At 37.7% G+C, this 144,179-nt stretch overlaps 1 long non-coding RNA gene across 1 annotated transcript in view; it reads left to right on the plus strand.

The window, feature by feature from the left end:
- The first annotated feature begins 136,119 nt into the window (after window positions 1-136,119).
- The window catches only part of LOC308188285, a 10,905-nt gene continuing 2,845 nt past the window's right edge, over window positions 136,120-144,179 (plus strand). The window contains exons 1-2 of the long non-coding RNA XR_013945352.1: window positions 136,120-141,151; window positions 142,656-144,095. This is a non-coding gene — a long non-coding RNA (uncharacterized lncRNA). The remainder of the gene's footprint in view (window positions 141,152-142,655; window positions 144,096-144,179) is intronic.

Raw genomic sequence — 144,179 nt, forward strand, 5'->3', positions numbered from 1 at the left:
GGAAGAAAAAAATAAACAGAGAAAAATTGTTGGAAAGTATTTTTTCAGCTTCAGAAAATGTGAATAATATTTTGTACATGTTTCAGATTCATTCACATAGCAATCATATTCACTTTTTCTAAGTAGGAGATATTATTTTAGCTTTGTTTCTTCACTTCTGAAGGTTTGTTTTCTGAGACTGACTCTCTGCTTGCCATCTTTTGAGCTGTGACTAGCTGTTTTATGGCACAAATAAAATATTTTAGAAGTTCTCTTTAGACTTATTCAAAACAGCTTTTCAGAACATCAGGTTCTGAAAAGTGTGGGTCATACAACACTTCATTTGAACATTATTAAACATTAACTTTAATTTAATGAAAATTTGCTGACAAGAGTGGGTTCCTGCCAGTGTACTGCTTTGAAGAGCATAATAGATATTTTTGAAAAATATGGCACAGCCAACGGGATCATTTACTTACTACATGCAATTCCAAAAAAAAGATGTGTTTTAATGGAAAGCATATGCCTTGGGCCTTTACCTACCAAAATGTCATATCTGAGTGTGCAATGAATATGCAATTAGAAAATGAACATTTTTGTGAAGAAATAGAAGAATCATGGTTGAAATTCTGGGCTACTTTATGCCAGCAAATAATCATCCCTTGACTTTGATGAAGCAAGTCATATATTCAATTACAGGTCATGATGAAGCAGGTTGATAATACCATACGTGTTTCTTTCAGGTGTATATTTATATGGAATAAGCCCTAAGATTTATTTATTTATTTAAAAAAGAGAGACATGATTTAAGGCAACTTTACAGGCACCATCATGTATTTTCTTTAACCAACATCAGTGTTAGATGTTGTAAGTATTACACAAATAAACCTATTACAATTCTGGAAAGGACCTGCATCCTTTTCAAAGAAAAAGAAAGGACTAATTTTTTATTTTTTATTTTTTTTTACCTTGACAATAATCCAATGCTGATAAATTTCATTCAATTTATGTGAAAGATAATGGTTCAAAATGTGAGGTTGAACTGCTTCATGTTTTTCAGAGAGAAAAACTGACTTCAGATAAGGTGAGTCTGAAGGGTTAATGATATATTCCAGGTGTTTCATCTCAAAAAGTGGAGATAGAAGGAGAAAATGAGGAAATGCATTGTAAAACAAAGAACATGTGAGAATACATTTTAAAAAGAATGTATCAAAACACTATACCGTTACATCCAGTGACCATATTATCATATTGTTTTAATTATTATTATATATTTCCTTTTATTTGCCTATCTAAACTACAGACTTGTTTTAAAGAGCTTTTATTTCAAGTGCTGTGAACATCAGAACTAAGTATTTATAGCAGCAATTCATGGCCATGTTATTCCAGAGATATATATTCCTTGCTTGAGCCTAAACTTCTTGGTATTCCACTTTTCCCACAAGTTCATTAATTTTCCAGGCAAAGAAGCTCTCTGGCAAGGTGATACTGGCTCACCCTCAACACCAGGCAATATAGATTTCAAAAGGATGAGGAGGACTGTAGCTCACTCTTTTCACAGCTAAGACAGCTGCAGCACAGCCAGAAGAGCAGAGACCATCCATAGATCCCACAATATTTCCATGGTTATGTTAGGGACAAAGAAGAGGTGCTTTAGCTCCATTCCAACATACATCTGCTAACTGCTATAGCAAGATGATCAAAGATGCACAACAGGCAAATTCTGTATTTAATGCATCATTGCAATAAAGACCTACAGGTCCCTCAAGGAAGAGAAGAGACTTCTGCTCTCGGAAAGCTCTTTGTCACAGGGCCAAGTCCAGTGGGCCTCATTCTTGTAAAAGTTTCCATTAACATCAGTAATAAATCAGTGTAAGTCTTTGCCCTACAAAATCATCATTGCTTGCATGTGTATTCCCCAGGGAAAAAAAAAAAAAAAAAATTCCTAGCTGAATGAGTATATACCCAACCCTGTGAATCCTTTTGAAATTTGACAGAAAACACCATATTTTTGCTATTACTTCCTGTTAGCACTAACACTTGAAAAAATTACTTAATTACTTTCAATGACAGGAAGGGATTTCTCTGTACTGATGCTTGTAAACTTTTACTTTATTAACTATTTTTACTGTTTCATAATTTTTCTATTTTTCTCAAGTGAGATTTCTATTCTGGGTCCTTAAATATATTCCACAGTTATGTGCTACCTGATTGTTCCCCAGGGACTGAATTCGTATTCACAAATGACATCGATTGCACAGGCTAGGGTCTTTCTCATTTTCAATGTTATTTAGCATTTTCACAGTGAGCTCAATTATCAGGTATTTATACTGAGTGGCAAAAATTATCTGAAGAGTTAGAACTGAAGGGAAGAGAGAGCTTCATAGTAGAATTAACTTTGAGACATGTCAGTGAAATAATGTAGCATCAAACTGTTTTGAGAGAATGCATGATGTATGTGCATGTGTGCAGTTTGAAGCTTCAGCTATTTTCCAGTGTGGTTTTGTGTCTGAAGTAGGATGTAGGTAGTTTCGAAGTTGATAGTTGTGTATAAGGTAAAACTGTAGTTTGAAGATTTATATATATGATATATATAACTTTAAATTTATTTTTATTTATATAGAGAATTTAGTTGTGTATTTAAATAATTAGGGCACCTAACAGCCCCTCAGTGCCTGTGAGAGGTCATCAAGGAGGTGGAGGTGGGCTACTCACAGTGGTGCAAAGCAGGAGGCTGAGAGACAATGGGCACAAACTGCAAAAAAATGGTTCAGGCTGGGTATAACAAATATTTTTTCCCCGGAGGACAGTCAGGCAGTGGAGCAAGTTGCTTCAAGAGACTTTGCTGTCTACATCCTTGGAGGGTTTCAGGACTGTATTGAATCAAGCTGTGAGCAACCTACTTTTATTCCAGAGCTAGTCCTACTTTGGGTGGGGGTAGACTAGAGACTTGCTGAAGTCCCTTCCTGCCTGAATGGTTCTGTGACCCTTTATAATATTTCAAGTAAATTGATGACTTTGTGAATGGTTGTTTGGGAACCGTTGAATATCAAGGCTTATAATTTTCTTCAGAATACATATTTTTTAAAGAACAGATGTAATCAAGAGAAATCGTACTGGCTTCTCTGTGCATGTTTCCCTAAACTGTATTATCAAGCTTCACATGAGGTAAAGAGCATGAGGTGGAAGCCTAAAATGACATTTGGAGTGTCAGAAGCAAAAACATTTTTTGGTTGTCCATTTAATATAAACAATGCCTTATTATTTAATCAGTTAGGGAAAAATACCCAGTATGAGTGCTGTAAATAATGTAATGTACATAGGGTCCCAGTTACTGCTGGTTCACTTGGCTTCATAGCCCAAGCAGACCTGTGCTCATTAGCATTTGGCCCATTCATGTACACACTGCTAGAGTAGTTATGAGAAAAAGCAAAGAGCAGAATAGTTTAATTCCAGGATTTGAGCAACCTTAGTTGCCACTAGAAACACCAAATCTGTCAATCCTTGCAGGCCATTACAGCAGTTGCTTAATTTTTATTTTATTTTTTTCTGCTCCCTTTATTCTTCAAGGGCTGATTCACAGGTACTTTTCCTAAAAATAAACCCTCATCCACAGGTCCTGATCCCTAACCCTCAGGCATAGACTGATGAAAATAACAGCAATTTTGCCTCTGATTTCAATGAACCGTGCATCAAGATTAATTTTACATTATTTCCTGATTCTACTTTTTGCTAAAACGAATGGGGAAAAAAAATATCCTGGTATAGGACAGCATTCTTACTCTCAGCCTCAGAGTAAACAATGTTTCCTTAGAGGAATTTTTCTTTCCTTTTTCTTGTTATTCTAACCGTGATGTTTGCATCACCCTCAGACAAAACAGTTCATGACATCTCACAGTAACACTGTTGGTTAACATTACATTTTCCAAATATTTCTAATGTGATGCTGCTATCAAGTCATTATGGTAAACCACTTCCATTAAGAAATCTGTCTTGATGGGCCTGTAACTTATAACTTTGTTCAGTGACAGCATTCTAAGTGAACCTGGACTCTGTCCAAGGTTGTGGTCTTCATATTCTTCTGTTGAATTAGGCCTATTGCTACCTAGGCATTTTAATATGCCTCTGCCTGTGAAATCTAATAAAGTAGTACCACTAATGCCTGCATCTTTCCAACCTCCCAAGAAGGAAGAAAGCTCCCTTAAGGTTTTCCATAGCCACCATTACTAAGTAACCATTCCTTATTTTATCTCTTTAAGAGGACTTAAGTTCTCATGGGCAATACAAATAAGTAAATTTCTTTCTTTAGGAGAGGTCACTAAGAAACATTTCTGCAACCACTGTTTGTCATTCTACTAATATGACCAGCAGGAAGATATAATTAGTGAACATCTAAATGTAACATGAATGCCTCTGTATGTGCTTTTCTTATTTGCAACTGATATAACAAAGTGAAGTTTCTCTTCTCTGGTAACATCAGCTACAGGGTCTTTGTTTACTGTGCTGCTTCTAGCACTGGCCAATGAGACATTCAGATGACTAAGAAAGCCTAAATCTGACAGAAAATCTACACTGAGAACAACTGGAATGAAGATCAGCTTCTGAGAAAAAATTGCTTTAAACTATAAGAAATTGAGAGTATAGAGTGCTATTGTAAAGGTTAGTTTTTCTCAGCAACTAGACCTAGATGATTTATATCTTTGGGATCAGTTCTGTTTTTGTGAAGGTTTATCTGAAAACTTATTTTCAGAAAAGTTATGCAGAAGAATAGGCATATTTGGCAACCATAATTCATGATCATCTGTTTGCACCTGATCATAGAATCATAGAATCGTTAAGGTTGGAAAAGACCTCCAAGATCATCTGGTCCAACCATCCCTCTACCGCCACTATCACCCACTAAACCTGGTCCCTAAACACCATGTGCAGCATTTTCTTAAACACTCCTAGGGATGGTGACCCCACCACATCCCTGGGCAACCCATTCCAATGCCTGACTACTCTTTCTGAAAAGAAATGTCTCCTAATTTCCAACCTAAACCTCCCCTGCTGCAATTTGAGAGCATTCCCTCTAGTCCTATCACTAGTTATCTGTGAGAAGAGGACAACATCCAGTTCCCCACACCTTCCTTTCATGTAGTTGTAGAGAGCGATAAGGTCTCCTCTGAACCTTCTCTTCTCTAGACTAAACAACCCCAGTTCCTTCATCCGCTCCTCACAGGACTTGTGTTCCAGGCCCTTCACCAGCTTTGTAGCCCTTCTCTGGACGTGTTTTAGGGTCTTGATGTCCTTGTAGTGAGGGGCCTAAAGCTGAACACAGTACTCGAGGTGCGGCCTCACCAGAGCAGAGTACAGGGGGATGATCACCTCCCTGGTACCACTGGCTGTATTATTCTTGATACAAGCCAGGATGTCGTTGGCCTTCTTGGCCACCTGGGCACACTGCTGGCTCATGTTCAGGTGAGCATTGACCAACATGCCCAGATCCTTTTCCTCTGCACAGCTTTTGAACCACTCTGCCCCAAGCCTGTAGTGCCGCGTGGGGTTGTTGTGACCAAAGTGCAGGATATGTTTTTGGTCACATAAGTAAGTCATCAGAGAATCCTTCAACAGTAGGAAGCTTTCAGGAGACACTTTATCTGATTTCTTTTAGTGTTTTCTTGATTTTATTTTTTCAGGATATTTTGGAGGGATATGATTTAGATCAATCATGTCTTGAAGCTCCATCATCTGTGAAGAGGTCCTGGAGTAACTAGCCTAGATGGATAGATAAGTATCATCAGCACTGTCCTTTCTGGGGAAAACAACACATTCACAGAATTTTCCATAGGGATGTTCATCAGATAACATCTATTTCTTGTCTGAATCTCTGAAGGACTGAGTTCTGCCTTTTTGTGACAGGATTGTTAATGGCTCAAAGCACTCTAGGATGGCGCAGAGTATTGCAGAATGACATAGTATGGTACTAATGTTACAGTTACATATAGCTGCCATTTTAAGCCTGATCTCAAATTCAGAGTAGGTTTTATGTCATATACTGATGAGAACTTTGTGTCATTCCCACAGTATCTAAAAATAAATAAATAAAAAATCCTGCTGTCTTCTTTTTGACAGTTTCCAGCTACATTTAAGTAGCTTGAAAACTGCTCACCTATTTTGATATTAAAACTTTCAGATATCTAATCTATGTGTGTAAAAATGTTCAGTACATTTTTTGCAACATGCTGTGAATCACCTGCTGTAAACATGAATTGGTATTTTTTAATGTGGATAGAACTATAAACATCTTCCATACATTTTATTTTTTTTTTAAGATTAAAAAGACCAAATAAATTCTTTTAATAAGAAATTTGTACACTACTTCCAACTAAAATATGGTTTGTTTATCCTTTTAAGAAACCACTGAATAAGCACATTTTGCCTTTTGCTGTCCTGATTGAATTATTTTTTTCATGGTCTTTTTAGCTCATGCCCAGATTGCATCAGCTTTAGAACATAGCTGTAATGAAACACAGTATTGTGAAAGTGTTCAACATAGCTGTCTGTAAAACTTTTCCTAAATAAATACAAATTAAAATCATAAGAGTGGATTGTGCATCAAAAGCGTTCTTTTGCAGTTCTTGGCATGTGTGGGACTTGGCCAGTACTCTGTTTTGCCAGTTAAACTGAGTAGGTATAATTATCCTACTCATTCTGACCAACATCTTTTGTGTGTTCTCGGAGGTTTTTCTCATTGCGTATGACTTACTGTTGAACAGGGAAGAATTTCACTCTTTGCAACCCTCAGACACTGTGCAATACAACACTTGGATGAATAGTGCCCTTTAATAAAAAAAAATAATAATCAATGCATTTTTTTCTTAATTTCCATATCCTTCCATATGAAGCAAGAGCTCGCACTGTAACTTAATGCTGTAGAACTGTCATTGATCAAAGGATTTATCCTATTTATTCTACGTTAAAAAAAAAAAAACTTCTTGGTGGGAAATTTAAGACTGTATTGTGTTCTGTCACCCTACAAAACCTTAACTTACCTTGCAGGGGTTAAACACATAGATAGACAGCAGGATGCAACCCATAGGTTAGAAACATGCAAAGTAATGTTTTTTTTTTTGTTTGTTTGTTTGTTTTTTTAAATTAGGAACACTTTAATGACCAAGAGATAATAATTTGTCTAAGTAGTCCCATGAAATACAAACTTATAATTAAAAAACTCAACTCACAATGTCTCTAAGTATCCCCAATTTTTTTATTTATTTATTTTTAAAATCCCAAGATTAATTCCTTCCTTATTCTTGAACACATTTCTGCAAAGCTTGCTTCATTACTGAATTTGGCAGTTCGTTACACATTTCAGCTATGTACATGGCTGATGGATTCAGTACCATATCCATTCCTGAGACAAGTCAAACTCCTGCTGAGCTTGTTGCAATGTCCTGATGGGCCAAACTTTCCTCTTCTGCATCCCATCAGTAAACGCAAGATTTCATTCACTGACACTGGCATTGTTTAACAACACAGCAGGAGTTCATGGAGGAGTTTCTACGAAGCATAAATGTTGAGGAAGGAGGCTGAAAGGGGTCAAATTTCAGTCAAGAGGGAGGATAGAATTGGGGATAATACTGAAGTGGAGTAGGGGACAAGTTCCTTTCTAATAATGAATATGACTTACACTGAGCATTATGAGGATAACTTTTAACGTTTATACTAGTTACTTTTGTATTTGTGTTTAAATTCTATTCATATTACAGGCTCTAGGAGTATAATGCAGAAACTGAAACTGTAAATGTATGTATGGTAACATATGCTGCAGTATAATGAAACTGAGTTCTCTCTGATATTTAAGATGTGTTTAGAATTTTAGGGTGTTCTGAGCAAACTATCTCACCTTCCCTACCCTAGACACAAAGATAAAACAAACAAACAAACAAACAAACAAAAAACATATATGTAGAACCATCTCTCTGTCAGAAAATGCTTAAAACAGGATTGAAGTGTGGCTAATGTTCATGAGGGACTAACCAGGGTCTAAGCAGTTATAATTGCTCAAGCCCATGTTCTGCCCTCTCAAACTCAATGTTTAGCTCTCTTTGCCCAGTACAGATGGAAGTCTATATAATCAAATAACTATGCTGTTAGGGGAAAGGCAAGCAAAAACAGTTGTGTATGACATAGTGGGGATGCAGAGAAAACTGGCGTTGGAAATGGTAATAGGACCATGAATTGTACACGTAGGATAATAAATTGAGCATGCTGGGAATTGTTATAACTAATTTTTAAGATTCAGGAAATCAGTTCAGAATGGTGAACAGGGAACAGGGAATTGAATGAAGGACTCTGTTTTTACATGATTAAAATCAAATGGAGAATGATAGTCTTATGACAAGCAGCTGGTTATGGGTGCTGTCAAACAAAATGGACAACTTAAACAAAAGAACCGTTTCTTAGAAATGTATTGGTAAATATACCCGTTGAGGAAGAAAGTGTCTTATAAAAGTGATGGCAGCTCTGGAGCTGGGTTGGATGCTATAGTTTCTACTGGCTTGACTCAGGAGCCTGGTTAAGGTAGATGAGTAGATAAATCTAGTCCCTTTAAATAACAGCATAAAACTTTGTACGTGACAGTGGTTGAGCAAGAGTCAGGAGCGTGAGCAAGATGTGTTTGGCATCAAATATATCCTTGCACTGAAGGTTGGGAGTTCAATCCCCAGATGGGGTTAAGGCTCAGCCCTGGACCCTGACATGAATTTAACTGAAATCTGCTCCGTCTGCAAGGAGCTAAAAAAGTCTTGTCAGTTGGAGTAAATAATGGGAGATCAAAGCTAGCTACCTTTCTGTACTAAGGCTAGAGAGGAAGACCAATCATCAGTTAGCATTACCTGACCTTTAAACTGGATTTTCATATATAATCTGATATCACTTCAGATAAAAGGACATTTAAAATCCCTCTACTTAATAGCAAATGTGAACTGCAAAATATATGACTTTTTTAGATATTTTACAGAGAATTTAATTATGTTCATATCTCTGTGTGATTAACAAATCAATTATTGGAAATGTTACACCCTCTTCTCCTTCCTGAACTACTATATGTTGTTATTGAAGCAAATGCAGTGAGTATTTCCGTGACTTAAAACTAAACTCTGGAATGTATTTTGTTGCATTTTCACAGTACAGGAACAACAGAAATGCCTCTTTCAACTTCTGTCTGTATCTCTGAAGCTAGAGAAAATCTTTGGATTTTTGATCCACTGATAAAACACAAATTCTAATGGGTGAGGAGTCAGAAAAATACTTATAATTTTAAAATTTCCCAGAGACATTAAAAGACTTTGATATGCAACAGTCCACCCAAAACACTGGAAACCAATCTGGACCAAGTCACTGAACATTCTTTCTTCTTCTTTTTTATTTTTTATTTTTATTTTTTATTTTTTTTTTCATCATTGCCCTCACCCAGGTTCCTGCTACAACTCAGCAGTACATCTGAGAATTTGAGTCTAATTTAGATGGATTCTAAGGTTTCCTTGTTGTTATTTCAAGAAGGCTTCTGGCTGAGGTGCTCACAGGCACCTCTGGAATGCAAGCAATCCTGTTTACTGAGTGCAAGACAGCACCTTGTCAACATAGTCATGTTAAAATAGTGCAGGTCCTGTGGTCTTGCACAGTGTAACAGACTTCACAGCACAGTGGTTAATGCAATTCAATTAGGATAGGCCTGAGTCCTAATCCTGGTTCCCAGGACAGTTCAAACATTTTGAAATTAAATAGTAAGTGCAACTGTTTTGTAGGTTGGACAGCTAAGTACATTAGGCTCTATGGTTATGTTTCTTCCTTCTTTTTCATCCACCCAATGAATCTTGGATATGTTTTAGTGTGGCATTCTGTGCAACAGATCTGAGAACTTTTTGAGATGCCTTTCTTCCAGCATCAGGAGAGGTAAGAATTCGAATAAACACAAGCAGCTAATTTAGTGCATCTCTGAAATTTCCAGTGAGTGACAGGGGAGACTCTTACTGCAACATCAACTCATATTTTAGGTGTATTTTTAAAGCATGGGCCATGATCAGTTTGAATTAAAGAGAGTAGAGAGCTACTTTGCTGATGCAATTATCAGGAAGTGCAAGCCAAGGCAAAAAAGGTGCTTCCCAACTGCTCTGCAGGAGTAAACTGGATGGGAGGAAGCCTCAGGTACCAGTGAATTCTCAGTGTGGCCTCTCTGAGTACTTCATGTGAGCAGCATAAGCTGCTTGCTTGCTCAGTGTTGATACACTTGAAGCTTTAATAATTACCTGTCTATTCTTTTAGTATCTTGAAAATTGCAATGATTTTTTTTTCTTCAACCAGTGTCTCTCATTTTAAAAACTTTTCATTGCCTCCCAGCTGAGGCTTTTTCCAGGCTAGCTGAATCTCACATCTTCCTTTCATCACCTACCATATGATTCCACAGAGAGCCCTTCTTGGCTGCCACATTACAAATAGTTTCATGAGCAATAGTACATTCATGTGCAATATTGTTCAAAATCTCAACAATGTTTAATGAATGCTGTGAAATGAACTGGCCAATGTGCACCCTACTAGGTTTCTGGAGGTAGGGAAAGCAAATAAGTGAAATAATATGGAAGAGAAAATCTCTCAAGTGCAGACAATGGAAGCCAACTCCAATATATTCAACACCAAAAGACTTGGTTTCATGTTGTATTTGCCCAGCCAGAAAGTTCGTTTCTGAACATGCCTGTTACACTTTATGGTTTGTGCTCTGGATGTAGGTCCAAGCTCTGTGGTATGTAAGAGAAAAAACAACATAAAAATAAAAATCTTTTCCTTTTAATTATTTTCATATTTTTAAAATGGTTAGGTAGTTAAACAGTGTATCTTACTATCTTGGCATAAAAATGACAAGAAAATAGACACCCAGAGAAGGTGGAATTTTCTGTAATGAAAAGTATATAAATACCCATAAACGTACTGTAATGCAAAGTATATATGTACCCATATACGTACTTTGTCAAAGTATATCTTTGACAAATATAATCCCTGCAATATTTTTAAAACATTATCCTTAATATAATGCATTAAATGATGAAACACATTTCATCTTTTATTATTGCTTTTGTTTTCTGTTTCGAAGTAGATGTCTTCTTGAAAGGAAAATCATATCTTATCTTGGTTTGCTTCTTCTGGCTTACTGGGATTTAAAAAAAAATATATGAAAGAAGTGCATTTTAAAAACTTATCTCAATCTCCCTTTTCTCAAGAAATCACTCCTATGGTTTAATGAGAATAAAGTTAGAACTGTTCTGTAAAAATCATAAATAGTTAATGCTTTGCACATGACTAGTTTCAATGAAGTTAATGGATTTTAGTTGTTATCAGAGGTGAGAATTCATTACGAGAAGACTTCCTCTATTTAGATGAAATAAAATTTAAACTATACAGTCTAGAAACAGTGGACTTACTATAAATCAACTTTTTATTTTATTATTTTATTTTATTTTATTTTATTTTATTTTATTATTTTATTTTATTTTATTTTATTATTTTATTTTATTTTATTTTATTATTTTATTTTATTTTATTTTATTTTATTATTTTATTTTATTTTATTATTTTATTATTATTTTATTTTAATGCTATGGTTGAACAAAGAAATTAAAAGCAAAATAAAATGTGATGAATCAGATATCCAGGTAATGTAAACTCATACAGCTCAAAGGAAGTCAAAGATGCCATGTTTCTAAAATATATTTCTAAAGCATCACAAACTAGCCTGTATTACACATTCTCCAGTTTGCTGTGCATTTTGCAATTAGTTTATAGTTACGACTGTGATACACCATTCTTTTTGCCTAGTTTTTGCATCCAGGTGATAATCTGAAAAATTACTCGATCTGGAGCCCATGCATGCCTTGAGTATTTCATTTATAATGTAGGTACACTAGCAGACAGAAAATTATCAGAGATACTTGGCTTTGAAGTATGTCATGTGGTTATTACCTCTGGAAGTGAGGTATAAATATATACGTACAAATATGTGTGAGCATACAGACTTACGTGCAGATTCCAAAACTCAGCCAAATATTGTTATTGCTGGTTTCTGAGAATGTTTGTGAATCAAACACTTAGAATAACCACTCTTTCTGAGGTTGACCACAACATTAAATGGCAAGATCAATTTTTAAGTGTTAATGCTTTTTTAGAGAAAAGCTGTAGTGCATGGGGTTAGAAAAGTGGCTTATAAAGAGTGTGTGTATTTAGTCAGCCTGGACAAAGCCAAAAGTTATGGATCTTTGATGGCTGTTTTTTGGTCACTTATTTATGAGAAATGCAAGTAAGCTCTGCCTTAGAAAGGACAGCCAATATGCAATATAGACCCTGTGAAGTGCTGAGAATATTCCACAATTCTGGCTTCATGAGGAGAGAGGAGAGGAAGGATTGTCACTCACATTATATGAGATTTTCTTCATCCCTTCTGTAAGTGTTCATGGAAAAGGGGGACATTTCTCTCTTTCTTCACAAAGTGACTTTCATGTCCATGTGGTGCTTATTGCTTCTAAAAGTGCCAATGGATATCCATAAAAACAGAAATCCCCCCCCCCCCCCCCCCCCCAACATTTAATGTTGTCTATTCATTGCCATGGTGAAGAATAAACAACCTAGATCACAGAAATTGACCTCAGGGATGATACAGTTGGAAGCCTCACGTTCAAGCAGATACGTGGTAGAAGAAAGTATTTCTAAAGATATATCTTTTCCTTGGTTGTCAGCTGAAGATTCTTTTTATTACTCTCAATGAATACAAATGACAACAAAATTGATCTGGTAATTTAGAATAATATTCCATGGTTAGAAAGGTTTTAGAATTTAAACCCTGCAGAAAACCTTCGGAATGCATTATTCCAAGTCTTCCTATGGATGAATCTTTTTCCTATGCCCCTCCTAGCTATTAATCTACAAAATCAACATCATTAACAATAATGATATCTTTCTCCTGTGTTTTATTTTATTTATTCATTATAAAAACAAAGTTTTGGGGGGCATGACTTGTTTTTTATTGATGTTGATATAACTGAAATTAAATGAACAAACTGCATAATATTTAGTCCCTTATGTACGCAGATAAGTTTGTTCTTTATAGTCGTATTTATACCTTCAATGAGTGGATAAGTCTTTCCTTATTTTCTGTACTGAACACCATTTTGTGCTAATTCTTTCTCCAGACTTCTTTTCTTCCAATTCCAAACCTAAAGATTTTCTTTTTTGACCATATGGGAAAAAGTCTACATAAATATACTTCTTGATTTGTTTCAGAGAAATCACCAGGTGCAGGCCACACATGACTGTCTAATGTAGACATCTCAGTGTTGAAACTGACTATATGCTGTACTGCTTGTTTTCTTCACCTTGGCTGATGGCACTTCTCTCATCTCAAAACACACCAGAAACTTTCTCCCAGGAAAGATAAAAGGCCCATCTTTGCTGCTTTTTACTGGACCATTTATTCCCTTTGTATGTAAGAAGCACCTATTAGTGTTTATGCTTAATAAATGCTCTTGAATATCTTTCCTGGTATATGTTTCAGTGAAGGCAAAAATTTTACATGAATATCACAGAAAGGTTATTGGGTGTTGGTGCTTGGTATCTATTTCAGACATCACTGTATCTGTTGCAGCATTGTTGAAATGCTATGAAATAGCAGAAAAAAATGATGTTTGGATTATGACAGGATTCATGGCCTGTATCTACAGTACCTGTGATCTGGTCATAAAGGAGTTCAAGCGCTGTCTGGAGCAGTGGGTTAAGCCACAAAGATGATCAGATAGGGTCACAAAGATGATCGGCGGTCTGGAGCACCTCTCATATCAAGAAAGACTGAGAGAGCTGGGTCTGTTCAGCATAAAGAAGAGAAGGCTCCAGGGAGCAGAGTGGCCTTTCAGTACTTAAAGAGGTCTTATAAAAAGATGAAGAGGGACTCTTTACTTGGGTAGATAATGATAGAACAAAGGGGAATGGTCTTAAACTAAAGAAGGATAGATTTACATTAGACATCAGAAAGACATTCTTCACTGTAAAGGTAGTGAGGCACTGGAACAGGTTACCCAGAGAAGTTGTGGATGCCCCATCCCTGGAAGTGTTCAAAACCAGGTTGGATGGGGCCTTGGACAACCTGATTTATTGGGTGTCATCCCTACCCATGGCAGGGGGGTTGGAACTAGATGATCTTTGAGGTCCCTTCCAACCCAAACCATTCTATGATTCTATGACAAGCCTGCCGGCCAGTGAGGTTTGTCTGACCCCTGGGCAGACAGGCAGGCAGGCTGTGCTGAAGACATCTCAGCTGGTTTCAGTATTAGCCTGAACAGGAGGAGACAGAGTGTGTTAAAAACACTGAAACATGAATCTTCAGCCTCTGAGCACAGATTATATAATTGCATTTTTAAATTTAATGCCACAGATCACCAAAATACCATGCCATTTAGGGTTATTAACTTTTTAATGATTTATTGCTTGCAATAAATTATGAGAAAATTTAATCTCACACTCCTACCTTAATTTGAATTGATTTTTCCTTGCCTTTAAATGAATTCCCACTTGAAAAGGCCTCTGTCATGAGAGTGGAATGCTTGTCAGTTTAGCACAAACCAAAGGAAATAAAAAACATGTCTATCTGCATGTTGTAGGAGTTTGGCACTGAACACAGTAGTATCACTCCTGAGTGGTTAGTCACAAGAGTATCCAGCTGTAAAAAAGAGTTCATATTTGGCTTCAAGTCAGGACCTACTGTTTTTCAGCAGGACTGGAAATGTACAAAGCATAAAATGTTTTTGATGGTGCCAGAAAGGGTTTAACTTACACAGAAATAGCAGGATGGGTATGAGACCCCCTCCCCTCCCCAAGTTTTGAGAGGGGCAGACTAACAGTCTAGATGTTTTCAGTAGGTTAAAAAAAAAAAAAAAAAAGTAATTGGCTTCAACAACCAACAGAAATACTCTTATTTCTATTCTGCATTATTTATTTAGCATGAAATGAAAATATGAACTAATAAAGCATATTGGAAGCAATGTTCTCTCTATGAATGAAGTTGTTATTGTGAAGTACAAGAAATTCTCCCTGAAGCAGGAAAAAAATCATGCTTTTTCAAGTCTTTCTACTTTCTATTATGCATCCTCCTAAGAATGTATAATAGCTTGCTACGGGCTGTATTTGTTTGTTTTTAAAGCTAATAATAATCATCGTGTAAAAAGCTTACTTTTTTTTTTCTAGACTAGTTTATTGGAGAGATACAAGAGAAATCCCTATGCATGTATTTCAAAGAGACAGTAGAAGTTATTATTCCTGTAGTCACTGCTATTATTACATAGACAGACATATTTCTAAAAATAAAAATAAATCAACTCTTGGTGCAGTGTTTTGGAGACTAATTGTTGGTTAAGACAGAAAATGATTAAGAAGAAGTGTGCTTAAACAGCTCATATGTTCAAACATAAACCTTTACCCTCCACTGACATGTGTCATCTGTCTCTCTCCTTAGTCAAAAGTTTTCTCTTTTATCTCCTGGTCATTCATTCCTTGCTAACTAGTTCGTTCCTTTTTTTATAACTTGACAACTCCCATGCTCCAACTGCACTGCTTCTCCTCCTGTAGATCAGTTTGTTGCTAGCTCGGTCCCCTCTGAGACTTACTGCTCCTATTGTTTTGTTAAGTCAGTCAAGGGATAGGTAGCCCACTGGCCCTGTTTCTTACAATTTTTAAGCTTACTGTCAGATTTGGTAGTGAAAAAAATTTATCTTTTCCTACTACCTTGATTTTTGCTTTTAATTACAGTATTTAGGTATAAATAATATATTTTTCCCTTTTCATGAAGTCTTGCTTTACCTTGCTATTCAGAAACAACTGACTGCAACAGTACATATTATATGAGGATATTCATATGGGATTTGTATTCTGCAAATATTCATTGCCTGATGACCACACTGCTGTCTGACTTTTAAGAAGAATAAATTCTTTAGGAAATTATGTTTTCAGAAGGACACAATAAAAGTAACAAAATCTGAGGAACAGAAAGCAAATGAAAACGGAGATGTGAGTCAAAGCTGGCCATATTTTAGACTATTATAGTCTTTCAGACCATTTTTTTGTTGTTGTTGTTGTTTTCGTTTCTGAACTAGTAGTCTCTCTTTGTTCTTTGCCTCTTTCTAACATCTGGCTTCTTAGGAAAAAAATACAAACAAACAAACAAAGAAAAACCACCACCACCACCAAAAACAAAACAAAACAACGACAACAACAACAACAAAAAGAGATTCCAGTATAACCAGTATAGTTCACTTGCTGTCACAATATTAAAACTGTGTATTAAAAGCTATTATAACTTTCCATGGCCCAGTGAAAATTTGATCCTTGCTCTGGGTGTCTTCTCTTTAATGACTGCTCTTGATATCTGAGTGTGCTTGAGAGTCACTTAAATTTTCCATTTCTAAGCCATGAATGTCCAACAATCTGTAATTGTCATATACTTGGCTGAAGCAATAGAAGTACTCAGGTGAGACAGGAATTCAGTGGGACAGCTGCAGCTTACAGCAGGTAGGATAGCTGAAATTTTGAGCAGTTATGTTCTACCACAGAGCTCTGAGGCCATGATAGGTATAGCAGAGCCATGTCATAGTGTCCTAAACTTGCTGTGAATGCTTGAGGCTGTCAGAACCCTTATCTAGTTTTCTTCAGACAGGTTTGGCAGCTCACAGTGATCTCTGTGCTCTCATAGCTATGTTACTTGCAGCACCAATCACTCCTATTTTAAAGTTGGGGCAGGCATATGACAGGTAATGAGAACTTCTCAGGTGCCTCAGGCTGAAAATATGAGAGCAAAAGAGATAGATCACAGGTAGGATGACCCTCTTTTGGGGGGTTTTGTCCCATAGGATCCAAGCGTACCAATGCATACCCTGCAAGCGGTTTTCCTCCTTCTTTCTCTGGGAAACTGAGAAACTGTAATTGCAAGAACCACAGATTGCTAGGTAGACCCTGAGAAAATTCAATGCTCTGCAAGAAAACCTTAGAAAAAACAGTATCCTGAGGACTTTTCCAGTGACATCTCTGCATCCCAAGACTGGGACTTCTGGTATTCATATCTATAGCCCATAGCAAAATGAAGTCTGAGCTGCCCTTTCTAAGAATAACACTGTCTGGCCCAGACCTGCTCAGAAAGTCTGAGATAAGAAGGCAGTAGTTCATACCAGACATGGAGTGATAACTCCCTTGCACTGAATTTCTCAGCAACTCAGAGCAGTAACCCAGGAATCAAAGCAATAACTGGAACATAACCTGAAAAAAAATCAGCTGATGTGCTGTATTCCTCCCCCCTGCCCTGCCCCCCCCCCCCCCCCAATATCTTGCCCTAACCCGCTGCTTAGCATTACTGTTTTCTCTGTAACCACCCTATTAATACAACGCCAAAGTTACTGCTGTACAATTTGTCCTACCCGCTTACTGGTTAGTAAGGAGAAGTGTTGATATGTCTTGCAGATGTATTGATGTCATTTAACAAGAGGAGTAAACCTAAACATAGCAATTCTAGGAGAATATAATTGCCAATTTTATATGTGAATTTACAGTAATTTGTGCTGTGTTGGATTATCTTAAAAAAATATAATACAAATTTGAGATTTCCTTTTTCTGTTTATCTAGTGGTAATAAATTAAATTTATGCTGGTATACACAGAAACCTGGCATTTCAGAACAGGTAGAAACCATTTCTTCCTCCCAACTCCAATGACATCCTATTGAATTTACTTATACGTCACATACTGTGAGAAAATATCAATTTTCCCTGAGTCATTTGATAAAAGCAACTGAAGAATCAAGGGCTGAAGAAAATGATCTGTGAAAATACCTTGAAGCTAAATAAATATAGTGATGACATGATTAAAGGAAAAGGTTAAGTTAAAAGTCTCCAGCAATCATAACAATATTATTAATAGTAATGAGGGAGCACAATGAGAATGAATGGTAGAAAGAGAGATAGGGTAAATGTAATGGACAAAAATAAAGAATCAGAAAACATTATATAGATAATATGTAAGGAATTTCAGTATGAAGAAAATCTTATTGTCTGTAAGGTTATGTGTTTACCTTGTAAGAGATACACTAAAAACGTTTCTGAAATATTAAAAGAAAAGACAGAAAACTTTTGAGATATATGGTAGGGTCATATCAAAGTGGAATAGGCTGAACCAAATGCATTAGACCATTTCTATCATTCTTAGTCTAGACTAGCAGACATGTACTTGTGTTCTCCTCTTTCTTTCCCCACATGGGAATAATTTTTATTTCTTTCCTGTTTCCTTTTTCCAGATTACTTTTGTCTCCAGATGTGACTTCTAGCAATACGTTTCAAGCTTCCCTTTCTCTTACATCTCTGTTATCTCTACTGAAAAAGGTGTTATTGCTGTCATTGAGTTAATTTTATGATTGTTGTTCACTGGAAGGTTTTCTCAGGATACTATATAAGAAGTGATGCTTTTTCATACACTTTTCACTAGAAAGTCATGGTTTCCTAAATAACTGAGCAAGCTCATGATATGGACTTGTCCATTGTACGTTTTAGGAATGGCTTTTCCTCTCATCTAATGTCTTTCTCCAGTTTCATGTCCCTAGGCAGCAGAACTACAATTTTCTCCTTTCTGCACTTGTTTTCATTATCCTTTTCCTTCTGGCTTGCTCCTCTTGCCTTTTCCTCTCCCCACTTATTTCTCCAGTTAGTTTTTGTTTTCTGCAACACTGTGAAGCAAAGTGCGTTGAATTGCATCATTTAATCAGAATGCAGTTTCAGATGATAGTGAGAATTAGTGTTAAAACCCTATGCTTGCTCCCATTGCCAGGGAGAACATGCAATAATACCCATTCTGAATGAACATTTTATTTTCCCCCCTGCAGCCCACACAATGAGATATCACAGGAAAAAGGTCAGAAAGAAGGCTAAGAATTATCCTTGATCTTCATCACAAGGCAGTTGTTGCTATCTGCCTGTGAAAAGCTTCTTGATTCCTTATATGTTTGAGTATGGGCTGTAATGATTTCTTTTCAACAGACTTTCTGACCTTCTTCTTTTTTCTGGTCCTTTTTTTCCTGCTTAGATTATATAAATTGATTTCACCAGTAAAACATAACATATTTTCCTGATTCTCAGTTCTTTGCCCCATACTCCTATTTGCCCCACACTCCTATTTCAAATGGTACCTATCTGATTTACAGTGATTGTCATTTTCCCATCATTTCCTCCTTTTCTTCTTGCTATAAACATTTCTGTAAGAGTGAGTTGTTGATATCTTCAGCAGTTTCTGAAGATCAGGTACATCATAGATATCCACTGAAATCCTCAAAATCTCAGAGGTGATTTAAAAGCTCCTCCAAAATGTTTGACTACTACCTGTCTACCTGGCAAAGAGGGCAGTATGTAAATGACATTTGTGCATAAGTAATTTAAACAGATTAAAAAAAATAGAAAAAGAGAAAAATGAATCTAAGAATGTTCTTTCTGGCTTTAGTGAGTGAAATAGACTTCTGCTTTTCTTGCTGGCTGTGACCAAGTATCTCTTTAAGCTGGCAGAATGTAGGTTAAAGCCTAAAGTGTTTTAGACAGGATTCAGGTTCTGTTTTGACTTAATCTCAACCTGTTTAAAACCTGTGAGACTGAAAGACTCCAAGGAAAACCATGTGTCTTGTGCTACTGCCAGAGGAAAACTCTCCGAATATTTTCAAAGCTCAGAAGACTCAGTGTTTCTCAATTCTTTCTATTTATTACTTGTCCTTTAATATACGTTTTTGAAATTAATGGATGAAATGTTGTTATTGGCCAGAGTTTAGTAGTTACAGTGCTGGTTTCCTGTAATAAGAAAGAAAAAAAAATAGCTTTTTATTAAGACTATTTCGTAAAGACTAAAATGTAATGTTGTATGAAGATTTCCTCTTCAGAATCTTCTATTAAATTTTCATGAAATGTCATATTTTACTTTTCATAAAGAAAATACGAACTTTTCATTGACGATTTGATGTTACAACCATGAGGAATCAATGACATTACTGGTAATATTGTGTTAAATAGAAGGTAATATTTAGCTCTTTTGGGCAATTTGAGTAAGCTTCAGCAAAATGCAGCAACAGGCACTAGGCTTCTACAGAATGATCATCATCCTAAATTTGATTGAAATTTTAAACAAAACTGTAGAGTCTCTATGGTTGTAAAGGTGGGGCTGGATTAGGTCTCACTGCAAAATGAGTTTACACAAATGGTTTCACATTCCCTCTCTTAATGCCCCTTCTTAATGCCTTATATTCCTGAAGCACAAACTCATCAGGTTGATGAACTCTACAAATAAGAAAAAAATCTTCTTATATGGGCTTTTATTCATTTGGGTTAACCTCTTCTTATTACAATGACCTGAAACAAATGACAGATTGATAGGAATATGAATTGCTTCTTTAATAAACTGTTGCAACTCAGTACTATGTAGACCTCCAGGCTACTGACATGTAAATCCCTTTTAGATTGTCTGAAAAATTACAGAGGATTTGTGACTGATAACTGACTGCAGTGGATTAGTTTCTTAGTTTGTAATGTGTTCAGATTCAGGTTTTATAGTTGAGAGATCCATTATATCTCACTACTCCAACTTCTCTGTGACTTTTTTAAGTCACACAACAGATATATATCTTTTTGGTAAAAAAATGTTGATGCACAAATGTGATAACTTACATGGCCAAGTTAACCTTTCTCTGAGTTCCTTATTTACTGAGGTTTAGCTAACCCAAGTAGTTAATTTGCAATTAGTCCATTTGTCTTAATCAGTGTGTTACTACAATGTAAATTGGGAAAGTTCCCTATTTTTATTTTTTTTTATTTATTTATTTTTCCTGACTGGAACAAGGAGGTTTATTATTATTATTATTATTATTATTATTATTATTATATTGTAAAAAGTTATCCTCTCTAATTAATCTCCAGATATCTCAAGTCACATCTCCCTGTGTTATCTGAAATGCGTAGAGATTCAAACATAGTATTTAATCTCACAAACGTATTACTATTACTTGAGTGCTCCTAACTGCTGTAGCTTCTAAGTCGGGCCTAACACTTACACGTTGGGTCTGCATCCATATTAATTGCTCTAGAAAACTAATAAAATAATCAAAAATATTCTGTGAAGAACACAGTGACTATAAATCTTCTTCAGAACGTTTTAAGAAGATCTCTAGAAGCATAGAACAAAGCTTGTCTTTCAAAACAACTAAGATTCACGATCTTTCCTTTGTAATGACAATCTGCTTATTGATTCAAGAATTCAAAGTGGTTAACTGATGTGTCAGTTTGAAGGGTGACTGGGATAGGCACAGCTAAATTACAGTAGGTAATGTCTCATGTCAACTACTCATGTGAACAGTATACTTAGTTGAGGGCAGTATGACCTGCAGTGAAACAACATAGCTGTTGTCCAAAATGTGCTTGCTAGGATCTTGGATGTACTTCAGGAACAAAACAAAACAGTAAGTCAACAAACAAACAGAAACTTTGTTCTTTTTTTTTTTTCTTGTTAAATCTTAATTATATGGAACATGCAAAGAAGAGAAATGAATTACATATGTTCTGTCAGATGTGTGGTTTTAGCAGCAGTAAAAAGTGGCTGTTCAAACTTAAGGAAATTTGTATGTGGGTGAAGATTATGCCTGAAATTCCGTATGACACAAGGTTTCCCTTTGAAAGAAAACAGAAAATATTTGCCTCTATATTTGGATGAATATTTCTAATTTTGTTTAATTTTGCTGATGCAAATTTTGCACAGATTTAAACATAAGAAAAGAGCTCCATGAAAAAAAAAAATAGTCTGTTTTAATTCTGGATCTTACCTTTGATGTTAAGTATTTGCTTAATTTTAAACATGCAAGTATGAGTTCTGAAAATTTATGCTGTCTACACACCTTATACTTAAGCTGAGGCATGTATTCTGATTTGTATTTTATCTGTTTCTGGGCTGAAGTTTCCAACTTCACAAGACTGTTAATTTCTAAAGGTGTTCATATATCTATTATCTATAATCTATAATTAAATAGAAGTTCAAACAGCCTACATTCTACTAAAACAAGGTACAAGGAGGCTACTGAATATTCAAATCATTTGAAAAAGTAACTTCCCAGAGGTATCTGAGCATATAAGTATGCAGGTATTATTATGTCAGCATCTACCGCTAGTTTTCAGTCAAACACTTCTCTGTAGTAGGGTTTTTCAATCAGATGGCACATTATTACCATTGCTGATGAAGTGATGTGGTAGGTGATTTATGTTGCAGGATAACCAAGTACACATTTCCTATCTTTAAATCTAGAGACTAATTAGACTTCATTGTTGAGTAAAATCTCTGTGCTCATGAAACCTTGCTTAAAAGAGGGCAAGCAAGTGATACTTCTCTGGTTTTAAAGCTGCGCTAAAGATGTCTTTTTCAGGTGACAGTATTACAAAATAGAAAATACATTTCTTAGTAGGTGGTGAAAGATGGTGTCCTAGGCTCAGGCAACGTTAACATTTGGTTTCATAGTGAGGGAAAACTCCACTGTTTTCCTTTCCTTCTATTGTTGAAGAATGACATGGTCTCAATTATACTTTATTTACAAAACTCTATTTCCAGAGATCAAAACTACACTCTGAAAGAAATATGGTTTCTTTCTTTTTTTTTTTTTTTCCCCTTGGATGGAGTGATTTTATCAACACACAGAATTTCTTGTAAAATATATCCTAGAGAGAATACAAAAAAAAAAAAGTTCAATGTTTATCTAAGTGCTCAATCTGATTGATATATTACCTAACAGAGTGGTTTAACCACTTCATTGCTGTAACCTAATTCTGCTTGATAGTAGAAATTTTAGACTTTCTCAAAGTGAAATGGGAAAAATTAGAGGGAAGGAGCTGGCAGTCTGCATTGAAAACCAAAGGAAAAAATTCTGTTCCCTTCTAAGCAATTGCCAATTGGACATTTGACAAAACAAATTGGATATCTGACAGAACAACAGTGAGTAATTCTGCATTTTACTGGGTATAGGAATATGTTTTCATTTTGTTCCTTTAGTGTTTGACTATTGTTCTTCTTTATCAATATGAAACTGTTTATAACTAATTTGCTTTGAGATTTATGTTTTAAGTTGATTAAACTTATTTATTACATGCTTTGGGGATTGAATTCAGTCTCCAGATTTGCTGTAATAATTCCTTATGGACTTTGGGGAATCCTCAGATAAATTAAATTGTCCTAGCTCTATTGGTTTAAATAAAAATATGATAATTTAGAGCTGAAGAACTGTATCCCAACAATTAACTTTAGCACATAAAAAACTAAAATCACTAAGAAAATAGCTGTCACAACTAGATCTGAAAAATAAAGCCAGCTGGCATCTGCAGCTGTTTAAGGTTGCTCTTTTCACATGCATTTGAGAATGTGGGGGGAACAGATTTGGGGAACATATTTACATATCATAAAACATGGGAGAGTTATACTGAAGAGGTTAAATCAATTTGTTAGTTACTGGGATTCTTGTATGTCACTTTCTTGTCTTTTGTGTCTTCTTTTCTATCAAATAATGTATCTTTAGCTGATAACATCTGTGTTTCTGGACAAAATACCTTAAATTTACTTTCTGTTGCTTTGTTGTTTCTCATTTTCTTAAAATAGAAGTAATTTGAAATGTAAATATGTGGGCTGTTTCTAGTGTATGGAAACCTAGACCAAGTGAGATGAAGCTGATCAAGTATGCAAACGTATTCCAGCTTTGAATAAAGTAGAACTTGATTTCATGGCATGTAGGTTAAATATTGTTGTTTCATCAAAAGCAGTTTCTAAGATTTTCTTTCCATACTTATCTTTCATCACACCAAGCCATAGTATTCCCAGCAAGCCAGACAGAAAATTTAACTTGGGTCTTGAATATATGATTAAATAAGGGCTGGTTTTCTTAGCAATGAAAACCTAATTTGTTAGATTATATATGTGTAATCTGAAGTAGCAAAAAATGATACAGTAACATTTTGGTTTGCTATTGCAGTGTAAATGGGAAATATGACTTTTTTTGCCTTATTACAAACTTGTTATAAAAATCACAGCATAAAATAATAGAATTAAAATTTGTCCTATCTACTTTAGAATTTTATTTTCTATTCATCACCATAGTTTCTGGTATTTTCACAGGAAAGTAGAAAGAACACTGGATTTATTTACAAAAGTATCATATATAATAGAGGAGTTGTTTTACCTGGAAAGTCTATTTTCTGTTGCAAGAGACATAATCACTATACTAAGCTTTTCAAGCCTTTGGTTCTATGTTACAGGAGCCCTTCAGAAGGTAACTGGCCCCAAGGCAAGGCACCACTCTGTATCTTGGCACACTGGTATTTTGTGTGTCAACACTGTATGTGTCTGAAGCTTCAAGTGCCAACTGTTCAGTAGATTCAGACGTTGTTATATTCTACAGTTTCTTCAGTCCTGCTGGGCTTTTAACTTGATAATGGATGAAGGATAGTCTTTTAATTTGAAAATCTATAGGCACCTGCACAACGGAGGATGTGTTGCCCACCATGTTGTCAAGAGTTTGATGTGCTGCATATCTCTTCACCATCCATATGCTTGGATTTTTGTCTATGGTGAGGGAAAGTCTGCAAGGCTCTTCATGTGGTGGTATTTAAGGTACATTTTAAAGAAAAGTTACAACATTGAAAAAGCTTCCATGGTGGAGTGTAGCTGCAACACTTAGAAGTTCCCTAGGCCTCCAACCTTGGATATTAATCACACCAGATTAATTTGGTGTGCTGACTCTAAAAGGAACAGTACAGAGTGTGGAGCGGAGTGGATACACCGCGGCTAGGCTCTGTGATAAGATGGGAACTTTATTGTTCTTGTGCACACTGAAACCGATAAACTGCACATTTGCTACCCTGAGGCAACAGCCAGTCATGTTTTTGACAAAATGCTGTACTTTGGTGAACTTTACTCATTATAATATCATTATAATACCAAAACACACCTCCATCCCAAAAGCTATCCATCTCCAAGCTGTGACCACCCCTCACTGAGCATGTGTTCTGAATTTCTATGAACCTACACATTTAAACAAAAGAGAGAAAACTTTGCACCAATCATAACCAAGATATGCATGACTAGAGACACTCAAATTCCACCTAAAAGATATAAAATAATATAAATTGGCTTAAGAAAGAGAGGATGTTAGGGAAGGTATCTTCACTAAGATAAGGATACCTTCTGACTTCTGGGATCAGCTGACGCGCTGAGCCTCTCTTCCGCCGTATTGATACAACTTTGGGTAAGATTTGGACACTTGGTTATACCAAACACCTCCCCAGAAAACTTGGAAATCTCTATAGAGTTGCATTATACCTTTTAATGCATTTATAGCCAGACTGTGTTATTAATACTTTTGGCATTTGTATGTGTTTTGCAGACAGTGAATTTATCAATGGCAATCCAAAGAACCTGTGAACCTGTTGCTTTAATAAATTACACTACTTATTAAATCTAGCCATGATAGTTCTCACTGAATGCAACCTAACTCTTTAAGTGTGGCTGTGGTAGTCCATGGAACGTGACTAGATTGAGGGTGTATTATGTTATTTGTGAATCTGTAATTGTGATAGTTCAGTATCCTGAAAACAACCTGATTTATAATGGCTAATTGGGCTTCACTCCCAATTACTTTAACCCTTAATGCAACACGTGTCCTGACTTCATTAGACAAGTACCTGGGAACCCAAGCAGCCCGGACTGGGACATCTGTCCCATGTGTGACACAGATCATTCAAGCTGTGGGAAGGTGGTCTAAGGTATGATGAGGTATGATGGTATGAAGAGGTGCTGGTTTAAGAGGAGTGATGGAAAGGTGGATATATTATGTTGGTAAAGGATGAAACAGTTACATTTTGAGATGGTAGAGAGGAAGAATTTTTAGCTTTAATTTGGAATAAAGGACTATTTCACAGTGAAGTTTTCACATGTACTGAAGATTGATGAGAAGGTTCTTTGTCCAAACCCTTTGCTAAAGCAATGCTGAAGGCTGTCTTGCACTCGGCATTTCTAAGGTGACTCTTCTGGGTGAGTAAAAGGGATAATAATTGTAATAACATCAGCAAAAAAAATAGAAATATAGAAAAAGAATTGGGATCCAAACCCTTTTTAACCATTTCTACTTTCTTTGGAAGAAAGGAAATATAGAAAAGAATCAATATTGAAGTAGGGATACGTGCTTTTTTTGAACATTAAATTGATATTACTTAATAGGTAACCTAAAAAAGGACAGTGAAAAGACAGTTTCTTGACTGTTAAATGAGGAATGCCAAGGACTGATCCTCAGTCTTTTTGTCCAATAACACGGATTCTTTTACTTCACACAGTTTAGCGCTTTCTCTCTAAAGGAGATTAGGCTGTTTTTTTTTGTTGTTGTTGTTCTTGTTTGTTAGTTTGTTTGTTTGTTTATTTATTTTTCTGGACCCTTAGTAATGCTATGTGTCCCTAAGGTGCTTCTACTTTCTCTCTCTCTTTTTTTTTTTTTTCATTTATAATGTCTGAGAGAATGTGAGTGTTGCATAGATGTTTATCAGTGATTTTTTTTTTTATTTTTTAGTGTAAAGCATAGCATGTCTCACAAAACTGGGGTGCAGCAAAATCCTGCTTGAAAAGCACAGCCTTTCTAGGATAGTGTTGTTGGGACTTTGGAAGATAAGATTGTTAAATCTAAAGCACAGCTGTTGAAAATGGAGAACCATTCAGGAACAGTTCCAAAAAGAGACAGTACTTAAATAAAGTTAACGGACAGCCCCTTGGCTCTGTTTTACATTGCAGACATACCCAGTGAGACAATTTGTTAATTAAAACAGTAATTGGAATTCATTTCACCTAACCAATATGAAACAGTCCTCTAGACCTGTTATATCAATGGAGAAATGCATCTTGGAAAATATACTTTTAATTATCCTAACACACACAGCTAAAATAAGTGAGATAAATCATGCATTATAGATGAAGGTTTCTTTCAGTAGGTTTTCAAGTCAGCTAGATTTACAGCTTTGGTCTAGGTAACTGTATTGTCAATGCCTAAAACAAAGTTAGATGTATCTTACTGCACAAACATATATCAGAAGCTTTCCATCTTTAGCATCATTTTACACTATTAGTTTCCTCCTTATTAACACCTCTAGTAGCACACAGCAATTTGATTACTAAAGAAATCAGTACATGTTCATTAAACAAGTGAAATTTGGTTGCTTACTCATGTGGTTCCTGACAATGGATAGTATGATAACAAACACTGTCAGAAAATTATAGTATCTGAATTTCAAGTAGGAACAGCTTCATTGTACTAACGAATCCACAAAGATGCTGGCCAGATCATTACAGTACAGATTTTACTTTTTATCTCTGATTATTCTGATATAGTTTATATATATATATATTTATATATAAAGTGCCTGTCACCATATTGATAAACACTCTTTGGAACCAGTCTTCTGGTCTATCTTCTTTTGCTGTTACCTTTATGTTTTGTATTGTTCTGATCATACAGTCATTTGTTCCTTGTGATGTGATTCAATTCACAGATATAAATTGGTTTGTCTTTGCAGTTAACTTAATCTATGATTTTAATCTTTTATTTGCATTTTTAAAAATCCCATTGATCACATTGTTTACCTGTGCTTTTCCAGTGTGCAAACCATGACCAGATGTTTGAACTATAATTAAGGAAATAACTCTGATGATCATCTGCATTCAAATAAAGAAATTCTCCATAGTACTTTTCAAGTCATGAGATGTTTCAGTTATTTATGGCTATATTAAAAATTAGAATAAAAATGCCATTTGTCTTGTTTTGAACAGTAAAGTACTGAATGCTCATGGCATGGCTTGTGCAATTTTGGATTTATTTCAGTAAAACTAAGACAATTAACTCTGAATGTAGCCCATTAAAAATATATGTTTCTGAATGGCTCTCAGAAGTATCTCCTGTAAAAATGTGAGATTAAATAAAAAGTAAAATAAAAACAAACTCCCCCACAGAAATTCCACATAGTTTGGAAAGTCCCTCTGTTTTCCTCCTCCCACTCAGTGGATGTGAGAAAGAAAAAAAATAATCCTCAGTAATTTATGTTGTCTCTGTTCATAATTCGTTGCAGATCTGTCCTGGTCATTCACAGTAGTATTCTATTTCCAGAATTTTTATATTTTTTCACTCTTAATTAATGCAACATTAGTTAAATATTACTGTACGTTATATATTCTTGGATGTCATACAGTTAGTACAACTACTCATCTAGAAATTACTTTGTTTTTCATCCTACCCATTCAACCACAAAAGGGGAATATTTGTATATTTTTAATTAGTTTCAGAGATATTTTAACATCAAATTATCTAAAATCACTGCAATTATTAATACAATTTAAATTAACTGTGTTGTTATGTTACCCTATACACATTAGAAAAGTTGTATTTATTTAAATTTATGATGATATGATTACATCATCTTTCACTTTAAGAACGTAAAATACATAAGAAATACAAAATAATTGAAAAAAAAACTAAGTTTTTTTTTCTTCTTCTTCTGATCATGATAGAAACTTGCTTAGATGCTTAGCTGAGCTTTGCAACTGTTTTTCCCATGAAAGGCCTACTGACAGCAAAGAAAATGGGGTTCTTCTTGTGTCAAGTTCAGTGGTAACTGTGTGGTAACTTGCTGGGCAGTGAGAAAACTCCCAACAGTAGGCAAAGTAATTAATTACAACTTTTCAAGACCAAAGATTCATTCTTGATTCAGATGAAGTTCCTGACTTATGTAAATGAGTACCCCACCATGTTGTTCAATACAACTGGAGTCTTCACCAACCACAAATCTGAATCCTCATTCTTCAGGTACAGTAATGATAACACATTTACTGTGTCTACGTGTAAATGTGTCTGTTCACCCCTGTTTGTCAAAGCACTTACCAGGTGCACAACAGACATATCTACCACCTAAATGAGGGGCAACCACTGCTGCCTTATATGCTGGGGGAGAATGCAGTATTCACTGAGAGAGACTGAAGTGCCCACATCCAGCCTCAAGGGATCGTTTCCATTTTAGCAGCTATGTGCTCTGCTGATCTGTAGTCCTCATGCGTAAACCTAAGAACTCCCAGAAAAAAAAATCCATGGCCATATAGCAAAAGTTTTCCTGAAAATTTTAAACTTACAATGGTTTATTTACAAATTACGTGTACAAATTACATTATTTGCTATTACTGACTTAACTTTGTCTCTCTTTTGTCCTGAAATCAGTATTCAGTGATCCGATATTTATAACTGCTTTGCATAGACATCCTTTGAATTTACAGACCATGTCATTTTCCTTACTCTGGTATTTGACTGTAGTCACATCTACAATAAATGCCATCTCCTAAGGCATTGATTGTCCCTTGTTTGCTTTGCAATAAAACTAGCGTTACTACAGTTCAGTTGAAAATCTTAGTAATAAGGTTGAACAGACCACCAGTGTAATCCACTGCCTTCCCTGTGCATTTAAGTGCTTTGGGAGGGAAAGAGATCCTGCAGCAGATGGTCTCTGTGGAGTTGTTTCTGAATGCATTATCCCAAACTCATTAAATATCTATGAACATATACTGCCTGCATAGGAATTGAATTGAAGTAAAGGTTTGATAAAATAAGTCATTTGAAAATCCTGTTATTCAGGACTCAACTTTCTCTGTCCATTGCATCCCTTGATAAATGCCACTAATGCCTCTAAACCTTGTGCTGATACTGTTTTTTCTTGTTGTCGTCATTGTTTTTTAAGGTAGCTTTATATTGACTAGGCCCAGAGATATAGTTATCTATTAAAACCTGCATATTAATGGAGAGTGGCCTTGCTCGTGTTATGATGGGCTGTGAACATGACTTCCACAATGCTCATGTTGATTTCTTATGTTGAATGTAGTTGAACTTCAGTTTTGCCCTTTGGTTTATTTATTTTGGTTAATACATGTTTTTTATTCTTATAACAGACATTTAGGTTTTGCGGTGGGACAGGAGGCTAAATTTGTAATTTATCTTTGAAGATTCTCAGAGGTAATAGATGAATTGATCATTATATCTGTAACTGGTGTTTTTGTATTCTTGTTTGCAAAATAAACAAGTGGGGATTAGATTTAGATGTAGTAGATTTCTACAAATATGCGAATGCTTTAAAGCTGTGGAATATCAATGGGGTGTACAAAACAGTTTTCTTGCCGTATATCAATTCTTGTAGCTACAAATATTTCATGACAGGAATAGAAGGGATCTTATAGCAAACTGTCAGTCAAAAAATTTGTGATATATGCCCTTAAGTAAAGTATGTGTTCATATATATGTTTAGTTATGGTCTTTACATACTATTCAATAAGATTTGCTGAGTCAATCTGGGCGTGGTTTACAATAGAAACTATTCATACTGAACTAGTGCAGAAAATCTTCTGGTTTTGGGACACCAAAACACATCAAGATCTGGCTAGTTTAGAAGAAACAATTTGCAAATTACCTTCTAATGCTAGCAATCTCCAGGTCCACCAGATGTTCAAATGTCCAGAGTGCTCTAAGTCCATGTTATGGACAGCAATAGAGATACAGAAGAATAACTTTCTCCTGAGCAAAAAGAGGAAAATAACTTATACAAAGAATATTTTTCATTCTAGCTCTTCCTTTAAAATGTAGATATTAGTAAGAAATTTATTTCAAAATATCTAGCTCTTTTAGTGTATTCTTGACACAAAACACCACATCACCTCATTAAAGAAATATGTATCTTTATTTTCAAGTCTGTGCACAATCTCCTTTGAACTTTTTACTCCCTCAGAATTTCTCATCTACTGAACAAGATAAATTAAAGAAAAAAAAGAAAAAAGATTTGTTTTGGCTGTGGTAATCCAGTCATTCCAATTCCAGTCTGGACTGCTACAGTTTCTTACAGTTAGTACATAGACACACAATCCTTGCAACTTTTCAGTGAGTAAAGAAACCAGAAGTGGTGACAGTTTATTCCTGTATTGGTCACAGGAAATGTACTTCTATGTACTGTAGCTCAGACCCTTCCAATATTTTCTGGTCTTTTAGCAGAGTGGTCCTTGTCATGGTGGAGATTCACTAGCTTTCACGATGTAACCAGCTCTTCTGAAAATTGTGTTCCAATTTGTATTCCAAGGAGCCAGGCATACTTAGAATACAATTCAAAAGGGAAATTTTGACTGTGTGGGATGGGGTTGTCTGATGAACAAACCCAAGGCTCCGAAGAGGAAAAATAACAGGATATTTTCAGACTCCCCAGACATAGAACGAATGTAAAATTCCTTGTTTTGATTCATCACTTCTGCAGCCACAGCTGGGAGTGTTAAGGAAGAAATCACATTTAAAAAAAAAAAAAATGAAAGAAAAAATGGTAAGAGCAAAGAGAGATTAAAAGAAAAGCCTAATAAAAATAAAGAGAGCAACAATAAAACAAAGCAGAATATATATAAAACCACAAATGTTGCTTTGACTTTTTGTAGACCAGTACAGAAGAAAATTGTTTACTTTTGTTATGAAGATATTCTGATATATGGAATGAGGATATAGAAAAACTAAGAGGTGAGAAAGGGGCATGAGCAAATCTTCACTGTGGTGCCATGATCCACCCTACACACAAGATTCATACTTAATTCTGATATTAATTATCCACCCTATGGCAGAGTCACTACACAAATATTTCAAGCTAGTAGTGAATGTGTAACAAAGACAGTCTTTTTTTACAAAAAGTCAAGATGCTGAATATGGATATATATAGAAACACAAAAAAATATGTGGTTTACAAATTTTTGATAGAGGAACCTTAAAGTTTGCAGCTTGCCCAATCTTCAAATATGAATTGTAGGCTACTTATTCAGATTTCCTGTGTTGATACCCCAGGTTATTTTTCTCCACAGAATCTCTAGAGTTACAGCAATGAATGATATCAATTGTATCAGTGAGGCATAAACAAGGAGGACGTAAGCAAACAAGCTAACAGCACAGGATAACACTTTAATTCTCATAGTACTCTGTCAGGACAGTGGAAACTGTTGCCCACACTTTAGGGGGAGTATATTAAAAAAAAAAAAAAAAAAAAAAAAGCCCAGCAATTGAGTAACATTCTCAGGGGTAAATACGAAGTAAACTTTTTTTTCCCAACAAAATAGCTGAATATCTTCAGTTTCCTTAAATATTTTAATATGTTCTAGAAACAGAAGGTTTAGTCTTCAAAGATGACAATAAACTAACTGTAGCTTGAACAGCCCAAGGGATGATATAGGTTCACAGCAAAATAAACTATGATTTAACTGCCTTGTCTGATCTTGTGTGAAAGGGCTACAGTATTTGGATATGTCTGGGCTTGATGCCTCCTTATAATTATGCATGAGAAACATACATATTTCAGCTTAATCCATGCAGTACTCATACCTTGTTTTACAATGTCTGGATATTTCACTACATTAAAATGTCCCTTTTTTTTATTTTTTTTTGAGGTAAAACAAAAAAAACACATATACATTTTTATCATAGACAAAATAATGATATACGCTTAGTTGTAGAGCTGTAAATCATGAGGGTTCTCCAAATCAAGGGGCAAAGAGGTAAATAAGATCGTAGATGATGAAATACCTAAATGAACACAATAGAAACCTAAACTGTGATCTTTTAGCAAGCTTAAATTATATACAAATTGCATAGCATTTGAAAAAACTGTCACTTTCAGTGAGGAAATAAATGTGCTTTCTTTTCTACTTTAGAACTCTGTAGTGTTTGCAGATGGATATATAAAAAGTGGAAATCTATTCATGCTCTGGTTTTATATATTCTGGGACATATTTCAACCTGACAAGATAAACTGTTTGTGGCCACTGGTATTTATATTGGAGTACATAATGGAGTTATACTAATCGTTGACTCAAACCTATCCAGGACTTAGGGATGTCTAGTTCTCACGTAAGAAAAGTGACTCGTTTGCAAAAGATGTGAGATAAGATTCCATGAGTGAAGCATCAGATATGAGAAAGGGTGTCAGAACAACTGTGAGGTAGCTGTAGCTGTGCACTGTTTATACCTTGACTAAAAAATATCCAAAGTATTAAAGAAAGATCCACAACATTGGTAGTACTTGCAGGAGAGTCATACTACATCAGCGGGTGGAAAATATTTACAAGAAGATGAGAGGTTCAACCAGTATACCACAGATTTTTAGAACTGTAAAAAGGAAAAGTGAGAATTTCATAATAAACATCAGTGACTGGATGTTTAATGGCAAAGGTGAAAAAATATACCTGCTATGCTTTATTCTAGCATCACTGAATTACACCGTTAGTAAGGAATTAGAATGTTGGGCATGCTTGCAGAATTACACATATATTCAAACCCACACATTAATATTTATATAAACTAATAAAAGCAGCAAAATACAAATGAGGAAAAGTCAAGAAAAACTTTTACTCTGAAGACAAATGGTAGAGGTATATACACAAATTATATCACATACTATTTAATTAGTATAAGTCTATGTAAGCTTTATCTGAACATAACAGTCCTTTGACCTATATTATAGAAGATTAAAAAAGGATTACTACAATGGTGCATTCCATCTTTCCAATCTATGATTTTATTAACATTGCTATTGAAAACAATTGAAAAGCTTTGACAGTGAAATATAATATGAATGCAGCTCTTTTAATTTTATGCATATTTGATCGGTAAATGGTTATGATTTAAATTAAATGGTTATCATACAATTAATATCTATTTAGTATTTTTAAATATGTAAATCCTATATAGCTCTTACATTAAATGGCTATTAACTGACATTTCATTTAATGATTATCAACCAAAGAAAAAACATACTTTGGCAGCTTTGCATCTTTTTCTACATGTGTTGATCACATCAAGAAGATGCTACTTCTTCCCTATTTTTTCTCATTCTAGGGCTCTTCTATTCTCCTCTCTATGTGTATTTTGAAACCTAACTTTGATTCTTTATCATGTTCTATTCTTATACTTCATCCCTCATGATTCTTCAGTTCCATACATTCTTTCATTCTATGAAACTTCCTGTCACTTAACAACAAAACTGTAGTTTGAATTATGTTGAGGGTCATCCTTCCTCAATATCTAACTTTTTATCATCACTCTGTGTGTACACCCAAGACATCAACAAGATAACTTCCTGCAGTCTGCCTCCTTTTCTGTTAAGTTGTATAGGGAAGCATACTGCAAAGAGATTGTATGAAAAGTGGGCATACTTTTGTGGTACATACACTTCCAGAGGTGCGAACCAACATATATATATATTAATTATACTTAGTGTACTGGAAAATAAATTTGATATATCTTGATATGAATGAGGGGATCAAGTGCACCCTCAGTAAGTTTGCAGATGACACCAAGTTAGGCACAAGTGTTGATCTGCTCCAGGGTAGGAAGGTTATGCAGAGGGATCTGGATAGGCTGAACCAATGGGTAGAGACCAACCATATGATGTTCAACAAGGCTAAGTGCTGGGTCCTGCACCTTGGGTACAACAACACCATGTAATGCTACAGGTTGGAGGAAGAGTGGCTGGAAAGCTGCCCAGGGGAAAGGGACATGGGGGTATTGGTCGATAGCTGGCTGAATATGAGCCAGCAGTGTGCTCAGGTGGCCAAGAAGGCCAATGGCATCCAGCTTGAATCAGAAACAGTGTCACCAGCAGGACTGAGGAAGTGATTGTCCCCCTGTACTCGGCTCTGGTGAGGCTCCACCTTGAATACTGTGTTCAGTTTAGGGCCTCTCACTTCAAGAAGGACATTGAGGTGCTGGAGCATGTCCAAAGAAGAGTGTTGAAGCTGGTGAAGGGACTAGATAACAAGACTTATGAGAAGCAGCTGAGGGAACTGTTTTGTTTGTTTGTTTGTTTGTTTGTTTGTTTTTTCAGCATAGAGAAAGGAAGGCTCAGGGGAGACCTTATCCCACTGTACAATTACCTTAAAGGAGGCTATAGCAAGGTGGGGATTGGGCTCTTCTCCCAAGCACCAAGTGATAAGGCAAGGGGAAATCACCTGTAGTTGCACCAGGGGAGGTTTAGGTTGGATATTAGGAGAAATTTCTTTACTGAAAGGTTTGTGAGGCATTGGGATAGGCTGCCCAGGGAAGTGGTTGAGTCACCATCCCTGGAGGTCATCAAGAAACGTGTAGATGTAGAACTTAATAGTAAGGTTTAGTGGTGGACTTTTTAGTATGAGGCTAAAGGTTGGACTAGATGATCTTAGAGGTCCTTTCCAACCTGAATAATTCTATGATTCTATGATTCTATATTATGTTTGATCCTTAGTGTTGCTAATATTATGTTTCAGAAACATCAAGAGTCTTTATGGAAAAAAGTTCTCCTTGTTTATTTCATCTTTAATATTTCATTCAGTAAAAACTGTACTCACATTTAGGGCAATCTTTTTCTGTGCATTGGTCTCAGATTTTCCCTCATTATTGTTTTCCTTCAAAAGCTGCTACTAATGTCCTTTTCTTTCTTTCTTTCTCTCTTTCTCTCTTTCTTTCTCTTTCTTTCTTTCTTTCTTTCTTTCTTTCTTTCTTTCTTTCTTTCTTTCTTTCTTTCTTTCTTTCTTTCTTTCTTTCTTTCTCTTTCTTTCTTTCTTTTTCTTTCTTTCTCTTTCTTTCTTTCTTTCTTTCTTTCTTTCTTTCTTTCTTTCTTATTTTTTTTGCTATAGTAAAGTAGGAGTGTCAGATTACACAACTGTGGTACTCAATTAATAGAGAGGTCTTGATTCATACTCAATGGTTTATTAAGTGATAACTGTTATATGAGATAATTGTGAATAAAGTGAGATGTTTATCTCTAATATGGTAGGAATAAAAATGTCATATCCTTCAAAATAACTTCAAGAAGGATCTATGGCTGAAACGGGTGAAATAAATACCAGTGTATGAATATAAAGAATTTTTAAAATACCAAATGAGAATTTAAATGCCTTATTACAATGTGGAATGTTATTTTTGGTTAAAGAGAACTATTGCTGTCCTTTTTTTATATGTAGTATATAAAATGCAGAATATAGAATGCAAAATAAACAAAAAAACACAAAACAAACAAAAAAGCCACCAATATTTACTGACATGTTAACGTGAAGAACTCATCCTAGCTTGTTCTACACCTTTGCATCTTACCTCTCAAAGCCTCTTACACCACTAGAAGTAAGACTTCAGTCCAAGCTCTGTGCATGGTAGGCCCAACACTGGAAAATAATGACAAATTAAATAGCCAAAATTGATTAAAATGCAATATGAGATAATGAAGAGACATATCTCCAACAAAATGAATGTGTAAGAACTGAGTTAAAATCTACGAGTAGTCTGAAAATGTCTACACTGTTTGGCAAATCTCTTGTCAATGAAAACTGGAATCCTTCTGGAAGACTTTTATCCCCCTTTACTTGGCTCTGGTGAGGCCACACCTCGAGTACTGTGTTCAGTTTTGGGCCCGTCGCTACAAGAAGAACATGGAGGTGCTCGAGCGAGTCCAGAGAAGGACAACAAAGCTGGTGAGGGGTCTGGAGAACAAGTCTTATGAGGAGCGGCTGAGGGAGCTGGGGTTGTTCAGCCTGGAGAAGAGGAGGCTCAGGGGAGACCTTATCACACTCTACAGGTACCTTAAAGGAGGCTGTAGCGAGGTGGGGGTTGGTCTATTCTCCCAAGTGCCGGGTGACAGGACAAGGAGGAATGGGCTAAAGTTGCTCCAGGGGAGGTTTAGGTTGGATATTAGGAAGAACTTCTTTACTGAAAGGGTTGTTAGGCATTGGAATAGGCTGCCCAGGGAAGTGGTTGAGTCAACATCCCTGGAGGTCTTTAAAAGATGTTCAGATGTAGAGCTTAGTGATGTGGTTTAGTGGAGGACTTGTTAGTGCTAGGTCAGAGGTTGGACTCGGTGATCTTGGAGGTCTCTTCCAACCTAGGTGATTCTGTGACTTTTTTTTTTTTATTTTATTTTCAAAGATGAGGAGTAGAAACTTACTAATTTACTGAAAACATTGCTTATTTAGCATGTCAATGACATAGGTAGTTCACATTGGTAAGACCTAGCCCATGACAATTTAACCTTGAATTATGAATTGCTAAGATTCTACTTTACTTTTCAAATTTTTAGTATATCAGAATTGTTAACTTTTCCCATATAAACAGTCACAAAGTTCTAGCTGGGGGTTGTTCCACAGAACACAAACAACAAAGTACAATCTGAATGCTCTTATCAGTAAAATCTACTTCAACAAAAAAGAAATTGTGTCCTACAGGACGAAAAACAAATATTTCAGTGTGAGCTTGGAGGAAAGCTCTGAAAAGCTGTTCTACAATAGTCTTTTAAGATTTAATTTAAATTAGTAGATCTAGTATTTAATTCATTAGCCATGTATGTTACAAATGACCCCACAATAAACTTAAACTGGAGAACCATATTCTGTTGATCTATCAGAGTTTGCTTATATCTAAGGCATAAATGTTACATATATTTCCCATCAAATTCTTGAAATGTTTTAACTAACATATTCCAAGTTTTAGTATAGTACTGCTACACTTATGCGAGCCTTAGACAGTTCACATAACTGGAACGCTGTCATGGAGCGCTATGTCCTTTTTAGGAAAGACAGGCTGGGGAAGTGAGGGGGTGGGGTTGCCCTTTATGTGAGGGAGCAATTAGAGTGTACCCAGCTCCACCTGGGGGAGGGTGAAGGAGAAGTGGAGAGCTTGTGGGTGAGATTTAAGGGTGGGCTGGTATGGGGGACACTGTTGTGGGGGCGTACTACAGGTCACCAGATCAGGAGGAGGAGGTCAATGAGGCCTTCTACAGGCAGCTGGTAGTAGCCTCACAATCACGGGTGCTGGTTCTCATGGGGGACTTCAATTATCCAGACACCTGTTGGGTAAGCAACTTGGCCAGGCACGCGCAGTCCAAACGGTTCTTACAATGCGTTGAAGACAATTTTCTGACGCAGGTGGTGGAGGAGCTGATGAGGCGGGGGTGCTTCTGGACCTTGTCCTTATCAACAGGGATGGGCTTGTTAGGGATGTGAAGGTTGGGGGCAGCTTGGGATGCAGCGACCATGAGATGGTGGAGTTCAAGATGGAACTTGGTGGAAGAAGTAAGGCTAGTAGCAGGACTGCTACCCTGGACTTTCGAAGAGCCAACTTCGACCTCTTCTGGGACCTGCTTGGGAGTATCTCATGGGCTAGGTTGCTAGAAGGCAAGAGTGCTTGTGAGAGCTGGGCAACATTTAAACAGCACTTCTTCCAAGCTCAGGATCAGTGCACCCCTAAGAGTAGGAAATTGGGGAAGGGGGGCAGGAAACCTGCGTGGATGAGCAAGGAGCTCATCGATAAGATCAAAAGGAAGAGGAAGGTCTATGAAATGTGGAAAAAGGGCCTGTCCTCTTGGGAGGAGTATAGAAGTGTTGTCAGGGCCTGCAGGGATGCGACGAGGAAGGCTAAAGCCCACCTAGAGATGAGACTTGCAAAAGAGATAAAAGATAATAAGAAGTTTTTTTTTGTTAGTTTCTTTTTTTTATTATTTTAAGTATGTAAACAGTAAAAGGAAGACTAGGGATAATGCGGGTTCCTTGCTGAACAAAGAGGGTGTCCTGGTAATGGGAGATGCCGAGAAGGCAGAGATACTGAATGCTTTCTTTGCTTCAGTCTTTGCTTCAAGGACTCCCTCCCGGGACTCCTCGACCCTGGCGGGAGGAGAAGGGGTCTGGGAAATGAAGGGCTCCCACCTGGTTGATGAGAGAGTGGACTCAACGCACACAAATCCATGGGTCCCAATGGGATGCATCCACGTGTGTTAAGGGAGTTGGCAGAGGTGATCGCCGAACTGCTCTCTATCATCTTTGAAAAGTCCTGGAGAACAGGAGAGGTGCCTGAAGACTGGAGGATAGCCAATGTCACTCCGGTCTTCAAGAAGGGCAAGAAGGAGGATCCGGGAAACTACAGGCCATTTAGTCTCATCTCTGTCCCTGGAAGGGTGTTGGAACAGCTTGTTCTGGATGCCATCTCCAAGCAATTGGAAGAGAAGAAGGTTATGAGGAGTAGTCAGCATGGATTCACCAAGGGGAAGTCGTGTTCGACCAACCTCGTTGACTTCTATGATGGCATCACCAGCTGGGTAGATGGGGAGAGAGCAGTGGATGTCATCTACCTTGACTTTAGCAAGGCTTCTGATACTGTCTCCCATGACATCCTGCTAGCAAAGCTGAGAAAGCGTGGGATAGAAGAGTGGACAGTAAGGTGGGTTGAGAACTGGCTGACTGGCCGAGCTCAGAGAGTGGTGATCGGCGGCGCAGAGTCCGGGTGGAGACCTGTGACTAGAGGTGTTCCCCAGGGGTCGGTGCTGGGTCCGGTCTTGTTCAACATCTTCATCGACGACCTTGATGAGGGAATAATGTCTGCCCTCAGCAAGTATGCCGATGACACAAAGCTGGGAGGAGTGGCTGACATGCCAGAAGGCTGTGCTGCCATTCAGCAAGACCTGGACTAGCTGGAGAGATGGGCAGGAAGAAACCAAATGAGGTTTAATAAGAGCAAGTGGTAGAGTCCTGCACCTGGGAAGGAACAACCGGACGTATCAGTACAGGCTGGGGGACGACCTTCTGGAGAGGAGCTCTGAGGAGAAGGACCTGGGGTTCCTGGTGGACGACAGGTTGACCATGAGCCATCAGTGTGCCCTTGTGGCCAAGAGGGCTAATGGCATCCTGGCGTGCATTAAAGGGAGCGCGGCCAGCAGGTCAAGGGAGGTGATCCTCCCCCTCTACTCTGCCCTGGTCAGGCCTCACCTGGAGTACTGTGTCCAGTTCTGGGCTCCCCACTACAAAAAAAGACAGGTATCTCCTGGAAAGAGTCCAGCAGAGGGCCACAAAGATGATGCGGGGCCTGCGGAGCATCTTCCCTATGAAGAAAGGCTGAGAGACCTGGGTCTGTTCAGCCTGGCGAAAAGGAGACTGAGAGGGGATCTCATCAATGTGTATGAATACCTGAGGTGTGGGAGACAGAGGGATTTGGAAAACCTCTTTTCAGTGGTTTGTGGGGACAGGACAAGGGGCAATGGCCACAAGATAGAGCATAGGAAGTTGCACCAACATGCGAAAGAACTTCTTCACAGTGAGGGTGACGGAGCACTGGAACAGGCTGCCCAGGGAGGTTGTGGAGTCTCCTTCTCTGGAGATATTCAAGGCCCGTCTGGATGCCTACCTGGGCAGCCTGCTCTAAGGAACCTGCTTTGGCAGGGGGGTTGGACCTGTCTTTCAAGGTCCCTTCCAACCCCTTCAATTCTGTGGTTCTGTGATTCTGTGATATTAACAGAAAAGTTAAGCCATCCAGTAAACTTAATACTTGAAAAGTCAGAGTCAGAAATAAAAAGGTGTTATAAGGATTCTAAACTAAAAGATTTTGCTGTACAGGCAGAACAGGTAAATAACAGTGAAAAAGAAATACAATGCAGTGTAGTGACTCTCATAATTAGAAAAACAATAATTGTAATTCCTTCTTTAATAAAAATAAAAAATGGATTAAGAATGTTTTATTGAAAAAAATGTTTTCTATATTTTCTTTCAAAATTTTACAAAAGAAATGTTCAGTCCAAAATCCATCAAATAAATGAAATGTTTTACATTGATTTCAAATAACTTTGGATCAGATTCAGCTGGACCTCATTTAGGAAATTGTGAATTAATAAGCAGAAAGTAATAAGCAAAATAAGCAGTCTGAAGCTGAAAAAGATACAATGCAGATACCTACGAATCCAACATTTAATTGAAGTATTAACTTTAAATCAGAAAACGTGAAATAAAATTAATCCGCTATTACTTTTTTTTTTTTGAGTAAACACATTGGACATTAAAAAATTTCTTGAAGAACTAAAAACAATATCCAGAAAATTTTATTTAGTAGCAGATTACTTAATATATATAGTCACTATGGAAATTTAAGTTATATATTAATATATAACTTAGTATTAAATAAATGCAATAGTATAATAAACTCATACTGAAATTGAAATACTTATCAGATTAACTATCATCTATAATCCTTCTGTGTTTTATCTCTGGAATCAGAGATCTTACAAAATATATATTATGGAGATTTAAACTGGAACCACAGAATAAACTGGGTTATAAGAAGCTTTGATTAGATTCATTAGTCAAATTAATGAGATAATTTATCTGAGATGACAGGAAGTACTTGATGATGACTTAAAATTATATGGTGCTCAAAACAGAAAAACTGTAACAATTTAGAGCAGTTAAGATGTTCCAGAGTACTGAAAAACTGTCTGCAGGCACTGTTTTTTATAAGATTTCTCCTCCTACTGACTGATCAGGAAAAAAAAATGAATTATTCATTAAAACCAAAATTTTTAGTCCTTTGAAGTTTGGCCAACTCAAGTTTTAGCTATTTCTTATTTCTAATACAGACTGCTGAACTGAGTGCAAGAGTAGAATTTCTTGAGGATCAACTATTCCATCTGGTCCACCTTATATTAGTCCCTAATGTGTTTATTCTTAGACATATTTTTTCTCCAATGTAACCATACACATACTTACAACAACTGTAGGAGAATCATATAACACAGTGTGATTTGATAATCTTATTTTTTCCAAACAATATCATCCATTAGCCACATACAGTTTCTTATTTATTTTTGAGGGGTTCATTTGATACAAACATGTAAAAGTAAACTTTGTCATTACTTTTCAGCTATTTTAAAGATAAGAGACTGGTCCAGATATTCAGTGGACTGAATTTTGAATCTTTTATCCAATCTCATAATTTATATTGTTAATGGAAGTACTTTCAAAGCGTTTCTAGAGTTTATAATGATAAAACATTTTTTCTAACATTTTAAAAATACAATTGTGGAATATTATGTTTATCATATTTAATTACTAAACTATCAATTGCAAACAATTTATAATAGGTAATAAAACTCTGAGAAAGTTCTAGACAAAATGTTTTGTCCTTAGAAAATATTGATTTTTCAAAAATAAAAGTTTCCATGGAAACTAAATGAAATTCAAAGGTATAAGAAGGCATTTCTCACGAAAACAAGAACAAAGGAGAGGGTAAGGTAAGGCAAAGTGGGGAATATTGTTTCAAAATAAAAGAACATTGCCCATACTTTTGGATATCTGAACAAAACTTCTGCTTTGATTTTCAGTTACGCTATATATTTTGATTTCTAAAAAATAAAACCAGACTTCTAAAAGATACTGCTCGTTTCAGTGTAGAATGGGAATATTTTTAAAGTCTCTAATTTTTCCTGCTGGCAAAATTTTATGTATTTCATAAGAGCTTTATATGCTTCAGAGCAATATAATAAATAAATATATCCTTCAGAGCAATATAAGCCCAAAGCTGTTTGCCTTTTGTCATTTAGTGTTCATAAAGAGGTAGGAAACTCTCACAAATATGCAAAAAATCCCTACAGATAAGCATAATGAAGAATTAAATCTACTCAGTATTCAGCGTGTGAATAAATATCCTACATAATATATATTTTTTCTTCTTCTCATAAGAACAGTTAAGCTAGCATAGTTATATGCAGAAAACTTTCTTGTTAGGCTTGTAAAGCATGGAAGTAATTTCATATATGCTGAAACTAGAAAGATGTGAAAATGTAAATCCTTAACACACAAGAGCTCTGTCTTTCCTCTAAATTGAAACTTATTCTCATAGCTTCTTTATATTGCAACCTCACTTCATTCCTGAACTTTTAACTTGACCACTAATAGTTGTGAATTCTGAAATAATGTGTAGCTATATTACCAAAGGCTTGTCTATGGACAGCTAATTAAAATGTACATGATGAAAACTGCCATATCTAATGGAAATGATAATGTTGTCTTGGTACACAGTCTACATGGCAGATAAATTAAGCTCAGTGTGTATCTATAGTCTAAGAGGAAGGAACGAACTGTTGTATGTATGGCTCAGTTTTTCAATTCTTTTATATATATGTATAACAGTGTGATAAGCATAATTAGAAATACAGCAGTTAAACTATCAAAATTACACACTTTGGCATTTCACCTCATTTCAGATACATGCATTATTTGCATCTGAGCTGCAGAGCACAACAAAATCCTTAAGGTGAAGACAAACTGGCACTAAGCACTTCTTTTCTCCTTTGCTTCAAAAGTATATTAACCCTGCATTAACATTCTGATACCATAAATGACTAAATAACTAGATATCCTGGAATGTCCCAGTGTGTCAAGCTCCAGTTTTCAACTTTACATAAGTGATAACTCATGACGTAGGAATGACTAAGGAATTTTATAAGCAATAGCAATAATGACTTATTGAACAAGCAACACAAGTGGAAACCATTCTGAAATAAATCTGAAATTATCTGGAGAATTCACATAAGGTACTAATAAAATATTAGAGATTGTGGCAAAGGTAAATAAATGGATTATTGTTATTACAGTCTTCACTGAACTGAACAAAATAGTGGGAAAAACCCATTGCCCACCTTCTATGCATCTCTGGTACTTGCCTCATTCAGACGATATTAAATATTATTTTTCTTCTTGCCAAAGAAAGGTTTTGTATTAATTGTTTCTGTGTGCATTCACCCTGTTAGATGACAATATGGAGAATACAAAACTGAATGAAAGGTAGACAATCCAAAACTGGTAAGAAATATGTAGAAAGAGAAAAAAAAAAAAGAAAAAAAAAAAGGAAGAGTTAATGATAAAAGACTTTATTGGGTGGAGAAGAGGGAAGATGTCAAGACTGAGGGGGAGAAATGGTTGACTTACAGGAACTTTTAAATGGGATTTAATAAAAATGGAAAGCCAAAACACAGTGATTCATGTTTTCCTAAATGATTTGTAGCTTTTTCTAGTAAACAAATGCTAAGCAGTCTTTCGGGAAATGACTTAGTTACAAGCCAGGCTGGTATATTCTGCTCTGAAAAACAGATTATTTATTTTTTATTTTTTTTAATGTAGTTGCCTGAAATTAAAATTTAAAATTCAAATAAATCTTAAGAAGTGCAAATAATCCAAAATGTTGTTGAAAATATTATGAGCCATGTATATTTAGCATAGTTTAGCTATGTTGTGGATTTAAAATATTGACTTTAGAGACAATCCTAAAATATTTGGTCAAAGTATTTTCTCTCTCTAACTATATATGAAACTGGAGAAGAAGGGATTTTTTGAGGTTAGTACAAACCTATCATCCCAAGAGAGCTGTATGCATTGTCAGCAGCAAATTGCCAATTTGCAGTATACTTGCTAGTACACTGTTGATAGGATTATCAGCATCTGGTGCCTCTAAAGATTAGATGTCAAATTGCCTAATCAATTTGACTTGAAGAGAATCATTAAAGGAGTAAAAGGTAATGTGGTGTGCAGGTATGTTCCAAAGGTGAGGGAGCAGAAAACTTAACTCGAGGGTATTTTTTTTTTCTTTTTTTTTAATTTTGAGAAATATTTGGATCCTGATCCACCCACACAAAGGTAAGAATGAGGTAAGGCTTTTAGGGCAAATGTGATAATGATGACTGACACTAACATATTGATAAATTCTTTTCAGCTATATATTATGCATGTAAAGTTGTCTAATAACATGAATTTCACATTTTTTCCCCCTTTCATCAGCAAATCTATTAATTCTGTAATTCTGTGAAGGTGAGGAAGAGGAACAGATGAATTTACTGATTGTCAGTTTGATTGGCAAACAACAAAGAAAAATTTCAAAACAATTATGAGTAAATGTTAAAAGATGGCTTTCCAGAAAGAAAGAAAGAAAAGAACCGGCCTTTCTTTGTCATAGGTTTTTCTAGTTCTGTAAATATACATTTCATGTTTAACCTAGCAGCAGAAAAAGAAAGAAAGCAACAGCATACCAGTTGAACAAGCAAAAACTTAAAAACAGGCAATTTATTTTGTCCTCCTGAATTTTCCCCTGATAGAGGGGGAAAACATGTAGGGTACACATGGGTAATCACAACACTTTTGTAGCAGAAGCCTGAGAAGGAGCTCTGAAGGTGAGACTTGGAATATCCTCTGAATGACTTGCTCAAGTTAAGAGAGGAGTATAGAATTCAAAGGGATCCTCAGACTCTGGGGAGAGCAATGGGGGATATGATATGTAAAAGCCCTGTCAGCTGGGCAAATAACATGGGATTTATCCTGTCCCTTCAACGTTAATTCAAGAGGCATGTGGCTTTGTCCATGTCTGCCTGGACATTTTGCCTGGACTATCTTGGAGTACTTTCTCACAGATTGTTGTGAGGCTGCTGTTCTTATTATAAAATAGACCTCTAAAACTGATCAAATAAGTCACAATAGAGATGTATCTGTTCCTCTCCACTGCATGCAAGCAGGCCAATAGTAGCTAGGATTAAAGTCATCTAAGAATCTTGTAGCCTGGAAACAACATCAACATATTCGTTCACATTATTGCTTATATGTGTAGGAAAATATTCCTTAATGTTCACAGTTATCTGCTGTGAATCACAACCCAATACAGAAAGATAAGTCCTTTTAGTCATGGAGGGTGTTCTTAGGGATGGCTCCAAGCTGGGAGCTTCACAGAAACCTTTAGGCTACAACTTTCTTCTTTGTTTTTATTATCCCTTTTCTGATGCAGATATTACAGAGGCTGTTGGTATAGATCCACAAAGTGTGAAGCTTTTTATCTCTTTTTAATAAATATTCAGAACAGACCTAGCTCAATTCTGGCCTGCAGAATTTTCTAATTTCCATAAATAATTCAGAAAATATCCCAGCTCAGTTCTGGACACTGTCAGTTGTGGACAGAAAACAACAAAGGAACCTACCATCAAGGTCACATGATGTATAGCACTCTGTTTCTACTATAGATATCAACCTCTTCTCCAGCCAGGCCAGCTTTAACAAAACTAAATTTGGCAGAGTATGCAAGAGCAAAGGGGATAATACTAAGCCTTTTAAGAATGTAAGTAACAATATCACTTAAAACCCACTTTTGTTAATACCTATGAAAAACGTATGTTGGTAACCAAGCTGTTATTTTATTGGTGAAAGACCTTTGATCTTATAGCATTGACATTAGTAAGTGAAGCTACGTATTAGAATGGTTGGACCAGATGATCTTGTAGGTCTTTTCCAACCTTAATGATTCTACAATTCTATGAATTAGATTGTATTGACCATACTAATTTTATTGAATTAAACAATGAAACTTCTTTTGTTGCTGTCATTATTTAAATAATACTTTTATTTCAGACCTCTTCCAGAATTACAGCATGCCCTGAGATACCTGAAGTCTCGGAAAATGTAATTAAACTACTACACAAAAAAATGAGCCAAACTCTCAGCAAGGGGTCACAACTGCAGCAGGTAGCTGCTGCGATAATATTCTGTCCCACCTTTAAAACTGAGTCTTGTTCAGTTCCTTGGGTTAGACTCTACAGCCCAAGCATTTGTAGTGTGCAATTACCGTAGCAGCTTTCCTAGCAGCGTTTGCCTTGCTTATTTTTATTATTTTTGCTTCTTGCCCCAAATAGTATAAGCAGTAATATATTAATTCTGAACATTTTTAAATTCTTAATTCTCAGATAAAACTCCTTTTCTCTTCTAGCTAGAATCATACCAGGATTCATGTATGAAAGTGAGAAAGAGAAAAAATTGGAGAGTAAGAAAATGAAGTAGGTCTTCAAGTATCTGAGAACTAACTCAAAAACATAACTTTTTTAAGTATTCTTTTGGTAAGCATAGTCATGAGGGGTTTAGCCAGAGTCTGTGTTCAGGAATGAAATTTAATATTTGGGTTTGAAATAGTTGCATTAATATGGGACTACATATTACAGGTCAAAACTTCATTTTCTTCCTGTCTATAAGCTATAGTTATACCATAGTATCTATGTATAAATGTAAACAATGAGCATAACATGTCAAATTCTATAGTGTTTTACAAATTTTGAAGAAATTATTTTAGCAAAAAATTGTTTTATATTTTAATAAGTACTTTTTATCAATCAACATTTCATATTGCCAAATAGCTACATAACATTCTAGGTAACCTTTTTTTTTTATTATTTTTTATTTTTTTTTTGTTTCCAATACGTAAATGGATATATCTCCAGTTATTTACATTAAGTTGAACTGTTATGAGAGGCACAGTTGTGATAGATCAGATCAAGAGCACAGTTTTAATCTGAAATGCCAACCTAAACCATTTACTTATATATACATATTTATACATATAAACATACTGAAAATATAGACAGGTCTACAGATATAAGATACAGTTGTATACATGCTTTATGAATAGAATATACACAAGATCTGAAGTATTTGCCTCAGTTACTGCCTGTTAAGAATTGCTTTGTTGTTGTTGTTATTGTTTACTTCCAGTTATGTAGCAATATCTATAGAATATGCTTAAAACTGATTTGTGATATAGGGATATGAAATGAAATCCAGATTTTATTTTTAACATCTTTTGTTATATTATGCAGGGCAACCAGGCGATCAGGCCCAGTCAGCATGGGTTTATGAAAGGCAGGTCGAACGAACCTGCTTCACGAACCTGATCTTCTATGACAAAGCGATGCGCTCGGTGGATGAGGGAAAGGCTGTGGGTGTGGTCTACCTTGACTTCAGTAAGGCTTTTGACACCGTTTCCCACAGCATTCTCCTCAAGAAACTGGCTGCTCTTGGCTTGGACTGGCGTACGCTTCGTTGGGTTAGAAACTGGCTGGGTAGCCAGGCCCAAAGAGTTGTGGTGAATGGAGTCAAATCCAGTTGGAGGCTGGTCACTAGTGAAGTCCTGCAGGGCTCAGTACTAGGGCCAGTTCTCTTTAATATCTTTATCGATGATTTGGATGAGGGGATCAAGTGCACCCTCAGTAAGTTGCAGACGACACCAAGTTAGGTGCGTGTGTCGATCTGCTTGAGGGTAGGAAGGCTCTGCAGGAGGAATCTGGATAGGCTGGACCAATGGGCTGAGGCCAACTGTATGAAGTTCAACAAGGCCAAGTGCTGGGTCCTGCATCCTGGGGCGTAACAACCCCAAGCAGCACTACAGGCAGGGAGAGGAGTGGTTAGAAAGCTGCCTGGCAGAGAAGGACCTGGGAGTATTGGTTGATAGTCAGCTGAATATGAGCCAGCAGTGTGCGCAGGTGGCCAAGAAGGCCAACAGCATCCTGGCTTGTATAAGAAACAGCGTGGCCAGCAGGGCTAGGGAAGTGATTGTCCCCCCGTACTCAGCTCTGGTGAGGCCGCACCTCAAGTACTGTGTTCAGTTTTGGGCCCCTCACTACAAGAAGGACATGGAGGTGCTCGAGCGAGTCCAGAGAAGGACAACAAAGCTGGTGAGGGGCCTGGAGAACAAGTCTTATGAGGAGCGTCTGAGGGAGCTGGGATTGTTCAGCCTGGAGAAGAGGAGGCTCAGGGGTAACCTTATCGTTCTCTGTAGGTACCTTAAAGGAGGCTGTAGCAAGGTGGGGGTTGGTCTATTCTCCCAAGTGCCGGGTGACAGGACAAGGAGGAATGGGCTAAAGTTGCTCCAGGGGAGGTTTAGGTTGGATATTAGGAAGAACTTCTTTACTGAAAGGGTTGTTAGGCATTGGAATAGGCTGCCCAGGGAAGTGGTTGAGTCAACATCCCTGGAGGTCTTTAAAAGATGTTCAGATGTAGAGCTTAGTGATGTGGTTTAGTGGAGGACTTGTTAGTGCTAGGTCAGAGGTTGGACTCGGTGATCTTGGAGGTCTCTTCCAACATAGATGATTCTGTGATTCTGTGATTCTGTTCTGTCATGGTCTGTTAATAATACTTCCCGAGTAAGCAGATTTTTATTTTTTATGCCCCACAGCTGCATTGAAGAACAGCCTGACATACACCATAATTTTTTTACTGAATTTCTAAAGATGGTGATTAAAAAAAAAAAAAAACAACCTAAAAAGTATTAATTTCCCTGTCAAATCGACTTTTAATAGAAGTTTAAAGCTTTGTATTGTGTGAGGTAAAAGAAAAAAAAGAAAAACAAAACAAAACAAAACCAAAAAAAGAAGCAAATTAAGAGCAGGTTGGAATTTGAATTTTTATTATTCTGGAGAAAATTCCTTAAAGCAAGGCCAATGAGGCTATAGTCAGAATGAAAAAAAAAAAAAAAAAAAAAAAAAAGAACATTCTAAATAGAATCCGTTTATATGGCTTATATTCAAGAAAATAAATTATCACATTTGAAGAACAACTTATAGTTAAAACGATATGGGAAATTCTTTTATAATTCCTTAGGCCTTGGCATGATGCATAATTCTTTCCTATGCTGAAAAGCATAGAAAGGTGGTATGTTGTCATCAGCAAAGCGATTCAAGACCATCCATCCTTACACAGAAAGAAGGATGTTCCCATATTTGAACTGTTACCAAACAGCATAACTTGTCCAAATGCAGCTCTGTAGCTAAACACTGACTCATTCTCATCAGAATAATAACGTCCTGTGATCTAGACACGAACAATTGAATAATTAGGACAATGATAAAAAATATAAATAACAGCATTTAAGTATTCCAGAGCGTGTTCTCATTCCCATGTCATTATATTTATTCCAAATAATTACTATATTTTACAAGGATTTTCTTGGTATTATGTGTGTTTCCTTGTACTGTGAAATAATAATGTATAATTGCCAGAACTGTAACAAAAGTAATAGTATGAAGTTGCAAATTAAGGTTTATAACTTCAATTTTAGATTAAATGTTAAGTGGTGAGAAAAGACACTTTTTTTTAACAAAACGTGCTATTAAAACCATATAAATATATATATATTTTTAATGTGCTTTTGTTTCACATGGGTTTACGTAAGAAAATAGTTTCACTGTCATGTAGATTTTAATACTTTCAACCTCATAGCTGTCACCTAGAATTCTGATTTGGAATTAATTTCATTATCTTCTATAGGACAAATTATTTATTTTAGTCATATTTACATAATGCTAAAACTATAATTTTACTTAACTTCACACATATTGCATACTCAGAATTTATACTCACAAAAAGAGGATGTATTTTTTGGCTTTAAGGGTTTTGGCTGAGCTGAATATAGGAACTTGAATGTTATATAGTTCCAGGAAAGTCCAAACTTTATGCAGCAAGTCAATCTGTCTCTGTTATGTCATAGAATCGTAGAATGATTTGGGTTGGAAGAGACCTTAAAGACCATGTAATTCCAACCCCCCTGCTATGACCAGATTGCTCAAAGCCCCATCCAACCTTGCCTTGAACACTTCCAGGGATAGGACATCCACAGCCTCTCTGGGCAACCTGTTCCAGTGTTTCACCACCCTCATATTGAGAATTTCTTCCTTATATGTAATTTAGATCTATCTTCTTTCAGTTTAAAACCATTACACTTTTGTCATGATTTTCTCTGGGACAGAGTTAACTTACTTCATAGAGGCTCACCCAAAGCTATGTTTTGGGTTTTTGATGAAAATAGTGGTGATAACACATGGATGATTTTAGTTGTTGCAGTGCAGTGTTTACACAGAACCAAGGACTTTACTTCTTATGCTGCTCTGTCAGCAAGGAGGCTGGGGTGCCAGCATGGAAGCTGTGAGGGAACACAACTACGACATGTGACCCCAGCTTACCAAAGAGATATTCCATACCATATGGTGACATGCTCAGCAATATAATCTAGGGTAAAGAAGGAAGAAGGGGGGGATATTGGGAGTGATGGCATTTATCTTCCCAAGAAAATGTTTTACATGATGAGCTTCTTTCTCTTGGAAGTGGGTTAACATATGTCTGTGCATTGGAAGTAGAAAATGAATTCATTGTTTTGCTTTGCTTGCACATGTAGTTTTTGCTTTACCTTGTAAACTGTCTTTATTTCAACCCTGTAGTTCTTGCACTTTTACCTTTCTGATTCTCTCCTTCGACCCACCTGCAGAGAATGAGAGAGTGGCTGTGTGATACTGAGCTGTCTGCTAGGGCTAAACCATGAGACCTTTATCCTATCGCTACACTCCTTGATAAAAAGTCTCTCCCTAGCTTTCCTGTAGACCACCTTTAAGTACTGGAAGGTTGCTATAAGGTCTCCCCAAAGCCTTCTCTTCTCCAAGCTAAGTAATTCCTGCTTTCTCAGCCTTTCTTCGCAGGAAAAGCCCTCTGATCATCTTCCTGGTTCTCCTCTGGACTCACTCTAACAGGTCTAGATCTTTATTTTGCTGCAGACCCCAGACCTGAACACAGTACTCCAAGGAAGGTCTCATAAGAGCAGAGTAAAGGGGGGGAATCACTTCCTTCAACCTGCTAGCTATGCTTTTTTCGATGCAGCCCATGATACGATTGGCTTTCTGGCTTTCTGGCTTTTTATTTCACTATGGTTAAGATGATATTTACTCTGCAATGTGGCTCAAGTATGAATGAATTCATTCCTTCTTTGAATTCTATATTCTATATATCCAGTAGAAAAAGACAGACAGTATTTTTGTAAGGGTCACTTGAAATACCAACATGTCATATCAAAAGCACCCAAACATTTCCATATTCAGCAGCACAGCATCCAACCACAAATTAAAAAAACTGACCCTTATGCATATACACACATGACACAACATCTAACACAATTGAGTTATTTTTTTCATCTATAATTCCAGGTAGCCTGTACAATTTTTGTATCTCAGTTGCTGTTATATTCTAGTCTGATCATGAAATTCTCTCTATATTAAAAAAAAAAAAAAAAAACTCTTTGAAGACCAAAGATTTGTTCCAGAACTTAAAGTTATTTCTGTACTATATCCACTGTTGTGCCCTGAGTGGTAAAATAGTAGAGCTGATTTTATATCTGTGTTGGGTCTAGCTGGGATGGATTTTCCCTGCAGCAGCCCATGCAGTGCTGTGCTCTGCACTTGTAGCAAGAACAGCATTGGTATCACACCAGTATTTTGTCTATTGCTGAGCAGTGCTGGCTGCTGGCACAGCATTAGGACTCCCTTCAATCCTCCCTTCCCCCTCCCCTCCCCCAGCACCAAAAGCCAACAGGTTGGGAGTGGGCAAGAGGTGGGGAGGGGACATCACTAGGGCAGCTGAACTAAACCAACCTAAGGGATATTCCATGCCCAATGACATCACACTCAGCAGTAAAATGTGGGAAAGGGGAAGAAGAGGGGGGTCTCTTATTATAAAAACATCTGTCTTCCCAAACAACTGCTATGTTTGTTGAGGCCCTGCTTCCTGGGATGTGGCCGAACATCGCTCATTGATGGGAATTAGAGAGTAATTTTTTCTCTCTCTGCTTCTGCACAGCCCTTGCTCGTTTTTTTTTTTTTTTTTTATTATTATTTTTATTGTTTTTTGTTTGTTTGTTTACCCTTATCTCAACATGTGAGCCGATTTTTATTTTTTTTTTTCCAAGCATATTTCTTCCCTTCTTCATCTAAGGAAGGGAAGTGAGAGCGGTTGTGGTGAAACTCAGCTGCCCACCTGAGTAAAACCACCACACTATCTACAGTAAAAAAATTGCTAATATTGCCCGATTTTGTTGGAAAGAAAAATAGTATTCTGACTGCTGTTTCTGTCCTTTTGACATTCTCGTAGCCACCACATTTTCTGTAGAACAGAACCTGCAAGTGTGAGGAAAAAGGAAAGCCCATTAAGAAGATTTGAAAAATTGTTGTTTAGGAAACTATACATATAAGGATTCCTAACTTGCTCACACTTGCTGTTACTATTGCTATCACATCTCTTTAACTTAGGGACATATTTGACCAATATCTTTAATACTGGTATAGCAACCAGTTCTGTTTTGCTGGGCTATTGTCACACTGTCATGTGCAATGCCTTTTACAAACATTTTGATTACACTGCAATGTGGGACTTTATGGCATAGTTTCTGACATCTGTTTACAGAAGATGCATAGTTTACAGCTACATAATGTACATAACTCTGCGTGAATAAATGATTCTGTAGTCTAGGTGAAAATTGGAAAATAAACTTGTTTTGAGTCAAACTGAAACAAATGAGCCTAATTTTTATAGCTGAAACAAAATACTGCAAAGGTTTTGATTAATATTAAATTAACATTAGTTACTTTCTCAAATTTCTCTTATTTGGTTGAATTCATTTATTTTCTCTTTGCTTTGCTACTTGAGAAGAGAAAATTTTGCTTGTAAACAATGCACTAAGGAAGCTGGATTTCCTCTTTAGTTGGAAAAAAAAAAAAGCACATGTTGAATTTGTCTTTTATTGCACGGCAAGTGGTTTACCTGAGGAAAGCTAAAAGTGAGATATTCCAGGACTCAAAAATGTCTTCAGTGTGAGTTTTATAAATTAGACAGCTAAGTTCATTTAGTCAGCTCTCTCCTTTTACCCATATCCTCTTAATTGCAGAATATCCCCTGGCCAGTCAGTCACCTTCCCTGTCTGCATACTGTTTATCTTGCCCTGACTGGCTGGGCAGACTTAGACATGCAAGATGGTCACTAATGCTTGCTCACTGCATGTTCCACCTGGTTTTCCCATGAACACCTTTTTTCTCCGGCTCCTGAAGAAAATATTGCATGCCCAGAAAAAATGTCACATCTTGTAGAAGGGCTCTGAGTGCACAGTTGCTCTTTGCTTCCACCAACTTCTTTGCAACAGGATGTCTACAAGACTTTGTCCTTGGAAACAGTGAGGAGAGACAGCAATTAGTAATTTCTAGTAGCCTATGGTGAGTGACAGATATAGGTTTACCTTTAGGTACTATCATCTATGCCTGGCAATATAAGTAGCCCTTCTTTCCAAAGGGAAAATTTTATAGATTTTCAGGTTTGTGAGGATTGTGAACAACTTTGTATATTCTTCAAAAGCATTTGTACATTTCTTTAGACTCTGAAGATTCTCAAATAACTAAATATGATTATAAATGCAGACAGAAAAGAGCTGGTGGAGCTGGAGATGATCTTGATGAGAATAATCACAGATGCCACAGGGAAGTTATCTACATTAGGAATATCCTTTGGGATCATCCTCATCAAAGGAAGAATGCAAAATAATCTCCCTTGTGAATGCAAAGAAACTGAGCCACAGATTGAAAGATTTAATATTTTATGGCTTTATGGCCTCATACTTGTCAAGAATTTGTTGGTGTGAATATGAAAGCTTAATAGATAAACTTCTCCCTAGAATTTCCCTGTATACTCCCTCAGTTCCCCTTTTCAAATAACATGGAATTACTGAAATGGGATGTGTACCTTGTCTTTAGCAACCTGTCTTGTCTGTTCCTATTTAGACTTCACATTCACCATAATATCCACCATGTTTGATACCTACCTATCCATTTCTGTATAGCTTAATGTCTGCTGCTATGTAATTTATGCATTCTTCATCTAAAAAAAAATGAAATTCTTCCTAACCCTATCTCTCATATCCCTTTTTTTACATGGCCGTCTAACCCCAAGGCTTGGACAAGTGTTATAGATGGTGTGGGCAGAATTAAGACAAGAGCAGAGAAAAATAGCAATAGGATTTGGGTGGGTATTTCAAAGTTTTGTTGATTGAAGCTGTCAAGGGAGGTTGTGTGCATGTATAAGGTAAGCAAATTAGACTGCTAGGGATTTTGTATGTCTAAACCTGGGCAACTACCAGACTAAAGTGTTAAGTGACTGCTGAGAACATAGAGAAGTAGCTGAGACAAATTGGAAAACCAGATTTAGCAGCACAGTACATATCTGGATATATATACATGGTGGTGATGGAGTAGCTCTGAAATTAGACCCCAAAGTTGATATGCCTTTATATGAATTTAAGCTGTTATGACAATACATCTGTTAAATATCATAGTTGAGTTATATATATATATATATAATGTAACAAAACTTTTCCAAACCAGTTTGGAATGAAATCTTTATCATTAGTTTCTACTGCAACCAACTCAAAGATTGCTTTTTGTGTGTTGTTGATGTGACTTTTGCTTGTTTATAAATGAGAAAAACTGTTAGCCTTCATTTAGAAGTTATTTTTCTTCTGGCTGATAACATGACATCATACCATTATGCTGAACATCATCAGAAATAATTTAATCATTTAAAGTACAAAATATCTGTGTATCTTTGTTCTTTCATGTAGTAGAAATATTTCTCTAACTCTTTAATTCCAAGTGTCTGGAGCAACTTCCTGATTGTATCTCATAATTTGCTCACATAAATATTGTGTAGCCAAATAAAGCCTCCCAAAAGCTGAGATCTGTAAATCTACATATGGAAATATCCTTCCCCAAACTGTTTTATTCACAATATTTGAAATACGGATGAAGCTTTTCATCAACATGTGTAATGGCAACATCTTCAATAAGAACACTGTCTGATTTTGTGCAGATTTGAAAATAGGATTATTATGCTTTAAACAAACTTTGTGGCTGAATAGGAGGAGGAGACATGAATGCTCTCAGGAAACATCTGTTCTTTGTTGCTTTTAAAAAATTCAAAAGGCTGGCATATCTTCATTTCAAATAAGTTTTGAAAAATTATGAACGTCTATTGTGTAAAACCTGATGGAACTCTTGCTTTACTAAAAGACAGTCACAGTCTCCTTAAATTTAAATCTTTGTTGTAATAGCTGAAAAGAGACATAACTTGGAATACGTTACAAAAGAGGATAAATCACAACGTCAAGCCATGCCTAACTGTGCAACCTTTTCACTTTTTTCATTTTGGCCTCAGGGGTTGGGCCCTGATATCAGAGTGATGCTAGCTGTCATCAAGTATGAAAGAGACCCATACAAGTAGATAAAGTAAGATCATGGCTCACAAATGGAGCACATGCACTTTAGAAAAATGACTGACTTCCCAAATGTTGTCTGTTTGAGACACTCAGTTGAAACCATATTAATGGCTGCTTACCAAAATTGTAGAAACAAAATATTTAACTAAATTAATCAGAAAGTTAGGAACAAATGTCTCAGAGGAGAGAAACCACTATTAGTTTTATGTTTTTTTGGTGCAAATAGAGAAAAAAATATATATATACCATCAGTCTTAAAAAGTAGTTGGAAAAATGATTTTTTTTCCCATCTTTTTGCAACTGTCACCTGTTGTTGGTTAGCGTTTTGAGAAGTAGCAACTTATTTTCAGAGTTTTCTAGATAAGATTTCAATTGCAGAGAAAAATATTGTCATGCATTCATGGAAACAATCTACAAAGGATTTCTTTGATAGTTTATTTATTTATTTATTTATTTATTTTTAATGGGAATATTATGACAGTCCTAGAAGTTAGTGGTGCAACAGAATTTAATAAAAACTTTTCTATTCTGTGTTTTACACCCAAAATAGAGGTGTTCGCAGGCAGCATTTTTTCTTAAAATTAGGTCTAATTGAAGCTTAAAATGGAAAATATTTTCTCCTCCTACTCCTTGTCTCCCGGTTCTTAAGGAAAAAAAAAAAGTTGCATAAAAATAAATAAAGAAAATTTGCCATGTCTTCTCAAGATAAAAATTTGTTCCATTGACAAATTCATATATCATTTGTATCTTCTTCCTTGTGAATATTTTTCCACTTCCACTGTGGATATTTTTCCATAAATCCACAATGCATATTATAGTTAAATAAAGGGAATTATTTAATATTTTTCCTAGAAAGAGGAGAGTGAAGTAATGAAGTTCAAAGAAAAATATTCCAGATAGGTTAAAAATAAAAACAAAAGTAAAAGTAATAAAAAGAATTAAAATGTTGGTAACTGTTGTATCTGTTGCCTTGCCTGTATGGTAAAAATGTATTTCTGGGGAAATAACAAGGTTAGAAATTAGCATAATATCAATATAGTTTTTAAAATTTTATTTCTGCAATTGTTCCATATTTGAAAAAGTTTTTTATATCTAGCTATCATTTGGAAGTTTTTCAAACCTTAGAAAATTAACTATGGGATTATCTGTCCCATCAGGCTTACAGCATAATTTGTGAATGCGTTTTTGAAAGGACCAAATGCAAAACTGGGTTACAAAACAGAGATTGATTAAACATAAACAATCCTCCCCCGCCCCCCCCGAAAAAAAAAACACATTTTAATAAAATTACAGATTTTAAAAATATTCGTTTCCATTTTTTTTTAGTAAAATCTTCACAATAGCAGGAACACCAAGTTAGAATTGTTATTTTTTTTTCAAATAAGAGAGTTTTAATGTCCAAGTATATTGTTTCTGACAATATTTTTTTTCTTTTTGTCATTTTTTTTTTTCATTTTATCTTACAGTCTTTGTGTCTATCACTGAGGTTTCAAAGAAAATCTTGACTACTTTTTGAAAACAAAACTGTAACCTTGGGAGCTATTTACTCAGTAACAATAAAAAAATCATTAATGTATCTGCAGTCTTTGGATTTCACATGAAGTCATATGTTAGATGTAGATCTCTTGTATATGCTCACCTAGAAAAAAAAATATTGTCAGAGATTCAGTCTTGAGAAATAGCAACTGATCAAATAAATAAAACACATCAATCAACATAGCAGTTTAGGTTGTGGTTGAAAGAGGTTAAGATTTTACAGTAATTAGATGCATATTGAAGATTCCTTTCTCTAATTTTAAGACTGTTACAATCAGTGCATCAATGGGCTATCACAACTCAAATCTGCCTGTATATGAGGGTATGAGGCACCATTTATTCAAAATTGTAGGTTAATTTTGTGTTTTGTAAACTTGGGAAGATATTACTTTAGCTGCTACATACTGAACACATTTTCCAGGCTACGTCAGCAATCATAATAATGAGCCTTTTTTAATAGATGTTGCAAAGAATTAAGTAATAAGCAGAAATACATAATTGTAACACCGTTATGCATTAACTGAACCCAGAATTTGAAAAGGATTGTATTTATTTATTTTTTTAATGTTTTATTTAATTTATTTACGAGAAGTTATAGAAAAGTAAAAACATTCATCACAAAGCAATACAACACAGTGGAAATCAATGTCTTTTCAGTCTATGTATTGTCTTTGGCTTTATCTATCTCTTTAAGGACAAATATAAGTCTAATTGTGTTTGACACTGAAAAAAAATGTTAGAAACCTGTTTCTTTTTAACTTGTTAATTCTTTAGAGCATAATTCATTTATAAATGAAGAAAAAAAAAAGAGTAAAAAGTATATGTTCTCCTATTTTGAAGCCTGACACAGCCAAATCAAAGGGATAAGCCATGTCTGCAAATCAAGCACACACTTTAATACCATCTTTGATGGGTACTAAATTATCCGGTAACCAGTTCCCCTCAAAGTTATGAAGGGCATTCCACACAACAGTGTGCAGACCTACAGCTGTAAATCCAAACTGGGAGACGAATGGAGAAGTCAAGAAATGTCCTCATCCCATCTGATCTCTTTCAAAAAGGAAGGGAACTTAAAATTGCCAATGAAATGTCTATGAGCATAATCCAAGCATTAATTCTTCTGAATGCATCAGAGGTTTCTGGACTAAGGTCTAAACTTTCCCCTAATTTGCGGCTGTCTCAGTCTGGAATTTTGGATCGAACTTACTCCTAATAAGTCCATTGCAAACTGGAGATGATTAAAACATCAGTTATAAATCTGAAAATTAATGTGTGTATATATAATTTAATCTTTATTCTTCAAACATAAACTGACATCTATTTAAGTAAAATTATTTTTTTTTTCCAGTTCCCAAGGATCTGAAATGTACTGGGTAGTTGGGCTTTGGAGTTGCTTGCTTATGTATTTGGCAGCTTCATCGGAAATTCCTCAGAATCTCTGATGAGAGAAGAATCCATGTATATATCAAATGCCAGTGTAATTAGTCTGGGAAAAACATACATGTTTGAGTGACTGGTTGTTATGTGGGGAAATATTTATCTGTGGGGATGTATTTTAGACTAAAATTAAAAAATGGTTTAAGATTACATTTTAATTATATTTTTAATTAATACGTATTGATAGTATTTGTACTTTTTCCCAAAGGAGAGCAAAATATTCTGTAATGGTCTTTCTTTTGGCAAGAATCATACAGCCTTAGATATAAGGAACTGAGTTTGAAACAGATTCTTTTGTTGGCATTTGTATTCCTTTTTGAAAAGGAAAAATAATATAATTTTAACTTTGTAATTCAGAAGACATATTCATAGACTGCTTCATAAGCAGTGACTCCTCGTGTCAAACTGAAATTATCTCAAAGTTTTTGAAAAATACTTTAATTTGGGAACAATGAGGATATAAATAAGTTTTGGAGAAGTTTTCAATCTAATTTTTGTATCTGTATACTTTTTGTTATGGGTTGTTTCAGTCATCATGAATGTGTATACCTGTGTTAAGCTACACAGAGCCACTAAGAGCAGTAAGGCAAAGGATATTTCCCTTCCTGGGGGCATGTTGCACAGGGAAGAATTTGGAAGAACATTTCTGGAGCCAACATCTGAGTGCTTTATCCCACCCACTGTGCTCAAACAGGTTTTCTTCTGTTTGTTTTCTGTCTGATACTTATTCTAGCACTGCTGCTTGAACATATCTCCATCAAAGGGGAAAGATGAAAAAAATGCTCTTAGTTGAGAGACCATGCATTTGCTATGGCAGTTTTTGGGGAGATGGAAATGTCATTTTCCTGAGTGGGTCTGCAGCTTGCAGCCTACTCCCACTTTCCAGTGCTTCTCTCAGATTTCTGAAGGAGGTTTATGCATACCTAAACAATAAGGGACCAGTATTTGGGAAAGAAGTGTCCCACAGTAACACACATTATAAGAATAATGATTCTTAGACACTGTGGGTTACAAAACATAATTATTCATCAAACTTTAAACTTCATATGAAGGTTTATCTATACGGTTTAGTGTGGGAAAATAACAATGCTGGACTGTTGTCTAAAGTTCATGTCAGCAACTAATTCCTCTGTCAGGTACGCTCACAGTGTGCTGGCTGCCTTTTCATGTGTCATCTACATGTAAGACAGAATAGCAATTCCTACTATGACAATGGTTTATGTATATGGTATTATTATTTTTGGATCTGAAATTTTCCAGAAGTGAGTTCTGGGAATGAGAAAGTTCTATCTGACATTTTGAGTAAAGACAGTTCAGCTGTCTTAAAGCATGAGCAGAGCATAAAAAAAAAAATCTTGATAAATTATGGAAGTGTTCTTGTAATTTGGAATGACTCAAGAGCAAGGAAAGTGCATTTAGTGAGATATATTCAAATTATGATTTAATGGGTATCACATTCAGGGCATGGCTAATGTATGTCTCACTGTATTTTAAACTTAGCACCTGAGGTGTTCCAAAAAGTAAAGCTGCATTGAGTATCCATGGCTCATGTAAATATGTAATGAAAAAAATTGCCAGTGATATACATAAACTGATCTGCAGCACTTTGCTCTGATTCCCTACAGCTGTTCTTAAATGTTCAGTCATGAAGAGCCTGACACCATTTTACAGGCATAAGATATGTTTTCCCACTCTCCCTTCACAGATGGACCTGATGCAAAGCATCATACTCTATGACTCCAAGGTTGGGATTCATGTGATCTAATTTCAGAGGTCTGCAATTAAATTAATCTTATATTGAGATGAGGCAACTCCCACACTACAAATGTGTCTTTCATTCTTTTGCCTATAAAGGCTGTTTAATATAAATTGGTTCAGTGATAAATGTTTACTTAAGACAGATGAATCTCACTGCTACTGACTTCAGTACATTTGCATCAAGGACAAATGTCCACTATATTTTGTTTTCTGTAAAACAATAGAAAATATCATATGCAGTAAAAGTTAGATTGATATGGGTGTCCTGTAAGCTATGATGAGAAACAAAGAATCTTTTTCACCAGAATGATAACATACTTGGAGGGTCAGGTTCTTTTCTCATTCATAGTACTGTATAGTAGAAGTAATCCTATAAAACCCCAAAGAATAAAACTGCCGTAAAACATGTGTAGCAAAATGGTAAATCAGATCTGTTCTAAATTTCTTCCATGTCAAATCACATGTTATGATAATTACTATATTTTTAATGCAGTGATTTATTTAGAAAATGAAAAATAAAACATTTCTGTTTAAATCAGACATTATACCTATGGAGTCAGAAGACTAAGGATTCTCAATATTCTGCTTTCTGTAATCTATCGATGCACCCTTATGTGTATAATTTACAGGGAAATAAGATTTTTTCTCAGTCATATATTAGTCTAATTTAGTGTTACATTTTGTATAGCATTTCTCATTAGATATTCAATCAGTTTAGGGTCCAGTTCTTATTGTTTTCAATGCCATTGAGGATCTCAATTTCAGTGGATACATGTTGGCCCATAGTTTCCCCCAACCAGCAAATTCAATAGATATTATTCTATCTATTATTCAATAGATAAATCTGTAAGCACATTTTTAATTATATGAATAATAATTTATTCCTCTTCTCTGGTTCTCATGAAAACAAAGGAGAGTTCCATGTTAATGCTGTAAAACCTGATTAAGTAAAATAAAAAAATAGACACAGGTTGTCTCCTTTTCTAGGTTCCCTCCAAACTTTTCTCTCCCTACTTTGCCTTTTTACAACCACATTAAAACTACAGTCAAAATGGAGTATAAAACACAAAACCAACTTTACTTATAACGCACTACTAGAAAAAATGAATTTGATAAAATGGAAACAGTATAGACAAGAGGATCAAGAAAGTTTACTAACAGTTTAATGAAATATTAGAAAATTTAACATAGTTAGGAAATTAATAAGGTTTACCTGTGGCATGGATAGTCCAGAACCTGAAATATTTTAGAGTAAATGCTGACCTTAATCCATAATTTTTATGTTACTTTATGAAAATAAAGATTATATTTCTAAAAGCTCTCATGCTTAGCAAAAAGCTTAGCTGTCTTCCAAGTGAAGAAGACAATACAGGGTGTGTCAGTGAAGAGGGATCAAGAAGAACATACATCTGCAAACCACAGACGCCGCAGTACACCCAGCCATGAGTAGACTTACCCAGCTGGCAGAAAGCAAAGTTCAAATCAAGACCCAAACTGCCAAACAAAATTACTTTAGTTCAAATAGATAGTTCCAGACCTGAAGCTGTCCCCAAACTGTTCCCAGATGTCCTAACTCAAGTCAAACATTTTATTGTAGAGCCATGCTGTGAGCCCTCTTGGGCCTGTTTATTCAGTCTTCCAGGGGGGGAGATGAATTCCAGAAGTTTGGAAGGGTATGTCTGGAGAGGCAGATGAGTTATTGAGCTGCTTCAGGATTTTCCAGTTTAGATTTCACTAGAACGAAGGCAAGTTTTACAAAAAGATAATAATACTCAGGAATGTGCTCACACAGACCATATTTTCAAAAGCATAAATTTGCATTATTCCTGTAAAGAGATAGCTGATGTATGAATTATGAAATACTCCTGTGGTACATATATAGTGAAAGTAACCTACAAAATAGTCTGGGAATGTGTGTTATAGCACCAATATTAATAACTATCTGTACCATTATCATACATGATCTACAGCATGACCATCCTTTCTTGGTAAGAACTAATCATTAAATCAGCATAGCATGTCCTCGATATAAAGATACCCACATTATTTCAGGCATCTCTTCTGCAAATGCTTGATAATGATAATATTGAAATCAGTTTAAAAATTCTGAAGTAGAAATAAATTCTAAAATTTTACTTGGTTCTCAAATTTGTAATAATAAAAAAAATATTTCAAATGGATCTGAAGTATTGTTACAAGTCAAGGAATACCTGGCAGACAAATGAAAAGATCCAAAATTAATTTGTGTATTTTAATTAATATTTATCAGAAAATATCTGTATTGAGTATTTCTAAAATGCCTGTCCCAGTTTCGGTTTTGGGTGACCAACAATTATTGCTGATACTCAGAGTTGTCTCCCGAACTCAATTTTCTCCTTAGCCATTGATTTCTTAAACCAGAAAAATGCACAGTAACTAGCTTATGACTAATGTAAATAAACATCTACAGAATTTCAGTGGTACTCAAACTCATGCTACTTCCAAACCATTTAGGCTGAATTGCAGTCCATAATTTTGGTTTTCTGTTTGTTCTTTTTTTTTTCTTTTGTGTTTATGTGTGTTGTTGTTGTTGTTTTTCCTGCAGTGAGTTTCTATACAAATAAAGTTTTCTCAAATAGAGGCAGATCTAAAGAATTTTGGAGGGAATTGGAAAGACAGGCTGAAAGAAGCTAAGTATCTGACCATTCCACAGTAATTCAAAGGCTTCATCAACAAGTCTTTATTTGCTTTTTAATGCATTGTGTGCATTCAAATGATCGTTATAAAAATACTCCCTAATGTAGGGTAATGAATTATTAAAATTATTAACAAAGTTGACACGTTGTCTTGTATTCTCAAGACCATCAGATAAGCAGATCAATCTGACTCAGAGTACCTCTCTATACCTGAAGGTATTGCTACTGTAAGTTTAAAAAAATTTAAGGTATAGTTATCAATATCTAGCACAGTGAGACATTTTGCTCCTCTTCAAAGTGGCTATGTTCTTTCTCTTGTAGGCACAGAAAAATTACAGAGTCTTTGCAACTAGTGATTGTTAGGATCTTAATAGCAACCACTATCATTGGAATAGGGGAATTCAAACAGTCAAGGTAGGCCTCACTAAATGCATGACCATTGGCATCTGGTCTTACACGTCAGTAAGATTTGCCAAAAAAGAGTGCTTTGGTATTAAAAATGAAAACTTGTGCAGAGGTGATGGGTTTCACCATTAATTGCTCATTTAAATATGTGCCTCCTGACACCCCGGAAGAGTTGAGTTGCTACAATGCTCGTTCTTTACTGTACTGCTAACACCATGGCAAGGAAGATGTCTAAATTGGGGGAAATAGGAGTGTTTCCAAATTCCTGGATCTGAATGCACATGTAAGTTTACATCCTGACAGACTGCCAAGATGAGACTGTGGTACTGTCTCTGTGGTACATACTGTGTATGTACTGTTTTCCTGAGTGCTCTTTTGTACAGAGACCTGGGGCTGCAGGTTGCAGGTACCGGGGATCCTAGTCTGGACACTCATATGCCAAGACAATAAAATAACTTGGAGTAGGCACCAGCTTGGCAGTTAAGGCAAAGCTATCAATACTAAACTTTACTTAAAGGAATTAAGGACTTTGTAAAGGCCCCTGATAGTCTGGGAGCCTGAAGTAATGATCTAGCTCTATGTCTGGCTGTCATCAAGTCCTGAGTACTAATCGGGGCTTTGATGCTTGTGGCCTCTGTGGTCTTGGGCAAGTCGCTTCTCTGCTCTGTGCCTGTAGAAGGGAACAATGATACACCCCCTTCTCCTCACAGAGAGGTTATGCAAATTCATTAGAGACTGTTTGTGAAGGGCTTTGAAGTAGAAAATCACACCATAATTGCTAAGTATTATTTAATAGCTCTTTTATAGCAGACATTTCCTTTTGAATTACCCTGCCTGATGTTTCATTAAAATGACATCATGCTCACTTGCAAATTATAGTGGCAGGTCATGTGCCTGCCAGTATAATGAAACATGAAGAATTATAGATGTCCCCCCCTAAATAAATTAATTTGCAAGAAGTTATCACTACTGAGTTCAGACTGTAGGCCTCTAGTTTCTCATGTCTTTGACACTAGCCATATACTGATTCTCATTTATTTCTATCGACTTTTGTAACATTAATTTGAAACTGTTCTTTTCATCAGTATGATTCAGGATATTTTTTTCTTCTCAGATTAAATAAGATTATTAAAATGCGTGTGATATATAAATTAAATACCAGAGATTGAAACAGAACTATCATTTACTATACCTGCATTCCATGCCAGACCAACAAACAAGAAAGGAGAAAATTACAAGAAAGAAAACAATAAAATGATGTGACTTCGTATTGATATGGAACAAGAGCAATTTTTTGGTCCTTATGCTGTAATTTTTTGAAGGTGGACATAGGATTGCCACGTAGGAACTTCTAGGTTCTGCTCTGGCATATGTCATAGTTTGGATTCTAGGGCTGTGCTCGCACTGATGGATTAGAGTGACTTGTGCTCTTATTCCCCAAATATCCAGGGAGCTGTAAGTTACAGAATCACAGAATCACAGAATGGTTGAGGTTGGAAGGGACCTCTGAAAATCATTTAGTCCAACCTCCCTGCTCAAGATGGGTCACCAGAAGTATGTTACACAGGATTGTATCCAAGTGGGTTTTGAACATCTCCAAAGAGGGAGACTCCACAACCTCTCTGGGCATCCTGTTCCGGTGCTCTGTCACCTCAACCATAAATAAGTTCTTCCTCATTTGGCGATGAAACCTCCTGTTGTTCAATTTACACCCATTACCCCTTGTCCTATCACTGGCCACCACTGAGAAGAGTTTGGCCCCATCCTCTTTATATTGTCCACTCAGGTATCTGTAGAGGTTGATATGGTCCCTCCAGGTATATCCATATCTTCACTTGAAAGAGAACCTACACAGTCATCGGGGCAGGACTCACACCTGGTCTCTGTGTACAGCTAGATAGGGCCAAGGTGAGCATCTGGGAATTTGGAAAGCACAATTTATCCCACAGCTGGAGACACAGCATGGTTTCAGTAACACTGTGAGGTAGACAGGCTCTTCTGTAATTCAGAGAGAAATAAGATATTTGTCTAAACTTTGAACATGACTATGCTACTTTGATTCAATTACTTTTTTTCAAGATAACCAACCTTACCTAGCACTTTAAAAAATGTGAATATTATTTTTAGTTTATATAATACATCTTAGAAAAATAGCTGACCAGAACTGACTATTAATTAGGAAGTGATAACCATTTATTGGACTCATAAAAATGGGCTTTTAATATGTGAATTTTTTATACTTTGGAATCATTTTTGGAAGCACTTTCAAATTTTTTTCTTTGCAAACAGGTATTTTTACAAACGACTACAAAACCAGGAAACATTTTAGGACAAATGTAACAGAAGGATACAGAAATAAAACATGTTTTTGAATACTTTTCCAAGTATTTTAACTATTCTAACATAAAAAGCATGCACAGTGTAACAAAAGAGTAACTGTCAATATCTGTGTTCTCAACAAAAAGGAACATAACAGGGAAATAGCTTCACTTTGGATGAAAAGGCACATTTCTGGGACCTGCGTTCCCTAACTGAAAACTGATATTCAGGAGAGATAGCAAAACAATGTTCTGGAGAGCAGAACATGCTGCTAAGTGTCTATGGCACCACTGAAGTGGGAAAATGTCTGGACATGCTATTTGCCAAATAACTGTTATTTGTGAGGGAATAACTCCAAACGTATCCTACTGCTTTGGCGCACAGAACGATCCAATAAATGAAGACAGACGCTGACCCTGGTCTTGATCTACTGTATGTAATTAAAGAAAAGATCTTAAAGATTTTTTTCCTAGTAAATTAAAAAGAAGGTTTTTGTTTGTTTGGATTTTTTGTAACTTTCAATGTTACAACATATCATTCTTGATATTCCCAGCTGGTTTGTCTTTTTTTTTTTTTTTAGAAATAGTGAAGGTGGGGAAACTAATAAGGAAAATCTTTCTCTCTTTCTCCTGAATTAAAAAAAAAAAAAAAAAAGAATAAGATTTTCGCATTCACATTCAGTTCCTATAAGTAAATTTTAAGCCTTCAAATCACTTAGATGACTTTGATATTACCCTCTTAGCGGAGGGGAAAAGCAAGCACAGGGGGAAGGAGAGGGAAGGAGAAGGAGCTCTGAATGTTCAAATGGAAACATTGCATCCTTAGGTGGTTTATTTCTTGGAGAAAAATCTTCCACATATAGCTCCTGTTGGAAATGTGTTTCCGTTCAATGATGCATTTCCTCTATAGCCAAACCCTCCCTCTGTGGGCTGCTGGAATTATTAACATCCAGAGCCCTCAGGATCCTGAGACTTCATTTGACAGTCAGCAGTAAGAAGTCTCCTGATAAATCCATGGTACAGTTTCTAAAATATCCCAATTTACTTGTGTTATTGAAGGCATGATAATTTTTATATTGTGTAATTTAGAAATGTCAATGAGAATTGGCCTTTTGAAATGAAAAGTCTTTCTGTATCCTGTGTATAATGGGCATTTCTTTGTTTGGTAGATGGCTCCTTCTGTGTAAAGTAAAGGGAGAAGCTCTATTTGCTCCTTAGTGTGTTTCACCTTGTCTTCACATTTCAAGGGAGATTTTGTCTCTTTCTAAGTCTATCACACATTTTCCATCTGAATAGCTGTTGCACTCATTATAAGGGAGAAAACATAATTCTAGAGAACATGAACTCTTTCCAAGTTTGTTTGTTACAGAATATAAAGCTTGTTATAGAATATAAAGAATATGTTAGAATATAAAGCATGCCTTGCTTCCTAATGAAATGTCCATGTTCCACCCCCCAGCCCATCAGTGATTCAAAATGATTTCAGGTCATGCTCAGTTTAAAAATTAATTGAAAATAAATTAGTCCCACAGGGGTATAGCTGTAAGCTATAATTTTGACTGACAGTGGGATGAAAGACTGTGGATTTAATCATGTCACTTTTAAGAGCATTTTATATATGTAAAATGTTTCAACTTCCCACAAGCATATATGGTTTTAAATTGGTCTTCGCATATTGGCATCTTGAATATTGATTCATCTGAGTAATGCAGGAGCACTATAGAAAAAAATAATTTAGGAATTATTTTGAGATATTTGTCACTAAATATTATTTCATCAAAAAATGTAACAGCCATTCTGAAAAGCAAACAAACAAACAACAAACAAACAAAACCACTTCTCCTATTTTATAACTGAACTGATTTACAGGACTTACAGTCTTCTAGTGGTCAGAAAAGTCATGGCACTGGATCTTTAATATATGGTATATGCAGAGTATTCATAATGATATAGAAGAGGAGACTGAGCAATTAAAAAATCATCATTATTTAGCAACACTACATGAGGAAAAAGCAATTTCAAATGTGCTTCCCCTGGTTCTTCAAAGATTGTCCAAATGCTCATTTTGAGAAACTCCTGGAATCAGTGGCAGGGACTGTGGTCCTGTCTGAACTTTCAGGCTCCCCATGGTAGCCTAGCTCTGGTGTTTACAGCATGGGAACAAGGATAAGGATGTGATTTCAGGTGTGAATTAATACTTTAAATTAAATAAGTTCTTTATTTTCAAAGCATTTAAAATGTTTGAATACATTCAAAATCCATTTGGAACAACATAAAGTTCTGTCATGTATAACTCTTTTGAAACATCAGCAGCCTGAAAAATTACTAGCAATGTGGCAACACCTTACTACTTAACCGGAAGTGAGCTAGAACTTGTTAAAATATAACCCCCTCCTTCCATTCATAAAAAAGTCAGGACACTTTTTTTCAGAGTTACTGATTTACTGCTGTTAAAGTGATGCTTTACATTCAGTGATGCTTTGGACCTCTAAATTTAGAGTCTGTATTTAAGGGTATAATTTTAGGGTCTTTATTGTGACTAGTATTATTTAATACCTACAATGGGATCAGGTACCCCTTCAGGAAGTTTGTGAATGACACCAAACTGAGCAGAGCAGTAGAAAGAATAGATGCCATCCAGAGGGACATGGACAGGCTTGAGAAGTAGGGCCATGTGAACCTTGTGAAGTTCAGGGCCAAGTGCAAGGTCTTGCACCTCGGTTGGTGCAAACCCAAACATCAGTACAGAGTGGGGAATGGATGGATTGAGAGCAGCCCTGCAAAGAGAATTCTTCAGAGTACTGGTAGATAAAAAATTGGACATGAGCACTTGCAGCCCAGAAAGCCAACCATATCCTGGTTGCATCAAATGAAGTGTAGCTAGCAGGTTGAGGGAGGTGACTGTTCTCCTCTACTCTGCTCTTGGGATACCCCACCTGGAATATTGTGTTCAGCTATGGAGAGAGAACTGGACTTATTAGAGCAGGTCCAGAGGAGGACCATGAAAATAACTAGAGGGATGGAATACCTCGCCTATGAAGGCAGGCTGAGAGTTGATGTTATTTAACCAAGTGAAGAAAAGGTTCCAGGGAGATCTTATTGTGGCCTTCCAATACTTGAAAGAAAGATGGGAAAAGACTCTTTATCAGGGTGTGTAGTGATAGGACAAGGGGTAATGGTATTAGACTGAAAGAGAGTAGATTTAGATCAGATACTAGGAATAAATTCTTTACTATGAGGATAGGGAAATACAGGAACTGGTTGCCCAGAGAAGCTGTGAATGCCCTATCCCTGAACGTGTTCAAGGCCAGGTGAGATTGGGCTTTGGACATCCAGGTCTAGTGAGAAATGTCCCTTCCCATGGCAAAGGGGTGGACTAGATGATATTTAAAGGTCCCTTCTAACTCAAAACATTCTATGACACTATTGCGTGATTCATGATTTTGGGAACTAAATACGTACCACTGAGATTTCTTTTATTTTAAAGGTGAAGTCACTAAGGTGAATAGAAAAATCAGTAACTCCTGAGAATAGTTATGAGTAGATTACTTGGAATCTTTATTGAGATTTTGTCATATTGCTTTCCTTTATCATCCTCATTCCTCAATATAATCCACATAAAAATATCTCCAGTCCAGGCTTGAGGTTGCTTTAAAGATACTCCATCTTACTGAGGGACTTCTGATTTAACTAAACAATTGCAGTGCCAGGCTTCAAAACCTAGTTTTTGAGATTCATCTAGAAGTATTCTCCTTTCAATAATACTGGCAAAACTGAGGAAAAAATTCTCATTTCAACATTAAGAATCTGCAATGTGAACACCTAGAAATATGAGGTTTAATGAAGATGAATTTAAAGAAGTAACACATAAGTAAGTACTTTACAGTAGGATGTTAGTATTCTGGCTAGGAGCCATCTGCCAATAGCCAGAGAGTGTTTTATAGGCAAAGGTAACATACACATAGATTGCAGAAATGATCATATTTCCCCTGGATGTTTATGTTTGAATCCAACAGATGTATTAGATAAACAGTGTAGTTGTAACAATGTGCTAAACTTAATTCTGAAAATGGGAAATGAAAATGAGTAAACATTAGAGAAACATTTAGAAAGTTATTTGGTTTTCTAAGGTAATAAGCTTCTTAGAAAAGGAGAAGGAGAAGAAAAGATATCTCAAAGAAGATCAGGAAAAATAAAGGAGTTCCATAAAGAAAATTATCATCTTGGCACATTTAATTATTCTAGACTTAAGAAAAGCAAGACAAAGCTATAGGTCAGTATAGCTTTAAGTGACTAATGATTGGATTCATTTATAAAAGTTTTCGTCCAGTTACACAAAACTCAATTTGATGCCGAAGCTTGTCATGGAAGCCAGGAAATAGAGATCAGAAAATTAAATCAGCAAAACGATAAATATGAGGCTGACAAAACCTTGGACAGAAAATGGGGACAGAACTACATATTGGCTAAAACATATATAAAACTACATATAGTTTTTCCAAAACTATGAAAAGTTTTGGAAAAGAAAATAAAAACACTTGTATGCAGTGAAAGCACGGAATGCACCACTTCCACAGCCATCTGCTATAAGGATATGACTGTTCAGATGTGCTATTGTGAGGGGTGAGTAAAACAACCACCTAAACAGGACCTGCAAAGAGGAAAAAAAATCCCTTGACAAGCCTAAAATCTTGTTTCACACCTCTGTCATAACAGGGTTTTTCCGGTTCCACCATACCACTTACTAAAATTGTGTTCTGAGATAAACCTAATATAGTGATTTATGGAAATATGATGATTTATAGAAAACAAACGTAAGCTATGGTCATCACAAGACAGAAGCGAAAATATATTAAGTACCACAACCAGAGAATTTCTCCTAATCTAAAGGTATTAAAGATTACCACTGAGTCTAGAAACATCCCCAACTCCGAAAAATATAAATATTGGTTTTCAAATTAGTAAAACTGTTGGTACCTGAGTGTCTTTACATCAGCTGATTGAAAATGTACTTAAGCAGAGCATCAGTAATTCTTATATTGTAACTGTTTGAAGTCAATTTCACTCACTTTAACTCTAGAGCTTAGTTAAAAAAGTGGCGTAAAGAAAATCACCATGATAGTAGTTCCAGCATCACAGGGGCTGGAAGGGGCCCTCCAACTTCTTGATGGAAATTCACATATATCAGGAAAGAAAAAGCTATCCTTTCTTTGATAAAGGCAAAGAGCAGAATAAATGAATAAACCACATTTTTTCAGGATACCTCTAACAAATAATAATTAGTTATAAATTATATAGGCTTGTTATAATGTTATAAATAAATAATAGGGGGGAAAAATGGCACTGTTCAGTTTTGACTTAAAAACATATGAATACTTACAAACCATCTTTAATGAAAATCATCAGGAAAAAAAACACCACCAACAACAACACACATTTAAGCTGTGCAGGTAACAAGCAATTCCTTTTATAAGATTTCCCCTCACAATTAAGGAAGATAATTGGTGAGCGCTGATGAATCAAGCTCATGTTAGTGTCTCTGAAGCTTTATGTTAAAGCTTTGATTTCCCTGATAAATTCACGTAGAAAATAAATGATCTCAACTAGTGCTGAGATTACTTTGAGTTAGTCTTGTCCATAGGTTCGTGCCCAGTGCACCATGCCAATAAGCACACAGAGTTGGAATCCACATGAAGGTCTTTTAATTAATTAATTAATGAATTAACTCTTCAGAGTCAGGTGCTTGGTGGTCTTTCGCAAAGCAAGCACACCTCTGACTCGAATCACCATCATTTATACACAGCAAACTTGTGAAAACTATATATTTGACTAATTTTGATTGCCTATTACAGTTCACATAACTTATCTCTACTGAGTTTGCTCATTACAGAGGAACAGCGGGGGGGGAGGACACCAAATCTCACTTTAGCGTACATTAGGGTTTTGATGGGTGTGGTTTTTAATATGTTAATGACCCTTAATGAGCAAAAGGTTATTACAGGTCAGTCTGGAGCTGTTTTTCCTTGTTTTTTTTTACCTTTTATCCCTTATCTTCCTTGCTTCTGCTAGCTTAAGGCTACCTGTCTCTTTCTTATTTCCTCAGCTAAAACATTGCACAAGCTATAGAAAGACTACACAAGCTACAGGCCTCCTTATTTTCTCCAAGGTTTTTTTTTTTTTTTTTTTCCTCCTCTAGCTTTGGGACTACATTAGGACTCCAAAAGAAGAGAGAGAGGATCAGTAGATGATCTGCCTTAGTGGAGGGACAGGCAAAGTGCATAACTAACCAGGCATCTTCCAAAGAGTGCATATGATAAGAAATGGAGAGAAGCAGAAAACGTGCATAACCAGGAAAGAGAAGATGCTGTTCAAAGAGTTAATCACAGACATAAAATGTTTATAAGCCATTTATAGTGCTGAAGCTTTTAATTTTAATATGCTGTTTTGGAAATAGTGTGATTATTTGCTCTAACATCATGTGCAAAGGCCATAATAGATAACAGTAATAGGTTGAAATGTTCTGAGAAGGCTGGATTTCAGCCCAAGCAGTCTGTTAATAGATATGGGGTATCATGCTTGCTGAATTGGGACAATGTAATTATGGCAGTCATCCAAGAATAAATCAAAGGATGGGGATATGGTTTTTAATGGTTACATTTGAAATAGTCAATTTCCAGCTCTCTGTTGGACAAAAGGGAAAACGATCTGGAGAAGGCCACCCTGGAGAAGAGCTATGGCTGGTCCAATTCCTGTAATATTCTTAAGTCTTGACTTTTCAATGCAAAAGTGTGGGGTGATTTGCAGTGCACATATCTTTTCACAGTGGCTGTAATAGCTATATATTTCATTAGATTTTGTAGCGTCAGTGAATGTTTCACTTCACAATTGACATGAAAAGCTAAATGCACACACATTGTCTGATACAATGGCTCAGTTGACAAGCAGTCACTTGTCACATTTCAGTGACTTGGTTTCTTTAGATCATGTGACCATGTCCTTAGAGTTGTAATTAATACCTCATAGGTAAAAGCATTTGTGTGTTTTACTTCAAAGTGTTCAATTTAACCTAAGATGTGAAAGAACTGCCATTTAGCATCGAAGTCACAGGGGATATGAGGGTTTAGGTGCTCAGATTTCTGAAGAGAGAGAAAAGCTGTGGCTGCAGACCTTTTGCCTGCATTGTTCTGTAAATAGTCTGGAAACTGATCCCACAGATGATGATTTGTTTGGTTACCCTTTGGCTGCAGAAGCCACCTTTCTTTTCAGTGTAGAACCGGACATGAAGAGGGAAGGTTTGGTGCATGCCCAGGTCATGTCCCAGTATGGAAAGAGATGGTAATTAGGGTCTATTCCAGCCTATAGCCAGAAACTCAGAAGCACCTCTATCCCTTCTAGTGTAGGCATAGTCTCAGAGAATGAAAAGCACCATTGGTTTTTCTGAGACATTTGGCAGAGAGCAGTGAATGTGGCTGAACGCTGTTTCCCCCACCACATAAAAGCAAGGCAAACTTCCTATGAAGTGGGATTGGACAAATGCTGGGAAGTCAGTGACTGACTAGGGCAAGAACAGGCAAATTCATAGTTCACTAAGCATGTAAAAACAAGAAAGCAGACAACAAGCCACTCCTTTTACCTCAGTTGAAATGTATTAAGTGGAAACTTCAAGACTCAAAGAAAGAGGGATGCCAACAAAGAGTCATCACTGCATTGTAAAGTCATGATTTAAATTAGCAATTTCTTTCTAGCTTGAGCCTATTATGTCATAGGCAAAGAGGCAAAGAAAAGTTAAAAATATAAAGAAAAATAGTGATAATATGTATTTTTAAAAGGGTATGAGAAAAGCCATGAGTAATTTAGCAAGATATTTATACAGTTAGAGACTTTTTGCAACACATTTTAATATCTTCATGTTTTTTAAATGTTGTCTTTAGTTTTCCAATTGAATTGTTTCCAAGTTTGTTTGTTTGTTTGTTTGTTTATGAAAATTTAAAGGCCAAATTCAACTTATATCAAGAAAATCTCTAATAGGTAGCTACTCTTTATGATGTGGACAAACATGAACTAGCATGAATGTAAAAGCTGCAGCAATATACTGATTTGATGCTGAGCCCAAGGGCATTAACTGTATATAGTTTTAATAACTATTTAATAACACTTAAATAACATTTCATCCACCTCATTCCATTCCCTCAGTAATGGCTCTTAAACTCATGCATTTTCTTTCAGTGGTAATGATTTCAAATCTGATCTAAAGCCTGTAAGAAGCAATAAGAGTTTTTGATTGAAAACAGTTTTTGGAGTTAGGACTGACAATTTTATTTGTGGAAAATTGACAGGTGACCACTGTTGCAGAGAATGCCTCTTAACTCACACAGTTTAGATCAAATCAGTATTGAAGTGTGTTATTGAATTATTAATGACATGTAATTAACCAGCAAAGAGCAATATATATTCAGGATCAATATCGGGAATATAGCAGGTAAATCACCATAGTGAGGTCTTACCAAAGGTTCATAAACAGTTACAAATTTTTAAGCACTGTTCTGTAACTAATCTCCCAAACTTCCAATCACACATGTGCACGTGCACACACACACAGAGGTCACTGTGCACCTTCCTCCTCAGGAGGTGTGGGTCACCAGCAATCCTCCATAGTGGTTCCCCCATTCTCCCTGTGGAAGAAATGTGTGTTCCAGCATTGGTTGAGCCCATTGACCCACAGGGGAAGGAGTCCCCATACACCTGGGGAGTTCCCTGTGATGTGGTCCACACGTTCAGCCCCTGGCTAGGTGCAGATACCCCATGGGATGGTGTCCTTTCTGAGCTGAAAGGAGGTTGCAATGCCAGGGCCACTTTGTGCAGTGTTAAGCCTGGTTTCCCAATTCCCTCTCTCTACTTTTGCGATTTGCCATGGTTCTTTTGCACTTCTTTTCCAGCTAATGCCCCCATTCTTCCCCTGTCCCCATTTAATCTGAATGTTGGTCATCTTGGTCATCTTCCTTTTCAGAACTGTCTGCATTGACAAAACCCCCTTTAGGCAGCTTGGTGTTTCCACTAACACAGCATGGTTTATTCTCACTTCCAGCACACTTTCATGCATGCTATTTTGCAAAAAGGACAACACATAAACTCTCTGCCAGTACATGTATTATCTACACAGATTATAATCATTTTCAGTCATTTACCACCAAAGATACCATGAGACAAGTTCTATACACTTCTGAAGACCTATTTTAATGTTAGGTACAATTTTAACTTCATTTACTTCAAATGAAAGACTGTACCAGAATCCCATTGTTTTCATGCTTAAAAACTTTGTTCTAACTTTCAGACTAAATGTATTTATAACAAGCCAGAAAAAAATTGCTTCTGGGCTAGCACTGCCCTTTAGTATGCACAGACCTGCTGCTCCTTAGTGCTTTCTTTCTCTGTCACCATGTATTCACAGACAATCGTATTACAAAATTAATTATAGAAATGTTGATGGAAAGGGACCTCCAGGGCTCTTCTGCTTCAGACTCTGTTAGAAATAGAACTACTGGCAACTGTATCAGGTCACTTAGGGTTTTGACTAGACATATGGTTGAAAACTTCCAGGAAAGGAGATTTAACAACCTGCTGGGGCTCAAGGGCCAGAAAGGAGGGGAATGCGGGCTTAGCCTTTGGGTTACCTACCAGGCTTGTCAAGCCAGCTCCTCTAGAGCCCCTGTTCTCTATAGGCTGTACAGATCCTGTGCCTTCTGAAAACGCTGCTGATGAAGCACATTAGAAAATACATTTATGTTTTGTTTAGTATGAAGTGCCCTGTGGCAACTTCTGACATCATTCCATTCTGCTGAAAGGATTTTGAAGAAACTTTCGTGCAATATTAGCTTGTTCCTCAGCTGTAAGGAATATTGAATATAAATCATTTATACTGATTGTGCAAGAGCGACTTTCAGTCAGATTACATGCATTCATTCACTTGATAGATGTTCACAGCCTCCATGGTAGGTAGATGCCTAGTTCCCTGCCAGGGCAGACAGCAATCAACTGAGAAAGTCTTTGTACCTTTTTCTCAGTCATAGAGTAGACATTCATCTTTTGGATGAAATATTCCACTGTGTTGATATAAGCTTCTTGAGGGGACAGGTGTACTAGTCTTAGGATTGTATTTACTCATAAGGGCAACATTCAACAGGCACAGCAGATGAAAGAGTCTGGATGAAAGATCATGTCTCAGTCAGAAATAAGGAGATCTGTTCCTGAGTGTAAAAGTTCATTTTTGTCCCAGCCCAAAACTAACTGCAATTTCTGGCTGTTTCAGTCCAACTTTTAAAGGGGAAGAGGTAAGGAATTAACACAATTATTTCACTACAATAATTTTCCTATTTATATTTTCAAAAGAGAGATTTTAAAATTTACATAAGAATAAATATCTATTAAGAGGAATATCAGTACATCCTTCTGTATGAAATAGCATAAATCACTTGCTTCCGTTATATATTTTTGTCACATAAACCTAGATCACTCCTTTAAACATCTTACATTTTTGCATACTAACTGTATGCACTGAAATTTCCTGCCATAGTTTTGGAACACTGTACTGAGCATTAGGCTGCAAACTGGAGAACAAAATGCCATAATTTTTTATTATTCTTATTATATAAAAATGTAGTCAAATAATAATTTGACTATAATTTACTCAAAATGAAAGATGCATACAGTATGAGCATAACTATGGAAGTAGTCTAAGACAAGAGAACTTTCAGCTGTCAGATGAAACCAAGGCTAGCTCCTGGTGCAGGTACTCCTTTAACTTAGTTTAGGGTTGAAATATTTTATTAGTACACCTGTCAGCAATAGTACTGTTTATATTTTGACGGACTGCCATTTATGTAAAGTGAAGTGTCTTAAAGTGAACCACTCATGAGTACTGAGCAAGTGCAGTCAGGGAAGATGTAAATGATGGGAGAATGGTTCAAATCCATATAAGACTCAGTTTTCCCATGTAGAGCACTTCTGTATGCATCCACACTGATTCACAGTTGGAAACAGCAATAGAGTTCTTCAAAGGCAGAAAAACTGACTTGGCTATGGTAGACCATGTAAAAAGATAACATAGGACTTTCTCCAATGTGCTAGTTTGATTATAATGTATTATATTATCAATCAGAAGTGGTGGAAAACCCTCACATTCTTACAGAACATAACTATTAATATTGTCCAGGCAGGTCATAAGTGCAATTAGTGAACAGTAGACTGGAATTTTGTTTGTTTGCTGGCTGTGATGGTATAGAAACACAGTTTCAAAAAGTGTCCAAATAGAAGCCTGAAGCCACAGATAACTGCTTTGTCTGTGTTTTCTATGTCTTTCCATGCTGTCTGTCTGACTCTCATTCAAATGTTTTATTTTCATTCTCTAAGGCAACTCTGAATAAAAAATCACTGATGTGCATCTTAGTCTCCCCCTCTCTCTCTCTTTTTTTTTTTTCTTTTTTTTCTCTGGTGTACAGTGGCTAGCAGTGGCATTTCAAAGCATATGCTAAAGTCATTTGGGGGCAGCTTGCAGTGGCTTTCAAAAAAGGTCTCTCTTGTGGCCTATGGTCACATTCTGTTTGAATGATTTTTCTCTCTCTCAAGTGTACCAGATGGACTTTTTGCATATAACTTCTCAGTCTCTGTTGCAAAACACTCTTATTCAGCTGCAACAATATTTTATTCCACTGGCAATACTGATCTGGACATTGCAATTAACATTGCAATTGAAGTTTTCACCTTTGGCAGGAATTAGGTTTTTGTTTTGTTTTATTTTGTTTTTCCCCTGGGGATTTGTTGTCAGTTGGTGGTCTCTGAACTTACATGATTGATACAGAAGTCAGGTATCTTTTATTCTTGGCGATGGAATGAGTAAGGGAGAGGCGATTTTTTTCTTTTTTTTTTCTTTTTTTTTTTTTTCCTGGAGATTAGCAAATGAACTGTACATAGTCAGTCTAACATAAACCCATCCTGCATTTAATTTGTCTCCTCTGCTTTATACCAAGTCTCTGCATTTAGTGAGGTGTGAGTATTTTTCTTGAGTGGTCATGTTTTCTTTGTGTTATTTAGCGACCTATATCTGTCTCATTCTCCACATTTGGATATGGGTTTCGTCACCAGTTTTATGAATCATAGAAACATAGAATGGCTTGGGTTGGAAGGGACCTTAAAGACCATCTAGTTCCAACGACCTGCCATGGGCTGGGACACCTTCCACCAGACCGGGTTGCTCAATGCCCCATCCAACCAGTCTTTGAACACTTTCAGGGATAGGGCAACCACAACCTCTCTGGGCAAAGAGATCCAGTGCCTCACCACCCTCTGAGTGAAGAATTTCCTCCTGATCTCTAATCTAAATTTCCCCTCTTTTAGTTTAAAACCATTCCCCCTTGTCATTACCTGATTGAGCAAAGAGCTGTTCTCCATCTTTTTTATATGCCCCCTTCAAGTACCGAAAAGGTGCGGTGAGGTCACTCTGAAGCCTTCTCTTTAGGCTGAACACCCTCAGCTCTCTCAGCCATTCTTTGTAGGAGAGGTGTTCCAGCCCCTTGACCATCTTTGTGGCCCTCCTCTGGACACATTCTAACAGCTCCACATCCTTTTAGTGCTGGGGGCCCCATACCTGGACACAGCACTCCAAGTGGGATGTCACAAGGGCAGAGTAGAGGGGGAGAATTACCTCCCTTGACCTGCTGGCCACTCCTCTTTTGATGCAGCCCAGGATGTAGTTGGCCTTCTGGGCTGCAAGTGTGCACTTCTGGCTCATGTCAAGCTTTTCATCCACCAGAGTATTTACAATTTCAGTAGAGCTGTTATGGGGTCTCTCAGAATCCATAACCCTCTATTACCCAGGTAGTTCCTGTGGTGTAATGACCACACGGACACCAGGGTTCTTTTAGGATCAGTAACTGCTACTTCTTTATTGATGACATAACTTCCTTTTTTTTTTTTTCTTTTTCCTATCGTGGACAGGTTCCCTTCTTATACCATTCGCCCCACAGCAGTACTTTTCCACTAACTATTCCATTGGTCAAACAACTTTGCCCGGCAACAGCAAAACCCCACAACTTCCATGCCTTAATGGCTGGAGAACAAGCAACTGAGACAGCGAGGCGTCTCCTGAATCACCCTTCTTTGTCCCCTCTAAACTCTCTATATTCCTGATGGCCTCATCGTTAAGAGCCCGATGTTATCACCAACCATGGGGCTTGTCGACCCCCATGGCCACACTCCCACAGTTCCTGAAGACAGAATGTTTTGAGGACTAAAATGGGGTATTGTTTGAAACGAATCTGTGAAACCTTATGCCACAATGGCATTTGTCATCCCTAAAGAAAAGGATGGACAAGCTACTCCACAACTTGTTCTTGTGCAAAATAACACAGATAAGCATACACTAACTGCTTCAAGGAGGTGTTTTGCACTATCTTTACTGAGTTGATTTCCACTGAAATCTCTGAATGCCTTTTCCTTGAGTGGGATCATGCTAGCCTTTCTCCATGACCATGACCATTCTTGGTTTCACTGTTTCTCTCCCAGGTTTGGAAGGATTCTTTAATAGTTTCAGGAGCACATGTGTGGCTTTCTGATAAACTGTTTATTTACTACACTCAAGAATGAATTTGGAGTGTTGATCCTCCCGTTGTGTAAATTCTCGTGTCTCTATTGCAATCAGGAGGCAATGTTACTTTCTTTCAGCTGAATAATCATCCTTCCGACTGGGAGCTGATGTTATGGACTATGAAGGTCATGGTAGGGCAGCAGAACTCTGATGTTCTGTGGTACTAGCAAAAAGACTGCCAGAGATGACATTTAAAAAAATTATTTGTTGTCTTTTCCCATAATATGGGTAGATTGTGGCTATGATAAAAAATAAAATGCAAAATAAGATTACCCTGATAGAAGAAGAAAAAAAAAAAAAAAGAACAAGATCTTGCATTTTTACTAAAATGATGTTAATGTTTTCTTCAGTAAGGACAACCAAGAGACCAACAAATGTGCTGGGAAAAATCCCATCTCCATTGTTTTTTTCTGACAGTAAATATAAAAGCCTATCTGATCTGAATCCCCCCCCCCCCCCTTTTTTTTTTTCTTGAGTCAAAAAGGACTAAGCCAAGCTAAACTCAGGGAACTGTCTTTTCATGAAATGTTAAATGGGAATATACAGGATATAACGGGAATACACTTCCACTTCTACAGTGATCCAGTGCTGCACTTCACAGAACATATGGGTGGACTGCATCAAATGTTCTTTCTAGCAAATTCTGCCTCTCCAAGATGCTGTTTTACCTCTCATTAGTGACACCTAATTGCAGATTTACTATCAAAATGTATCTGTCTCTTCTACCACAGTACATTCAAAAGTCCAAGATTTATATTGGGTTTAAAATATTCAATATTATATTGTAAAATGACATGAATGATATTTGACATCTGGGGCCTGTGGATCATATTTAGAGATGTGCCAAACTTGTTAATTTGGAAAATATCTGCTGTTTGAGGAAATATGCAGTGCAACTGGTTTTGCAGCAGAATGTATATATGCTCTGAGCTGAGCAAATTCCAGTTCTGCTTATTTTGATCCAACCATATACAATGAGAGAGTGGTGATTTTAAAAATGCATTTGATGTTTGCTGCTCTCTATCTACTGAGACCAGCAGGGTCATACTGAGACCAGCAGGGTCATCAGGACCAGGCAGAGACATCTCTTATTAGATTAAACTGCCCAAATCCCCATCCAACCTGATGTTGAGCACTGCCAGGGATGGGGCATCACAGGTTTTTTGGGCAACCTGTTACAGTGCTTCACCACCCTCAAAATGAAAATCTTCTTCCTTATGACTAATCTAAATCTCCCTTCTTTCAGTTTAAAACCACTATCCCTTGTCCTATCATTATATGCCCTTGTAAAATGTCTACCTCCATCCTTCTTATAAGCCCCCATTGTCGTCTGCTGAGACAGAGTAGAGAGCAGGCTGTATACTTCAGAGAACTCTCTTTGTTGGCTCATGTGCCACAGAAAAGAGATACATTTATCTTCTTTTTTTTTAAAAGCAGAGGACATTTCTTCCCAGCAACCTTCAGAAGTAACGTAGCCCCATTTTTCTTGATCTAGAAACAAAAAGCCTAGGTTCCAAAGCTAATATGAAAACTTACATTAAGTGGAGAATTACACTTCTGCAAAGGCCCACCTACTCCCATCTCATGCACACTGTGCATGTACACATGAGGCTTTCACACAGCATGTAGTTGTGTGGATTGGAATTATACCATTCTGTAATTCTATTCTGTAAAAGAGGTGAGCTCTACCAGGGAATTTTTGCTTCTAGAGAAGCTGTGTTATGAAAGAAACCTAGTATCGTCACAAGATATCTTAAATGCTATGCTATATCCATATCCATATATATATTAATATATATATTCATATATACATATATATGACATTAGATTGTAGACTTTTTTTCCCCAAGAAAGATTAATTCACCCAAAGGACAATTCAGTACCAGTAGCTAAAAAGAATCATACACTTTTTCCTATTTTTGATGAAGGTTAGCTTCAGTGCAATTTGAACCCAGTAAGATCCATACCCTTTCGCCCATTAAAAACTAAACAAAACAAAACAAAACACAACAGTGAAAGTCATCTCTTTCACTGTTTCACAAACGGAGGTGGAGAAGGTCTCTATAGGGAAATGGGTTCAAATGGATATACTTAAAAACATTTTAAAATGACAGGATCAGAAAGAGTTAGCTAAGCTTAATTTCAGTTCAAAGAACATACAAGTAGACTCCCTTGTACAGGGAGAACTAAATTAAATCCTTATCAACATGCTGACCAGTTGGCTCTGAATATTAGAAAGCTAGCATAAACAATTAAAAACAGGACTAAAATTAGTAGAATAAATATCTTATTTTGTTATATAGTAGTAGTTTCTTGACAGCTGGGCAAATTTGTATCTCTCTCTCTCTTCCCCCCACCTAAATAAAGAGAATATGGTGTTTTGTTGTTCTTGTCTGTTGTTTGTTGTTTTGTTGTTGTTTTATTTTTTATTTTTTTCCTATGGTTTTTCCCTCTGTATTTTTCCCTTGATAGTAATATTTATTCATTTTGTTGAAATACTTTCCTTTCCTCCTTTCTGTCTTCAAGAACAAGCAGTACATCTCAGAAAACTGCTAGTTTTCTTTCTGGACAATCTTTCTTCTTAAACAGAAGCTGTCTGCATCTGGGTGGTCATTTTAACATCTCACAATAAGTTCAAGTACACTGGAAACAAAACAGTAAAAGGAAAATGCAGTACTAACCAAGAAACCCTAGAAATTCTTAATGCAAAATAACTTATTGGTTTAAATACAAATGTATTTCTTATTACCCAGACCTTCTCAAAAGTACCATGAGTACCTTTTATAAGTATTTTAGGTACAAACAGGTCAGAGTCTTCAGGACACAGAAGTAATCCTTGGTCATTTTTCAATACGTTTTTAAGTACAGTCAAAAATAAATGTTTGTAAAAGAGTTTTAAGTACCTTCAGTGTAACAAAACGCGAAGTAAGAAAAAATGGGTGCAAAAGAAAAAATGCAAAAACAAAAATCATATATTGGAGAAAAAATGGTTTTAAGTGCATTCATTGAAAATGAATGCAACGTTTTTAAAATATCTTAAGCTTCAGAAATTACAGCATTATTAGATATGCACTGTAATATAAAATTCTCTAATATGAATCACTAAAGTGAAGATTTATAAATGCTCAATATGGAATAGTGTCAACTGCAACAAATTACAGTTCACTTCAACAGGAAGGCAGGGAAGAAAATGAAGGTAAGGTGAATCTGTAAAAGGTGTAGTCAAGCTACCTAACTTAAAACGTTTAATTTTTTTGCTCTGTTTCCAGAAATAAAATTCATATAACTATAGTCATAACTATAGAGTGGCAAAAACTCTGGTGTTCTTTGCTGCGCTGTATACTTCAATATTTAAAGAAAATTGTACCTTAGCTTGTAGTTTCAAAATTTTCTCATGTCATATAAAGAGAGACTGAAAGACCTGGTGTTGTTCAGCTTGGCCAGGAGGAGGCTTGGAATCATTCCTGCCTTTAACTGCCTAGTTAGTACTTAGACTAAAGACAGAAGAAAACAATTTGTGGAGGGGCATAGCAAAAGACAACAGGCAAATGTTTCAGCAAAGAAAATTCCAGGGGAACACATGGAAAAGAGTCCTCACACTGATAGTAGTCAAACACTGTTCAGAAAGTCTATGGAATCTTCATCCTTGGAGATATTCGGCATCTGACTGGACACATCCCGGGCAATCTAATGTAAATTTAAAGATGACTACCATTAGAGCAGGAGATTTGACTACCCTTCAGTGGTCATCTAAATTATCTATACTTAAAATCTAATCTTAAAATCTAAGATCTAAATTATTGCTTGATCTGAAGATTTGTAAGCAGTCTGCATGGCATATGGGAACAATCAATTGTCTAAAATTCAAGTTCTCCCTTGATCACTCTTTCTCTGAACTGGAGAATATTTCATTTCTTTCTTTACATGAGGGCTGGAAAATAATCTGCCTGAGGCTCAGTAATACATCATTCATCCTGGCTGAAAAAAACAGCAAACTAATTTTAAGTACTACCAGCTCTGTGAACATACACAGTCATTGAGAAAGAGGTTCTTCTTATCATTTTTAGGTAGTTACAGTACAGAGATTCACATCTGAGCTACTTATTAATATTCTTTTAAGTAAATAGAAAGAAAAAGGGTTCTAATGAGCAGTTCATCTGGTCTACTTCAGATATGTCAGCAGAATGATGCCTTGAAATGGGCTATTTTTTCTGCCATTGGCTAAAAATATAATACAGGCAGCTAGCTCAACATTAAAAGTGTACTCTCTAGATACTCAAATGAAGTTAATCTCAACCTAGTTATCTTGTGAAAGGTGTTCATATCTTTTTCCTTTGTTATTTTCTCAGGTAGACTCATCACCAGTGTAGTGGGTTTACATGGCAAGGTTTTGGTAGCGGGGGGCCATAGGGGTGGCTTCTGTGAGAAGAATCCAAAAGCTGCCCCATGTTAGATAAGGGGCCCGCTGCTGTCCAGAGCCAAGCCGATAAGCGATGTTGTTTGCACCTCTGTGAGAGCAGATTTAAGAAAGAGAAAAAAAATAATGCGGCTCAACAGTAGCTAGGAGAGTGAGGAGTGAGAAACAGCCCTGTAGACACCAAGGTCAGTGAAGAAGGAGGGGGAGGAGTGCTCCAGTCGTCAGAGCAGAAGTTTCCCTGTGGCATGTGGAGAGGCCCCTAGTGGAGCAAGCTGTCCTCCTGCAGCCCATGGGTCCCACATGGAGCAGATCTCCATGCTGCAGCCCATGGAGAAGCCCCCGGTGGAGCAGGTGGATGTGGCCTGGAGGAGGCTGCGGCCCATGGAGAGCCCCACTGGAGCAGGGGATCAGGCAGGAGCTGCTGCCTGTGGGGACCCGTGCTGGAGCAGGTTGCTCCTGACAGATGGACCCTGTGGTATGGACCCATGTGGGAACAGTTCTTGAAGAGCTGATGCCTGTGGGCAGCCCCCACAGGATCAGTTCAGGAAGGATGGCATCCCGTGGGAGGGACCCCACATTGGAGCAGGTGCAGAGGGGTAACTGAGAAGGAGCAGTGGAGACAAAATGTTAGGGACTGACAGCAATCCCCATTCCACCGTTCCCCTGTACTGATTGGGGGGGAGGAAGTGGAAGAGGGTGGATGGGGGGAAGGCGTTTTTGGTTTCTTTCTTTTGTTTTTCACTTCTCTAGCTTGTAAGCAGCAGTCAATAAATTTTAGTATCTCCCTACTGTGAGTCTGTTTTGCCCGTCACAATAATTGTTGAATGAACTCCCTGTCTTTATCTCAACACTTGAGCCCATTGCATTTTATTTTCTCCCCCTTTCCCTCTGAGGAGCAGGAGCGAGAGAGCAGCTGTGGTGGAGCTCATCTGACCACCTGAGTAAAACTACCACAACCGGGTACCATACCCATGTAGTTCAGAGTTTGAGTGAGGACCAAACTGGGGAGAGACAAGTAATTGTGACATCCTATTGGGATTTTGTTACAGATAACACTACAGATAAAGCTGAGAAAATGTACTAAGCCTTCTTTAAAAACCTTGAGAAAGTTTCTGAATCACAGAACCTGGTTCTCATGGGGGAATTTCACCTCCCAGACATCTGCTGGATGGGCAACATAGTGAGACACAAACAGTCCAGAAAGTTTCTGGAAAGCATTGGGATAAGCATTGGTAAAATCACTGCACATTTTGTGCTGGTATTCATTGGCAAGGAAGAACCAATTGGGGATGACATAATAAATGGAATTTTTGGCTGTAGTGACCTTAAATATGGAAGTCAGCTATCCTGAGGTGAGGAAGGAGAATAACAGAGTGCAGACTTTGCACTTCAGGAAAACTTTTTGAATTATTCATGAAACTGGTACTTGGCATCACAATAGCAGGCAGCTCTGAAAGGCTAAGAGCTTCAGAAAGCTGGAAAGCTTTGTCCCACTGCAAGGATGGTCCAGTCTGATACTTGGAAAGACAAGCAGACTCCTGATAGGGGACTGTCTTGGCTAAGATGGGACCAATGGCTGGAGTCCTGAGGCAGACAGGTAACAACACAGGTAGGGAGAGACTGCACAGGAGGAATCTAGAAATGTTGTTCAGGCATATAAGGATGGTATCAGAAAAGCTGAAGTTCAACTGGAATTGAGCAGAAAGCCCTAAATAGACCAAACCTTGAGCAGGCCAGTATGATTCCAGAGCTGACCGTGCTTTGGGCAGGGGTTTGGACTAAAGTCCTCCTGAGGTCCCTTCCAGAGTAAATTATCCCCTTTAGTACCGAAATAAGGACTAGAAGGAAAGATCAAGAGGGAAAACATACTTTGTTTTCATGAAAACTGAGGGTATTGCAATCAAAACAAACAAACAAAACAACAACAAACACTGTTAGGTAACCCACTGTTTTATCTGCCATAGAAAAAGAATAATAAATGCTTAGTCAGTAAATTTTAGAAACTAGTTCATACTAAATAAAATCAGCATAAACTTTGGTCTAAAGATTTAACTTTGCATGTTTAAAAACACTGAAACCATTACAAGAACTCATCAAAACCCATTCAGAATCTTCTGCAAGTGTCTCCTTAAACTCTACATAAGAAGAAAAGTTAACAGAATATGTTTTAGTTAGTGTTTTGAAACAAATCTCCCAATCTTTAGCAAACAAATACTGACATAATATGACTTGAAGCATGATTGAATTTAGAAATTCCTGACTTCTCTCTAGGATCCTGCTATTAAAACACACACAACACTTTTGTTAGAAAGATAAAAACATTTTAATCCACAAAAAATACAAAGGCAGACATTCCTGAGTGTTGGAAGGTAATATGACTCTTTCAGACTGCTATACAAATTGTGTTGTGTTTGACTTTTTTAAGCTGGGTGCTTTGTTATAAACACATTAAAGAGCACTGCTCCTGGAGCAGACATTTATTCCGGCATCATTCAACATTTCTTTTTATTAAAATCAGAGATATGTGGAAACCTTCTGAGATAAAAGTTGTTGAGGTTTTATTTGCCTAGAAGTTGTGCGTTGTCTCCACATGTTTAAATGTTTCAAATATAAGAGGTATTAGATGGTCCAGGGCTTTTAATCTTGAATTAATTTATGGTTTATGATGTAACTACGATGTAAAGTCATCAGTTTCTGATGTCAGTCTGGAAGCTTAAGTAAACTTAAATATCCCACATATACTAGCATTTCTCTCACTGTAATCTGAAATATAAAGGTTCTTGTAGTCATCTTATTACTACTGCAATGGTAGGGAATTATGATCATGACCAGATACGAAGATGGGCTATGAATATGGTGAAGGATCTGGAGGGGAAGATATTTGAGAAGGGGCTGAAGTCACTTGGTTTGTTCAGCCTGGAGAAGAGAAGATTGAGAGGAGACATCATCGTGGTCTACAGCTTCCTCTCAAGGGGGAGTGGAAGAGCAGGTGTTGGCCTCTTCGGTGACCAAGGAAATGGCTGGAAGCTGTGACAGGGGAGGTTCATGCTGGATGTCAGGAAAAGGTTCTTCACTGAGAGGGTGGCTGGGCACTGGAACAGGCTGATTTTTTGGGTGGTCCTTTGGGGACTCAGGAGATGGACTCGGTGATTCTTGTGGGTCCCTTCCAACTCAGGTTATTCAATGATTCTGTGATTCTATGATAGGTTCCTGTACAGTGTAATGTTGACCAATGGCAGGAATAATACTAACATTTCCACAGTCATACATAAATTAAAAGAGTTCTTTATTCTGTAGATTTTTTTATAGGTGTTTTGCAGTTTTGCAGGTGCTTTTTCCCACTCAGAAAATGCTGCAACCTATTAGTTCATTGGATGAGGAACATGCTTCAGACTTCAGAATACATGATGGTAAAGAAGGATGTTTTTTATTTGTTCAATATGACTTAATACCTTCTTGATGTGTTACAGCTGACCAAAGAAGAACTGTGATCTTGGGAGTACTCAGGTTGAAAATAAAATGCAGAAAACAAAAATTATGTTTCACCTACCAGTTTCAATTGAGGATCAAGCTTACACACAGTATATTTTGGCTTGTGAAGTTATAAAACAATCAGAGAATGAAAATCATGTGGTTCTAAAATGAGAATAGAAATATGACAGAAAACCAGGCAGTCAGAAGTAGAAATGAAAAGCCTGAATATTTCTGCCTCTTTCAATGATCAGACCAGTATCAGGAGAATTTGGATTAACTGTCACTCATCAGGAGAACAGGGATTCAATTGATTTAACGCAGTGAAGAGAAAGGAAGCTGAGGAAAGCATTGGGGAGATATTTGGGGGCACAGTATTATTTTTCTTATTTTAATAACATAATTATGTAAGTCCTTAAAGAAACAACATCTTCTGGAACTCCTTGCACTAACACATAAACTTTTGTCACATCTGTGATATTATTTCTTAATGTATAATAATTATAATATTTATGTAATATAATAAGAATATAATTATTCATGATTTCTTATTTAATCAGTGGTCATGACACTGTAGCAGTATGAAGAAGTTGACCCTGTTCTTCAGCACCTTTTAAAAAATCAGATCTCTATTTGAGGATGATTGTTTTCATCCTTTATTAGTTTCTCAGTGTGGTATCAGAATACTGACAATTGAACAACCGTATATGACACTCATGTGTAGAAAAAAAATATTTTCTGTACTTTGTTTAAGCCTATTCTCATTTCTATTCTTTTGAAGTTACAGTAATTGCACTCTTGTATGTATTTTTGGGGAGAAAAATATTAAAATGGATGTTATCTGAAATAATAATTTATAGAGGACTGCACTGAAACAATATATTATTGAGCTTTCACAAGGTTAAAAAATTCTTTGCCTATTTAATAAAATGGTATTATGCATTTTACATATGTAACATAAGATTATCATCCATGAGGTATGACAAAGAGACACAAGATCAAATCCTGGCCACATTTATCTTTCTGTAAACTTTGATTTCCCTAAGAGTTATCAAGACCCGAGCTATTTTGATTGATTCTATTCTGTTTAGATTTTTTCATTTGTTTTAAATAACTTGTAGCCAGTTCTTACTTTATTCCGTTCTATATGAAACTTCTGTTATAAAATAAACATTTTGAGATTATCAACCAAAATAACTTATTTTAAGCAGTCCAGGGATTATGAAAGCAGTCATATTCCATCTTTTGGTTAGAAGACATCCTTCACAAATATTCTATTTCAGTACCACTTCATGGCAAGCAGTTGTATTCTGAAGTTATTTATGGACCTGGGTATGTCCATGCACAAGTATGAAATCTACAAAAAAAAATCTAGTTATGACTGTGGGTTTCCTGGCTCATCTGTAATTTTACCTTTACACTGGGAACATCAAAAAAAAAAAAAATCTGTAAAATAAATTCATGTCAAACCTATGCAATATTGACATCAGTGATTTCCTCTGGCAACAATATGGACATTTTTTTAACCTTGGCATTTATTGGTTCATATCTAAAGAGGATTGGATTAGGAACAGGAACTGGGAAACAAACCTCAGAAAAGGTGGTGCAGTGCTTTGGTGTGGGTGACCTTCCAATCTCTTTTCCCAAATACATTCTTTCCTGCTGCTAAGAAAATGTCTCAGTTTTCTAGAATCATAGGGAATCCACCCTGACTTGACTTGAGCCTGAAAGCTCAAAGGAGCTTTCCTAACATTAAAATTAACTGCATTGGTGCTGTTTGGAATGGAGTTAGCTTTCTTCACAGCAGTCTATATGGTACTGTGTTTTAGATTTGTGGACGAACAGTGTTGATAACATGTCAGTGCTTTAGCTACTAATGCTTGCACAGTGTCAACGCCTTCTCTGTTTCTTACTTGGCTGCCCAAATGAGTTGACTGGGGCTGGGCAAGAGGTTGGGAGGGAATACAGCTGACTAAAACTGACCAAAGGGATATTCCATACCGTATAACATCATGATCTGCAATAAACCTGGGGGAGTGGGGTTGTGGGGGTGGGGAGGTTTCTCCAGAGTAGCCATTGCTTGGAAACAGGCTGGACATCAGTATACTGGTTACAAGTGATTTCTTTTGCATCACTTTTTTCTTTTCTTCTTTACTTCTTAAAAAATATCTTTATCTTGATCCCTGAATTTTTTATTTTTTTTTGTTTTGTTTTGTTTTGGTTTGGTTTGGTTTGGTTTGGTTTTGTCACTTTTGCCCTTCTGATTCTCTCCTCCATCCCACTGTGAGGTACTGAAGAAGTTGCTGGGTGGGGACTTACCTGTCAGCTAGGGTCATCTTTGAGGTTGATCCCAGCTAACTTTAAAGGATATCTGGAGCAGCTACAAATAGAGAATGAACACCTTGAGAGGAAAAAAAAAAACAGAGTCTGCCCTGCAGATATTCTTGGCTTCTGATGGAGTAAAAAGCTGTCAAGCTTTTCAGTGAAATCCACAATTTCAGTACAGGGAATCAGATTTTTTATTTTTTTATTTTTTTTCAAGAATAGACACCGAAGAGGAACCTTTGTGAGGCACAGGGTGCAACAAGGACAAGTCACGTTATGAAATGCTCTGTGATACTACACATCATAAAATTTCAGTTAAGAATCTCCGCATTTGTTAAGTGTACAAAATATATGGCCGGTAGACAAGATTAACTAAGAGTGCACAACAGAAAAAGAAATATTTTGTTTATTATAACCTTAAATCTGTTTTTACATATCACTATTTTGCTTCACAATACTGTTCCAGGCAGTATTTCAGGTAAGAAATGTTTTGGAAATATTTTATTTCATTTAATATCTAAGTCCTGATATGCTATATATGAATAATATACTATTGTATTAATATTAAATTGTGTCTGGCTCCCAGTAGACTACTCAGGCTAGATAATGTCTATCCCACATAGAAATCCTTTACCCCATCAATACTTATATATTCAGCATTGTAATTATCAGTAATTTATTAGAAAGAATACGTATCAAATAATAACCAGGGTCTTTAAAAGATATTTCAATATATCTTATCTTTCAAGAACAAGACAAAAGCCATTCCTTTTAAATGAAAGCAAATCAGTCTTTCCCACCTCTATTTTTGATCCCTCCTGTATTTTGTTTTCCATTCACAGAATTAGCAGCCAACCTAAATAGTGTAATACATCCATATTAATCTACAAATGGAACACCTTAAGCTATTGTTTCCAATTTGTTTAACATTTTCCAGCTGAATTACTACTTTTTATGCAAGGTAAAAAGGAACTTTGCCAATATCTCATTTGTTCCCATATTCCCATCCCCAATCCCCCAAATCACTCTTTGGTGGGTAAAAAATATATAAAAGCTAACTACTGAGTAGTTACTTAGTCACTGTTTTTTTTTGTTGTTGTTGTTGATTTTTTTTTCAGATCATTTTTAATTTCATATTCTCCTAAGGCATTGACTGCAAGTGTTCGCAAACAATTTGTAAAATAAATGTACGTTCTTGAGAATAGATCTGTAATGCCAAACAATGGATATTTTTTTTACCCTCTCTGTGACACTTGTCATCCTATAGCTGTAGTAACTTAATGCTTTTTCATCCTCCATGCTCTCAAGAGTAAAATCAGGATAGACAAGTTTGTCACCATGGTAGCAAAACACTACATGCATTTTAACCAAAGCAGATGCAGAGAGTACAAATCCTAAGATTTTTTTTTTTTTTGGTTTTGGAGTGCTTTGAGGTGGATCACTTAAATATGAGTCCCTACATAATAAGGAAGTGGAATATTTCCCCGCTTTTGAATGCTAAAGAAACCTGTATATTCTGTACCCCTGCTTGTATTTCCCCTGAGAAATGGCATAAAGCTAGTTATCATTTCTTTTCCCTTAAGGCAGACAATGAAACCTTTTTACAGTAAAGTTGTTATTTAAAAGATGAGGTCATTTTTATAAGAAGTTTGCTACAATGCAAAGACTTTCACCTTGTGATAATATCACTCTAGTTCACAAAATAACTAATGGAAAATTAAGGAAATGGATATGATTTATGAAGGTCTGAATAGTAAGATGGTACCTCAGAGCAGGTACCTTAAATGTGCTGCATAGCTCCTGGCTAAGGCAACTATGTCAGACAAAAGGAATATGGAGGAGGAGTATTTTCTGAAATACAGTCTCTTTCTTCAGCTATGATGTCTGACTAAAGATAGGTGTCTCAGGTGTCATTCACCTTCCCTCATGGTCCTTTTCATTGCAAAACATATTCCTTTTGGGTTACAACCCTATTAGGAAAACATGCTTGATGGATGGTAATACACAGCAGAGGCACATATAAATTAGATAAAATCATCTGAAACCTGATGGGAATTGGCTGAAATCTGCTGAAATGACAAAGTCAATTTCCTTCCTACTTACTCTTTCATTTTCTCCCATATCTGAACTAGTACACCTATTAGTGAGTGTCAGCTAATACTCACAAAGAGAGTGTGGCTCTGCTTTGCACTTTTTTCCTTCAGCTGGTTTAAGGATGACTTGTCTGAATTAGGACAGCCTCCTCCTTTCCAATTTTTATAATCCTTTTGCACTTTGGTACCCTGTGGTTGTGCTTTGCACAACACTATTGTGCCAGCAGGAACAGCAATTAGGCAATACCCTATAGACAAAGCATTGTCAGAGCTGAATCCATGTGAATATATAAGCACAGAATCCAACCAACTTCCTACTGCATTCAGCAAAACCAGACAGGTCTACCCTGTGCAACAGGTTGCAACCCCTAAAGGTACCTGGAGGCAATTTCTACAATCTCTCCCTACCGCTTTCTCTGCAGGGAGGCCATGCTTCTCTGTACTGTCCCAGGCTGAAAATATTGAGAAGGCACAGTCTAGTTAATTATACATCTATTTTGTAACCACCAAAGGCCTCTGCTGAATATCCCTCTAGCCTCTTCTCACTTCTTCCTCCACTCCAAGTATTGCAGGAAATAAAAGGATCTCATAAAATTGAGAGCAGCTTGTGGATTGAGTTTAGTAGTGCTGAAGTAGGCACTTTATTACTATTCACTCTGTTATAAGTCAGCCTCAACTGCAAACAATTAGAAACGCTATAGATGGAGGACATAAAGATATTCAATCCTGCAAAAACAGCTTAAAATTTGTACTTAAAGCAGAAATTTAATATAAGAGTGACATTCTTTGTGGTTTATAGTTCATTGCCAGTATTTTTGTTTCTGCAAATTGAGAACCACTTATTTTTTATTTTTTTTTTTAGTTAGCTATTATCTAGTACTGACTTTATTGCAAGCAACACTTGTTTGCAAGATCTTTAATCTTCTTGTTTATTGCATAGTATTATTGCAGTGAATGGTATTTTCCTGCACGAAAATATCTTCAAAAAAAAAAATCATATTAAATGAGATCCTGGATATTAACATTAAAAATCCAGTCATTTTTTCCTCATGTTATTTGCTTGTTCAGTCCACTTCAAATAATAGCTTATTAAAATGGTTAAAACAGAATAATCGTATTTCCTAAGAACGATTCTTCATAAAACAGGTAGGGGAGAGACACTCTTCCCTTGTTTCCATTCCAAGTATCTCATACTTTAATGAAGACATACTGTAAACTTCAGCCATCATTGTACAGTAACTATGGCAAACACAAAGGTGACTGTTACATATGCATTATTCTATAAAAACCTTTTTAGTCCTTATTCTTCCAAGTATGCACAGCCCTGGCCTGCACTGAAATGGGGCCCTGGGCCATGGGCAAGGGTGTGGGATAGCCCCATGTGAGGCTGGACAAGGACAGTTGGTGTCCTCAGGGCCCTGAAAACAGCCTCTCCTGTCAGCAATGCCTGTTCTCACACCTTACAAGGGCTGGGTTTGGGAGATACTCACTGCAAAATGCCCTAGTTTCAGCTGGAGAATTGTTTGCTGGTTTCATACAGAGCTCCTTAGGTCCATAGTGCTTCTGAGCACTATGTTGGTGAAGACTTCCTTAAATGAGTTTAGATTTCAAAATTTGCTTCACTTGATCCTCTGGAAGATCCTCTGGCTGCCCCTGCACTCTGGCTAGCTGGTGAAAAAGTCTGGTGATATGGCTTCACAAGGTATATGAGGAACATTGGGTGGGTGAATCTTCGGGGTTCATGGGCGTTCCAGGCAGCAGCTAAGGCAGTGAGCAGTGGTGAAAAGTCCTGTTGGCTATGGTCCAGTCTGGCAAAAGTTTGAACTGTCTGGAGCTGTTCACCAGAAAAATAAACCTGGTAAATGACGGAGAAAGTCATGTTTGGTCTGTCTGTCTGTCTGATGACCTATTAAAGATGGTTTTGGCATTGTTCAGCTGGGGTAGCGGGGAAGGTTTTGACCTGCTGAAGTATGTCTCTAGCTGCCAGTAGATGCGTGAGGCAATTGGATGACTTTGCGAATTAGCAAAGAGTGTCTGCTGTGTGGATACATGAATGTAATTATTACAGAAAAAGGCTGCCAGTGGGAAGAGAATGATTTTCTCTGGGCATCTTGAAGACAATTACTGTAATACCATGGATATGGCTTCAGGATCTGATTCTTACTGTCTGGACGTTGGTCTAATGACAGGAGCTGAAGCTGCCTTGAATGTGGAGGATGACTATGAACTCCTTCCAATATCTATCTGTGAACAGGATGTTACTTTATTGGAGGCCATGTCATCAGACCACTCAGTAGGACAAGTTATGTGGGGCCATGGGCACCTTCTGAAGGGTCTACAGGTACAGGTACAGGTCTACAGTCACTAGGATGCTGCATTTTCCTTCAAGGTCAACAGGTCTGCTGAGAAATCAAAAGCTATTGGAAGGTGGCTAGAACACTGTGGAGACCAAATGGCACGACATAATACTTGTAGAGTCCATGACGGGTATGAAAAGCATTTTCATGCATTTCACTGCCAGATTTGGAGCAAACTGTAAGCCCTTCACATGTCCAGCTTTGTGAGTCATTGAACACCTGCAGACATTCAAAGGCCCTGAGTCAGAGGCAAAGGACACTGGTTCTTCAACAGCATGTCTGCAGTCTTCTCTGAGGCTGGGATCCCCATCCATCCATCTTTTTGTTGAAAAATATGGGGGTCACAACAGGAAAAGTGAAGGAGCACATCAGCCTCTGTGACAGACTGTTCTTGAGGTACTTCTCCAGGGTTGCTAATTTAGAATATGACAAAGCACAGATCACAGAATCACAGAATCGTCTAGGTTGGAAGAGACCTCCAAGATCATCTAGTCCAACCTCAGCCCTAACACTAACAAGTCCTCCACTAAACCATATCACTAAGGGCTACATCTAAACGTCTTTTAAAGACCTCCAGGGATGGTGACTCAACCACATCCCTGGGCAGTCCATTCCAGTGCCTAACAAGCCTTTCAGTAAAGAAGTTCTTCCTAACATCCAACCTAAACCTCCCCTGGCACAACTTTAGCCCATTCCCCCTCGTCCTGTCACCAGGCACGTGGGAGAATAGACCAACCCCCACCTCTCTACAGCCTCCTTTAAGGTACCTGTAGAGTGCGATGAGGTCTCCCCTGAGCCTCCTCTTCTCCAGGCTAAACAAGCCCAGCTCCCTCAGCCGCTCCTCGTAAGACTTGTTCTCCAGACCCCTCACCAGCTTCGTTGCCCCTCTCTGGACTCTCTCGAGCACCTCCATGTCCTTCTTGTAGCGAGGGGCCCAAAACTGAACACAGTACTCGAGGTGTGGCCTCACCAGAGCCGAGTACAGGGGGACAATCACCTCCCTAGACCTGCTGGCCACACTGCTTCTTATGCAGGCCAGGATGCTGTTGGCCTTCTTGGCCACCTGAGCACACTGCTGGCTCATATTCAGCCGACTATCAACCAGTACTCCCCAGGTCCTTCTCTGCCAGGCAGCTTTCTAACCGCTCTTGTCCCAGCCTGTAGCGCTGCTTGGGGTTGTTACGCCCCAGGTGCAGGACCCGGCACTTGGCCTTGTTGAACTTCATGCAGTTGACCTCAGCCCATCGGTCCAGCCTATCCAGATCCTCCTGCAGAGCCTTCCTTCCCTAGAGCAGATCGACACACGCACCTAACTTGGTGTCATCTGCAAACTTACTGATGGTGCACTCGATCCCCTCATCCAGGTCATCAATAAAGATATTAAAGAGGACCGGCCCCAGCACTGAGCCCTGGGGGACTCCACTAGTAACTGGCCTCCAACTGGATTTGACTCCATTCACCACAACTCTTTGGGCCCGGCCATCCAGCCAGTTTTTAACCCAGCAAAGCGTACGCCAGTCCAAGCCACGAGCAGCCAGTTTCTTGAGGAGAATGTTGTGGGGAACGGTGTCAAAAGCCTTACTGAAGTCAAGGTAGACCACATCCACAGCCTTCCCCTCATCCACCAAGTGTGTCACTTGGTCATAGAAGGAGATCAGGTTCGTGAAGCAGGACCTACCTTTCATAAACCCATGCTGACTGGGCCTGATCGCCTGGTTGCCCTGCAAGTGCCGCGTGATGACATTCAAGATAATCTGCTCCATGAGCTTCCCTGGCACAGAGGTCAAGCTAACAGGCCTATAGTTCCCCGGGTCTACCCTCCGGCCCTTCTTGTAGATGGGTGTCACATTTGCTAGCCGCCAGTCGACTGGGACCTCCCCTGATAGCCAGGACTGCCGATAAATAATGGAAAGCGGCTTGGCCAGCTCCTCCACCAGTTCGCTCAGTACCCTCGGGTGGATCCCATCCAGCCCCATCGACTTGCGTACATCCAAGTGTTGTAGCAAGTCGCCAACCATTTCCTCATGGATGGTGAGGGCCACATCCTGCTCCCCATCCCCTTCCACCAGCTCAGGGTACCAGGTATCCAGAGAACAACCAGTCTTGCCGCTAAAGACTGAGGCAAAGAAAGCATTGAGCACCTCAGCCTTTTCCTCATCTTTTGTAACTAAGTTTCCCCCCGCATCCAGTAAAGGATGGAGATTCTCCTTAGTCCTCCTTTTTGCGTTGATGTATTTGTAAAATCGTTTTTTGTTATCTTTAATGGCAGTAGCCAGATTGAGCTCCAGATGAGCTTTGGCCTTTCTAATTTTCTCCCTGCACAGCCTCGCAACATCCTTATAGTCCTCCTGAGTAGCCCCCCCTCCTTTTCCAAAGATTATAAACCCTTCTTTTTCTCCTAAGCTCAAGCCACAACTCTCTGCTCAGCCAGGCCGGTCTAGTTCCGCGTCGGCTCGTCTTTGGGCACGTGGGGACAGACCGCTCCTGAGCCATTAAGATTTCCTTCTTGAGGAGTGCCCAGCCTTCCTGGACTCCTTTGCCCTTCAGAACCTCCTCCCAAGGAACTCTGCCAGCCAGTGTCCTGAACAGCTCAAAGTCAGCCCTCCAGAAGTCCAAGACAGCGGTTTTACTGGTCCCCTTCCTGACTTCGCCAAGAATAGAGAACTGAACCATTTCGTGGTCACTCTGCCCAAGACAGTTTCCGACCACCACATTTCCCACCAGTCCGTCACTGTTTGTGAACAGAAGGTCTAGCGGGGCACCTCCCCTGGTAGGCTCTCTAACCAGCTGCATCAGGAAGCTATCTTCCCTGCTCTCCAGAAGCCTCCTAGACTGCTTTCTCTGGGCTGTGTTGTGCTTCCAGGATATGTCTGGGAAGTTGAAGTCCCACACGAGAACAAGCGCTGATGATTTCGCGGCTTCTGCCAGCTGCCTGTAGAACTCCTCATCCGTCTCCTCATCCTGGTTCGGCGGTCTATAACAGACCCCCACCAGGATGCTTGCCTTGTTGGCCTTCCCTCTGATCCTAACCCACAGGGACTCAACCTTATCAGTCCCAGCCTCAAGTTCCTCAACATCTAAACACTCTCTAATATAGAGAGCCACACCACCACCCCTTCTGTGCTGCCTGTCCCTTCTGAAGAGTCTATAGCCAGACATTGCAGCGCTCCAGTCATGAGAGTGGTCCCACCACGTTTCCGTGATGGCAACCAAGTCGTAGCCTTCCCGCTGCACGATGGCTTCCAGCTCCTCTTGTTTGTTGCCCATGCTGCGTGCATTAGTGTAGATGCACTTCAGTCGGGCCATTGCCTTCTTCCCCGGCTTTGCCATTGTTCCCCCCGGCACAGCTCCAACAGGCCTTCTTTCAGCCCCATCCCTCTTCTTTCCTAGTTTAAAGACCTCTCAACGAGCCCTGCCAACTCCTGGGCTAGGATCCATTTTCCCCTTAGAGATAGGGACCCGTCTGCGGCCATCAGGCCGGGTGCCGAGTAAAGCGCCCCATGATCAAAAAACCCAAAATTTCTGTGTTGGCACCAGCCTCTGAGCCACGTGTTAATCAGCTGGGCTTTCCCTGTCCTCTCGGTACCCCTCCCTGCTACTGCAGGGATAGATGAAAACACCACCTGCACTCCCGCTCCAGCCACTAACCGTCCCAGTCCCCTAAAGTCCCGTTTGATAGCCTTCAGGCTTCTCTCTTCAATATCATCACTGCCAGCCTGGACTATCAAAAGAGGGTAGTAGTCAGAGGGGCGAACCAGGTTGGGAAGCTTCCTGGCAATATCCCTGACCCTGGCCCCAGGGAGGCAGCAGACTTCCCTACGGGTAGGGTCACGTCGACAAACAGGGCCCTCCGTTCCCCTGAGAAGGGAGTCGCCTACTACGATCACCCTTCTGTCTTTCTTGGTGGAGGCAGTCTTGAGGCATGGAGTCGGCTTCCTCACCCTAGGCATCCTCCTGGGTAGACTTTCTACCTCATCCTCACCCACCGGTCTCTCAAGCTCCAGGGCCTCAAATCTGTTGCGTAAGGGCACCTGGGAAGGTGGGGCCGGTAGGGGGGGGCATTGCCTGAAAGGTCGAGCAGGGACCTGTCTCCATCCCTCCTCAACTTCTAGGTCCCCTCCCTCTGCCCGACAGTGACAGGGCAGGGGGTCCATCCCCATTTGGGGTGTCTCACCCCGGTACCTCTCCTTCAGGCCCTGCAGGGAGTCACTCCACCAGTCTATCTCCCGCTCACACTCCCTAATAGCCCTCAACCTCTCCACCTCCTCTTTGAGTTCTGCCACCAGGCGGACCAGGTCATCCATCCACCTGCTCGCACCTCACACACACGGCGCCTCTGCCTCCCTCAGATGGCAGCAACAGGCTCAGGTAGTCCCTGCACCCAGAGACCTGAACTGCCGCATTGTTGAGCAGGCGGTCAGTCTGGGTGGCCACAGACTTTCTAGAGAAAGTGCTCTGCCTGGTGAAGACCATCGCAGCCCGGCTAGTAGTCGACAGCCGTTAAAGATGTTGTTCTTATGGGCGGGGGGAAACTCTGCCCTCTCCACCCTCCCTGCTCGCCCTGCCTGCGCGAACTGCCGCGTCCCACCTTGTGACGCGCCACGCCCTGTTTGCCCGCCCTGTTCACCGCGCTCCTGGTCGCTTGCGCTCCCTAGGGGCTGCTTTTGAACGGCCGGGGAGGGGGCGCTGCTGGCTCCGCCTACGCCTCGTCAGCCTCCCTCGCGGGGGCTGCCGGGTCCTGGCGGCTCCCTCGAGTGGCCTCGATGTTGGAAAAAAAGCCCTGCCTGTCCCGATCCCCGGCTCCGCTGCAGAACGCGTCTGCCCCGGAGCTGATCGCCTCGGCAAGTGGCTGCCTGATGCTCCTGAAGGGAACTCTCTATCTCAGAAAGTTCCTTCTTCCCAATAAGTTCATTCTTCCTAAGATAGAAAATTCCTTCTTTCTTGAAATCAATGCAATGGGAAGTTATGCAGGCATTGGAATAGCAGAGTTCCTTCCTCTTTCTTGAAGACATAAGCAAAGTTGCTGTACTCATCTGGGAGCACTGAATAGGGGGAGGCCCATTTGTCTAGGGCAGGGTGATGATCCTGGGGTCTGCACAACTCACTGCTGCAGCCTGTGGGGCTGGGCAGAACTGAAGAATCTCAGGGCTGAGGCTGTGTTGTGGTAAGGACATGCCACAACCAGGAAATATCACATTTGGTATGGGTAATTTTGTTATTATGTTCCTGGCTTGAAATCCTCCAGGTGAAGGAGGACTGCCACACTCAGAAGTGCTCTTGGCAGCAGACACAGTAAGGGTAATGGCACAGACAGCCTGCTGCTCATAAGGGGCAGTACCTGGGGCACTGTGACAGATGCACTTAACTCCTTGACCAAACTAGCTGTAGTTTGGTTTAGGCTCTGAAGGAAGTAAAGAGCCTGAACCAAACCTATAATGCAGGCCTATAACCTGAATGGGCCATGAACTTCTTTAATTCCAAACTATTATTTGAAACGCACACAAGATCAGGTTGCCTATTGTGCTTTCATATTCATGTGTGGAAACCAGAAAATCGATCATGCAATTATTACTTGAATAGCAGGAGGTTCTTCCAAGACTAATTTTCAAAGAACAAAAGAAGCTGTGGGTAGAAGGAGCCTTTTGCTTACCTTCTCCATCTTACACAATCTGTCTAAAAGTCAACCACTTTGTTCTATAGTATGACACTTTGCACTATAATATGGGTGAGCTTTTTTTGAAGCTCTCCCTGGTAAGCCAGTGGCTGCATTGCAGTGATCTGCCCTTCAGTTGGGATACTTCTCAAGGTTATTCCTTGAGATTGAGAGACCTCTTACCTCTGGAGATCTTTGGTAAGTAACTGATATCATGCATAACTTATATCATAGGGCATTAAGATCTTGTATTGGTAATTTTGAGCCATTATATCTTCTGTGCAATAAGTAACAAGTTGAACCTTGCCGCTGAAGTCTGATAAGCCTCACTTTTGCAATATTTTACTACAACATTTTTGCTATTATCTTTGGCAGTGATTCTGTTGACAGTTTAAATCTCACCCATGACAGGCACTCAGACACTGTAGTGGGGAAAACACCCCCCCAAGATTCCCAGGGCTGGCTCTTGCCCTCAGGCTCTGGGTGCCCCCTTCCCACAGGGATGCACAAGGTTCCCACTTGGCAGTGAAGGAAGAGACTGTGTTTCCACAGCCAGGGCAGCCTGGGATGGTAGGGAAGGGGCAGATGTGCATGACAGGGGATGCCTAGGTGCCAGGGCTGGCTCAATGGGACACATCATATGGTGATGTCCTGTGGGTGATCCTCACATTTGCAGCAGTGATCGTGGTGGGGGAAGTATAGAGAAGCCATGGACTAGGGGAAGTATACAGAAGCCATGGACTAGGGTAAGCATCTCTGAAGAGGACAAATTCAGGCCAGTTAAGGCCCATTTGTGCCCTCAGAACCCTGGCCAAAGGGTCACAAATAATTTCATATAATTAGTTTCATACAATTAGCTCATATAAAATAATTCTGGCACTTGGATAGAGTCCCGTTCTAAAGAACTGGACCAAGGGAAAGAAAAAAAGTTTCATTTGATGATTACAGATGTCACTGGGCATAGAAGAAGAAATCAATCTAAATGAGGGCAAAGGTTATTATGGCTTTCATATTGCCCCACTATGAATATTTCACATTCATGGGTTCTGAGAAAATTCTGTCACATTTTCTATGTGCCAACTGACTTGAGCATTCAGGGGAGCCTCTCAAATTGAAACCATTCTTTAGCTCACAATGTAACCAGATGATACATCAGACTCTTTTGCTTATTAATGCAGGATTTCGAACATGAAGGTTCACTCCATCTTCACCATTTATCAATCTGTCCATTCAGTCTGAATATCCACACAGAATAATGTTATATGCTGCCTTAGATTTCTGTGTTGCCATAGTAGAGGAAAGCACTGCAAAGACTTTCTTTCATTCTCATTCAGAAATGCTTTGAAGTGCTTCAAAGATAAGAGCACTTCATTATGTTCATAAAGAGTAAAAGTGTCCTACTATGACAAGAACTCTTTTAATATGATGGTTAAGTGAAGCTTAACATTGGTTTCAAATGAATAAAAGCACTTGCTGATGTCAGGTCATGATTCATATTTACCCTCTTAAAGTCCCTGGTTCTCAACAAAAATGCTTACTTCTTAAAAAAAATATATATATACTAGGCTTTTTTTTACAGTGTGTTATAGGATTACATTTACTTGGATTTCTTACAATAAGATGAAACATTTAAATCATTAAGTTGACATTAGAGATAAAAGACTTTCAATTTACTATTCATAAGGCCACCTTCTCTTTTGTGTAGAGGACATACATTAGTGGCTCTCTCGAATCTTGCATTCTGAGAGACTGTGGAACAGCTTTTCAGTGACACAGAACATGTCTGACACTATCCTTCTCATTTAAACTCATGAATTAGGTGTATCTGTCTTACGGTGGAAACAAATTTAATGCAAGAGAAAACAAAGCGTAACACAGTTTTTTCCTTAACTAAATGGTGTACATAATCACTGCCACTATTTCAGTAATTTTCACACTTTAATAATAGGAGGTGAAAGATTTTTTTTTTGACTTGTTTTTGGAATTTTTGAATTGTTTATTCATACTCTAACAACTCACAAGAATTCACAACAAATTTGTTTTTGCTAGGAATTATACAAATAGAAAAATTTACTCTAAAGCACTCTCAGGCTATTCTTGCACACATTTTCTTTTCACATATTGTGGGACATACATTTTTGCAGTGGCCTGTTAAACATCCCTCGTGCCCTGGAAGATTAATTAAACCTAACCACCTTATGTCAAATGCAGATGACATTCTCCAAAAATGATCCAAGGACTTATATCTATTTTATTCTTCTACATTTCAACAATAGTTTGGATACTCTTCTTTCACCAGGAAGAATCTTTTTCCAAGTGTTGAACTTATGTACTTTTTGGGACTAATAGAGAGGACATTTTGTACTGTTCTGCCTCACTTTATGCTCTTGACTTAGTTATTAGGAGCAATTAACTGAAAAATAAGAAAGCTTTGTCCATCCCTGGGCAGTGAGATCTGTAAAGGCATAGCCATCTCTTTCTTGGGTCTCTTTCTCTCTCCTTTTAACAATTTTCTCCTCTGCTCTGTGTTTTCCTGGCATTCACACATCTCCTGCTGTCCCCAGAGACCGCTGCTGTCAGGGATGTGTGAAAGCCAAGTCATTTAAACTCTTTCTGTTTCCCTTGTGTGCTGTTCTTTGAAGAAACACTTTACAATATGGTAGTTATGTCACATAATCCTATCTGTTATGGTTATACCTAAAAGGCAACTGAAGGGGAGCCTAATAGTACCAAAGCTAAAATTTGTGCATTGAGAATACCAGCAGTTTTTCACAAGAGTATTTATAATGCATTTCCACAACTAAATGTGCTAGATTTTGCACAATTAAAGACAAAGCTGAAGCACTGAGTTATTTATTAAAATTCTCATATTTCCACCCATCATGTTATGTGAAATGACATACTAAATAGGAATGAATGTAAAAGATGAGACAAAAATTAACCCTTTCCTGATATCTAGATTAAGCAATCCATTTTGAAAATTCGTAGTACTTAGCAAATAAATAAATAGAAGCCTAAAGCTATTTCAAAATAAGATTTTATTATTTGGCATTTTTTCTCCATTTCCCCCTTAATTCTTAATATTTACCAAGTTTCTGTTCTCTGAAATCATGTCAAAATGAAAATCCAAGAGTGTCCTTTGATATAGTGTATGCTGTATTATAATTTTGATAAATGGTCTCTTATGTATCTCTTTTGATACAGATACCTTCTTATGAAACAGAAAAATTATTGTAGAGAAAGCATAAAAACTTTATTCATGTAGCTTTCATCATTCTTGTAATTTTGTTGTATTATTTTGTTAGCACTTCTTTTTAAGGCCAAAATTAGAAATAAAAGTCTAGCATTTTCAGTCTCTTCAGATGAAATTTTTCTCATCCAAGTCATTTCTGAGGTGGTCTGAACAGTGAATGTGACGTAGAGTATCCTTGAGTGGCTACAGTATATAATTTACTGTTTATAAATATTTCTGTATTGTTCTCTGTCATATTCCTTGTACAGCCTGACATGCTTCCTACTTTCTAGGTCATAGACATATACTGAGCAGAGTGAGTGGTCTTTACAAACCTGACATGATAGAGAGCCATCCCCAGCAACAACAGGAAAGGAGTGTCCCTGCATGCTTCCAAACCATCCTCTATATTCCCACCAGTATATCTCTGAGACATTGCTTCTCTTTGGAGGTAGAAAATGAGAGAAATTCAGGGTATTCCCTCTCATTACCTGTTGACATTTGACCTTTCATTCCTTGATATTTTCCTTGATATTGATATGTTATGCATAGAAGGATATGTTTTGTGCTTTCAGCATAATTAAAGACAGGAAAAAACAGATTCTGAGAATTCTTTGCCTTCCAGTTATTCAATGTGTATTTTTGACTTTGAGAGATGCAAATAAGAAAGTTGGGAAAGGGAGATTAATGAAAGAAGAAGCCCAATGAGGGTGTTTATTTAAGGAGGACTTGTCTACATTGATATAAAGTATTAATTTACAGTGTACTAGATAATGGTTTGTATCAACTAAAGCCAGACTCAGCTCACCTTGTTTAGACACTTCTTTGTGGTATTTAGTTGAGATGAATCTGAGTCTCAGTGTGGATGAGATAAAAGGTAGCTTATTTCCATTTTCCAAGATGGAGAGTTTATGCTGGGAAATAAAATAATATTTTTTTAAAAATGTTATATAACAGTTTCCTTTATAACAAAAAATAAGTTACCCAGACAAGAACTGTTTTTCCACCATACACCCAATCTATTCTAAAGCAGACTTTTTGAAGATTAATTAACAGGGTAGAGGATGGTCTGTATTTCTCATTAAATAGTTGTATATTTCTAGAGGATTCTGAATATTTCATATATATAGATGAAATATTATACACACTATATATAATTTAGTATATAAATATACTAAAATGGCATAAATATACAATAAAGAAAAACAATTTTGGGACAGGATCTGTCAGATAACTGATAAGCTCCCTTTACATACCATGAAGAGAATTAAGGATTTAATCTCATTCTAAGCAGATGTATGAAATAGATGAATCAGAGATTATGGTGCCTGTATCTTTCTAGTGAATAAAGTAAAAGTCAAAAGAGGCTAGTTTTAAGATCTATATTCATTATGCCTACTGTTAAGTAAGATGGATTTCTCCCCCACTGAATTGGATCAGGTCCACTTGAGCAGTGAAACTGAAACTGAAATTTCTTATGAGGTTATCTCATAAAATTTCAAGCTGTAGTATCTGCCAGTAATAGTTTCAGTAATTCATGTTGGTTTTATTTTGCCTTGACCTTGTCACTGCAATTCAATGCTTATTAATTAGATACACATAAAGTTTGCTGATTAAATCAAATATTTTGATTGTATTGTTGCTCATGAGACTTACAGGCAAAAATCCCGTTACAGTTCTGTAATTACATAATGTTGGATGTCTTTGAAAACAAGGCTTTAAGAAATGAGTGCTCAAATGCCCATGTGGATAGAGATATTAGAATCAAATACTTGAAAGAATTTCTGCTTGCAAAATCATTTGAATAAATAGGATTTCTATAAAATTAATAATAAACATAGTTCAAAGGTTGTATTTTTTGTTTCATATCAAATGTAAACTTGCATGGAGCTAATAATTTCCATGGTGCAAGAAGAATAAAAATGGTTAAGTCCATGGTGGCTTTCTGGATATAGAAACTCATACTTTATATCCACTGTCATCATATTTAAGATGTGCTTGACACAGAGTTGCAGAAACTTGCCTTAGTCACCTGTTAAAAGGAAAACAGCAATGGAGGATAAATATGAGAGTCTTGAAGTATAGGAATATTATTTGCCAGTTCACCATGGACAAAAAAAATGTACAGAATGTGACTGACTTTGAATCAGACACTAAAGGAGCTGCCTGTTTGTTTTGTTGTTTGTTTGTTTGCTTGCTTGCTTTCTTGCTTATTTTTGTTTGTTTGTTTTCCTGTTCTTTTTTATTTGTAACCACATATGAAATAGCAGTTCAGAGACAAGACCTACTGTTACCATGTGAAGGATAAGCAGCCTATCAAAAAATATCTATATATTTTGACAGTAGGTACCACATTGTTATCCTAAAATTTTGCTAAATATTTCAACTCCCAATTCTAGGAGCTGAGTAAGCACCATTTAAAAGCTATACTGTGTTGTCAACATGTCAAATTTAGAAAAAGAAAGAATAAAAAAGTTTATTGGAAGACCTGTGAATAGCCACTGGTCTCTTTCTCCAGGGATACCAAGACATAATGCCTATAAAGACAGAGTTATGCCTCTACATGTACATATAATATATATATGTCTAAAAATGTTTAGTGTATACAAATCAGATCACTGTTTTGCAGCTGTATTTTAGATGACGAATATTGTATAAATACATTTATCAGCATATATCATAAATGAAGAAATGACTTCCGAATGTGTAATTAGTAAGTCTCCAACTGATTCAATATGTGCTGCCTAAATAGTTTAGTTCCTCCTTGTGCCAAATACACAGCTTGTGTGTGATAAAGTATGTTGTACCAGAGAAAGAAATAAAAACAACCATCAAGCTGTATACATCTAGATTTTAGGGAAATTGTAATGATAGTTTCTGAAAGGACAAAGGAATATTTATCTGACTCATCACAATTGAAAAGGTCTGTGTTCTCCTTTAGATGGGATCAGGAGAATTTTGACTCAGGTATACAAAGTTTTTAAGGGCCCTCAATCCCACTGAAATTGAAGGAACTGGAAATATGAATGTGTTTCTGGTTCTTGTTGCTGGTCTTTAGTCCTTGGACCTACTGAATGGTCTTCATCTCTCCTTGAAGTGCTCTGTGAACTGTGTTTCTCTCTCTCTCTCTCTCTCTCTCTCTCTCTCTCTTTCCCTTCCTTCCTTCCTTCCTTCCTTCCTTCCTTCCTTCCTTCCTTCCTTCCTTCCTTCCTTCCTTCCTTCCTTCCTTCCTTCCTTCCTTCCTTCCTTCCTTCCTTCCTTCCTTCCTTCCTTCCTTCCTTCCTTCCTTCCTTCCTTCCTTCCTTCCTTCCTTCCTTCCTTTCCTTTCCTTCTTTTGTCTTTCTCCCTCTCCCTCTCCTTCTTCCTCTCCTTCTCCTTCTCCCTCCCCCCCCCAAGATATCTGACAATTTAAACCTCAACTAAAATTTAAACTTTTGTAGAAAATTGAATTAATTTTATCTCCCATAATAGATATGATAAGTTGTATGTAAACCATATAAACTATGGTACAGCTGCAGTTAAACTATAGCTTATATGTGTACAGATAAAGGTGATAAAGTGTTGTAAAAGTACAGTAAGTTGGCACTGATGCAAGACACAGGGAACTGTTTAAAGATTGCAAGTACCAGTGTTGAAATAATAGTAAGAAGGGCAAAAGTCAGACACATTAGCAACACCTCTGGGATGCTTAGTAAGAGTCTAAATGTCCAATTTAAGGAAGTAATATACTGCTACAGCATTAAAAGTAATAATTCACAGGCAGTTAATGATTTGAGTATAGAAGATATTGGGGTTAAGTCAAGACATAAGGACTGGAGAAACCTAGATTTAGTTTTTGCTTTGTAACAGACTTCCTCTGGGATTACGAGGAGGTAAATTACTTTGAGTTATCAAAAAGATCTTTTAAGCTAAAGTAGAGTATTAACTTCATTATTTTTTCTAAATATAGATCTGAGAATCCTTCATCACAGTAATGGGCACTCTCTAAGAACTAACAGTTAAAGAGACATACAGCATCATTGTTGTTAGACTACTTAGTAATTACTGCTGTTATTCAATATTTTCCAGTTAACTAACACTTTTCCAGCCTATGACGCAGGATATAAATGTCCACAAGCAATTCCAATCACTACTATAGAAAATATGCTTTCATTATATAATGTGAAACGTGTTCCCCTATAAAAAGTATACATGTAACTGTAAGTTACACTGGAAATGCTATTATAAGCTGTGAAATAGTCACAATGTTTTTCAGACCTTTAAAGACTGTTGTTCAGACATTTAAGTTTCTTTTTCTGCAGTTTCTGTATATACAAGCGTATGTATAACATATAGATAGCAGAAGAGGAAAAATGTTCCATCTGCTGTGATATGTCTATAAATTTATAAATTCATAGTATAAAACTCTTCTTTACAATAGAATTTAAAAAATGTAAATTTTTAGTTCAAGTTATAATATTTCGGTGCTATTCTGATTTGTCTTCTAACAGTGTCACTTCTAGTGACAAAACACCCACTGCCTGAACACGTGTTAGTAGGAAAAACAGGAGACAAAAAGCTTTGAAAAATCAGATTAATTGTACTAATGCCTACATAAAGATCTCATTTCTGTTTGTATCTACAAAGTTGATTCTTTTACAGGTAAGAACATTTTTTCAGTCTCCAAGTGGGCATTTTTTTCCAGTTAGTTGCTTTGGGCTAGAAGATATTTACTTGTTTATTTATAATGTTTAAAACAACTTAACTTTTTCTTCTTTTCTTTTTTTCTTTTAAAGTCTCCACTTCTATGTACATGCTATCTCATTGATGGTTATGGTTGTTTTTCTACATGATCTCATACAAAATCAATTTTTTGTGATCTGAAGGTTTTGAGGTCTGAAGATTTTTTTCCATACAAATACCTTCATGAGGACAGACTCAAACCAAAAATGGGATTAAGAGATTTTAGAATGTTTTATGGGGAAAAGGTTAGAAAAAATACAAGTAATCCAAAGTCTTAAATGCAGGCAGAAAACTAACATACAAGAAATTTTCAAAAAGGGAGGCAGAAGATGTAACTATAGTTTTTGAGCTGTAATTATTTATCATAATTATACAAATCACTGACATTTTACAATGTAAGACTATTGTGAATTCACAGCACTGTTGGATTTGAATCAAGAACAGTTACCAGAGGTCTCCCAAGAAAGCCCTGTTAGCAGCTGTTCTGGAAATCTATTTGCTGTTCAGGATAGTACCCGATCACTTACGTAGTTATAACCCTTTTCAACAAAGAAGTATGCTATATATTTTTAATTATACACTTTTATCTCACTGTATTCATTAAATTTAAGCACAGACTTAACTGTGTTCTTTGTGAGGGAAACTTACCTGAACACAAACTTTTATTAAGAATAAAAAAATGTAATTCGTAACTTACAATTCTCATTATATGTGAGACTGTATATGCAGAGGTGGCATCCTTGGTTTATGTCACTTTCTAGATGCCTTGTTTCATCAAATATGCCCATAAACTTCTGTCTTAATATGAGTGAAATTTAGTAACGTGTTCAAAATGACAATCCCTTCCCCTTACAGACTCAGTTTCTCTTACTCTTGAATTTTATTGTGAAACTTGTCCTATTGTTTAGCAGCTTTAAATAAGAATAATAACCAAATTGAAAATACATGCTAGCTACAGAGGACAAAACTGCAGTATATTAATCTGCTGACCTTTGCACTGAGAAAATATCCACCATTATTTATTTATGTGTCTATCAACAGTACATGGATACATTATTATATATAGTAAGTGCTGTATATATCAGTTGATCTCTATCTACAGTTTATTGCATCTAAGGTGTAGTAAAATGATATATCAGGGTTTATCATCTGCACCTCTGGTCACTTGACAGGTATTTCTGTTCAAGATATATACCAAAGAGTAAAAAGAAAGTGGATTGAAAGAAGAAAGGTATCTATTAAAACACTACAACTGGCAACATCTGGGAAGCTCATCAATTGAATTTTATAGCTCACATTTGCTTGAAGTTAAGGTTTATTACATGAAATGTGTGGTAAAAGAATTATGTCATTTCTCACCCAATTGTTATAGCAGAACATAAGGAGTGTGTTGTATCCATCACTACGATAAAAGACGCTTCTTAAAGTACATACTTTAAGAATGTATATGTATACCAAGTGGTTCATCTGGTTTGTGTGCGCTAAAAAGTGAATAAAACTGGTTATGAATCAAACTTTAATGTACGTCTATATAAGATTATTTTTTAAGAAAAGAAAGAGAAAATAATAAAAAAAAATCATTCTTGCGTAGGAGCATTATAAATCAACAGTTTTTGGACTGTGAGTAGTTTTGTGGACAGTAATTGTTAGAAACTCTGCAATTCTGATGTTATAACTTTTTTGTTGTTGTTTTTAAGAAAAATGAATAGAACATATTGCAAAATTGTCATTAGAAACAGAAAGCTAAACGTACTTCTTGCATGCTAGGATAAAAATATGAAGAATTATTAAAGGTTTTTGAAAGACAATCCCTCAGAAGTAAAAGTTCCTTCTTATCCACTCAGAACTCTTTTATCACCTAATTTAACATACTTAACATAACATATTTAACATACTTTAACATAACTTCATTTGCAGCAGTGACATTCACACTACTACTTAGAGGAAAAGAACTCCTCTAAAAAATGTATGTTTTTCCTTTAATTTTAGCAATCATCATCAATGTACTTTTTTTCTTTTTTTTTTTCCTTTTTTTTTTTTCTCCATCTTGAATGTTCACAGATGTAGAAATCTGTCTCCTTCTGTATCTAAACTGGCTGAGCCTTCCAAGGGATAAGAATCCTAGTACAATAGTACCAGGATCATTCCTTGCATAATGGGCTATATTTCATTATATGAAATTAACAATTGAATAAAACATCATAACATGAAGATTCAGGAAAAAACTAAAGGAACAAATTAAAGCCCTGAGAAATATTTAAAAACAAAAGCAAAACCAACCATCTTTTCCCTTTCAGTTTTGGATGTTTAGTGCATCACTTAATCACTGTAGTAAATATGATTAATAAGTTATTATAATGATGAATCTATCTAAAAAAAAATAGAAAATGGCAGAATTATACCATTATGAAGTTGCAGAAACTATTCTTTTCTAACTAGACACAAGAACCAGTCAATCCCACTTTATTTCAGTAGAAGCTGTTGTGTTGGATGGAAAGTCTGGAAATCAAAGCATTTATTTAGGTGTTTATGTCTGTATACACCTAACTTTTTGAACTTTTTTAGAAAATGTTAACCAGAAGCTCTCAGGAGCTCTTCTAAAAGTAGCACAGTTGGTTCTTTAGGAAAGAATTCAACATTATTGCTTATAGTCTATTCTAGGCAATCTTTCTTCCCTTCTGATGGAGGCTTTTAACCGGGTTAGACTTATCACAGATTTTCTACAGAGTTGGATTAATTTGCTGAATTCTCCCATATGGTTGAGGCATTTAGTTATTTTAAAAAAGGAATTATCTGTGAGTCTGGACTATAAATAGAGTAAAGAGTGCACATTTTTATATGAATAAGAAGAGAATATTATTCAATTATATCATCAGATAAAGCTATTAAATTCCTGTTATTATTATTTTTTTATGTTAATAGATCTGAGTCCTTCCAAGCAATCCAGATGTAAGAAATCAGGATTGTTATAAACCAGATAAGAAGGACTGTAAAAGTGTCTTGAATCCAAAAGGCAAAAAATGAAACTTGAATTAATATTTTGCATTATATAAAAAAAATTGTCAAAGCCCTTGAGTTAAACTGAATTATTTTAGAAAAAGAAATTTCTCTCAATACCTCTGTAACATATAATAGTTACTGGTTACTGATGGGTAGCAGTGAGTCTAAGACCACAGTTAAAATATAAAACAGTTAAATGAATGGAAATTTATTTGTGGTCAGAAAGACACTTGCCTTGTGGGTAAGCATATTCTATTGTTATGTATTCTAAGTTCTTCTCTTCTGTGCCTTATGGGTCTTAACTCATGCAGAGATGACTACCGAAAAAAATGAAAACAGAAAACAAACGGCTAATAAGATTTTGTTAAGTATCTTCTTCTTCCATGTTGTCATATTCTTAACTCTTCCACCTCAAAACAGAGCCAACCATCTTCTTCCAAATACAAATTCTCAGCTATTTTTATGTTTTAGGAATGTCTTTGTTACCAGTATACCTACAACTTTTACTAGTTAATTGACATGATACGTCCTGTACCTAACACAAAATAAAAAATCGTGTTCTTAGAGTCCAATTGCCATAAATAAAATTACATTAAGGAACTTTAATTTATTTCTTTTGTAGCCATATAAAATAAATGTCATTTCACAACCATTTTTAAAAATAAAAGATGGCATATTATTTTCCTTATTAAGTGTGTTTTAATGTTGTAGACTATAATCAAACAAGCCCAACTCCTCAGTTTCCTCCTCTCACCACCCACAGTTTGCCTATGTGTCTTTATTTTCTTGCAGGTGGAAGTACTTATGATCCCCTACTTGCTCACAGTTTTATGACATGGTATTAGTTCTGTTTTGATTTATTAGCATAATGTTTTTCACAGCATGAAGCAATTTTGAGTTTATGATGGGAGGGGCAGAAATATACAACATTTCAAATAGTAGCATTTATGTTATAAAGTAGTTCATGAGCTCTCCACTTCTGTATTAAAAAAAAAAAAAAAAAAGATTCTTGATACCATTCACATTATAACTCTTTCTATATGTCTTAGTCAGCTAACATTTTATTTTTAGATTAATAGAGAGCTACTTTGATTTAGTTCAAATGCAGGGGGAAATGTCATTATACAGTGAGAAGATGAGTATGACTGAAATTAAAGATAATAAGCCAAAGGCATTAAGTTATCAGCAATCTGAACAGCTAAGATACTGACACCTCTGAACATCAAAGTTTGGTCTAAATTGTCACTATTATTTCTAGGTAAAGAAAAAAAATAAAGTGTACAGGCTTTGAAAATTTTCTTTGTCTGGGAATTACCATATTATTGCACTTCTTGTATTTTCATACTATGACTATGGGCAGTGCTTGCTGAAATTGTTTAGCTAGTAAAAATGTCACATTTTTCTGACATTATGTAAGAGTGAAAATAGTTTGATTATTTATTAAAATAAATTTATTGTTCAGTCTTTACTGCTAAGGTCAGCCCTCAGGATTCTCAGACCCTGAAGACAAGAGAGGAAGTCCAGAGAGAGGAGGACTTTCCCTTGGTCAAAGAGGACAGGGTTAGAGATCATCTAAGCATCCACAAATTCATAGGACCCAATGGAATGCATCCACGGGTGCTGAGGGACCTGGCCAATGTCATTGCTAGGCTACTCTCCATCATCTTCAAAACAGAGATGTGGAGAACAGGAGAGGTGCCTGAGGACTGGAAGAGAGCCAATATCACACCAGCCTTCAAAAAGGGCAAGACGGAGGACCCAGGCAACTACAGGCCAGTCAGTCACGTCCATCCCAGGAAAGGAGCAGCTCATCCTGGAGGTCATCTCCAAGCATGTGGAGGATAAGAAGGTGATCAGGAGTTGACAGCATGGATTCAGCAAGGGGAAATCATGCTTAACCAATTTGATAGCCATCTATCATGGGATGACTAGCTGGGGAGATGAGGGGAGAGCGGGGGATGTGGTCTACCTTGACTTCAGCGAGGCTTTTGACACTGTCTCCCATAATATCCTCATAGACAAGCTCAGGAAGTGCAGCCTAGATGAGTGGACGGTGAGGTGGATTGGCAATTGGCTGGATGGCAGAGCTCAGAGGGTTGTGCTCAGTGGTCTAGTTGGAGGCCTGGAGCTAGCAGTGTCCCCCAGGGGTCAGTACTGGATCTAGTGTTGTTCAACGTATTCCTCAATGGCCTGGACGGTGGAACAGAGTGAACCCTCAGCAAGTTTGCTGATGACGCAAAGCTGGGAGGTGTGGTTGATACCCCAGAGGGCTGTGCTGCCATTCAGAGGGACCTCGACAGGCTAGAGGATTGGGCCGAGAGGAACCTCATGAAGTTCAACAAGGGCAAGTGCAGGGTCCTGCACCTCGGGAGGAATAACCTCAAGCACCAGTACAGGCTAGGGGCTGACCAGCTGGAGAGCAGCTCTGCAGAGAGGGACCTGGGAGTCCTGGTGGACAGCAGGCGGACCACGAGTCAGCAATGTGCCCTTGTGGCCAAGAAGGACAACTTAACATCTTGAATGATCAGAGAACAGGAACTTAAAGGTATGCATTTCACTTGCTTGCTATATGTTCTGTAGGCCTGAAGAAAATGCCTTTTTTTTTTTTTTTTAATCAATTAGAGTACATTCCAGAGTGAGAAATCAGGTTTTGCAGAAAGAGTTTCCATTGTCGACTTTCAAAGACTAATTTATATGCATACATATAAGTATATGTAAAGAAGATCATCTATATGCATGACGGTGATTTCCACAGATAACAACTGATGCTTTCTAGCAGGTACTAATGGCCAAGTCAAAACTGATAGGCCATCTGACACACAAGACTAGCAATGATTCTTAGATAACAGTCAGACTCCCATTTGTCTCTATTTCAGTAAGACTGAAAAAAGTATATTTTCAATTCATCTATGCAAGATATGAAAAAAAAAAGGATTTGAAGTTATCAGCTTTTACACATTTATATACCTCAGAAATTAGGAAATGATGATATTTTCATATCTTTAAAGGAGAGTATTGAATTTGAATGACTGCTATCAGTGGTTCCTAACATTTTTAAAGGTCATCACTGGCATTACCTGCTTCAATGTCTTGGCTGGTGTTCATTTTCTGAAGGTTTCAAATTTTCAATACATCTTAAATGATTAAGGGATTGGAACATCTGTCTTATGAGGAAAGACTAAGTGAGCTGGGCCTGTTTAGACTAGAGAAGAGATTGAGAGGGGATCTTATCAACCTCTACAAATACCTGAGGGAACAATGTAAAGAGGATGGGGCCAAACTCTTCTCAGAGGTGGCCAGTGATAGGACAAGGGGTAATGGGTATCAACTGAACCACAGGAGGCTTCATTGCCATATGAGGAAGAACTTTATGGTTTGGGAGACAGAGCACTGGAACAGGCTACCCAGAGAGGTTGTGGAGTCTCCTTCTTTGGAGATATTCAAAACCCACCTGGATGCCACCCTGTGTAACATCCTCTCAGTGACCCTGTTTGAGCAGAAGGGTTGGACTAGATGATCTCTTGAGGTCTCTCCCAACCTCAACCTTTCTGTGACTCTGTGATTCCGTGATTCTGTGATCTTTCTACTTATGGTTGTCATGCCTCTCAAAATAGATAAATGAATTAAATGTATGAGCCAACTTTTTTTGCTAGGACACAGTGTCTAATATCTCAATTAGAAATAATATATTTTTTAAAGAAAAATAATTTTAAAAAAAGAAATTAAAATGGATAAGACTAATCTTATTCAGGGTGATGTTACCCTACTTTATCATTCATCCTAAAGTGCTGAAGGAATTAGCGGATGTTATAATTGGACCAATCTCAATAATTTACCAAAGGTCATGGGAGTCTGGAGAGGTCTCTATTTACTGGAAGCTAGACAACATTGTACTTATCTACAAAAAGGGCATGAGAGAAAACCCACAAAACTGCAGACCTGTTAGTCTAACCTCAGTCCCTGGAAAATGTATAAAGTTGTCTTGAGGGATATGGAAAGAGATTTAAAGAACAAAGCTATCGTCAGGCATATTCAACATGAGTTCATCCGGTAAAAGTCCTGCCTTAGTCATTTGATCTCCTTCTATGATACAGTCATCTGCTTTGTTGATGAAGGGAAGGTGACGAAGTGGTTGACGAGGTGATGAAGGCAGACGCAATATTTCTGGATTTTAGTAAGGACTTTGATACTGTCCCTCATGGCATCCTTCTGGACAAATTGTCCAACTGTGAGATAAACAGGTTCATGTTATGCTCAGTGATGAACAGGTTCAATGGTAGAGCTCAAGTGGTTGTAGTAAATGAAGCAACATCTGGCTGGCAGATGGTCACCAGTGGTGTTACCCAGGGCTCAATTCTAGAGCCAGTTCTCTTTAATATTTTTATCAAAGATCTGCATGAAGAAATGGACCGTGTCCTCAGCCAGTGATACTAAGCTGAGAGGTGCTGCTGACTCTGTGAAGGGATGAGAGGCCTTGCAAAAGGATCTAGGTAGAATGGAGCATTGGGCAATCAGCAATGGCATGAAGCTCAACAAAGGGATATGTTGGGTTCCGCACCTGGGACAGAGTGATGCTGGACACATGTACAGGATGAGAGACAAGTGGCCAGAGGGCAGCTCAGAAAGGGATCTGGGTTTGCTGGTTGGCAGTAGGGTCCACATGACTCAGAAGTGTGCCCTGGTACCCAAGAGGGCTAACTGCATTTTGGGATAACAGCATAGCGAGCTGGTCAAAAGAGGTGATTCTTGTGCTATGTTTAGCACTGGTGCAGCCTTGAATGTTGCTTGCAGTTCTGGTCTTTAAAATACAAAAGGGATGTTAAGGTCTGTGGAAGTGTCCAGAGGAAGGCAACAAACCTAGTAAAAGGGCTGGAAGGCATGTCCTGTGAGGAGAGACTGAGAACACGTGGGTTGTCTAGTCTGGAGAAAAAAACGCCAAGGGGTGACCTCATTGCTCTCCACAATTTCCTGAGGAGGGGAAGTAGACAAGGAGGTGCCAGTCTCTGCTCCCTGGTAACCAATGATGAGACGTGCAGAAAAAGCTGCACCAGGGAAGGTTCAGACTAGATATAAGGAAAAAATTATTTACTGTGAGGGTGGTCAAGCACTGGAACTGGCTTCCTAGAAAGGTGCTTGATGGCTCATGCCTCTCAATGTTCAAGAAATATTTGGACAATGCCTTCAATAATATGCTTTAACATTTAGTTAGCCCTGAAGAGGTTAGGCAGTTAGACTACCTGGTCTCTGAAGGTCCCTTCCAACTGAAATTATTCTATTCTATTCTATTCTATTCTATTCTATTCTATTCTATTCTATTCTATTCTATTCTATTCTATTCTATTCTATTCTATTCTATTCTATTCTATTCTATTCTATTCTATTCTATTCTATTCTATTCTATTCTATTCTATTCTATTCTATTCTATTCTATTCTATTCTATTCTATTCTATTCTATTCTATTCTATTCTATTCTATTCTATTCTATTCTATTCTATTCTATTCTATTCTATTCTATTCTATTCTATACAGTTCTGGTTATTATAAGCATTCTCAAGTGCCAGATTTATTCTCCCATTAAGACTAACCAAAAAAGAATAAATTTAACTTTATTAGCATGTATTAATTATTCACATCCATGCCTTATGTGTGTCATATATTAGCATATATTGATATAAATGCACTCTGCTATCTGAAATTGTAGTGCTTCCCCATTGACCAAGAATTAAATTTGGATTTCTTCACTAATTCAAATGTCCTTTCATCTCAGCCTGACAGAGGGTGTGCTGGAAGGCTGAACATCCTCTCTGAGATACAAGGCTTACCCTGAAAGAGGAACCCTATATAAGAAACTGAATATAACATTTTATCTGTGACTATGTCAGTTTTTAGGGAGGAAAAACAAGCTGGAACAATGTTTAGAATGATTCTATATTGATTCTAAATAAATAATTGTTAAAATGTTAGAAACTCTAGTTCTAATACTGCATATTCATATGCAATAGGATAGCAAAGTTTTCTATTAGCTTGCTTTTTGCCCTTGGGTTTTTTTTGCTCATTTGCAAGGATTCTAGTAAAATTAGAGTTCACCGTTAAGTCAGATATTCACTCTTTAAGGGGCAAAATTGACTTCCTGTTCATCATTATCAGCCTTGCTGGTGAGAATTTTCCCTGGGGTAATAACAGATGGTAAGGATGATATAATAATTTGTAATTGTTGCTTGTATTAGGCTTTCTCTCTATAAAGAAACATATATGAGAAATATAACATAATTGGTTTACAAGTAACAAGTAATATACAATGCATATTATATGAAAGCAATGAGACAGCTGTCATTTAAGAGGTCATATCACTGCACTAGCTGGCTAGTGTTATATTAAAGGTATTTGTAAAGTTTCCTGGCTTCGTGCTGTTTTTGTTGACTGACTTACCTTTCGAATACTGTTCATTTAGAGAAACACATCACAAAGTCTTGTAAAGAATATTCAAGTAACCTCTCTGGTTCTTATCTTTTCTTATCCTCTCTGGCTTTATTTTCAACCTCTCCAGTTGGTCAGAGTGATAAAGTCTCTCCACAGTCTCTCCTCTCTTTTCCAGACAAAACAACCCCCATTCTGTCAGCTGCTCCTCATAAGTCTTGTTTTCTAGTCCCTTCACCAGCTTTGTCACCCTTCTCTGAACATGTTCTAGCACGTCAGTATCCTTCTTGTAGTGAGGATCTCCAAACTGAACACAGTACTCAAGGTGCGGTCTTACCAGTGCTGCATACAAGCAGACAATCACTTCCCTAGTGCTGCTGGCCACACTATTTCTGATGCAGGCCAGAATGCCATTGGCCTTCTTGGCCGCCTGGGCATGCTGCTGGCTCATTTTCAGATGGTTGTCAACCAGCACCCCCAGTTCCTTTTCTGCTGGGCAGCTTTCCAGCCACTTACCCTAGCCTATACCCATCCACGGGGTTGTTATGACCCAAGTGCAGGACCCAGCACTTAACTTTGTTGAATGTCATGCAAATAGACTTGTCCCTCCCCTCCCCTCCCCTCCCCTCCCCTCCCCTTGAGTACCCTCTCCTAGAGTCTCCTCTTCTTCATTATCTTTCAGCTGACTAAGGGCCAGGAACAGCATAAATTGAAAGCTTCAACATACATTAGTTTACACTGCTCTTTTATCTATTAACAGTATAGAATATAATTCTGTTACTTGAAACACAATATAGCTTTTTGCTAATAATTTACTGAATAGTAGTTATTCTACATATGCCAGTGTATAAGAATCTTCACTAATAAGCTAATATTGCTTAAGCTATTCAAGCATATGGAGGTCATTACTTACAGATGTTTATAGAGGGGTTCCTGTTTTCCATCTATAACTGTAGTAAAGCAAGATGGGCTGTGGAGGAGCCTCTGAAGTGTCATGTACCAACCAGAATGTTTACCCTGCTTTCTATGCTTGCTTGTCCCAGGGGCAATAAAAGTAAAACAGGTTATAAAATAGAACATATGGACAAATTTGCTGTTGCAGCAGGTGTTTGCAGCAGATTTTATAATGACAGATACCAAATATCTCATACGAAAGAAGCATCAGCTAGGTGCCTTGTCACCCTGTGATACAGGCTGTTCAGATTTTCTATGAGCTGTGCTTGAATAATGAACATTTATCTGCAGACAAGAAATTTGTATATTTCTCCTTAGCTGTTGTGTAATGACCACACGAACACCACGGTTCTTTTAGGATCAGTAACTGCTACTTCTTTATTGATGACATAACTTCAGCTCTCTCTTACTGAGGGCCTAACTTCATCTCTCATATTGAGGACATAACTTCATTATTATATTCCTTATCGAGGGATATAATACACTCCCACACTTAACTTTTCAGTTGTCTTCATGGACTGAACTCCTACTTGCCAGCCAAGCCTTCAAACATGAGCATGCATTTGCTGAAGTCTCAGTTCACCTCTTGGCACGTAAGTGAATCCGATGGTTAAGTAGGGCTGGTTTCAGGAAGAGTGTGAATACTTTAGTTCCATAAGACTAGTTTAAAAATTAGGTCCAACCTTACTAGGTATAGCTTTGTTGCACCACTCCACTGGTCTTCAGCCTTAACAGGTTAATCCAAAAATAATGTGACTTTCCAGGCACTGCAATATTTTAATGCTGATGTCTGTATTTTCCTGTAATGTTTCAGAGCAGATGGGCAATTTAATATATTACTCATAAAACCAGTAGTTTTTATTTTATTTTTTTTTCCTTGGATGAAAACAATATGCCATTTCATATCTATGTCTTTTCCTTCTATGAAAAGCTTGTTGAACCTAAAAGATCTGGTGGAAATTTAATTTTTAACCAGCTGGGGTTCCACAAACAAACCAGTTTTGTAAAAAACGGGATATTTTCTAGAATAGTAAAAAAAAAAAAAAAAAAATTGATCCTATTGTGATTCAAAATTTTGCTGTTGAATATATTAGTGCAATTCCAAATTCAGAATGAATATAATGCCCCAATTTAAGTCAACATAGAGAGAAATTCTGATCTTTCTCCATTTTTTATATCCTTTATCATATTCCTGTTATTTACTGTAGTGAAAATGAATCACATAAGTAAACAAAAATACCAGACACAAGTAACCTTATCTGTATTTATTTTTATTTTTTATTGAGCAAGACAGAGAAAAGGATGTTTTTATTTTGTTTTATCTTTGTTAGTGTTTCTGTTTTTTGTTTGTTTTGTTTTCTGTTTCAGCTTCCTTGAAAGTCCATTTTTATTTTACCATTTTGTAGCAATTGCTCTGTTATTTGTTTAGGCCCACTATTTTTTAACTTCAAAACCTATACTTAAATCCCACCAGAGTCTATCGATTAAAGACATGCTTAAAGTGAGTGTTTAATTAGATGTTTTGCTGAATTGGGTCTTTAATTGCTAATTTTTCTTTTTTTTTTTTTTTTTTTTTTTTTTTTTTTTTTTTTCATTTTCAGGATAATTTCAGAAGAATTACGTGAAAGTATTGGGGTAGTATTACTTATTGAGAAGTTACAAATGAAACAAAACAGGGAGAAATAAACCACAAAATACATCTATTTGCTTTGGAGTTTTTCTCATTCTAAGAAAGGTGAAGGGTACAAACCATGCATTGTTTCATCATTAGTTATTCCATATCTGTTTTCCCTCATGTACCGTGAAGCAATTTTAAGGCTGGTAAAAACAAGAAAACCTTTTTTTTTTTTTTTTTTTTTTTAAATCAGTCTTTTTTATCACAGTAAAAATGACATTGTAAAAGTAAAAAAGACCTAATGAAAACTGAGACTTTACCCTTGTGGAAAAACAACTATACTTAAGTATCCTTTCCAATAGAGAAGGAAAATGACTTGCACAGGTCTCAAGACAAATGAGATATTTTAAAACTATCACCAAGATTTTTTTTTAAGTCATACAGAAGAACAAATAATAAAGCATACTGCATAAAAGATTGGTGGAAGCCACAAACAAAATTATTAGTAACTTAGCAATCTGATTTATTGACAACATAAAACAGACTTGCCATAACAACAACAACAAAAAAGTATAATTTGTCACAAGACAAAAGCCAGCTAGCTAAGTATAGACATCACTTCTGCTAAAAATCAGTAAGGCCACATTAACTCTGCTTTTACTAGAGATCTTTTGTGTCACTAGACATCTTGTTGAGAGCTACATACCTATGTGTACGTTTAAGAGAAAAGTTGAAAATACTGTTTTCAGTATTATGTTTTAAAGCCTGGTCTGATCAGAACATTTGTATATGTGGTTTTACCCTTTTTTCCCATGTTTGTATTCTGGTCCTTTCAGAGATTGCTGGGGTCTGACTGAACCCTGACGAAACTGAGTGGAAGCTGCTGTTCCCCTAGGAACTGCTGAAGAGGCACAAGGTGGGACAGAGGTGGAGGCTGTGGGTCCCATCAGTCAGGAGATCAAGGGTTGAATTAGTGGTGGATGCGATGGCCCCTTCAGCTGAGATAGCTGTCTCTGGCTTTATGGCTCTCTGTGAAATGAAGAGAGTAGCCTTGATACAGTTTTATGATTTATAAGGCTTACACATTTTCTTTGTTTGTTTTAGTTCTTCCACTGCTACAACTAACATGTTGATTAAAATACCTTGAGTTTAAAGTAACTGAACTGGATACATTGCTGGACATTAAAATAAAGTTTTGTATATTGTTTACCGCATGCAGATCTAGCTGGTATTTTGTCTGTGTTTTTGGTTGAAAAGACATTGTAAGAAGTAAAAAAAAAAAAGGCAAAGCCTCTGGATAAGTTGAGTCCATCAGCTTAGTCTTAGTGCTGTGCTAGTGTAACCTTGAGCCTTCTTTTTTGTTCTGAGAGTAGGAATAATCTTATATTTATCTGCACTATATTTAATAAGAAAAAAATCTTAAAAAAAAAGGAAACCAAATCAAAACAAAACAAAAACTAACATAACAAACAAACAAACAAACAAACATTATGTATCTGAATCCTTCAGCATTTAACATTGAATTTTATATTTTAGCTAGCCAGATTTTGGCTTATCGAAAAAAATAATAATAATACAATTGCATAAAATTGAGACAGCAGCAAATTTCATAGTGAATATTTTATTCTTTTCATCAAAGGTCTGAATCCAGAATCAGAATGTATCCAACAGTAAGCCACCTTAGGTGAAGATTTCTATAAAAGCTCAGGAATTTAAATAGCTGTTTTGAAATTAAGTAAAATATGAACCCAAGACAAAACCAACATAAAAAAATCTATTAGGATTCAGCATAAAAGATGATAGATTAATAATCGTACTTATAGTTCATCTCTTTACTCTAGTAACCATGAACTCTCTATGAAAAAATACCATGATATTCTTACATATACAGTTCAAATGAATAGTCATGAAAAAGATAAATTTGGTTTTGCCTTACGTGAACTTTGGAACAAGACAGAATGGGGCAACTAGTAAATGAATTAACACTTTTATAAATATGCTGTTGTATAGAATTAAAAGACAGCATTTTTTTCAAAGGGGAGACAAGAAAATACTATATACCATATTTGGTTGCATTTTCACTTTTTGCAAACCTTTGTCACTCCTTTTTTTTTTTTTTCCACTAAGCATGCAGTTTATTTTCTTTATTAATCATCTGTCAGTATTTCCTGAAAGAACAGAATAAGAAAGTTATGAATAAAAGACATCATTGCTTGTCTTGTCCATAAACAACCTGCTAAGTTTGACAGAAGGCTTTCACAGCAATTTTAACAGCCAAATGTAATAGCTCATTTAAAGAGGACTTTGGTGAGAGAATCTTAGTCTTCTTCGTGAAGCCAAAAAGTTAATCCAGACTGATGAGGAGTTCTGAAATTATTGTGGCAAATTCCTCTTTCATGCAATATACAAAGTAGTACAGCCTAACTACATGCAAGTGATTAGAGTCAGAATGAGATTCAAAATGTGTATTAGTCTCTGTCAAAGCACTGAACGTTCCTGAGAAGCTTTGAGTTTCTTGAGAGAATTTCCCAGCCCCTTAAAAAAAATGTTTTTTTTGTATATACAAAATTCCAGTTGTATTTGAGTTCATTAATAGTTGAAAACAAATAATATTTGCTAGCTGATTCTCAATAGCCAATTAACCCCACAAAAACTAAAAATTACCATGTTTTCTTCATCTTTGGTTGGATTGCAATCATGTTGTTAGTTAGGTAGTGTACTATCCCTTGAGTAAAAGAATAAAGAAGATAGTGCATTGCAGAGGTATCTTAAGGAACTGAGTTAAACTTCCCTTACTAGATGAGATGTTGTATATGTTTACTCTTTTGTGTGTAAGTCTGTGTCTGACAACAGTTTGTAGACTGATGACAACTCTCTGAGACAAGGACTGGAATTCATACTATTAAGGACAATGTCATACTATTAAGGAAATATAATTTCTCAGGAATTATTATGTCAAATAAAATTTTTACCTGAAAAAAAAACCAAAAAAACAGACCACTACGTTTTGCACGTCTCAACTCCTTCTGTAAGTGTAAACAACTTTCTAGGAGAAAAACAAAAACAAAAACCTGCACTGGAATAAAAAATAGATATATGCCGTACTTATTCATATAGAATGACAACACAACTAAATTAAGGAAAAAAAAAACATACCTTATAACTACCACTGACTTTTACTGGAACTCCATTATCATCAATGCCATCAGTAGATGGTGTACTAACTTCGATATCTCTAAAGTCACCTCTTAAAAAGTGTTGTTTTTTTTTTTGTGTGTGTGTGTGTGTGTGTTGGTCTTGGCCTATAGTATTTGAAAGATTATGTATTCTGTTAAACTGATTAACCTTAACTGTATCCATCAAAGGTAAACATTCTCAAAATTCAGAGAAACTAATTGATTCGTATTTCTTGGAGACAACTCCAGAAGTCAGACTGACAACAAAGTATTTCAGGAACAAAAGATACTTCAAAAATGGAAGACGATTTTAAAAGAAATAATATTCTCAGCCATTATTCTGGGATGAAAAACCGAGAAAGATTACTGGCCTGCCTACATCTGCATTTCTGGGTAGGGTCAGGTGTGTAATTTTCAAGTGAATCCCAGCTGGCCTTTTTTTACTGCTGTTTTCCTTGACATCATTAGTCCTTTCAGAGCATATGAACAGGTTTGCTTTCATAAAATTGACCAGAAGTTTCATTCTTAATCTAATCCAGCTGCTAACTGAACCCTTGGGACCACGTTGAGCACTAGTCCAAAATAAAACCCTCTCTGTGATCATAGAATCATAGAATCATAGAATATCCCGAGTTGGAAGGGACCCATAAGGATCATCAAGTCCAACTCCTGGCACCACACAGGTCTGCCCAAAAGTTTAGACCATGTGACTAAGTGCACAGTCCAATCTCTTCTTAAATTCAGACAGGCTTGGTACAGTGACTATTTCACTGGGGAGCCTGTTCCAGTGTGCAACCAACCTCTCGGTGAAGAACTTCTTCCTGATGTCCAGCCTAAACTTCCCCTGCCTCAGCTTGACACCATTCCCACGGGTCCTGTCACTGGTGATAACGGAGAATAGGTCACCTGCCTCTCCACTGCCCCTCGCGAGGAAGTTGTAGACTGCGATGAGGTCCCCCCCTCAACCTCCTCTTCTCCAAGCTGAACAGGCCCAGTGACCTCAGCCGCTCCTCATATGTCTTCCCCTCTAGGCCCTTCACCATCTTTGTCACCCTCCTCTGGACACCCTCCAGCAGTTTAATGTCCTTTTTGTACTGTGGTGCCCAGAACTGCACACAGCACTCGAGGTGAGGCCACACCAGCACAGAGTAGAGCAGGACAATCACTTCCCTCGACCGACTAGTGATGCCATGCTTGATGCATCCCAGGATACGGTTGGCCCTCCTGGCTGCCAGGGCACACTGCTGGCTCTTATTCAACTTGCTGTCGACCACAACCCCCAGATCCCTCTGCAGGGCTACTCTCCAGCGTCTCGTTGCCCAGTGTGTACGTATAGCCAAGGTTGCCCCGTCCCAGGTGCAGGACCCGGCACTTGCTCTTGTTAAACTTCATGTGGTTGGTGATCGCCCAGCTCTCCAGTCTGTCCAGATCTCTCTGCAAGGCCTTTCCACCTTCAGCCGAGTCCACAACTCCTCCAAGTTTGGTGTCGTCAGCAAATTTGCTCAAAACACCTTCTAGTCCTACATCCAAATCATTTATAAAAACATTGAAGAGGACTGGCCCTAAAATGGAGCCTTGAGGGACCCCACTAGTGACCATCCGCCAGCCAGATGTGGCCCCATTTACCACAACCCTTTGAGCCTTGCCCGTCAGCCAATTGCTCACCCATCGCATGATGCTTTTGTTTAGCTGTACGCTGGACATTTTGTCCAGTAGGATCCTATGGGAAACCGTGTCAAAAGCTTTGCTGAAGTCCAAAAAGATCACATCAGCTGGTTTCCCTTGATCGACTAGATGGGTGATCTTATCATAAAAAGAAATCAAATTTATTAGGCAGGACCTACCCCTCATGAACCCATGTTGGCTGGGACCAATGACTGCATTGTCCCCCAGGTGCGCTTCAGTAACTTCAAGAATCATCTTCTCCATAATTTTACCAGGCACTGACATGAGACTGACGGGCCTGTAATTGCTAGGGTTTTCTTTCTTACCCTTCTTGAAAATTGGCACAACATTTACCAGCTTCCAGTCCAATGGGACCTCTCCAGATTCCCAAGATCATTGAAAAATAACTGAGAGAGGTCCCGCCATGACGTCAGCCAGCTCTAGAAGCACCCTGGGATGAATCCCATCTGGACCCATGGACTTGTATGGATCCAGGTGGAGCAGCAATTCCCACACACATTCAGGGGCGGTTGGGAGTTTGTCATTCCCACCGTCATGGTCCTTCAGCTCAGGGTACCCTGGGTCCCGAAGCCCATCATCAGTGTTGAAGACAGAGGCGAAGAAGGCGTTAAACGTCTCTGCTTTGCCTATGTCATTGTCTGTGAGGAGACCCTCCCCATCTAGTAGAGGACCTATGTTTTCTTTGGTTCTCCTTTTTCTGTTCACATATCTAAAAAAAAAACCTTTTCTCAGTATATACATCAGGTCTTTTGCAGTGATGGTTTCCCTTGACTGAAGACAACTATGATTTTTTTATTTTATTTTATTTTTTTCTTGTGGGCATTCACTAGACTGCATTTTGGTGACTTACAGCAGCTGTTAACTGCAAAGTATCCAAAGTTTGTCCTTATGCTTCTTGGCCCCACTGCAGTAGCTACTCACAAGCAGTTTAGGGTGAGAACTATTTTTGTTCCCTATGTAATTTTTTTACTCAATATGAAAACAAAAGATATCAAACAAGCAAAAAAGTGGAAAGAGAATTAATTCTGACACCAGTCCCGTTGTTGACCACTCAGTTTTGTTTTAAAGGAAAAAATAGATTGGCCAGATACCATCAGATGATAAAGTATGACCTCCCCACCCCAAACTAAAACAACAATAAAAGCCCAATAGCTGAGGTGAAAAGCTTCACCTCATTAAAACGAACTGTTCATACACATACTTCAGAGACTCATCCTGGAAAAGCAGGCGGCTATGAACAAGTGTTAAAGCAAGTAATTTGCAGACAAAGCAGATGTTACACTGGTCTCAGCTGAATAAATTTAGTTGCACTTCAGCCTTTTTAATCAGTCACAAACGGAATTCAAGCTTATAGTTCCTCCTTACATCAAATAAACAAGGCAATTGAGTTTATTAATATAGAGCTATGCATTTCTTAAATAACAATATGTAGCATAACAAAGTTTTTGGATAAAAAGTATTTATTTGACTTCTTGTCTTTGGAACAACAGTGCTTTTTTCTGAACGCTGTCTTCCACATGTTTGAGATAGAGTCAGTGTTTCCCAGAGTAGTTCTGCATGTTACCTCAAGAAATAGCTGGTGTTATTATTTTTATGATATATCTTCCTAATAACCTGGGACAACAAATTATAGGTACTACGAAAAACTCCCCTAACTATATCTATGTCAATGGCAAACATTATAAAAACATTTATTTTATTTGCTGTTGGGATTTAAACTGATACCAGATTTCCATTGTTGATAACAGTGCAAAATACCAACTGCTCTGCATTTGTCCACCTCAGGTACTTACGTGGTTTTCTTCACTGTCATCTGAGTGTCTCAGAGATACCATAACATCTTTCTCTTCCCAGCAGTCCTGAAAGATACAAAACTGTGACTATACAGTATTACAAATGGGAAACTAAGCTACAGAAGAGATGAGTAAGTCAAACGTGTAGCATTAAAGAGAAGTGAGTTAAAGTATCTTAAGTCTTAAAGTAACACAGTAACCACTCATCTGCTAGATTTTTAGTGTGAAACAAAATAGTTTACATACACTCTTTTACGTTTGTAAGTAATACTTCTCTGATGAGATGGCACCAACAGCAAAATATTATTATTGAAGGAGAAGGAGAAGGAGAAGGAGAAGGAGAAGGAGAAGGAGAAGAAGGAGAAGGAGAAGGAGAAGGAGAAGGAGAAGGAGAAGGAGAAGGAGAAGGAGAAGGAGAAGGAGAAGGAGAAGGAGAAGGAGAAGGAGAAGGAGAAGGAGAAGGAGAAGGAGAAGGAGAAGGAGAAGGAGAAGGAGAAGGAGAAGGAGAAGGAGAAGGAGAAGGAGAAGGAGAAGGAGAAGGAGAAGGAGAAGGAGAAGGAGGAGGAGGAGGAGGAGGAGGAGGAGGAGAAGGAGGAGGAGAAGAAGGAGAAGAAGGAGAAGAAGGAGAAGAAGGAGAAGAAGAAGAAGAAAAGAAGAAGAAGAAGAAGAAGAAGAAGAAGAAGAAGAAGGGTACATCAAAGTCAGAAAAATGAACATCAATGAAAATCCCATATTTTATAAAGAATTATGGATAATTCTTCATTCTCAATAGTAAAGCATAATATATGAAGCTGGTAAACCATAGTTTTAAGTACCCATACTGACACCATTCTTATTTTAAGTTATAGGAAATTGTATGTTTGCAACAGAGATTAAATTAAGATAACAGAGCAAATGAGAGAGTACACACATTGTACTCAAAAGTCCACTTCTTGTAAATGATTATTGGTTTTAGTGTGATTAAGTCACAGGTGAAATCTATGCCAAAAGGAAAGTACATCCTGTCAGTCTCTGATGCTAGCTAGCACAATTTGTTCTTTTCCCGTAAATATCCTTTATACAAATCAGTTGTTTTTAAGTCAACATATGTGCTCAGAAAACTCTGCTATTTCATGATGTGCAACACTTACTACAAACCCTACAGTTAGAAATCTAAATCTAAATCACAGATTAATTCAGGCAGTAAGAGACCTTGGGAGGTCTGTACCCCAGCCCAAAGCAAGGCCAACTCCAGGGGCAGACTAGGCCGGTCATAGCTTGGTCCAGTTGGGGCTGCAAACCCTCCAAGGACAACTGAGGATAGGTAAGCTTGGGATCTCAGCAAAAGGAAAAGTCAAGTTGTGCACTTGGGGAGGAATAACCCCCCACACCAGTACAGGCTAGGGGTTCAAGATGCTGAAAACCAGTTTGGCAGAAAAAGGCCTTGTAGTCCTGGTGGACACCAAGTTGAACATGTGTCAGCTGCAATGAGGCTAGTGGTATCCTGTGCTACGTTAGGCAAAGTATTGAAAGCAGGTCAAGGGATGTTCTGCCTCCATACTCAACTCTGGTGAGACATATCTAGACTGCTGGGTTCAGTGCTGTGCTCTCTCTGGGATGATTAAGGGTTTGGAGTATCTGACATATAAAAACAAGCTGAGAAAGCTGGGATTATTCTGCTTAAAAAGGAGAAGACTTGGCCAGGATCTCACCAGAGTGTATAGATACCGAATAGGAGGGAATACAGAAGACAGAGACAGGCTCTTTTCAGTGGTGCTGAGTGACAGAACAAGAGGGAGCATAAACTGAAACACAGGAACAAAATAAAAATAGATATATTTAAATGTTTAATGTGGCTGAGTGTAACTCAGTACCATTAGGGAGGTTCACAAATGCAACAGACTACTTGTATTCTGGAATTACTTATATTCCCATTGATATAACTGAAATATGTAAATCTCTTTCACAGGTCTACTTAAAACTATCTCACTTAATGAGACTGTTTTCCAACACCAGTAGTAAATATCTGGTGTTATACAAGAAATGTGAATGTGACTGACGATTCTTTTTGGATAGTAGGAGTATTTTTTTCTTATTTCTATTCAGTCTGTGAGGTAACTGCTTTCTCTCCAATACAAACAGATCCCTTTAAAAAGTTTACCAACATATTCACAATAAATATTATTTAAGACACTGGTTGCATAAATATTCTGCCAAGACCATAATTTTTAGGCATCGCTAATCTTCAAATAATCATTATACAATGGTATATGAGCATAATCCTTTCTTTTTTTCCTTTTTTTCTTTTTTTTTTTTTTTTTTCCCACCAGATTACAGTAAAGAGGGGGATGAAGCCTTCTTGAAGCAATTTGAGGATACCTGTGTACTGCAGATTCACTGAATAGACGAGACTGGAAGGTACCTCTGGAGATCACCTAGACCAACACTTATGCTCAGGTAGGGTCAGTTGAGCACGTTGCTCAGGACTATGTTCAGTCAGGTTTTGAGTTATCACTAAGCATGGAGACTCCACAGCTTATAAGGGCAGCCTGTTCCATGTTTGACAACACAGTAAAATATGTTTTTCTTTCATTCCTGTATGCGTATCTCAGCATGATTCCCAGTCTTTCCCTTTGTCTCAGTACCATAGAATATGACAATGCAGTATTCTGAATATGGAGGTTATTGCTTGTTGTGGTTTAACCCAGCAGGCAGCTAAACACTACACAGTCATTTGCTCATTCCCCCCATCGCAGTCAAATGGGGGAGATAATTGGAAAAAAAAGGTTAAAAAAAATGGGTTGAAATAAAGGCAGTTTAATAGGACAGAAAAGGAAGGGAAAACAATAAAAATAATAACAACAATAATGATAAAACACTATAGAAAGCAAGTGACGCACAATAAATTGCTCATCACCCACTGACCGATGCCCAGCCAGTCTCCAGTCAGCAGCCACCTGTCCCAACCCAGCCAGCTCCCTGTCTGTTTTATTTTTCCACATGATCCTATAAGGTATAGGACATCCCTTTGGCCAATGTGAGTCAGCTGTCCTGGCTGTGTCCCCCCCCAGCTCCTTGTGTACCCTCCTCACTGGCAGGGCAGCATGAGAAGCTGAAAAGTCCTTGGCTCTTTAAAAGCACTGCTCTACAACAACCAACCCATCAGTGTGTTGTCAGCATTATTCTCATCCCAAATCTAAAACACAGAACCATACCAGCTACTAGGAAGAAAATTAATTCTATCCCAACTGAAACCAGGAAACTGTTGATTTCACAGAAATAGGACTAGTAGGGCCTGACTTAAACTGAGCTATATCCAAACAACCTCTCTGCCATGGAAGTGATTTTCTGTGCATTGTTTTGCTGTATTGTGGCTGCTGTGAACTCCAGTTTATCATCCTTATTGTCAATAATTTTATAAAATTAAAATATATACACTTTTTAAAGCTTAACAACTAAAGTTGCGCCAGGGGAGGTTTAGGTTGGATGTTAGGAAGAACTTCTTTACTGAAAAGGTTGTTAGGCATTGGAATGGGCTGCCCAGGGAAGTGGTTCAGTCACCATCCCTGGAGGTCTTTAAAAGACATTTAGATGTAGAGCTTAATGATGTGGTTTAGTGGAGGACTTGTCAGTGCTAGGTCAGAGGTTGGACTAGGTGATCTTGGAGGTCTCTTCCAACCTAGATGATTCTGTGATTCTGTGTTTGTATTTTTCTGAATTAGTGATATTGGCATAAATGTGGAAGCTGCTGTTACTTTCAAATGTTCACACATTAAAGAAAAAAGCCTAAAAATTTGACTGTTACTTGAATTCTTCTGTGTTTTCCCGTTAAACGTATTTGATACCAGAAGGCAGTGTGAATATAGTTGAAAATCTTAAAACCTGGGTGGTCAGTTCTCACATGAACAAGACACCCAGCGTGAAGTCAGCTCTCATGAACTTCTCTCAATGCCAGCAAACCCCAGATAGGGTAATAATTCCCACTGAGCTGTGAAAGATCAGTATGGGAGTTTCACTGCTGAAAGCTGATTTTAGGAAACTCAAGCAGTCATTAACCATTTCTTCTGGCTTTAGGTAAGCCCTGAATTGTTCAGTTAGGTTTGTGAAAAAGACTAAATCAAATGCTATGTGATATTGTATATTACTGTGCTACTGTGTTCATAAATGAACTCATCTGAAATTAATAATTTATAAACATTGTTTTAAAAGTCATAAAAAGTTCACGACACTGAATTTTTTTATGGGATTGCCATGACCATCTTCAAATGTGGAAAGTTCTCCAGGCTACAGAATGCAGAAAAAATGCGTCATCTTCCTGAGTGCATAATTTTCTGCAGCAGTTTTATTCTATGTCCTTCAACATAAGCTTGCATAAATATGAGGCTTTTTCTTCCTTTCTCTCTTTCTTTCTTTCTTTCTTTCTTTCTTTCTTTCTTTCTTTCTTTCTTTCTTTCTTTCTTTCTTTCTTTCTTTCTTTCTTTCTTTCTTTCTCTTTCTTTCTTTCTTTCTTTCTTTCTTTCTTTCTTTCTTTCTTTCTTTCTTTCTTTTCTTTCTTTCTTTTTCTTTCTTTCTTTCTTTCTTTTCTAATAGTGAGTGATGCCTGAAACAGATACAGCTGTCCTTCCAGTTTTTATTTGAAATATTTTATGAGGAAGATTTATTTTACATAGACAGTAAAAGTGCTCCAATAAAATCTGGCCCTCATCGGTGAAACTGAGAATACATAGATGGGGCTGCCCCATAGCTCAGCAGAGTTTGAGCACAGATCTGTATTTCAGGATGTCTTAAGCTCTTCGCATTCTGCAGGCTGCTGCCAGTAACATGACCCACTGAGATGCATGGGAAGCTGAAAATGTTATCATTTGAGCCACACCACGTTTCAAAATCTTATACTTCAGAGCTGGTCACTACTGAGACCTGTTCTCTAGAGGGTAGGTAGCATCTCATTAGTGATCTGGTCTCATAAGAGATATGATAATGAGGCAGGCAAATGATTCTTACAGTTTTTCAACAGTTGCATTATTCATTGTGATAGTGACAATCCAAACCAAAGCAAGACAGTGTCTGAAGTGTTCAAATGTGCAGTGTTGAATTTGCTCCTTATCCTTAATTTTTTTTCTGTGACTTTTGGAATATTTTGCAAAGTAACTATTAAACTACAGTACCACTGGCATAGGTGCTAAGACAATGAGCATGTCATAGTGCCCTGCTTTCACAGACGTTACAGACTGAAGTGGGATGCTGGATGAATAACTTAAGTCAGCTTGAAAATCTTGAAATCTTGAAAATAGCAGTCCCACTGGCAACATTAATCAACTCTAATTTCTGTGGCAGTCTGGCACACAACTAAGTGAATATTCATATATATTTTTATAACACCACATGCTGTTGGCAAATCTAAGTTATTAATAGAGCTCATTGTGAGGGAACCAGTCCACAGCAGATGGTTCCTTAGCACAACAGATTTAAATCTTATCATATGCTACCTCGCCAACTACATTCACCTAGATTGCTCATTTGTCCAATTTTCTCATATATACCATTATACTTTCTTTCAGAACAGTCTTCATGTACAAAATGTATTCCCTGTAAGAAAATTGCAAGGCTATACTATTAATCTTCTCATCTATTTTCAAAATGCAGCTGTGTTATGATCAGTACAAAACAATCAGTGATGAGCACATGGCAGCTATATAGGTTGCTGTAGTCACTTGCTAAGCTATATTTAATTCTCATTTTCTTTAATGTTCCTCAAACTGTTTGTGCTAGGCTCTTCTGGGCAAGTACCATCCTTCTGTTACTTGCTCCAGCACAATGTCCTGATGCTACCTGAAAAAAAAACTGTTTGGTATTACTACACTGGTGGACCAATAGATCAAAATGAATAAATTATTTAATCACTTTGTCATGGGAGCTACTGTGTTTTTTTTTTTCTTTCTTTTTTTTTTTTTCCTTTATAAGAAGATTTTGACAGTGGCTAAGTCTATTTCCATTTCTATCAGAACTGTGGCACACTGCACTTTTGGATCAATATAATCCATCATAGCAGTTATTTCTGTCTTGTTTAGTTTATTCTTCTTTTCCAAATGGATTAGCTGTGTCATTTTTAATGAAATGTTTTCATGATGTATCTTTAGAAGATTATGTCATGAGAGCACTAACATGACATTTTAATTAAACTTAACCCATATTTCACTTACCCTTTTTATCACTGGGTAAAATAAGACATGAGGAAAGGAATTGACATAGGGCAACTATACATAGCAAATTAATGGCAAAAGCACTGGGATAAATCTTATTCTAACACTGCAGCCAAAAAAAAAAAAAAACAAAAAAAAAACCACAACAGATTATGTGATATTAAGGGAAATGATTTGAGGCATAATGCTCTTTGCACCTTCAGCATGTATCATAGATTGTACCAAAAGACTTAATTATATACACTGGTATTCATAAAGACACTGGAGACCTTGTAACACTTTAGGACCACATCCTGCAAAAGGGCTGATTGCTTTCTGCAGAGAATTTGTGGCAGTGATAACAAGGCTTCATAAAAGTCACCATTTGCTGTGAAAAGACCCAGAAGAAATGTAGAGCAAGAAATATGGTGAGAAATGTATCACTGTTATTAAAAGTAGAGCCATGGGATCTTGGGAGAAATTGCCTGGCATGAAAGCACATAAACCTTTTGGAGAACTTAATAGAAGCCAAGGGAAATGTTAAAGAAATTAGGACAGTAAACTGAGGTAAAAAAAAAAAAAAAAAAAAAAAAAAAAAAAAAAAAGATTAATAAGAGAGTGAGAGCAATGAAATGGAAAGGTATTTTCTCTATTTTTTTCTAAAGTTTTCTCAAAAGACATAGAGTAGATTGTGTGCTCAGCTGTACTGTGAACATACTGTGATATCTTCAGAAAACAAGCTTTAGGTCTTCTCTGTTTCATTTTAGACCAGCTTTACTTACTGAGGTAATGAGGGAAGTTAAGACTATATTAGGTGCTTTTATGCTTTTGGCATCCATTCCTGTTGGCTTGTTATAGGTCTATGGGGACTTAGAATAATGAATGTCACCAGTCACAACTTCAAGCTTCCGGTTTATGGGACCATGTAGCATCTGTCTTGGTTTTGGCTGGGATAGAGTTAATCTTCTTTCTTGTAGCTGGTATGGTGCTGTGTTTTAGATTTAGGATGAGAATAATGATGACAACACACCAATGTTTTAGTTGTTGCAGAGCAGTGCTTATAAAGAGCCAAGGACTTTTCAGCTTCTTGTGCTGCCCCGCCAGCGAGGAGGCTGGGGCTGCACAGGGAGCTGGGGGGGGGACACAGCTAGGACAGCTGACTCAGACTGGCCAAAGGGTGTGCTGGTTTTATCCAGCTGGGCAGCTGAGCTCCAACACAACTGCTCTCTCACTCCCAGTTCTCAAAGGCGAAAAAACACAATGAAAATGACTCAAGGGTTGAGATAAGGACAGGGAGATCACTCACCAATTACTGTAATGCGCAAAACACACTCAGCATAGGGAGATTGATGTAATTTATTGCCTATTGATAACAGACTAGAGCAGTGAAAACTGAAAACAAACTAAAAACACCTCCTGCCTATCCACCCTCTTCCACCTCCTCCCCCCCAAGTGGTGCAGGTGAATGGGCAATGGGGGCTGCAGTCAGTCCCTAACACTTCGTCTCCACTGCTCCTTCATGGTTACTCTCTGCCCCTGCTCCAACATGGAGTCCCTCTCATGGGATGCCGTCCTTCCCAAATTGATCCTGCGGGGGCTTCCCACAAGCATCAGTTCTTCAAGAACCACTCCCTTATGGGTCTGTACCACACGGTTCATCCCCCAGGAGCAAACATGGGTCCCCCACGGGCGGCAGCTCCCCCCAGACCCCCTGCTCCTGCGTGGGCTCCTCTCCACGGGCTGCAGCTCCGGCCTGGGGCCTGCTCCTGCGGGGGCTCTCCATGGGCTGCAGCCTCCTCCAGGCAACATACACCTTATCCCATATATGTGGTGTCATGTGGAACAATAAAACGGAGTTGCTTGGGTTGGGACAGTTGGCTGCTGACTGGAGACTGGCTGAGCATTGGTCAGTGGTTGATCAATTGTATTGTGTATCCCTTGCTTTGTATATTCTTTTATCATTATTTCATTATTGTTTTTGTTATTATTGTTTTCCCTTCCTTTTCTGTCCTATTAAACTGTCTTTATCTCAACCTACAAATTTTTACTTGTCTCTCTCTCTCTTTTTCTTATTTATTTATTTATTTATTTATTTATTTATTGGATTCTCTCCCCCATTCCACTTTGACTTGGGGAATGAGTAAATGGCTGTGTGGTGCTTAGCTGTCTGCTGGGTTAAAACACAAGAGCAACCAACACCAAGAAAATTGACATACATCTTGTTCCATAATTCATCAGATATTTATATATAAAAAAGGAGGATAATCCTTAAATGAAAAAAAAAAAACAATTTTATATTTTTAATATATGTATATATATATATAATTCATAAAGCTTCCTCTTTCTCTTCCTAAGCAGTGAAACAGCAGTGGAAGCAAGGATCAAAAGTTGTCTGAAATACACCACTAACCAGGTCAGTGCTCAGGTCAGTGAAAGGAGATGGTGCTACAGCAATGAAAACAACAGCCACCAGTTGTATTACTGCTAGTTAGCATGCTCTCTTTGCTCTCCCTATAAATTGTTTTGAAACAATTTTTGGTAACAGATATTTGGAATGATTCATCCTTGGTGACAGGGATGGTGTGAGGACCACATTGACCCTTCCAAAAATGTTAGGGATATTTTCATAGAAGAAATGGAAATCAACCGGCCTCTTAATACTTTTAGCTGAGCTCTGCATTTCCCAAAAGCTTGGGTATTTTTCAAGCTCTGGTTCACTCCATCTTTATACTAGGACAATTGTTCTAGACGAAAATCAAATTGATGTACTGTTTAGGCAAGCATGCTCCATTGTGGTAGCCTGAGCTTGCTCTACATACAGCTTGAAATAGGCAAGTTCAGAGCCATAAGATATCAGATCTGCAAAACCAGCATATGAAAGACAGTAGGAACTAACTTTAAAAATAAGCTCTTACATGGGCTTAAGCCACTGGAATTAACACAGGAATCATTTAGTTTTAGTCTCAGTAAGATAATTACAGTTATATGTATCAGCGTCGTAGAGAATGATGTGATATATCTTTCCTGATAGTTATTTCATTCGTCTACTGTTGGCACCAGATATCACTATATTTATATGCTGTTATTCAGCCCATTTAATACTGCAGTCAACCAGCCGTTCTCATAGGCATTACTACTCATCAGATATTAACCAGTTGCCTTCCATTTCTTTAAGTGTATGCAAGTTACACTTAAGTAAGTGTATGCACTTACTTTGCAGTAGCAATACCATGCTGTTAATTTATAAGTTGTAATTATTTAACATTTTTTCTTAGAATGATAAATATGATTTTCTAAGCTCTCATTATTCATACAGGGAAGATCCAATTAACCTATAAGTAGGTATAGCTTCCCAAAATTGCAACATTTAAGAATGGCTTAAATCGCTCATGATTTCCAAAATTATAACATACAGAACCTCAAATAGTTAATGATTCAAGGGAGGTTTGACTACAAAAAAATAGTGTAATTCATTGTTGCCTACTGTAGAGCACGCTTTATATGTTTAAAGCGTTAAACTGTTCTTAGATCTATGGATTTTCAGCTATATTTTAGCAGTGTGCAGTGACATGAAATTGACTTTTGTTTGCAAAGGTAGACAGCAGCCTTTTGAACTAAAAGACTAAAAAGTAGCAGAAAAGTTGTATTAAAAGGCAGGCAGTTGTTGGTGTTAACCACACAGGGTAGGAAACCAGGTGTGAAGTAGAAACCTCCTTAGGAAACACTCCTAAGGGAAGGAATAGCGAAAATTGAAAATACTTGTGTTGTCCTGTTTTCTTATCATATTTACAGCTAGTTCACTATCTTTTCTTTTCTCTTTTTAATGTACCAAGAAGTATCCTCAGGTGAATGATAAAATATCTTCTACTTATTTCTGTACATTGAATTATTCTCCACCCTGTGATTTCAGCATAAAATCTGAAAATACTTCCCTAGAAGAGAGGGTACTGTTCTCATCATTTGCACTTCATAATTTATACTGCTGTATTTTCTGTGAATAATAGATTATTATTTATTAGGAAAAATCAACTATCATGCATGGCATTTTTTTCTCACATTGTATTGACAGGAAAATACATAACTTTTTTTTCAAAGTAACAAAACATTTGTTTTTTCATATTAACTGTTCCCTGTGTCAATGATGAAGGAAACACTTATCCAATCTTCTTCTCAGAAGTAGAAAAGTGAATTTCAGAAAGGTTATGAAACCTACCCAAACATCATCTAAGATAAAAGTTACTCCAAGAAGAAAAATTAGAAATCTGAGACATGTTTTCTGACTCCTGAGCAATCCTCATTTTTACAGGGAACAAAGAGCTCACACCACTGATGGCAACGCTTCACCAGACTGGTATTACCAGCTTGCAAAGGAGAAAAGAATCCACTATGCAACAACATGCAGACTTCAGTTCTAATCAATCATATACAACATTTTAGATTTGCAGCGAACTATGCACTTCAGGACTATTATTCAGCACAGAAAGAAAATAAAGCAAGTAGGAAAAAATAAGCAGTAAATAAAAATTGTTTTTCCAAGAAAAAAATAGTTCTTAACTATTTATCTATTACTCTGATATCTTTCTTTCCAAAATGTGCCATACTTGCCAAACTGGGACAGTTTTAATCTCACAGATTCAACACAGTGTTTCTTAAAGTTTTGATGCCAGCATTTCTCACTTGCATACCACCACAAAATTTGGTTCAGCTGAAACTCTCACAATACGCTGTATCTTAAGGGAAGAGAAGGGAAAATGCTCCATGGAATTTTTCAATAAACACAATTCTTCCCTTATTGAAATGACCATTATGAAAACTCAACAGCACATATTCTACAGTGGCAGTTTTTCAGACTTGCATCTTCTGTCTTTTCTTATTTTTAGTGTTTTCTCCAGAAGATGCCTGGAAACAGGACTGATATTAAACACAGATGTCAGAGTGCCAATGCTAGAAAATATCTCTGTGAACAAATCAAAAAAATATAAAGATCATCAGTTTTGCAGCAAAGCTGAGCATAATATTGCAGCAATAAATCTTTATTAGCAAACTTCACATTTTTTTCCCCTTTTCACTCAGATTTATTTATTTATTTTATTTATTTATTTATTTATTTATTAATGTATATATGCATTGGCTTTGTGTGGCAAAGGGTTTGATAGCAGGGCGCTGCAGTGGTGGCCTCTGTGAGAAGAGTCCAGAAACTTCCCCATGTCAGATCAGAGCCACCTCCTGCTGCTGGCCAGGCCGAGCCAGGAAGTGACACTGGTTGCGCCTCTGTAAGAGCAGATTTAAGGAAGGAAAAAAAACTGCTGCACAACAGAGAGAGGTGTGAGAATGAGCCCTGCAGACTCCAAGGTCTGCAGAAGGAGAGCAGGAGGTGCTCCAGGCATGGAGCAGCAGTTCCCCTGCGGCCTGTGGAGAGGCCCCTGGTGGAGCAGGCTGTCCCCCTGCAGCCCATGGGTCCCACACGGAGCAGATCTCCACGCTGCAGCCCGTGGAGGAGCCCCCGGTGGAGCAGGTGGATGTGGCCTGGAGGAGGCTGCGGCCCATGGAGAGCCCCCGCAGGAGCAGGCCCCGGGCCGGAGCTGCAGCCCGTGGAGAGGAGCCCACGCAGGAGCAGGGGGTCTGGGGGGAGCTGCCGCCCGTGGGGGACCCGTGCTGGAGCAGTTTGCTCCTGGGGGATGGACCCCGTGGTACGGAGCCGTGTGGGAGCAGTTCTTGAAGAGCTGCTGCCTGTGGGCAGCCTCCGCAGGCTCAGTTCGGGCAGGACGGCATCCCGTGGGAGGGACTCCATGTTGGAGCAGGGGCAGAGAGTGACTGTGAAGGAGTGGTGGAGATGAAGCATTAGGGACTGACTGCAGCCCCCATTCCCCTGCGCTGCTCCGAGGGAGGAGGCAGAAGAGGGTGCATGTGGAAGAACGTGTTTTTGGTTTGCTTTTAGTTTCTTACTGCTCTACCTTGTTATTAACTAGTATTAAATTATATCAATCTCTCTGTGCTATGTCTGTTTTGCCCATGAAGATAATTGCTGAGTGATCTCCCTGTCCTTATCTCAACCCTTGAGCCCTTTCCATTGTATTTTCTACCCCTTTCCTTTGAAGAGGGGGACTGAGGAAGCTATTGTGATTGAGTTGAGCTGCCCATCAGGGTAAACCACCACAAAATGTGTAACTTTTTTTTTTTTTTTTTTCACAGCTAAGTTTTGTGTTATAAATCATTTGTGTATGAAGGTTTATGAAAAAATACATTTCATATAGTATTTTTAAAGACCTTAAAACTCCCAGTCAGGATCAAAATTCAGTTTCAGATGCTACGTAAACAGCCAAACAAAAGGTGAGATTCTTGCCCTGAAAACCATGACAACCTGATTTTGTTTTATTCTGTGTCAAGAATGTAAGGACAAAATGAGACATGCATTTATTTAGTATTGAGTACTGAGTTATGCCCAGAAAGAGTGAACTAGCAGTTCCCTGCTTTATAATAAATTGACAAAAATGCATCCTAATGGTGGAATAGAAGACGCCTATCTCTTTCTTCACCCTCCTTAAATTACCTGTTGCTGTGATGTAATTGTATTAATGGATACCAAGACTTAAAAGGCAGGAGGAGGCACAAGTACTTTTTTACTGTTAAGCCACCAGCTGATGAACCGTTGATGAAGGTACTTTTTCCTTATTGCCTTTTAAGATTGAGGTGTTGTTTATGAAGGGCATATCTCCTTAATGCACATAAATGGAATATTTTGTGGGGGGACAGACTGCTTATTTAAAATAAATCCTCATTTGAGATATTTGCTTGCACTGCAGTATTTAAAATGAAGCTAACACCGAGCCCAATGCCCAATTCCTTATAGTACTCCTCTCATTTAAGTTGATGACAGAAAGCATCCCTGACTTCAGAAAAGTAAGGCCAGACCTTATGTGGGCTGCATACCACTGAGACACTTAATCCTTTCCTCAGGGCACTGAGTCATAGCAGACTTTTGAGTAGCTTGGTACAGATCAGGGGAAGATCCATGCCATAGAATATTATACACTGTCCAGGACAGCTAAATCACATCCACCTGCCCTGTTCACAAGAAAGTTAAGAATCTCGTTCCCTCTTTTGAACAAAGGATTGCGTCCATTGCAGGACACATTCTGTAATGGTTGAGTCAGAAACTTTCCAGAATTGCAGGATGTGTCTGATTTTTGTGTTTTGATGTAAAAAATGTCTTTGACTTGGCTAATAGAGCTCTTTGAATCCAATCAGCACAGTTTTAGAAACAAATACATAGCTTCCTCTTCCTGTTCACTACAAAGAAAACATAAAATAAATAAAGGTCCTATATTATAGAAGGAGCTCTTTCTTCGTTCCTTTTTTTTTTTTTCCTTAAAACAAAGAAGCCAAATCCTGACTTTGCCTAATGTGGCAGTTAGAGCCTTATTAAGTCTTTTGTCTTGGCTATTATGATCCAAATTTACAGGATTTATCAAAGAGACTGTGAGATTCAGCTACTATTAAGCACCTATCAGACATACCTGTTAGAAGTATAGTCATGTTAAGTTCATAATTAAATGTTGTCAAATAGTGCTTTGTTAAATCGACATATTCAGCACATATTCTGTTGCAACATATTGGTTAGCTTCAGTCATTTGTCCCAGATATGAAGGCAGCTGGTAAGGCAGGTGACACCTTCATGAAGGCATCTGAATCACAGCCATGCTTTCCACTGCCTATAGTGGAAGTTTAGACACGTGGTTCACATGCAGTGGACAGTTGTGTTTTAGCCAAATTCCATCTGGCTAAATTGGAAGCTGAATTTTACCATGCTTATATAGCTAAACTAGATCTGATTTTAAAATAGGTCAGTCACTGAGGCAATTAGGTGGCAAATGAAGGTGGGAGTGGATATAAAGCTCCACAGGTTGTTTCTAGACTAACACTGCACATATACCTGTACCATAACTCTTCAGGAAAATCTGAGCCTGCATAAGTCTGTTTATGATACTTCAGGATGTATTTGCTCAGCTAGACATCTTTTTAAGTTTCACTGATATTTAACAAGTCAAATTAAAGCTAGTGAGTTTGTTACATACATTCCAGCATACATATGTTTGTTTTTATTTATCTCATTTATGAAAAATATTTTGGTTGTTATGTCAGTTCATATGAGAAATGAGGAAAATGTGCAAATCATTGCTACATAAATTATTTTTCTGCTACTTTTTTTCCAGCCTCAGTCTCACAAGAATTATCATATTCACAGATGTGAGGCTCTGGAACTTGATGGGCAAGGAAATGACAATGTGGACAAAGGTACATCCACATTGGGGCAGTTAACCAGGGCAAGTCAACCTACACACCACATCACAACAATTCCCACCAAGAAAAAAAGAAGTGTTATAGTCATAGTGGACTTCCTTCTGAAGGAAATGGATGGCCTGATTTGCCATCCAGACCCAACCCATAGGGATGTCTGCTGTCTCCCTGGGGCTCAGGTAAGAGATATTGCTCAGAAAATCACTCACCTGGTATGTCCCTCTGATTATTACTCCTTATTGGATTTTAATGGTGGCAGTGATGACATGGCAAAGTCCAAGAGTGATCAAAAGGGGAGCCAATGGTATCCTGGGCTGCATTCAGAAGAGTGTTGCCAGCAGGTCAAGGGAGGTGTTCCTTCTCCTCTACTCAGCCCTGGTGAGGCCACACCTGGAGTACTGTGTCCAGTTCTGGGCTCCCCAGTACAAGAGGGACATAGAACTAGTGGAGCGAGTCCAGAGGAAGGCTACAAAAATGATTAGAGGACCGGAGTACCTGCTGTACAAGGCCAGGCTGAGAGAACTGGGCCTGTTTAGCCTGGAAAAGAGAAGACTGAGGGGAGATCTCATCAATGTGTACGAATATCTGAGGGGAGGGTGTCAAGAAGACAGAGCTGGTCTCTTTTCTGTTGTGCCCAGCGAGAGGATGAGAGGCAACAGACACAAACTGAAGCACAGGAAGTTCCGGCTGAATAGGAGGGGGCATTTCTTTACTGTGAGGGTGACAGAGCACTGGAACAGGTTGCCCAGAGACATTGTGGAGTCTCCTTCTCCAGAGATATTCAAAACCCACCTTGATGCCATCCTGTGCAACATGCTGTAGGTGATCCTGCTTCGCAGGGGGAGGTTGGACTAGATGATCTTCAGAGGTCCCTTCCAACCTCAGCCATTCTATGATTCTGTGATTCTGTGATATTTCATAATTCTATTGCTACTCCTCCCACATCTTACTAGAACATTGTTTAAAACTCCTTTAAAAACTCTTTAAAAAAATAAATCTGTTTTCAGTAAGTCTATTGACAAGATACTTTCTGAAGGTGAGTTTTCAGGTGACAGCTTTGTGTTTCAAACTTCAATTATCATCTCAGATGGGAAAAAAAATAGACACACCTTTCTTTTGTCTTTCTTTTATTTTACAGTTTTTGGATTAGACAAAAGAGAACCACAAAGTTGTTGAGTCATTTTAAATTGATCATTGCTTTAAAGCATATGGAATTCCTATTTTCTGCTCCATTTGAAAGCCCTAGGAAAGTAATTTTTGCAAGGAAAAAATATGTATGTGGCAGAAATTGCTATTTTCTCTTGCTAGAGAAATACATCTAGGTATGGAACAAGAGGAAGGCTTTGTGCAAATACCTGAAAGGAAGTTGTGAGGAGCTGGGAGGCAGCCTCTTCTCACAGATAACTAGCAATAGGACTAGAGGGAATCACCTCAAGTTGCAACAGGAGAGGTTCAGATTGAAAATTAAGAGAAATTTCTTCTCAGAAAGAGTGGTTAGAACAGGTTGCACAGGGAGGGGGTAGAGTCACTGTCCCTGGTAGCGTTTAAGGAAAGGTTGGATGTGGTACTTGGGGACCTGTTTTACTGGGTAATATGAAGCTAGGGGGATGGTTGGACCAGATGATCTTGGAGGTCTTTTCCAACCTTAACAATTCTATGATTCTTTGATTCTTTATCACATAGAACTCATCCTGCCAGCAATGTGTGCTTGCAGCCCAGAGAGCCAACCATATCCGGGGCTGCATGAAAAGAAACATGACCAGAAGGTTGAGGGAAGAGATTCTCCCCATCTGCTCCGCTCTCACAAGACCCCACCTGGAATGTTGCATTCAGCTCTTGCGAGACCCCAGCCCATGAAGGACATGGAATTATTAGAATGAGTCCAGAGGAACGCCATGAAGATGATCAAAGGGCTGGAGCACCTCTCCTATGAAGACAGGCTGAGAGAGCTGGGGCTGTTCAGCTTGGAGAAGGGACGGCTCCAAGCAGACCTTATGGCAGTCTTCCAATACCTTAAGGCGGCCCACAGGAAAGCTGAGGAAGGACTGTTTGTCAGAGAGTGGAGTGATAGGACAAGGAATAATGGTTTCAAACTAAAGGGTACATTTAGATTAGATATAAGGAAGAAATTCTTTACTCTGAGGGTGGTGAGGCACTGGAACAGGTTGCCCAGAAAAGCTGTAGGTGCCCCCCCATTCCTGGAAGTGTTCAAGGCCAGGTTGGATGGGGCTTTGGGCAACCTGGTATGGTGAGAGATGTCCCTGCCTATGGCAAGGGGGTTGGAATTAGATGATATTTAAGGTCCCTTCCAACCCCAAACATTCAATGATTCAATGATATTTTTATTTTTAACCTTTATTTTCATCCTTTTTTTTTTTCCATATTCTAAACGTCAAGATAAGATTGGAATGAAATGTTACCATTTTTATCATCACCATTTAAAATGATCTTTGTTGTGCTGTTGATTTGTGTGATATTTACATTCTGTGTATTATTTGTGTTGTTATTGTAATTATTTTCTTATTAGCATTGACTATATTCTTCCTGTGCATCCTTAAGCTCATGTAAATTATCCTTACAACAGCATAGATATTGATACAATTGAATACTTGTCATTGTGTAAAGAAAAAAAAAATCCAAGGGAACAACAATGAGGCCAACTGTATGAAGTTCAGCAAAGCCAAGTGCTGGGTCCTGCATCCTGGGGCACAACAACCCCAAGCAGCGCTACAGGCTGGGAGAGGAGTGGTTAGAAAGCTGCCTGGCAGAGAAGGACCTGGGAATACTGGTTGATAGTCAGCTGAATATGAGCCAGCAGTGTGCGCAGGTGGCCAAGAAGGCCAACAGCATCCTGGCTTGCATAAGAAGCAGTGTGGCCAGCAGGTCTAGGGAGGTGATTGTCCCCCTGTACTCGGCTCTGGTGAGGCCGCACCTCGAGTACTGTGTTCAGTTTTGGGCCCCTTGCTACAAGAAGGACATGGAGGTGCTCGAGCAAGTCCAGAGAAGGGCAACGAAGCTGGTGAGGGGTCTGGAGAACAAGTCTTACGAGGAGCGGCTGAGGGAGCTGGGATTGTTCAGCCTGGAGAAGAGGAGGCTCAGCGGCGACCTTATTGCTCTCTACAGGTACCTTAAAGGAGGCTGTAGCGAGATGGGGGTTGGTCTGTTCTCCCACATGCCTGGTGACACGACGAGGGAGAATGGGCTGAA

Source organism: Anser brachyrhynchus (genome assembly GCF_964034855.1).
Source record: "Anser brachyrhynchus genome assembly, chromosome: 1".
Lineage (NCBI taxonomy): Eukaryota > Metazoa > Chordata > Aves > Anseriformes > Anatidae > Anser > Anser brachyrhynchus.